This window comes from Bos indicus x Bos taurus, chromosome 10 (genome assembly GCF_003369695.1).
Source record: "Bos indicus x Bos taurus breed Angus x Brahman F1 hybrid chromosome 10, Bos_hybrid_MaternalHap_v2.0, whole genome shotgun sequence".
Lineage (NCBI taxonomy): Eukaryota > Metazoa > Chordata > Mammalia > Artiodactyla > Bovidae > Bos > Bos indicus x Bos taurus.
Window position 1 is genome coordinate 97,827,328 of NC_040085.1, and position 121,896 is coordinate 97,949,223.

Sequence of the window (121,896 nt, forward strand, 5' to 3'; positions counted from 1 at the left end):
GAGTTCACCCAGACTCATGTCCATTCAGTCAGTGATGCCATCCAGCCATCTCATCCTCTGTCGTCCCCTTCTCCTTCTGCCGCCAATCCCTCCCAGCATCAGAGTCTTTTCCAATGAGTCAACTCTTCGCATGAGGTGGCCAAAGTACTGGAGTTTCAGCTTTAGCATCACTCCTTCCAAAGAAATCCCAGGGCTGATCTCCTTCAGAATGGACTGGTTGGATCTCCTTGCAGTCCAAGGGACTCTCAAGAGTCTTCTCCAACACCACAGTTCAAAAGCATCAATTCTTCGATGTTCAGCCTTCTTCACAGTCCAACTCTCACATCCATACATGACCACAGGAAAAACCATAGCCTTGACTAGACGGACCTTTGTTGGCAAAGGAATGTCTCTGCTTTTGAATATGCTATCTAGGTTGGTCATAACTTTCCTTCCAAGGAGTAAGCGTCTTTTAATTTCAGGGCTGCAGTCACCATCTGCAGTGATTTTGGAGCCCCAAAAAATAAAGTCTGATACTGTTTCCACTGTCTCCCCATCTATTTCCCATGAAGTGATGGGACCAGATGCCATGATCTTTGTTTTCTGAATGTTGGGCTTTAAGCCAACATTTTCACTCTCCTCTTTCACTTTCATCAAGAGGCTTTTGAGTTCCTCTTCACTTTCTGCCATAAGGGTGGTGTCATCTGCATATCTGAGGTGATTGATATTTCTCCCGGCAATCTTGATTCCAGCTTGTGCTTCTTCCAGTCCAGCGTTTCTCATGATATACTCTGCATATAAGTTAAACAAGCAGGGTAATATACAGCCTTGACATACTCCTTTTCCTATTTGGAACCAGTCTGTTGTTCCATGTCCAGTTCTAACAGTTGCTTCCTGACCTGCATACAGGTTTCTCAAGAGGCAGGTCAGGTGGTCTGGTATTCCCATTTCTTTCAGAATTGTCCACAGTTTATTGTGATCCACACAGTCAAAGGCTTTGGCATAGTCAATAAAGCAGAAATAGATGTTTTTCTGGAACTCTTGCTTTTTCGATGATCCAGCAGATGTTGGCAATTTGATCTCTGGTTCCTCTGCCTTTTCTAAAACCAGCTTGAACATCGGTACCTAATTCCTGAATTTTTCTTTTAGGCTTTCTATTGAGCTTAATGTTTGCCTCAATTGTTTGCCCACCCAGGCAGTTGCAATGTTAAACAATTGCCTACTTTTATTGTCAACCACTGCCCCTGGGGAATGGCTGTTTGCACTGAATCAGCCCCGAGTCAGGTCAATACAGACAGCCAGAACAGTAGTCTTCCAGGGAATCACCAGATAATTCAAATAAATGACAGTTCTCTCAGAATGAGGCTTTAAAGGAATTTAACACTTTTATGCTTCACTGATGGCTGCCAGACTGCTGGTTTTCACCATGATACCAAGTTGTTGATTTTTAAGTCTACTGCAGAACTGAGGAGAGGAAAATGAGAATAACGCAAGTTAAAATGCCACAAAGCTCACTGATTTTTTTTTTTTTTTTAACTGAAATTCGGCCTTTTTTCTTGAACAAACCCTCCCTTAATGGCTGCAAGCTTCTGGCTACGTTCTTGAGTTCTGAAATAGTTACTTCTGACCATGTTTCCAGTGTTCACATTGGTTTCATGGAGGAGACTTTCAGTGATCCTGGCCCTGCCTTCTTTCTGGATATCTGATTTTTGACTCTTGATCAATTTATGATGTGTTGATTAAGGTCTAAAATTTTCCCAGGAGACCCTTAGGGTCAGTTTCTTTACTGATAGTTTACAACTGGATTTATGGTCTGACTAACCTAGCTTGATTATTTCAAGAGCCTCCCTAAGAGTTTCTCCTTTGAACCCTCTGTAAACAAGATTCCTTTCACAGACCTTAGTGGTTCTAGTTGGTGACATGGCATGGACCACTTAGGAAAGTAAGGGCCCTTGAAGAGCTTGCATATGGGAGATCTATCAGACTTCCAATGCTTGCCTGCTTTCTCTTTCTCTTCCCGCACTATATTATTTTTCCTTTAAATAACAGCTTAAATGAAAGGACTCTGTGAAAGCTGGTGAATCCTTTCAAATAACCAAACTGGGGGATATTGGCAATGGTATGTACATACAGTATAATAGCATGCAGCTATAGAAAGGAACATGAAAGATATCTGTGAACTGATATGAAAAGACATCCAGGATATATTGTTAAATGAAAATGCAAGATGCAGAACTGCATATTTGGTATACTATCTTTGTTATGTAGTAAAGAGGAGAAATACAAGGGTATAGAATTGTATTTGCTTGATTTGCATAAGGAAATAATACAAAAAACCTATTTAAATGATTAACTATGGAAGTAATGGAAGAAAGACACAAATTTTCATATTGTTTTGATTTTGAAACTTACGAATTTTCCCATTCAAAAAATTAAAATTTCAAAGTAAATGAAGAAAAAAGGAAAATGAAAACTAGGTCATGTGACCCAAGGGGGATAATAAAGTATGACGGAGGCCTATAATAAATACCAAGGAAAAAAAGATGGAAAAATAATTGACATGCCAAACAATAAACATAAATAGTAAAAGTAAACAGAGACACAGATACAAGGAAGAAGTTTCACTTGGGTGGCATTGAAAAGGCTTGGATTCTTGTTTAGCTTAGGATTTCTGAAGGGCAGCACTGACGATATTGTGGGTGGAGTATTTCTTCACTGGAGGAGACTGTCCTGGGCCTTGTAGGAAATTTAGCAGAATCGTGGGCCTCTCCCCACTAGTTACCAGTAGCAGCACCCCCGAAACATTGTGACAACCAAATATGTCTCTAAACATTGCCAAACCTCCAGGGAAGGGGGACACCAGCAGCACCCCCAGTTGTCAATGACTCCTTTAGCTGATCTGATTTAGCTGATTTTCTGAGCAACTCATTAAAACTTTTTAAAAAATTTTCTAGTAACTGTTTTCTCGGCAGTTGATCTGTGTCCCAAAACTGCTCTTTCATGGAAATGTCAACTATTGCATATGATAGTATTTTCCAGTCCTTTAAAAATTAACATAAGCATGACTCAATCAGTATGTTATTTTGCAACTTCTTTTTAGTGACATTAATGGTTTATCAGAACTGTTTTCCCTTTAATAAGATATTTAAATTGCTCAACCACCTGACATGATTTTATCACTTTTAAGCTTTTTGTGTGGCAGCCAATCTCTGTTTCTTCAATGATATTAGAGAAGTGGAATTAAATAATTAGATCCAGGTAGACACTTTTCAGTAGAGTTTTTAATTTAAAAATGAGGGGAGGGACAGCTCTAATGTGAAGTAGTTCTGTTACTGACCCTTTTTCTTTTTCTTTCTACTCTTTCCATTTCCTTTCTTCTCTTTTCTTTTCTATCCTTTGTTTCTTAACCTTTCCTTGCAAGTCTGGAATCCATCAAAATGCTTCAAGAAATTGTCCAGGGAATGGTAAGGCCAGTAATTAATCAGCTCCATATCTGTGCGCGATCCCCATCTGGCCATGACCTACACCCAGAGGGCCTTCCTGGCTCAGTAGCTCGCAATTCTGACAGCCTGATAGCGGCAGGTCCTGCCCAGGGTAAGGAACGGAGCTTCTCCTCCCTCTCCGCATCCCAGAATCTTCTGAGAGTGGTGTGTGTGATCCTAATTATTTTTTAAATATGATTATTCCGTCTCTGAAGAAAGCAAACCCCACCTGTAATCACAGCACAACCATTGCACAAGCTTGGTGTTAAGTCCCCCGTCTTGTTCCAGAGGTCTTTTTGTTAATGTGATTAATTTCAGTTCGAGGAACTGTGAAGATCACACGGCCCAGGAGAATCACTTCGGGTTACCCCATCTCTGACCTCTGGTGAAAGGGCTTCCTCATTGGAATGGAGATACGGTTCCAAGCAGAAAAGCGAAGACTTTTTTATGGCTGCGAAGAAAAAAAATTCTCTTCATTCTGAAAACACAAAAACACTGAAGGAGTCTAAAGATGGGGTATGTCCGGAGCAGAATCTTCACCCACCTCTCCCCCCTCTTCCCCAGCGCCTCCTGGGTCTTCCCAGTTCACTCGAGTGCGGCACGTAGGTGGGAACCAGGCCCACAGCACGCGGAACTCCCCCGGAAGCATCCGGTAAATAGCAAACAGATGCCCAGGACGCCGAAGACCTCACCGACCAGGGCACCGCCTGGAAACGAGTTCCAGCCGGCTGTTTTCAAGTGGAAAGGCTAACCGCCGGACGGTGCCGTTCCCTGTACTTGAAACCAGTGGGTTTCGAAAGCAGGGCGTCCTCTTGCCCCAGGCAGGGTGTGGGGAGCCAGTCCGAGCTCCAGTACTGAAAGCCCATCCCTGGCAGTTGCAGAGCCAAGACACAGCTTTCTGCCTGGTCTCTTCCCGAAGTAAAGCAGCCTTCACCTGGAGACGCAGACGCCACGCTCGTTTGTCTGTTTGTTGTCTCCTCTTCCAGCCCCACTTCCCAAGCTGGGAAGAGGCTCCGGGACACCCTGGACTTTGTTTCCAACCTCGCACTTGTTGCCTGGACCGCGTGAGTCCCGAACTTATCTAGAAAGCTAATTTAGGGCCAAAAATTTGGTTCCGGAAGTTAGTTCAGACAGAGGGACTGTCTCTTGGAGGATCATCTCAGAGCGTATCCTCTAAAGTCCCGGTCCTTAAGTCGCCACCTCGGCTCCTAGCCCTAGAATCCCCAGGTTGGGGGCGGCAGGTGTGCAGCCCGAAGCATCACTACTGTCAGGGAACTGAGGGTCCTCTGTAACTCTCTCTTTTGCGACAGCGCTCGGTACCACACCGGGGCACCCTCAACAAACCCCATGAATCCAGATACCCCCGTCAGAGATGCCCCCTTTCCAGTCTGGTCCGACCGCGCCGATTCTAAAAGCCTCTTCTGCGGTGTCCTTCGCTGCGGACTCCAAGAGGCGCGCGCGCTTGTTTGCGCGCGTCCGCCTCCTCCCCCGGCCCTAGCAGGGGGCGGAGGGTGGGTGGGCAGAGGACCTGGATCCGATTAGCTGGGAGGGGAAGCTGTGGTCCCAACCACTCTCTCGTGTGTCCTCGAGGAGGAGGGAGGGACGGTGCTCGAGAGGAGGGGCAGGGGTCCGATCACCGAGCGCTCAGGCCCGGGGGTCTGAACGCTCACGTCTCCCCCACCCTGGGCCGCGGCCATGGGACCCCCTTCCAGCTCCGGCTTCTACGTGAGCCGCGCCGTAGCCCTGCTGCTGGCGGGGTTGGCCGCCGCGCTCCTGCTGGCGCTGGCCGTGCTCGCCTCGCTGTACGGCCACTGCGCGCGCGTCCCGCCGTCGGAGCTTCGGGACGGCGGGGCTCCGGCTGCCGCGCCCTCCCTCCCCGGCAAGCAGGAGCCGACCTCGCAGCCCGGCCCCACTCCGGAGCCCGACGTGGCGGCCACCCGGAGCAGCTGGCGACCTCCAGGGCCCTGGGACCAGCTGCGCCTGCCGCCCTGGCTCGTGCCGCTGCACTACGAGCTGGAGCTGTGGCCCCGGCTGCGGCCGGACGACCTCTCGGCGTCGGCGTTGCGCTTCACTGGCCGCGTGAACATCACAGTGCGCTGCACCACGGCCACCGCGCGGCTGCTGCTACACAGCCTCTTCCTGGACTGTGAGAGCGCGGAGGTGCGCGGACCCCTGTCCCCGGACGCTGGAGACGCCACCGCGGGCCGGGTATCTGTAGTGGAGATGTGGTTCGCGGTGGACATGCAGTACCTGGTGCTGGAGCTCGGAGAAGCCTTGCAGCCCGGGAGCCTCTATGAGCTGCAGCTCAGCTTCTCCGGCCCAGTGAGCCAGGACACCAGGGAGGGCCTCTTCCTCAACCTCTACACGGACCAGGGTGAGCGCAGGTAAGGGCAGACCGGCCTGGGCCTCGTCGACCCCCGGCTCTAGGGCCCCCGCGCAGGCTGCGGGTCTAGCTGCCTCGGGGTGCATCTCTTGGCCCTTCGCAAAGATCGCCAGCCCAGCCCTCACGACGTTTTCTTCTAGAGTCAGAGGGTGAGCGCCTCCTTCCTCCCATCCCTCCAGAAACTGCTCGGAATAAAAGGCTTTGGAGACTGTGGTGCTTCTTCCGGCCAGGTTTCAGCCCCCATCCTTGCCCATCCAGATTGTTCCTATCGTTGACCCTTTTAATTTTCTTGTTCTCTTCAGAGAATCCCTTTACCTGTAATTCAGGACGTTCTCTAACCCAGATTATCCTCAGGGCAATGAGTAAACCCTTTGCTACTCAAAGTTTGGTCCGCGGACCAGCGATAGGTGTACCGTCTGGGAGCTTGTTAGAAACGCAGACCCGTGGGCACAATCTCACCCAAGGGGATATGCATTTTAACGCTGGTCCTCGGATGATTCGCCCGCGTTAGAGTTGAAGCTAGGCGCTGGAGCACCCCTGAGGCTCTTCCTCCTTAGCGTCCTTCTACGCTTTTTGTGCTCTGCCTCTGTTAACTGGAGGCGCCCTAACTGCTGCTCTTGCAACAGAGAGACACGTCCGGGCTGTTTGTGCATCGCTTTTTCTTTTTTTGCCAAGGTTCTCCCAAAACTTCAGAATCACCTTTCATTACTGCCCTCCCACCCCTGCCCGGCCCCGCGTGTCGTTTTGCTGGTGAGCAGCGGGCATCCCCTGCTCTTTCACCGCCTCTGTGTCGGCGTTCAAGTAAAAACAATGACAGGGATTGCTTTTCAAATAAAAGCTCCCCTCTGAGCCTGCAAGCCCACAAAGTGTGCATGTGTGTTCTCTTTACACTCTTCTGCGATAGTGTCTCCCGCACGGAATGTTTCCAGCTTAAGAATTGCCTCTTGCCACGCTCTGGGACCCCATCACTGACCTCAAACAAGCACCAGAAACTGATTTTTTCCAAACTCGTGAGCTCCTGCTTAACTCACGTACTTGGGGAACATTTGCGGTTTACACAACTGCATGTACTTTTCCCTTTATTATTAGAGAAAATGTTCTCAGATGTTCTCTGAGGGAAAGAAACCCACTAAATTACCCCCTAAATCTTCTGAACTATTTTCCAAACTTCAGGGGTTTAAAATAAATTTAACAAGCTGGCCTAGGTGGGTGTGTAATCTCTAAGTTTTGTTTTTAAGGACAGCATGCTTGATTTTTCTCTTAAAAATGCATCAGTGCTTGAGGAAAAGTTCTGAAAAGTTTCTCCTGAGGATGCGTTCCTGCACTTACAGGGCTCTGGAAACCTTTTGAAATAACTGAAAAGGGGTGCTTTTTAAGCACACCTGTCTGCCAGTGTTTTGTGCTTCAGTAAATTTTCATCTGTTCACTCCTCCCTTCCTCCTGTCTTAATGAGGCTATGGCCAGGACAAACGACCCTAGCAGACACAGGAAAGGAAAGTCCCTTTTCATTTTTCTGTGGTGCTGGCAACTCTAGCGGTAACTAGAAACCATATTTTGAGAGCATTCAAATTCAAATAAGCAGAAAATTAATGAAGTCCTACAGATGTTCATAGACCTATAGGTGGGGTTCTGGAACTGTGGCATCTGAGAGGAGCAGTTGCCTGGAAGTTGTTCTCGAGTCTCTGCCTCTGAAACCAGGAAGAAGAGAATCCTGCAGTTGCACTTGAAACCAAGGTCACAAAGAACCTGAACAAAACGATGACTTGTGAGGGGGCACAGTTGGAAGCCCAATAGGCTTCAGTCTTAACTATGTGACTTGAGCTAGTCTCTTCACCTCTCTCAGTTGCCTCATTCATGTAATAGACATAATACATGTCAATCTTTAGAATGTTGTGAGAGTTGAATGGGAAAAGGGGGATCCTGACTGGTATATTACTAGTGTGTGAGATGAGTGCAATTGTGTGGTAGTTTGAGCATAGAACTGGACATGGAACAACAGACTGGTTCCAAATAGGAAAAGGAGTACATCAAGGCTGTATATTGTCACCCTGCTTATTTAACTTATATGCAGAGTACATCATGAGAAACGCTGGACTGGAAGAAGCACAAGCTGGAATCAAGATTGCTGGCAGAAATATCAATCACCTCAGATATGCAGATGACACCACCCTTTTATGGCAGAAAGTGAAGAGGAACTAAAGAGCCTCTTGACGAAAGTGAAAGAGGAGAATGAAAAAGTTGGCTTAAAGCTCAACATTCAGAAAACTAAGATCATGGCATCTGGTCCCATCACTTCATGGCAAATAGATGGGGAAACATTGGAAACAGTGTCAGACTTTATTTTGGGGGGCTCCAAAATCACTGCAGATGGTGACTGCAGCCATGAAATTAAAAGACGCTTACTCCTTGGAAGGAAAGTTATGACCAACCTAGATAGCATATTGAAAAGCAGAGATATTACTTTGCCAACAAAGGTCCATCTAGTCAAGGCTATGGTTTTTCCAGTGGTCATGTATGGATGTGAGAGTTGGACTGTGAAGAAGGCTGAGCGCCAAAGAATTGATGCTTTTGAACTGTGATGTTGGAGAAGACTCTTGAGAGTACCTTGGACTGCAAGGAGATCCAACCAGTCCATTCTGAAGGAGATTAGTCCTGGGATTTCTTTGGAAGGAGTGATGCTAAAGCTGAAACTCCAGTACTTTGGCCACCTCATGCGAAGAGTTGACTCATTGGAAAAGACTCTGATGCTGGGAGGGATTGAGGGCAGGAGGAAAAGGGGACGACAGAGGATGAGATGGCTGGATGGCATCACCGACTCGATGGACGTGAGTCTGAGTGAACTCTGGGAGTTGGTGATAGACTGAGAGGCCTGGAGTGCTGCGATTCATGGGGTTGCAAAGAGTCGGACACGACTGAGCGACTGAACTGAACTGAACTGAACTGACCGGTATATAAGCTATGTAGTGGTGGCCACTATCATTAGCTCGGGTATTATTATTAGGCACAATCTCCTGTTATCTAAGCATGAAACCTGCCACATTACTGATAGATAAAATTCTAAGACTATTTCTACATGTGAAAATGTTGCCTACTGTCTTCACATTTTTCTTGGGTGTCTCTAATTCCAGCCTCAGTGATTGGGACATGTTTACTTCTGTTCCTAGATGGTCTCTTATCACAGTCCAGACAGGCTAATGTTTTTAAATAATTTTACTCAACTCTAAGGGAAGAGAGATGCGGCTTGGATCCCTAGGTCAAGAAAATCCCCTGGAGGAGGGCATGGCAACCCACTTCAGTATTCTTGCTTGGAGAATCCCATGGACAGAGGAACTTGGTGGGCTACAGTCCATGGGGTCACAAAGAGTCTGACACAACTGAAGCAGCTTAGTGAACACACACACACAAGGAAAGAGAGAAAGTCAATCCAGGAAGTACAAAGAGCATCACTATTTGTAAAGTTTAGGGAACGATTTTCTAGCTTCAGAAGTTGCTGGGGATGTCTTCTACTCATTCTCAGCCTTTTTCTACTTGACAGGTGACTTTACATCTCTGCCATAGGATCCATCTACTGCATGCCTTGGACATGTGCATCTTCCATGTGTGGAAGGTTGAGAGCAAGATCCAAACATTAATGTCCCTCTAAACAGGATTTCCCAAGCTTCATTTGCTGGCATCTGACTGTGTTCAGATTTTGCTGTATTCACAAAACTCTGGCGGTGTGTGCTCAGTCACTTCAGTCATATCTGACTCTTTGTGACTCCATGGATGGTAGCCCTCCAGGCTCCTCAGTCTATGAGATACTGAGGCAAGAATACTGGAGTGGGTTTGCCATGCCTTCCTCCTCCAGGCGATCTTTCCCACCCAGGGATCCAATCTGTATCTTCTGCTGCATTGCAGGCAGATTCTTTACTGCTGAGCCACCAGGGAAGCCCATCTATGCCCATATTATTTGCTTAAAAAGTTTCTTGATTTAAGCATAAATGTTAACTAGATTTATTGAAGCCACTCTGTATCATTATTATAGATGAAAAACCACTTGAAATTTATAGAAAGGAATGGCACAAACACAACCAAACAGAACATTGTTAATATGTTCCACCTATTATTATTGCCTGCTGAAGGATCTGAAGGCTTTGAATAGGAAGACTGTTGTCTCTTGGTTAAAAAGGGAAACTAGAATTAGTTGTTCAAGACAAATAACACCAAGCCAATGCTTTCTCTTGACCAAATCAGAATGATTCGTAAAACTGAAAAAGGACTGACTTTATCATGTGTGAGCCTGATCTATGGAATAGTGTGTCTGAGGGTTACCAAAAATCTTTCTCCATCTATGCTTTGGGAAATCTTGCTTTGCAGTGTGGTTCACAATTCAAGGTGTATCAGAAGCCCTAGAGGAGCTTGTTAAACATGCAGAATCCAGAGATACACCCTCAAAAATGCCAGACCAGTATGATGATGTTCATAGCAACTGTTTTCACAGGAGCTATAAGGTAGAAGGAACCCAAGTATCAATTTATGGATGAAGGGAAGAAACAAAATGTGGTATATACTCACAATGAAATATTTTTCAGCCTTAAAAAGGAAGGAAATTCTGACCCATGCTACTACATAGATCAGTCCTGAGGACATTATATAAGGACCTAGAACAGTCAGATTTATAGAATCATAAAGTAGAATGGTAGTTGCTAGGGGCTGGTGTCATGGAGAGTTTTTGTTTGATGAGTATAGAATTTTAGTTTTGCAAGATGAGAATTCTGGAGACTGGTTGTACAACAATGTGAATGTACTTAACACCACTCAATGTTATACTTTAAAATGGTTAAGATGGTGAATTTTATGTGTATTTTTGACCATTTAAAAATTTCAAAAGCAAAAAATTTCTAGAGCAGTGAGTTTTGAGTGAGGGTTTGGAAATTTGTATTTTTTAGCAATTGCTGCAGATAATCATCTTTTCATGCTTATTTGCCATCTTTATATCATTTCAGTGAAATGGCTCTTCGTGTCTTTTGTCCATTTTCTAATTGAATTGTTTTGTTTCTTTACTGTTGAGTTCTGTTATTTCTTTATATATTCTACATCTGAGTCCAATGTGAGATATATGGCTTACAAATATCATTCTCCTAGTCTGTAGCTTGTCTCTTAATCTTCTTAGCAAGGTCTTTCAGAAAGCAAAAAGTTTTAATTTTAAAGAAGTCCAGTTTATCAAAAATGTTTAATAGAACATGCTTTTGGTGTCATGTCTAAGAATTCTTTTTTTTTAAGAGAGAGACTATTTTTTTTAAGAGAAGTTTTAGGTTTAGAATAAAATTTAGAGGGAAGTATAGAGATTCTTCATCTATCCCCTGCCCCAACACATGCATAGCCTCCCCCCGTGATCTGCTGCTGCTGCTAAGTCGCTTCAGTGGTGGCTGACTCTGTGCGACCCCATAGACGGCAGCCCACCAGGCTCCCCCGTCCCTGGGATTCTCCAGGCAAGAACACTGAAGTGGGTTGCCATTGCCTTCTCTGTCCCCCATGATCAGGCAATCATTAAAATGACCCTTTTTTTAAAAAAACTAAGGTTGCATCTATAGAAATACATAGTTTACCCTAGGGTTCACTTTTGGTGGTGTGCATTCTGTATGTTTGATCCAATGTATGACATATCCATCTTTATGTTATCACACAGAGTATTTTCACTGCTCTGAAAATCCTGTTCTCTGCCTGTTCATCTTCCCACCATCCACTCTGCCCAGCAACCACAGATCTTTTCGTTGCCTTCATAGTCTTGCCTTTTCCGTATGTCACATAGTTGGAATCATACAGAATATCGGCTTTTCAGCATGGCTTCTTTCACTTAGCAATATGCATTTAAGGTTCCTCCAAGTCTTTTTATGCCGCAGCAGCTCGTTTCTTTTTAGTGCTGAATAATATTCTGTTGTCTGGATGTACCATAGTTTATTTATCCATTGACTTACAGAAGGACATCTTGTCTGCTTCCAAGTTTGGCAATCACGAAAAAAACAAAACTCTATGGCCAGGTTTTTGTGTAGACATACATTTTCAACTCCTTTAAGTAAATACCAAGGTGCATAATTGTTGGGTCACATGGTAAGCATGTGTTTAATTTTGTAAGACACTACCAAACTGTCTTCCAGAGTGGAGGTGCCATTCTGTAATCCCAACAGCAGTGAGTGAGAGTTGCTTTTGCCCCATATTCTTGTCAGCATTGGATGTGCCAGTGTTCTGGATTTTGGCCTATATTCTAATAAGTATTTCGTTTTCATTTACATTTCCCTGATGACATATGAGGTAAAGCATCCGTTCATATGCTTCTCTGTATAGTTTCTTTGGTGAGTTATCTGTTGAAGTCTTTGGCTCATTTTTTAATTGAGTTATTTGTTTCCTTTCTAAAATTTATTTTATTCAAGTATAGTTTATTTACAATGGTGTGTTAATTTCCGCAGTACAGCAAAGTGATTCAGTTACACATACATAGAATGGAGTTGTCTTCTTTTTCTTCCTTGGGTGTGGGAGGGACTGCGCTGAGAAGCTTGCAGGATCTTAGTTCCCCAACCAGGAATTGAAACGAGGCCAAGTCAGTGCAAGTGAGTCCTAACCATTTGGACCACCAGGGACTTCCCCCTTGTTTTATTATTGTTGAATTTTCAGGAGTTCTTTGTATATTGTAGATAACAGTCCTTTATCAGATGTGTCTTTTGCAAATATTTTCTGCCAGTCTGTCGCTTGTCCTCTTTTTCTCTTTATATTGCCTTTCACAGAACAGAAGTTTTTTACTTTCAGTGAAGTCCAGCTGATCAATTATTTCTTTTATGGATCTTGTACTTGGTGTAGTATCTTAAAAGTCATCACCATACCAGGGGCATTTAGACTTTCTTCTGTGTTACCTTCTAGGAGTTTTATAATTTTACATTTTACATCTAGCCCTATGAACACTGTGAGTCAGTTTTTACGAAGGGTGTAAGGCCTGAGTGTGGTTGTCTAGTAAGAGGTTTCCTTTGCTCCGTGGTTTTGTCTTTGCCTCTTTGCCAGAGATTAGTTGACTCTATTTATGTGGGTCTATTTCTGGGCTCTCTATTTTAGAAAGCCCAGAAATATTTAGAAGTATTTCTGTTGCTACTTCTGGGCTATTTTATGCCCTTGACCTACTTGTCTGTTCTTTTGTCAGTACCACACTGTCTTGATTATTGTAGCTTTAAAGTTAGTCCTAATATCAGGTAGTGTAAATTTTACAACTTTGTTATTTTCCTTCAGCGTTGTGTTGGGTATTCTGAGGTTTTGTTTGTTTGTTTTTGCATGTCACTGTAAACCTTAGAATCAGTTTGTCCTTAACTTGCTAGGATTTGAATTGGGATTGCATTGAATCTGTAGATCAAGTTGGGAAGAAATGATATGCTGATAATATTGTCTTCAAATCCGTGAATATGAATTTGTTTCATTTGTTTAGTTCTTTTTAAAATTTCACACATCAGAGTTTTCCATTTTTTCTCTACCTAGATCTTATACGTATTTTGTTAGATTTATACCTAAGTGTTTCATTTTTAGGGGCACTAATGTAAATAGCTGGGCTTCCCTGGTGACTCTCACACAGTAGGGAATCTGCCTGGAATGCTGGAGACCCAGGTTCAGTCCCGGGGTCAGAAAGGTCCCTTGGAGAAGGGAATGGCTACTCACTCCAGTATTCTTGCTTGGAAAATTCCATGGATAGAGGAGCCTGGCAGGCTACAGTTCAGTATTCTTGCCTGGAGAATTTCATGGACAGAGGAGCCTGGTGGACTACAGTCCACAGAGACTGAATGACTTAACACTTTTACTTTTTCAGTGTAAGTGGTATTGTGTTTTTAATTTCACATTCCATTTTTTCATTGTTGGTATATAGGAAACAAATTGACTTTTGTGTATTAACCTTGCATCCTGCAAATTTTCCATAATTGCTTATTAGTTACAGGAAGTTTTTGTCAATTCTTTTGGATTTGTAGAAAACCCAGATTATGATGTAATCTGCAAATAAGAGTGTTTTATTTCTTCCTTCCCAATGAATACACCTTTTATGTCCTTTCCTTGACTCATTGCATTTGTAATGACCTCCTGTACAGTATTGAAAAGTGGCAAGAGGAGACATCCTTGTCTTGTTCCTGATCTTAGTGGAAAGCTTCAAATTCTCACCATTAATTGTACTGTTAGCTGTAGATTTTTAGGACTGAGTAACACTTTCACTTTATCAAGATTAGGCAGTCCCCCTCTATTCCTACTTTACTGAAAAATTTAGTCATAAATGGGTGTTGGAGTTCAGCAAATGCTTTCTTTGCATCTATAAAGTGGTGATCACATGATTTTTCTGTCTGTTGATGTGCTGAATTATACCAATAGATTTTTTTAATGTTGAAAGCAGTCTTGCATACCTGGGATAAATCTCACTTGATTGTGGAGCATAATTCTTTTTATGTTTTGTTGATCTGGTTTGCTAATATTTTGTTGAGGAGTTTTGCATCTGTGTTCAGGAGGGCGGTTGGCCTGTAGTTTTCTTTTCTTATAATGTTTTGTTCTAATTTTGGTGTTAGGGAAATGCTGGCCTCATAGAATGAGCTAAGAAGTATTCCTTCTGTTTCTTTCCTCTGAAAATGATTGTAAAAGAATTGATATTCCTTAGATGTTGGTAGAATTCACCAGTGAATCCATCTGGGCCTGATGATTTCTGTTTTGAAAGGTTATTAATTATTGATTCGATTTCTTTAATAGATATAGGCTTTCTCAGATTGTTTCTTTTTGTATGAGTTTTGGTAGATTGGTTCTTTCTAGGAATTGGTCCATTTCATCTAGATTATCAAATTTATGGGGATAAATTAGTTCATTCCTTATTATCCATTTAACGTCCATAGGATCTGCAGTGATGTCTCCTCTTTAATTTCTGATATTGGTATCAATATAATGGGATAAATATATACCATAATTATTACTTTTTTCTATTTTTTGCCCTTGTTCTTTATACTTATTTTTCTCTTCCACTGTTTTTCTGCTTTTCTTTACTATGTTGGATTTTCCAATCTATGAACATGAAATAACAGTTCATTTATTTAAATCTTTAATTTATTTCATCAGCATTTTATCATTTTCAGCATATAAATCTTATACCTGTTTTGTTAGAGTTTTGCCTAAGTATTTATTTTTACTTGAACAATTATAAACCGTATTGTACATTTAATTTTAGTTTTCATGTATCTGTTTCTCCAACATAGAAGTGCTGAGTTTTGTGTACTTATCTTATATCGGAGGACTTGGTAATCTCACTTGAAATATCTAGGAAGTTTGTTTTTTTTTATAGATTTCTTAGGATTTTCTGTGTAGATCATCATGTCATCTGCATATAGAGGCAGTTTTATTTCTACCATTCCAATGCATATGCCATTTCTTTTCCATTCTTATCTTACTTTGCTGGCTGAAATTTCTAGCACTATGTTGAATAAAAGTGGAAAGAGTGGAGATTCTTTTCCCTAATGTTAGGGAGAAAGTTTTTAGCCTTTTACCATTAAGTATGATTTTAGGTGGAACTTTTTGTATGTGCTCTTTATTAAGATGAAAAAGTTCCTGTTGAGTCATAGTATTTCTGGCTTGCTTTTTTTTTTTAATCGTGAATAGGTGTTGGATTTTGTCACACATTATCATTAGCTGTCACAGGATAGAACGTAATGGATAATGGAGCACACAGCAAAATTAGCAAAAGGGCACCTGAGGATCTCAGAGCAAGACCCTTCTTCCCTTTATGGTGAGCATGGTTGGCAGTCAATGTGGCATCTAATTTATATACTAGAAATGGCTTAGGCCAATGGGCCCTGATTGTGCAAGTTATCTTTGTGATTGATTTGAGACCTGAGGAGATGTAGAATTGTTTACATGGGATAAGGATATTGACTAGGAAACTGAAGAGGAGCCACTATGCCAGGGATCAAAGTAACTGTGTTGCAGTGAATGCTGTGGAGTGGTTGTGCAAGGCATGGTTCCAGAGGGAGCTGCAGCCAGGCTCAGAGGACTGGCCTTGCGAGCAAGAGCCCAGATGAGCACCATGCTATCAGTGAGAACTACTGGACCTTGACTGTCATGAAGGAATCGTTTACAAGTCATACCAGTCAAGAGAATGCAGTTAAACCAGTATGGTAAATCCAAGAAGTCCTCTCCTTTCAAGAGATCTCCTCTTTCTCTGCTGACATTCGGGTGTGGGAGAAAGCATCTTAGTTCTCCTGGACTTAGGAAATAAAAGATCTCTGGAAGGTAATTTGGATTTTGAATGACTATCCCTGCAAACAAGACTGTTTTGAAATCAGTAACAATGAGTAACCTATAATTGGCAAACTTGCATTTTTTTCCTCTACCAACTTTTAGTACAGGGGTTCCAGAGTATGAAGTCATAGGACGAGATTGCTTTACATGTCTGAGTTTTGGTAAGTAAATTTCGACAGTTAGTTCCCTTCATGTAAAATAAAGGTTTCCTCCAACATGAATGAGTAGAGCTTATAACATTTGGATTCATCCAAGCTTTCTAAACCGTTCTTCTCCATAAAACAATATTTCATAACAGTTTCTTCTGACCTTTGGAAACTATTGCAGAGAATACTTATGCTAAATGCCAGTTTCTCAGCTCATGAAGCTTTACTTAGCCATCTGATAACAGGGATATTATGAAAATTGAAGTAAAAAACATATTCTTTTCTTTCCCGGTAAGTATGAGTCACTCAAATGGCCTTGGACTACAGAATGGCTAACAGGTTGTGTTTGGCTGTTTTAAAGATGTAAATTGGTCTTTTCTAAAATGTCTTTCTGAGGGCAAAATTGGCTACAGCAGTATTGAGAATATTAGGGGACCATGTTCCACTTATACCTCTTGAAGATGAACTTGGCCTTCCCTGAGACGCTTGCCCATAATCACTAATCCCAATTAATAAATATACACCTTTGGGGTCAATTTCATGGGAGTGATATTTTGCCACTACTAGTTATGAGAATTTTTAAATATGCATCTCTTCATTTACTGTGTGCAAGATTTATGTTAGGATAGGGTGGACATGAGAAGCATGGAATCTAACTCCATGAAAAGCAGTTTAAAACCATGACAGTACAAGAGCCACCTCCTTATTCGCATAAGTAGATTGAGAGGGCTTGCTGCTGCTAAGTCACTTCAGTTGTGTCCGACTCTGTGCAACCCCAGAGACGGCAGCCCACCAGGCTCCCCCGTCCCTGGGATTCTCCAGGCAAGAACACTGGAGTGAGTTGCCATTTCCTTCTCCAATGCATGAAAGTGAAAAGTGAAAGTGAAGTCACTCAGCCGTGTCCGACCCTCAGCGACCCCAAGGACTGCAGCCCACCAGGCTCCTCCATCCATGGGATTTTCCAGGCAAGAGTACTGGAGTGGGGTGCCATTGCCTTCTCCGATTCAACTGCATAAATGTAAAGATGTTAGTGGCTTTATTCAGTGATGCATAAATCAGGCAGTATCCCATCTGGCAAATAGAGAAGTGCCCACAGGAGCGCTTAAGAATGAAAGGTGTACTGGCAGAAGTGGGCAGAACAAAGTTATCCTGGCAAAGAGCTGACTGTTTACGGCAAGGTCATCTTTCTTCGGGGAACAGCTAGGGTCTATCAGACACATAACCTCACTAGAGATAACTAGGGTAATTCCAGGTTGAATGGTTTAAAATTCCATTCCTGGGAGAGGCTGAGACTGTAATTATTCAAGTCTTGGTTTGGTAATGTGGGCATAGGACAATGACTCCATTTTGGGCCTGTTATCTTGTTTTCAACAAATAAAATCTTTTAAGTTTACTGTGAAGAAAATGGCCCCCTTTTGTTTGAAAAAATCTGAAGGTCAAATCTACATTAGAAATGACAACCCTTGCATAACCTGCTCATGGCACTTTTGAGAGAATGTACCCTACATGGGCCATATACCAGTGATCTTCTCCCTGTATTCCCGTTCCAGCTTTCTTTACTATTTACATGATACATCTTTTTCTAAAGTTTTACTTTTAACCCATATGTGTCTTAATAATAAAAATGAATTTATTATCAAAACATAGTATTAGGTCCTTTTTTTTTTTAGTTCTACCAGTTTGTTGTTACCAAGCCATCTTCCTCCACCCTCTGCACGCATGCTCAGTCATGTAACCCCATGGACTGCAGCCCGCCAGGCTCCTCTGTCCATGGACTTTTCCAGGCAAGAATACTGGAGTAGATTGCCATTTCCTTCTCTTGGGTCTTAAAGTCTGACAATCTCTGCCCTATAATTGGGGTGTTTAGACTATTTGCATTTGATGTAGTTACTGAGTTGATTGGACTTAAATCAACTATCTTTCTATTTGCTCTTTATTGTCTAAACTGTTTTTTAATTCTGTTTTTCTCTTTTTTTTGCATTAAGTAGGTTTTAGTATTCCACTTAATATTAACTCAGCTAATTAGTTATGTCCTTTTGTATGTGGTTGAGGTGGGAAGTAGGGAAAGAGGATAGCTCTAAGGTTTATAATATGTGTCCCAAACTTACCACAGGCTAAAGTCAAATGAAATTACTTCTCATATTATGTATCAATTTTAGAAGCATATCCTTTCATTTTACCCACCCTCTACTTTGGGCTACAGCTGCTACACATTTTACTTTTACATAGGTTATAAACCCCGCCATATACTGTTACTGCTTTTCCTTTAAACAATTAATTGCTTTAAGATAAATTTTTACAAAAGAAAAAAATTCTTTTTATTTACTTACATATATACCATCTGCAGGGCTCTTCATTCCTTTGTACGTTTCAGTTTCCATGCTGTATTATTTTGCTTCCATCCAGAAGACTTTAATATTTCTTCAAGTTTAGGTGTACTGGTGATACATTCTCTTGGTTTGTGTCTGTCTGAAAATGTCTTATTTTTCCTTCATTTTTGAAAGATATTTTTGCTCAGTATAGAATTCTAAATTGGCAGGTTTTTGTTTTTAATTTCTGCACTTTAAGGATGTTACTTCATTGACTTATGAATTAAATAGTTTCTGAAGAGAAGTCTAGAAACTTTAATTTTTATTCCTCTGTATAAGATTTGCTCACTGAGATAATCATATGATTTTTCTTTTTAAATTTGTTAATATGGTAAATTACACTGACTGATTGACTTTCTAATATTAAACTAACATTCTACTGCTGTGGTAAATCCCACTTGGTCTTGATGTATTATCCTTTTTATGTTTTGTTGCAGTTTACTAAAATTCTGCTTATAATTTTTTATCTTTGCTCATGAGACATGTAGACTTGTGGTTTTTTATGTTGTCTTACTTTTTTCCTTGCAATGTCTTTGTCTGGTTTTGGCGTCAGAGTAACACTGGCTTCAAATAATAAATTTGGAGGTATTCCTTCTTTAATTTTCTGAAAAAATTTATGTAGGATTGGTATTATTTCTTTGTTAAATGTTTGGTTGCTTTCCACCAATGAAGCCACCTGGGCCTGGAGCTGCTTTGTGGGATGGTTTTTAACTACAAATTTGTTGTTGTTCAATGCTTAGTCATGTCCAGCTCTTCCTGACCCCACGGACTGCAGCATGCCAGGCTTCCCTGTCCTTCACCATCTCCCGGAGTTTGCTCAAACTCATGTCCATTGAGTCGGTGATGCCGTCCAACCATCTCATCCTCTGTCATCCCCTTCTCCTCCTGCCTTCAATCTTTCCCAGCATCAGGGGCTTTTCAAATGAGTCAGCTCTTCACATCAGGTGGCCAAAGTATTGGGGTTTCAGCTTCAGCATCAGTCCTTCCAATGAATATTCAGGACTGTTTTCCTTTAGAATTAACTGATTTGATCTCCTTGCTGTCCAAAGGACTCTCAAGAGTCTTCTCCAGCACCACAGTTAGAAGGCATGAATTCTTCGGTGCTCAGTCTTTTTTATTGTCTATCTCTCACATCCATACAACTGAAAAAAACCATAGCTTTGACTATACAGACCTTTGTAGGCAAAGTAATGTCTCTACTTTTTAATATGCTGTCTAGTTTTGTCATTAATTTTCTTCCAAGGAGCAAGCGTCTTTTAATTTCATGGCTGCATTCACAATTGAAAATTAAGATCTTTATTTGGACAAATTAAGATGAGGATAGCATGATCAAAATCAATCATTTTGTGCAGGTGTCTTATTAAAGAGTGAACTGTGAATTGAAAAAGACTCCAGTTATTTTTTATGCTAAGAAATCTGGCACAGTCCTCAGGGTATGACACACAAGAGAGAAATTGAGTAATATTAGGGAAGAATTTAAAAGTCTCAAGACAAGTGCCAGGCATATGATATGGTTGGTGTCACAGAGACAAGAGGTCACAGTTCATTATCCTATAGAGGTGTTGAACCCATGTATTTTCTGTGGCTGAGTTGTTTTCTCTGGGAGATGGTTTACTCTGCAGGGTTTTAGAGCTTGTATCTTTGAAAACAAGTGTAACTAGCATATTGAAAAAGCATACCTCATATTTCAGCAAAAATGCAGTTGTTTTTCTCTCACTCTCTCTTTACAGTTTTGTCTCTGGAGTATTATCTCCTGCCTGAATCCTCTAATATTATATATATATGAAAATGCAGGTATCCTCAGTCATGTCTGACTTGTTGTGACCCCATGAACTGTAGCCCTGCCAGGCTCCTCTGTCCATGGAATTTTCCTGGCGAGAATACTTGAGTGGATTGCCATTTCCTTCTCCAGGGGATCTTCCTGACCCAGGGATCAAACCCACATCTTTTGTGCCTTCTGTATTGCAGGTGGATTCTTTCTCACTGAGCCATTGGGGAAGCCCCACATGAATACTCTAGCAACCCATAATTGTTTACTAATTCTTAAGTAACAGAAGATCTATGCTCACTAAGTTACAAACATTATCCAGATGCAAAAAAATTTAGAAAATCCAGTCTTGGATGATACTCAAAACTCTGAACTTCAGTTACTATTAAATCTCCCTTTTTCTCTCTCCAACCTTACTTCTCGGAGCTTGGGCTAACTTCAGGATGGAAGCCTGCAGTGAGATAGAGGGCGGTGGTCCTTCCTTCCCTCCACCTCCTATTTTGAGACCCCCACTCCGACCTGAGAGCTGTTGTTTCAACCCCACCAGGTCCTGGGAGGAAGACAGGGAGAGGCAACACATGGGGCAGCTCTGACTCAAACCGGTACTCTCATTGTTTGGTCTCACTCTGGTCTAGCACAGGCCTTTTTCCCTGGAGATGTCATGTTCCCAGACTCTTCAGAGCTTTCTCACTGTTTCTTTTTCTCCTACAATTCTCTTGTCCTTGCAGGATGCTTCTTGTATTTCTCTGTTCTGATGGTCACTTGGGACTCCTTCCTCAGGCCCTAGATACACAGTACTGCATCTCCAAACTCCTCCAAGTGGCTCTATTGGACAGAACCCAGGCAGTCTTCATACTGGCTCACTGTGTGCGTCAGGAACCACAGCTCTTCCAAGGAACACTCATACATCCCTTGCCCGAGCCTGATGTGGGTGGCAAGACAACTCTCTCCTAGTTTTGCCTCCAAAACAGTCGGTATAGGTTCCTACCTGATAGGAGTTCGACTCCAGCCAGTGTCAATTTCAGCTTTCTCAAGAGTGAATTAGTCTCCCTCTCAGGGCTTTCCTGGTGAGCAAAGAATCCGCCTGCGATGCAGGAGACCTGGGTTCAATCCCTGGGTTGGGAACATCCCCTGGAAAAGGGAATAGCAACTCACTCCAGTATTCTTGCTTGGAGAATTCCATGGACAGAGGGGCCTGGTGAGCCGCAGTTCATGGGGTTCCAAAGAGTTGGACGTGACTGAGAAACTAACACACACACACACACACACACACACGAAGTCTCTCAGCCTTGGGAAGCACTTTCTCTGCTCTCTGAGGGATTTTTTTCTGCCTAGCTCAGGCTTAGAGAGTCGCTGCCTGAATGCAGGACGACTTGGCGGCACAATGTCCCTCCCCATCAAGGAATCTTTTCTCTGATCACTCTTGTCTGTGTTCCCTGACCCTTCTTCTGTGTCCTCAGTGGAGCTGAGAATCCCGAGATTGGCTCGGAGGCTCTTGAGGCCATTTACTTTCAAAATCTCCATAACACGGTTTGGCGCCTTGCTTTGAAATTTTACATCTATTATGTTCTGTCGTCTGGTGGAACCTTCAGTTTTAAGATCGTATTACATAAGTAATAAACAAACATGATTCATGGGCCGATCCTTGAACCACAGTCCAGTGGTGTACCATCTGTCTTTACTAAACATTCTGGTTTCTGAGTTGTTACTGTGTTTAAAAAAAAAAAAAAAAAATCAGGGCTGGGGAAAATGCTCCAGAGCATCTTATTTTATCTTTAACCAGCCATGCTATTTAGCACTTCTTAACTAGAGCTGTAGGCAGACAGCGTTCATGAAATAATTTGGAGTGAAATATTGTACTGAATGGGTGTGTTTTCTGTGAGAGTAGATGGATCCCCAAGGGCATTGCGTATCTTGCCTGCTAAGACTTTTTCCAGCACAAGAACGTGGTGAGTCCACAAATCTCTGGCTGTACAAGAGGGCAGGAGAGTGGCTTTGCAATACTGAGCCACTGGGAGACAAATCCTCCAAAATTAACTCTCTCCCCAGCTGACCACTGTAAACCCAGACTTCATAGGCACCATAATAGCATGGTTCAGTGAGGTTTGCAGGGAGGAGAGGGTGGTGGAGGTTCTGTTTTCTGAGACCAGGATATCCTCACAGGGTTGCTTGAATCCAAAGCAGAGAGAGAAGGGAAATAAATATCAACCTTGGGTCCTGATGTGGCATAACCAGGTTGTGTGTGATGCTGGCTGGCACTGACCTTTGCGTTTAAGAATTAGCCAGAATGGCTCTACGTTGTAAGGCTTTCCCCCTTTTTGTTTGTTTGTATGAAACCAGGGAGGGAAATAATTGAGTAAAACCCAAGTGTTTTTCATTTCACTTCTCTGGAGACCTTAATCACGGAATTGGAAGGACTCCCTTGATGCTTGATTTGTTAACGCAGTGACTCCCTAAGCTTGTGTCTCCTAGTCTTTTTGAACCTGCAGCTCCTTCTGGTGAGCATGAAAGTTCCCCACCTCCTTGAAGAGTCTGATTTTCTCCCTCCTCCCCACCTTGCCACCTCCTTGAGATTTGCATGTTTTGGGAAATCATGGCAGCAGAAGAGACGTTACCAAGCTGTATTTTCTATAGTTTCCATTACAAAAACAACAGGCATGTGTTGGCTTTCCAAATATATAAGCGTGTATTACATAACTGAATGTGCTTTTTCACCTTACGTTGCACTTTTCATGCTGACAGATCACCATTTGTACAAAGTATCCTGCTATTTCAGAAGGCTCATAGACCTTCTGAATGAAGGTCATGTGTGAAAGCTCCTGAGGGGGCTGTTTGTCACCGTCCCGATGGCTCAGTCATGGCCACCTCTTGGGCTCTTTTTTCTCTCCCGTTGGAGTCTTTATCTCTGTTGGAATCAGTTTTAGAGCTGTAAGTGGACTTACGGACTCATCTAGTCCCATCTCTGCATTTTATAGAACTGGATGTTCAGAGCGTTTAAGCAGCTTTTCCAACATTACAGCACTACGTTTACACTGCAGGTCCTGAGCCATGACTCAGGTTGCTGAATCCCCTGCTCCATTTTTCTTTTTACTGTGTTGTTCGGTACTTGAATCTTTCCCATCCTCTTTAAAGTTTATCCCATCCCCTTTAAAGATACCAACCAATACTACAAAGCAAATAAATGCCAATCTGGCATGTGGCAAACTCTACAAAAATATTTCATATTATTCTGTATATATTAATATCAAGCTTCCTTTACTTTGTAGTAACTCCAAGGCTGAGAAAATAGTTGCTGTGAACCCATATTTTTGCCAAGTTTTAAAAAATCGTACAAAGGAAAAATATATAATCCCTAATTTCTGGTAGTTTAAAATTAACTGGGGAGACAAACATGGTTTATATTAAGCTTATGGCCACCTATGATCTCTGGAACCCCCTTTTTTTTTTTTAATTTACAATGTTGTGTTTAATTTCTGCTGTATGGGAAAATGATGGAACCTTTTTAGATACATTTGTAATTAGTGATTTCCAACTCTCCACCCCAATCTGTAATTTATCCCTCCTTGAATTTTTCTGTAGTTCATCTATATCAAGAACAGTTTGTGAGAGTAGAAGGAATAGAGGAGAATTCACAGATCATTTATTGCTAAATTCAGTTACTAATAATATAAAGCCTCAATTAATAATGAAACAGAGATAGTGGAATTATTTTCTAGAAGGGGAAACTGAGGTTCGGCAAGGGTAAGTAACTAGTTTAGGGTTATCATTACGTAGAGCAGAGTCTTGGAACCGAAGTGGCTGCTGTCAGAGCCTCAAATCCTTTCAGCCCGTGAAAGTAAGAGTGTAATAAAGTTGGAAAAAGCAAATAAAGCCAAATAGGCTTGTTGAAAATTACAGTTTTGTCACTGTGACGCTGGGAGCCCATCAAACTAGCTGATGTGAATGAAACGTTTGAACGTGCCCCTGTTCTGTGCGCTCTTCCGAAAACTGTGTAAAGTTTCATGTGAACAGGGCCCTTTTCATGGTGGAGGAGGCATTTACAGAGGCGGATGATGGGTGGGCTGTGCTTTCAAGGTATCTGTGTTGAATTCACCCTTTTATTTATCTAAAAACTGGGCTGGAACTTCCCCAGTGGGTCCATTGGTTGAAACTTTGCCCTCCAAGGCAGGGAGTGTGGGTTCCATATCTGGTTGGGGAACTAAGATCCCCCATGCCTAATGCTCTAAAAACCAAAACACAAAAACCGTTATCATAATGTCGACTACAAAATGCACAACTGGAGAGTTGCAAGTTAAGTTTTATTGGGGGCAAAATGAGGACTGCCGCTCGGGAGACAGCACATCAGAGAGCTCTGAGAGACTGCTCCAAAGAGGCAATGGTGGAAGGTCAATATATAAGATTTTGGTGAAGGCAAAGTTCAATACAATCAAGCGCTTACTTTACAAAAGGCTTTCTGCTAGTCATGAGGAGCTGATGTCACCATGAAGGGATTTAGTGATTTTCTAGATACGAAGAGATGCAAGGATTGGGATCATGAAATCAGTTCCTGAAAATATCTAACTAAAGATCTAAACTATCATAACTAAAGCTTTGACCAAGTTAGCATACTAAAAACAGAGACATTACTTTACCAACAAAGGTCTGTCTAGTCAAAGCTATGGTTTTTCCAGTAGTCATGTATAGATGTGAGAGTTGGACTATCAAGGAAGCTGAGGGCTGAAAAATTGATGCTTTTAAACTGTGGTGTTGGAGAAGACTCTTGACAGTCCCTTGGACTGCAAGGAGATCCAACCAGTCCATCCTAAAGGAAATCAGTCCTGAATATTCATTGGAAGGACTGATGCTGAAGCTGAAACACCAATACTTTGGCCACCTGATATGAAGAACTGACTCATTGGAAAAGATCCTGATGCTGGGAGAGATTGAAGGTGTAAAGAGAAGGGGACAACAGAGGATGAGATGGTTGAATGGCATCACCATTTTGATGGACATGAGTTTGAGCAAGCTCTGGGAGTTGATGATGGACAGGGAGGCCTGGCATGCTGCAGCCCACAGGGTTGCGAAGAGTTGGACATGACTGAGTGACTGAACTGAACTGAACTGAAAGATCTGTTCCACCAGATTCCCTGGAGCACAGAGCGCCTCACTCCACCCTGAACTCCCCCCGCAGTTGCTGAAGGTCAACAGCTGCAGCTGCACAGGGTTCAGTCTCCACATAGGCATTTGGCAAATGCTCTTGTTGTTCAGTCGCTAGGAGGTGCTCTTGGGAAGTGCCAATTTGTAGTTGACAGTAACAAATTCCTTAAAGACTTTAAAAATGGTCCACATTTAAAAAAAAAAAAAAGAAGAAGAACTGGATCTGAAGCTGGAGTGACATTAGCATGAGAGACATTAAGTCTCAGCACCTTAGGAGAGAAAAAGGAATTTAGCATCCGTAATTGTCACCTGAAAGCAATTCCCAGGTCACAGAGTCTTGGAAAATGGGCTGATGAGACTTCAGATTTCTTTGGAGGAGAAAGCACCCATGGTCTTGTCAGCCTCCAGCAGTGTTTACAGAGGGTGAAACTGGCAACCTCCATATTTCCTCAGGGTACTCTTGTTCCTAAGCTTTTCCCCGTAAATCACCAGTCCACTGTGGGATAATGTCACTTTGGAATTTTTCCATGAAGATGCAGGAAGGAGCGGTAAGGATCCGATTGTTGTTCTTGTTGTTTAGTCTCTGGGTCGTGTCTGACTCTTTGTGACCCCATGGACTGCAGCACACCAGGTTTCCCTTCCTTCACCACCTCCCGGAGTTTGCTCAGATTCATGTCCACTGAGTCGGTGATACTATCTAACCATGGCATCCTCTGACTGATGGAGACTGATGCTGAAGCTGAAACTCCAGTAGTTTTGCCACCTGATGCAAAGAGCCAACTGATTGGAAAAAGCCCTAATGCTGGGAAAGATTGAAGGCAGAAGAAGAGGGCAGCAGAGGATGAGGGATTCGATAAATCCACCCATATGCAAATGAAAGTTGTTTTGTTCAGTTGGGATATGTCTATATTGTTTAGCACCAAGGGTATGCAAAATAAAACCTTTTAAAATTTCCAACCAGGAAAAAGAAGGAACATGTGAGAAAAAGATAAAAATATAGACATTCTTCTTCTGACTTGCACTTTGGTGGGGAATGAAAGCTAGACCATCCCCAAAGAATTAATCCTAGTTTAAAAAAATCCTTGGTTCTCAAAAGCCTGGCATTGCATATTTGTTCCTATTTTGTTTGTAAAAGGTTTTAAAGGCATATGATGTAATGAAGTAAATGTTATTTTGTGGTTGAAAATTAAAGAGTTCTTTTGTATTTTAGGTCTTACAGGAAATCTCAGGGGTAGTGAGAACTGGAATTTGTGTATATTATGGGAAGGGGAATAAGGAAGATGAGGGGAAAACATTCCAGCTCCTTTCTTCAGATAATTTTAAGCCATAATCCATCTCTCTCTCTCTGTGTGTATATATATAAGTATATATACACATTTGCTTCCATTGGTTTAAGATAAAAATAAGTAGATTTGTCCCCCAAATATATTTCAGGGCCCTGTTAGCATCTCACATGGAACCAACATTTGCCAGGAATGTTTTTCCTTGTTTTGATGAGCCAGCTCTGAAGGCAACTTTTAATATTACAGTCATTCATCATCCACGTTATGTGGCCCTTTCTAACATGCCAAAGCTAAGTAAGTAATGTTTTCTATCATCTTGTATCTATATGTAATTATATGTTTATATAAATATATACTTATATATTTTTATATGTGCACGTATATTTGTGTATTACATGTTTTATATATATGTGTGTGTGTGTGTATTTAACTCTGTAATAGATTTTACAACAGTAGATTTTCTTGGCAGTGTATTGAGAACGTATTTTAATTATGGTATATTATAACCAGAGAGGGCGGCCACCCGGGATACGTGTCAGCACCCACATCTTGGCGATGGTAAATCCTGATCCTTTTTGTATTAGGAGCTGGGAACATTGTACTGTTTTCATACATTGGTATCCTGTCTGCCCATTAATTTGGGTTTCAGTCTTGTAATCATTCATGATAGCAGCTTAGTCTAAATAGGGCTTAGTCTAAATCTGGTACATAGATGTGGGTTTTTTGTTAGTTTCAGGTTTTTTTTTTTTTGCTGTTAGCTCACAGCACTTTTTTTTTTTTTCTTTTGGTTGAATTAGTATGCAACTTTTAAAAATTCTGATATTTCTCATAAAAGTTAAAATTCTTAGTTTTTTGGGGAAGCTCAGACCACCTAACAGCACTGGCCCTGCACTTCCTACATGCCAGTCTGGTTGCAGGTGAGAAAAGGCTGCCCCTGTGGTCCCCACCCCGCCCTGTTCTGCACATCAGCCTGTTCACACTGAGCACCCGGCCTGCTCAGGCCTTCCAGTTTGTGATTTCAGGTTCAGAGACCCCAGTGGGACTCCACTGAGGACCTGCCCCAAACCTGAGAATGGCAGAATTATACCTTGCTGACCTGCCATGGAGAGGCCGGCTGGAGTAGCAAACAGCAGTGGATGGAAAGAGAAAGCAGCTCACGGGCCTGACTGACAGCTGCTCACGGATTTGCCCTCCACCCAGACCACATTATTCATGGTGCTAATTCAGAACCAAGAATCGAGTCCTTGGTGGTGATGGTTTAGTCACTAAGTTGTATGCGACTCTTGCGACCCCATGAACAGTAGTCTACCAGGCTCCTCTGTCCATGGGATTCTCCAAGCAAGAATACTGGAATGGATTGCCATTTCCTTCTCCAGGGGATCTTCCTGATCTAGGAATTGAACCCTGGTCTCCTGCATTGCAGGCAGATTCTCTACTGTCGGAGCTAGGAGCAAAGCCCGACACTGTCCTTAGGCCTTCCTAATAGATAGCTCGAAGGTAGAGAAATCCGAGCCACTGAACCGTGGGGAGAGGTTGGGAAGACGGTAGTTGAGTGGTCGTCGAACTTGGCCAATTGTTTCAAACTGTGTTCCTTATTGCTCATTTACAGTGATTTGGACTAAAATCAATTTCTTTAGGTCAGTCTGAGAAAGAAGATGTGAACGGAAGCAAGTGGACTGTTACCACCTTTCACACCACGCCCCACATGCCCACTTACTTAGCTGCCTTTGTCATTTGTGACTATGAGCACATCGGCAGGATCGAGAGGGGCAAGGAGGTGAGTGAGGGAGACCCTCCAGGTGCGGGACGTTTGTGCTGGCTGCGGACTGTTCGCGCACTCCTTCGCCTCGGGGGCTGGGCCTGCACCCCCCGCGGACCTCTCCTAGTTCTTCCCCCAAGCCCTGTCACTGCTCTGAGCAAAACACTGCGGAGCGGAGCGCAGCCCTTCCCTCTGGGGCGGAGGGATTTCTATGGAAGGTTGCGCCTCACGTCCTCTAGACGCAGGTTCTGAGCCCCCTCTTCCCAGGCCCTCGCTGCCTTTCAGAGCACAGAGAGAAGAGGGCAAGGGGCCACACCAGCATCTTGAAACTCAGGTTATGTGTTGTATACCTTGCCTACTTGCTCCTGATGCCAGCTGAGGCAGCTGCTCTGGCTGAAATGCTGCAGGCAGGTTAATCACCGTCCCTATGAAGGACCAGGCCTACTGGGTATGAACACTAACCCAGAGTTGAGGAAGTCGGTGCTCTGTCCTGGAACACCTAGTTTTCACCCAGTTGTACCCTTGTTACATAATAATCCTTTGGGAAAATATCAACGTGATTGTAACAGTACTTTATGGACTGGAGAAGGCAATGGCACCCACTCCAGTACTCTTGCCTGGAAAATCCCATGGATGGAGGATCCCTGGTAGGCTACAGTGCATGGGGTCGCTAAGAGTCGGACACGACTGAGCGACTTCACTTTCACTTTTCATTTTCATGCATTGGAGAAGGAAATGGCAACCCACTCCAGTGTTCTTGCCTGGAGAATTCCAGGGACGGGGGAGCCTGGTGGGCTGCCGTCTATGGGGTCACACACACAGTCGGACACGACTGAAGTGACTTAACGTAACTTAACGTCACTCCCTATGCTAGAGTGTGGAGGTAGGTAGGGCCAGTGCCTTAGGCCCAGTTCTTTCTAAGCAAATGGACCTCATCAGGCTAAGGCTGTCTCCTGGGCTGGTGAACTTCCCGGCTTGTGCCTTTGGCTTGTGCAGATAAGGAAGCTGTGGATGAACCAACTCTTATCACCAGGGGAGAATTGCTCAAAATTCCTTGTCCGAAGGATGAATGAATAATCTTGCATTAGATGCAAAGGACAGCTCATTATCACCCTCAGCTGTTGGCTCCAGCCTGATTTCCCTTATTGAGTAATCACTGGTAGATCCTTGATATTTACAGATAGAACTTGGGCCAAGTCAAACATTCATGACGTGTATTGATAAATGCACTCAGACACGGTGTGGAAGCCTATGCTTTGTACCTGGCATGAAGGAGTGACTGGGGCTCGCAAGCGATGGAGATGGCTGTAAGCATCCGCATCTCCGTTGGCTTGTTGCTCTCAATGCTGCTGCACAGCATGAATAATTCTTACAAACGGATCGTATCTGTTTCTTCATGAAAGGTCACCGTGAAAAGAAAGCTGCCATGGAAGCAAAGAGAAAATGGAACATGCCTAAGAAAGTAATGGTCTTAGCCAGAAAATTGAAATTTGGGATGAGTTTATCAGTGGAATGTTGTGTTTGGCTATGACTCAGTTCTGGAAAGCTAAGGAATTCACCATATACTCTACAAGAACCAGACTGTACTCTTGGAATAGCATCCAGACTCTACAAAAAGGACTCCCTAAATAAGAGAAAAAATTTAGCAAAGTTGAAAATGTGGTTCATGCGTGGCATGAGGATAAATATAAGACACGCATAACTAAGGTTGGAAATGAGAAATGGAATATTTTCTGCTCTATCAGTAGAGAGGGATGTCATAGTCGTCAGCAATTGCAGCCTTCCAGTGTGAGCTGGTGAGCCCTGAGGGAACTCAGGAAGGAAAAGAATAGCTGTCATCTAGCAGCCATTAGATGACAGCCATTCCCTAGAGTGAGCCCCAAGGAAGCTCAGGATGTGAAATACACAGGATGTCTGCCACAGATAGCTGAGGTACATATCAAAGGAATGATTCCAGTGAGCCCAGACTCTTGCATCTTCCCATACATAGAAAGTGCTAAATTCCTTAACTTGGGATGTCTGGGGCTTTTTTCTCTAATTAACAGTAATCTTTTGATGTTCAGACTACCTGCCCTTTGTTGCAGAACTTCTATATAATCTGACTCCTCCCCTCGTCTCCTCAGAGCAGTTCTCTCTGGTTGCTTGAGATGCTGTCTCCCGGGCTTGAAGCCCTAAAAATTTCTGCCATAACTCTCAACTTTTAGGTTGCTATATTTTTTCACTCGACAGTTACGGCAGCCGTGAAGGGACGTGAACCGTCAGCTACCTGGGACCGGTACCCTGTGGTTTTCACACCTTGAGCTTCCTGGGGGCTGCTCACCATGGGGAGTGGCTACAGTCTGATGGCTGCTAGCGGCCAGGTGCCCTTTACCTTCCTGTGTTCTCTCGGGGCTCCTCGGCTCGTTCGGGAGGGCTGCAATCATTGACGACTGTAACATCTTCGTTTCCTGATACAGCAGGAAATATTCTGTTTCTCAGAAATAACATTTTGAATTTATCACACATGTGCACGTGTAAAGAGATTTTTCCTTTAGAGGTTGAGGTCTGCTGGGTCTAATCAGGACCACAAGGACACACTGGTGGGCTAGGTGTGATTTTGAAGGAACTTTTTCTTCAAAATGTTCCGCACGTATTTGTGATCCTCACTGCCCTGCCCCTCCCCAACAGCTTGAAATCATCATTTGCCTCCATTGTGGCTTAGAGTGGTCATTTGTGGGAGGAGCCTTGTAAACTGGAAATTTATATACACACTTTATGACAGCCTTCCCTCCCAAAAGGCTACAGTTAATATGTGTGTATTATCCTGAATGTGGTGACTGTTGCCTTCACTCAGCAGTGTGGGCTCTGGTCTAGATGTCCTCCTGGCTTTGCCTTGGAGGTGAGAGCTTGAGACAGGGCAGGTGCCGGTAGTGGAGGGGCAGGACTGAGGCCTTGGGGTGGGAGGAGGCTGGAAGAAAGGAGAGGATCCAGGCGGGAGGCTTCTAAAACACGTACCGAAGACCTCATGTCATTCAAAAGTCACAAAACGCAAGACAAACTTTCCAGCAGAAATAAAAGCAAAGACAAGTGAATGTCTGGTTGGGGGACAGCGATCTGCAGATATCGTTGTGCTGCTTTTCGTTTTCTTCACATTGTCTCTTGTGTTTTGTAGACAGCTCTTTCTCAAATTAACTGCATTCACAATCGGGACGAGTATCTTAATTCCCTCCTCGCTAACTTTCAGTCTAGAGTTAGGTGTTTCAGATGTGTTTTTAAGCACTGACACCAGCAATTCCATTTAAAAGTGCTCAGATGGTATTGTTGAAGGAGTACCATGATTTCAAAATAAAATGACAATGGATGGTAAAACAACATCAAATTAGTCACCGAAATAACACAAACAAGTTCAAGCACCCAAATAACAATACAGTCACGCTAAACTAACAAAACATGGCAGAGATTTCTTTCCATCTACTGCTAACACGGAAGTGTCATATACAGAGGATATAATTTGCTTGCTTCAGTAACTGTAGAAGTCATGAGACTTTTGATGAACTTTTTAAAATTGAGGAAATTAACCTTATTTCAAATTTTGAAAATAAGATGGGACTATTCATGTTTTGGGAGCTTCCCGTGTGGCACAGTGGTAAAGGATCCACCTGCAAGTTCAGGAGATGCTGGTTCAGTCCCTGGGTCTGGAAGATCCCCTGGAGTGGGAAATGGCAACCCACTCCAGTACTCTTGCCTGGGAAATCCCATGGACAGAGGAGCCTGGTGGGCTATAGCTCATGAGGTTGCAGAGAGTTGGACATGACTGAGCACACTTGCACTCATGTTTTTTATTAACAAATCATTTTAAATTTGCATGATTCACATTTGTTTCATATTTTTATACTGTGTAACCCCTGCTAACTGCCCAACTCTGTTTTGAATCACTGGAAATATGTCCTGAAAAAGGAAGCTAGGATCCAAAGGGCCCTTTTGCTCTAATATAGAATCCATGTTTTCTGTGGGGGTAGATACCACTCCGCAGGATTTTTTTTTAAATTTATTTTTTATGTATTTTTGGCCATGCTGGGTCTCCGTTGCTATGCAGGCTTTTCTCTAGCTGCTGCTAGCGGGGCTGCTCTCTCGCTGTGGTGTGCGGGCTTCTCATCGCAGTGGCTTCTCTCGTTACGGAGCTCGGCCTCCAGCGCGGCTCCCAGGCACCAGAGCACAGGCTCGGTAGTTGTGGCACACGGGCTTAGTTGCTCAACAGCCTGTGGGATCTGCCTGAATCAGGGATCAAACCTGCATTGGCAGGCTGACCCTTTACCATTGAGCCACCAGGGAAGACCCCCACCCCCACCCCCTGCAACCAGGATTATTTTTGAATTATAAAAGTTTTACACATTATTGCAAAAGATTGAAATAACACACTTTCTGGAGAATCTCTGTTCCCAACTTAATGAATAGCCTCCAGGGCTTTTCTCATTGCATGGACACATGTAAACATTTTATCATGCAACTTCTTCTGAAAAGATAACCTTTGGCTCCAGAGCATCAGGAAATCCGAGCAAGCAGGCTGCCACTTTCCAAAATCACTGTACATATTGCTTTTCCTAATCACTGCTTAATTGTTTCTGTCTAGATACGCATCTGGGCCCGGAAAGATGCCATCGCAGATGGAAATGCAGATTTTGCTTTGAACATCACAGGTCCCATCTTCTCTTTTCTGGAGGATTTATTTAATATCAGTTACCCTCTTCCAAAAACAGGTGAGGTATCTTCCCTTACAATGTGTTTGATTTCCTATTATGGGTGCTCTAGGTTGAGATCAAAAGATACCTAGATGGGCCTCCAAGGACCGGTTGGCATTTTGTTGTTTTTGCTGTTTTGGAGTCAGCCCTGCTGGCTTCCCATCATTGTGTCCTACACGTTCCTAAACACGCAGAGGCCTGTCTGCTCCTTCTCTGCATGGTGCCGTGTGACTAGCTGGTGCTCAGAGGGCTCCCGGCTTCAGATCCCTCCTGGGTGCTCACTGGTGGCTTACCTCCTCCAGACCTTGCCTTCTCCCTGGCTTTCTGCCCTTTCATCTCACACCAAGAGCATGCAGTGCAATGTTCTGGATCCTTTTAACCGCTTGCGTGAATTACTCCAGTTCCCTTTAGGAAGGTTTTGTTGTTTTTTTCAAAATATGTTCTTTAGCTGTGAGTCATTGGATTAGGACTTGGGGGTCCCATCAGTGAATTTTTATTGTATAAAATTGGAATCATGTGTGAACAGAATATGATCCTCAAAGGAATATGTGAACATTTTGTTTCTCGTAGATCGGTATGGAATGTCCTTAAAATTATGTGAGCTGCTCAGCTCAGAAAGTTGTTCCATGTTTTGTCTCTCTCGCTTGAGGGTATCATGTCAGTGTGTTTTGTTCCTCTGAAAGGCTATTTAGTTGAAGTCTTGAGGGAAAGTATGCTTGGCCTTTACTGGCAGACAGTGGAAGAAGGTGGGGAGTAAAAATTAGGGCGCTCCAGGCTCCCGAATGCTGCATAGACAGGGCCTCTGCCGCTTAAGTCTTCTGGCTGAGGAGGGACGGGGAGTGAAGGAATAGGGGCCAGCCATGGCCTGCTCGTGGATCCCAGAGGTTATACCCGTCATTTAGAGAGTTGGAGGCAGGGACTTCCCTGGCAGGCCAGTGGTTAAGGCTCTGAGTTTCTACTGCAGGGGGCACAGGTTCGATCCCTGGCCAGGGAACTAAGATCCTCGATTCCCACATGCCACGCAGCACAGCCAAAAAAAAAACTAGAAAAAGAAGGAAAGAAACAAAGACAGTTTGCAGCAACAGGAATCTGAGCATGGAGACCAAGTTTCTGGCACTTCTGTGGCCAGAAGATCTCAAGATGACCCTTGTCTAGGCAAGAAAATTTCTCTTTATCTTTATTTAGATAAGGAGAAGTCCAGAGTTATTCTTGATATCCTCGTCGGTCAAAACATCTCCTCCATCCAGTTAAGTCACCTCCTTATTATCTCCACCTCCACCCACTTCTTCCCCATCCCCCTCATCCTCCCTAGTTCACATCACCAAAGTCTCTACCACAACTGACCTTGCTTTGACCACCGTCCCTCCTGTCTCCTCCAGTTCATCTTCCACACTGAGGCCTGAGGGATCTTTCCAAAGCAAAATCTGATCATGTTATTTCCCTGTTTAAAACTCTTCTGTGGCTTCCCAATGCCCTGGGGATAAAGTCCAAAGTTCACACCCTATCTTAACAGTGCGTCTCTCGCCAGCCTCTCGGGGCTTTTGACAGTTTCTCAGAGAAGAAGGGCTGCTCTAGCAGCATCTCTGTCCTCTTCTACACTTTCATTTTCTCCTCCTCTCGGTCAGGCTCTTGCACATTCAGTTTGCACATCCTGCCTTTCCTTTTACCCAACTTGTTGATTCTTATATTTCTCAACACAGTGCCTCCTCCTCCAGGAAGTCTTCCCTGACTCTTTCTCTCCCAAGCTTCCACAGCATCCTGTGCATCCCTGCATTCAAGTTCTTGAGCTGCTAGATCCTAATCATCTCTGCATTAGGTCAAGGGCAAGTTGAGGGTCAGGGTCTGGACTGTCCTTTTTTAAGTACCTTCTGAGCCTGTGACTCTGCTTCTCTCAGAATTGTTGTTTAGTTGCTAAGTCATGCCTGCCTCTTTTGCAACGCCATGGACTGTAGCCCGCCAGGCTCCTCTGTCCATGGGATTCTCCAGGCAAGAATGCTGGAGTGGGTTGCCATTTCTTTCTCCAACGGATCTTTCCAACCCAGGGATCAAACCCACGTTTCCTGCATTGGCAGATAGATTCTTTACCACTGAGCCACAAGGGAAGGCCCTGTCTCAAACTAGTAAAGAGTAAGCTTTTTTTTTTTTTGGTGGGGGGAAAAATATGTTCAATGAGTTCCATAATTCCATGTAAATTCTGGCTAGATTACCAGCTCCTGGAAGTCAAGGTTATGTTGGCACTTTTTTTTTCTGTATCTTTCATAGCATCCGATCCAGTGTTGCTCTATGAGCACGCGTAGGTGGTGCTTAGTCAAAACTGCCTTTTGATGGATAGCTGATTACAATAGAGTTTCTCTATTACTGGATCTTTAAGAGAAAGATGAACTAATGTCTCCTAATTACTTTGACTTTTGGTTGAGTCATTTAAAAACAAAACAAAAAAACTGTTACAGCTGCTGGTGGAGTTGGCTGTTTAGGTTGTTATAAGCTTTAAAAGAAAAAGTGACATCATGATGCTTTTAGGAGTAAGTATAGGTGTTTAAGATTTGCAAACTTATAAAATAGCAACTTCCCTTTTAAGTTTTTATTTTTTCTTAACTTGTAACCATCTGCTAAAGCTGAAACTCTAGTACTTTGGCCACCTCATGCGAAGAGTTGACTCACTGGAAAAGACTCTGATGCTGGGAGAGATTGGGGGCAGGAGGAGAAGGGGACGACAGAGGATGAGATGGCTGGATGGCACCACTGACTCAATGGATGTGAGTCTGAGTGAACTCCGGGAGTTGGTGATAGACAGGGAGGCCTGGCGTGCTGCGATTCATGGGGTCGCAAAGTCGGACACGACTGAGCAACTGATCTGATCTGATCTGAACCATAGCAGGCTAATGATATATATTGTACATCTCAGCAAAGTTTGTATTTTTGAAGCAATAAAACTCAGTTCAGTTCAGTTCAGTTGCTCAGTCCTGTCCAACTCTTTGCGACCCCATAATTGCAGCACTCCAGGCCTCCCTGTCCATCACCAACTCCCGGAGTTCACTCAGACTCACGCTCATTTAGTCAGTGATGCCATCCAGCCATCTCATCCTCTGTCGTCCCCTTCTCCTCCTGCCCCCAATCCCTCCCAGCATCAGAGTCTTTTCCAATGAGTCAACTCTTCGCATGAGGTGGCCAAAGTACTGGAGTTTCAGCTTTAGCATGATTCCTTCCAAAGAAATCCCAGGGCTGATCTCCTTCAGAATGGACTGGTTGGATCTCCTTGCAGTCCAAGGGACTCTCAAGAGTCTTCTCCAACACCACAGTTCAAAAGCATCAATTCTTTGGCGTTCAGCCTTCTTCACACTTCAACTCTTACATCCATACATGACCACAGGAAAAACCATAGCCTTGACTAGACGGACCTTTGTTGGCAAAGTAATGTCTCTGCTTTTGAATATGCTATCTAGGTCGGTCATAACTTTCCTTCCAAGGAGTAAGCGTCTTTTAATATCATGGCTGCAGTCACCATCTGCAGTGATTTTGGAGGCCAAAAATATAAAGTCTGACACTGTTCCCACTGTTTCCCCATCTATTTCCCATGAAGTGATGGGACCGGATGCCATGATCTTCGTTTTCTGAATGTTGAGCTTTAAGCCAACTTTTTCACTCTCCACTTTCACTTTCATCAAGAGGCTTTTGAGTTCCTCTTCACTTTCTGCCATAAGGGTGGTGTCATCTGCCTATCTGAGGTTATTGATATTTCTCCCGGCAATCTTGATTCCAGTTTGTGTTTCTTCCAGTCCAGCGTTCCTCATGATGTACTCTGCATATAAGTTAAATAAGCAGGGTGACAATACATAGCCTTGACGTACTCCTTTTCCTATTTGGAACCAGTCTGTTGTTCCATGTCCAGTTGGAACTGTTGCTTCCTGACCTGAATACAGGTTTCTCAAGAGGCAGGTCAGGTGATCTGGTATTCCCATCTCTTTCAGAATTTTCCACAGTTTATTGTGATCCATGCAGTCAAAGGCTTTGGCATAGTCAATAAAGCAGAAATAGATGTTTTTCTGGAACTCTCTTGCTTTTTCGATGATCCAGCAGATGTTGGCAATTTGATCTCTGGTTTCTCTGCCTTTTCTAAAACCAGCTTGAACATTAGGAAGTTCACGGTTCATGTATTGCTGAAGCCTGGCTTGGAGAATTTTGAGCATTACTTTACTAGCGTGTGAGATGAGTGCAATTGTGCAGTAGTTGAGCATTCTTTGGCATTGCCTTTCTTTGGGATTGGAATGAAAATTGACCTTTTCCAGTCCTGTGGCCACTGCTGAGTTTTCCAAATTTGCTGGCATATTGAGTGCAGAACTTTCACAACATCATCTTTCAGGATTTGAAATAGCTCAACTGGAATTCCATCACCTCCACTAGCTTTGTTCGTAGTGATGCTTTCTAAGGCCCACTTGACTTCACATTCCAGGATGTCTGGCTCTAGGTCAGTGATCACACCATCATGATTATCTGGGTCGTGAAGATCTTTTTTGTACAGTTCTTCTGTGTATTCTTGCCACCTCTTCTTAATATCTTCTGCTTCTGTTAGGTCCATACCATTTCTGTCCTTTATCGAGCCGATCTTTGCATGAAATGTTCCTTTGATATCTCTAATTTTCTTGAAGAGATCTCTAGTCTTTCCCATTCTGTTGTTTTCCTCTATTTCTTTGCATTGATCGCTGAGGAAGGCTTTCTTATCTCTTCTTGCTATTCTTTGGAACTCTGCATTCAGATGCTTATATCTTTCCTTTTCTCCTTTGCTTTTCACTTCTCTTCTTTTCACAGCTATTTGTAAGGCCTCCCCAGACAGCCATTTTGCGTTTTTGCATTTCTTTTCCATGGAGATGGTCTTGATCCCTGTCTCCTGTACAGTGTCACGAACCTCATTCCATAGTTCATCAGGCACTCTATCTATCAGATCTAGGCCCTTAAATCTATTTCTCACTTCCACTGTATAATCATCAGGGATTTGATTTAGGTCATACCTGAATGGTCTAGTGGTTTTCCCTACTTTCTTCAATTTAAGTCTGAATTTGGTAATAAGGAGTTCATGATTTGAACCACAGTCAGCTCCTGGTCTTATTTTTGTTGACTGTATAGAGCTTCTCCATCTTTGGCTGCCAAGAATATAATCAATCTGATTTCGGTGTTGACCATCTTGTGATGTCCATGTGTAGAGTCTTCTCTTATAAAACTCAAGTTGTCTATAAATCATAAAGTGGTGACATAATTACCATAATTAATGAGACTCTACTGAGTAAATGAAAATCACCTACTACTTTTCTAGGTGCTCTCTGAATGCAGAAGCAGTAGATGGTAGAGGCTCTGTTCAGGTAGCTGAGTTCGGCAGATAGCATCTACATGTTAAAGACAGAAGCAAACAAATTGCGAAGGAGGAGACAGCACTGACTCATAAAGTCAGCATGAAGTCTCAGCAGAAAGAGGACTGTGTGGCAGAAACCAACATAGTATTGTAAAGCAATTGTCCTTCAATTACAAATACGTAAATTTTAAAGAAACAGTTAAACAAAAAAGAAAGGACAGTAAGTGGTAATGGGAGTAGCCCAAATATATAAAGAACACCTACAGATAAATAAGAAAAATACAATAGGAAAAAAACAAGTAAAAGATATATGAATAGATGTTATACAGAAAAGGAAACACATGTGGCTAACAAACTTTTGAAGAAATATTTAACCTCATTAAGCAGTCTGAGAAATGAGTACCCAAGATCACAGTGACAACCTATTCAGTTGTCAAAGAGTAGACATTCTCACAAATACAAGTGTTAGAAAGTGACACTGTTGAAAGGAGTATCAGTTGTTACAACTTAAAAACCTGTTTGTTGTCTTACAATGTTCATCATCAGAATACCTTAAAACCCAGAAATTCCATTCCTAGATATATCTTCAAGAGGAATTTGAGCACATACATGCCAGAAGACATGTGCAAGAATGTTTGAAGCTACACTTTTCATACTAGTGTCAAACCCAAAGCAGCCAAAGTGGTCACTGATAGAATGGATATGGGTCATTCACACGATGGAAAACTATCCAGTAGAATGGGAAACCCAGGCTGAGGCAACTAAGTATGTCGAAAGATAATGGAGCATTACCTGTTGAGGCTATATAATGACCTGAATGTTTCTTACTATACACTGTCAGCTTCAACCACGTGTAAACTCAACTAAATTACTGAGCGTAGCATAGCGAAAGCATTCATGAGGCAAATGTAGCATGGACTATAGCGATGATATTTCTTTCACTAGCAAAGGAAAATTTCAAAACTTGTATCATTCTAGTGTTAGAAGTAACAAATGATCACACTGTAAAAAATTTGGAAAGATAGGGAAAGCACAAAAAAGAGAAGCAAAATCGCTTGGAATGCTGCCATGCAGAGATGACCATGGGTAACATTTTGATGTCTAGTTCTTTGTCTCAATTTCCATCTTTCTCTGTATTTGCTTCTTTGTTTTTAACAAAAATGACACCATGGAATTGATATTGTTCTTTGATTAAAAAAAAATTAACAATATAAAGCAATATGATCCAGGTAACCGTTCTTTTTTATTGTCATTTTAACTCATAGGCTGCCTACATATCAATTTGACAAAATAATTTATTTAATCTTCAGTGGTTGAAAATTTGGACTGATTTTTCCTTTCCTGAGGGGGAGGGGGCTGCTTTTAAAACATGAAAGAAAACATAAGGATGTGTTTACAAATATCCATGCTATTTGGCTTAGTAGAAATTGCAAAATTTGAAAGGTTAGGAACATTTTTAAAAGTTACGAAGCATTTTGCTGGACTGCTCCAGAAAAATTACCAGTTCACACCCTCATCAATAGGCTATGTGTCAGTTTTCCTATACCTAATTGTAAATTCTAGCCAATACTAATTATTACATTTGAAAATGTATTTCATACATTTGAAAGCTTGTTATATCATTGTTTTAATTGTTGCTTTTGATACTAATGAAGCTGAAAATTTTAAATAAGATTTTTGGGTGTTTGAATTATTTCTTTATTGAATTGTTCACGTTTTTCCTTTTTGATTCATCAAAGTTCTTTAAGTATTGAAAAAATATTTTCTAGTTGTGATATAGGCTGCAAATATTTACCCCAGTCTGTGTTTTGCCTTTCAAATTTGTTTGTGGTGTTTTTTTGGTGCACTAAAATATTTAATTTTAAATAGACTTAATTTTTTAGAACAGTTTATGAAAAAAGTGTGCCCAGAGTGTGAAGAGTCCTCATGTATCTCCTCTCCCTCCCCTTCCCCCCACCCCTAGTTTCTCCTCTTGTTAACATCGTACATTGGTGTGGATTTTTAAAAATTACAATTGATGAATCAGTACTGATACATTTTTATAACTAAAGTCCATAGCTTACATTAGGGTTCACTCTTTGTGGTGTTGTACAGTTCTGTGAATTTCAAAATGTATACAGTAACGAGGGCTTCCCCAATGACTCAGCAGTAAAGAATCCTCTTGCAGTGCAGGAGACACAGGGGACATGGGTTTGTTTGATCCCTGGGTCGGGAAGATCCTCTGGAGGAGGGCGGCAACCCACTCCAGTGTTCTTACCTGAAGACTCCGTGGACAGAGGAGCCTGGTGGGCTACAGTCCAGTGGGTCACAAAGAGTCAGACCTGATTGAAGTGACTGAGCGCATAATAATGACATATGTCTACCGTCACAGTATCAGACGATAGTTTCACTGTCTTAAAAATCCCCTGTGCTCTACCTGCTCATCCCCTCTTTTCCCCCAATCCCTGACAGCCACTGATCTTTGTACTGTCTATATAATTTTGCCTTTTCCATAATGTTATGTACTAACTGGAATCATACCATGTGTAACTTTTTCTTTTTGGCTTCTTTCACTTAGTGGGCTTCCCCGGTGGCTCAGCTGGTAAAGAATCTGTCTGCAATGCAGGAGACCTGAATTTGACCCCTGGGTTGAGAAGATCACCTGAAAGAGGGCATGACAACTCACTCCAGTGTTCTTGCCTGGAGAACCCCCATGGACTATGAGGTTGCAAAGAGTCTGAGACGACTGAGTGACTTTCACTTTTCTTTCACTTAGTAACATTAAGTTTTATCCATGTCCTTTCATAACTTAATAGCTCATTTCTTTTTATCACTAAATAGTACTCTGTTGTATGGCTGTACTGAACTGAACTGAACTGAAGTCGCTCAGTCGTGTCCGACTCTTTGCAACCCCTATGGACTGTAGCCTACCAGGCTCCTCTGTCCATGGGATTTTCCAGCCAAGAGTACTGGAGTGGGTTGCCATTTCCAGTTTATTTATCCATTCACCTATTAAAAGACATCTTGATTATGTCCAAGTTTTGGCAGTTATGATTGAAGCTGCTATAAACATTCACGTGCATGTTGCTGACTTCAGTTGTGAACTCATTTGGGTAAATCCTTAGGAGCTCAATTGCTAGACTGTATAGCCAACCTATGTTCAGCTTTATAAGAAACTGCCGAATTGTCTTCTGAAGTGGCTGTACCATTTTGCATTCTCACCAGCAACGGATGAGTGTTTTTATTGTTCCACATCTTCTCCAACATCGATGTTTTGTTTTGAACTGGTGTGTCATGGTATCTCGTTGTTTTAATTTGCAATTTCCTAATGACATGGAGAAGGCAATGGCACCCCACTCCAGTACTCTTGCCTGGAAAATCCCATGGACGGAGGAGCCTGGTGGGCTGCAGTCCATGGGGTCGCTGGGAGTTGGACACGACTGAGCAACTTCACTTTCACTTTTCACTTTCATGCATTGGAGAAGGAAATGGCAACCCACTCCAGTGTTCTTGCCCGGAGAATCCCAGGGACCGTGGAGCCTGGTGGGCTGCCGTCTCTGGGGTCGCACAGAGTCGGACACGACTGAAGCGACTTAGCAGCAGCAGTGACATATGGTGTTGAGCATATCTTCATCTGTTCATTTGCCATTTGTGTGTCTCTTTAGTGAAGTGTCTCTTTAGTGAACTATCTCTTTAGATCTTTTGCTAATTCTGTAAAGTTTTTCTCTTATTTTTGAGTTTCAAGTGTTCTTTGTATATTTTGGATATAGGTCCTTAATCAAAACTATTTAATTTTCATACAAAGCAATTTGTTTTCTGACTCTGTCTTCTCTGTGTCTTTAATGCCTTTCTCCTGCCCCTTAAGTTATAGATATTCACTTGCATTTTATTTCAGTAATTTTATGATTTCATTTTGAGATGTTGTATCTGGAACTCTCAAATCTTTAGAAAGAGATGATTCATTTTCCCTCCATTTAAATCCACTTAGATATAATTGCTTTGCCTACTTTTGACAACCGTGCAATGGAAAACTGGGGACTCTTGATATTTGACGAGTCATTATTGTTGCTGCAACCAAATGATAAACTAACAGAAAAAAAGATCATGATCTCCTATATTGTCTCCCACGAAATCGGACATCAGGCATGTGGTAAAATGTTCTTTCTTATTTCACACAAGAATATTCTCCAGCTTCTGTACCAAAAGCAGCAAAAACTCCTCAAACTATACCATACACCAAATTTTAAAAAATAACTTGAAAAGTGGTCCAGTGAGTGAAAACAAGGAAGGATCTATGTAATCAGATCCTGGGTGGATTTGAACTTTTGGTGATAGATCATGGTGATAAGAAATCTCAGAACAGTAGCAGGTCGTATATTCAAAGAGTAATTGTGTGCCACAAAGTTCTCTTCAGGAAAAGTAAACCAAGCAGACCTGTGGTCATCTGCTTTTCATTCCATCTTAAAATAGAGACATTCAAAGGAGTCACTAGAAGATATCCCATTTCATCAGTAGATTGTCACAAACTTTTTTTTTTTTTTGCAAGAAGTTACAAGTTAAAGGGTTATAGTCAATATACTAGTATCACTGAGGTGACAGTCACCTAAACTGTGAAATTATCTTCTTGTTATATGGACCCCTAAGAAGTTTTGGAGAGGAGTGATTTCCTGTGATTAAATTATACCCTGTTACACAGTCAACACATATTTTCACAAGTCTTGATCATCACTCACAGTGTCATTTTTTATTATAGCCTAAGTGACACATTGTTTTGGAAAATAGGGTGCTAACTATTAGTACATCACAGCTATTATAAGAATTTGGTTAAAAACCAGGGTGTGGATTTGTTGGTTTTGGAAATTATTGTGTTTATCTTTCCTGATTCTATTCATCATCATTTGACACTTTCCTTCTGTTAAGCTCAAACAGAAAATAATTATAACTGGACCACTTTGCAGAAACGAATACTTGAGTGATTCTTGCATGGTGCAGATCAAATCATGTCCTTAAAACATAATCAACTGCTTACAGCAAAATTCTGATGTAGTCTGTTTAGAGTATGAGATGCTGTCATTCAGTAGGTGTTAAGTGAACATTCAGGCCTTCTACTTTGACTTAACTTTGGAGTAAAGTGGACAATTTAAGAAATGCTATTCTAGCTTACTTTATTTCTCAGCATCACAGTTTTAAAGCAAAAATTGCTTCCAGTCATTGGATGTGAAATTTTACAGAAAAAAATGAATGACTTCATGTTATTAATAAAACAACAACATGATTTTGGAGTCCTGTTTTCAAGTTTTATCACTGATAGCAAATTACATTTAATTTTGTCTTTGACCTTACATTTATTTAACATGTAATTACAATAAATATTACTTAAATTGAAGTTAAGATTGTTCTTTTTATCCCCAACTCCAAAAGTGGTTTGGAAACTTGGTTACCATGAATTGGTGGAATAATATCTGGCTCAATGAAGGTTTTGCATCTTATTTTGAATTTGGGATAATTAACCACTTCAATCCTAAACTCCCAATGGTAAGTATGTCTGTTAATTTATAATTTTTCTTCTAATTATAATAGTAGTTAATTTTCATTGTTGAAAGTGTGTAAAATACAGAAAAATATAGAGATAATAAATTATCTGTAATATCAGAGATGCTCAATGTTGTCTTTTTGATTTGTTTTCTTTTGTCAGGCTTTTATTATTGTAAATATTCCTAGAAGAGAAAATTACACAGAAATGTGTAATGCCCTTTCTGCTTTATACTATATCAAGAGCTTTTCCACAGGTCATTAGATCATCCTTGAAAATAAGATTTTTAACGGTTTCCTAGTATTTTATCATATAACTTTATAAGATGTGTCTATATGAATGTGTGTGTGTGTATATATATATATATAAAATATTTTCCCTACTGTTAGATTTTAGGTTATTTTCATTAATTTCTACCTAGACTGAATTTTAAAGCACTTGCAATCAGTAATCTACAACTTTAATAATAAGTAATATGCTATGTTATATTACCCATAATGTAGCTGATATTGCATATGATACTCATAGCTGACATTGTATCTGTTATAGCTGATAATCTTTTGCTATGTTGAGTAAATAGTAACATGGAAAATTAATTTATGTGTATGCAAATCTGAATTGAAAGTTATATTCCAATATTTTATTTAGAGTAGTTAGGTAATGCTTTCAGAATGGCATGATAAAGCTAAATTGATTTAAGTGTTTAAATGTTTAGATTTAATATGATCTTTTGACACAGACCTCATTTCTTCACACCAAGTAAGGGTTTCTTTCTTCCTCTCTGTTCCTGCCTCCTGCCATCTCTCTGATGCTCAGAGCTGCTCTTTCTGCTGCTTTTTGCAGGTCTTTTTTTCCTCTCCCCTCCCAAGTGTTTCCAAGGCTCTACTTCTAGCCTCTTTTCTCCTCTCCATACCCTTGCTCATTAGAGTGTATTGACGTTTGACATGCTGATTTCCACTGGTCAGATCCTTACAAGCTAAATTTATTCACTTTGAAGGAGAATCTAAGATTGTTCTTTCTATTATTATGAAAGTGAAAGTCACTCATTCGTGTCCAACTCTTTGTGACCCCATAGACTATATAGCCTGCCAGGCTCCTCTGTCCATGGAATTCCCCACTCAAGAATACTGGAGTGGATTGCCATTTCCTTCTCCAGGGGATCTTCCCAAACCAGGGATCAAACCTGGGTCTCCCTCGTTGCAGGCAGATTCTTTACTGTCTGAGCCATCAGGGAAGCCCATTAATATATTGGTTGTAAATTTTTCCCTCTTTTATGAAAGGAAGAAGATAGTAAGTAGATGATATTTATCTTTTGTTTATTAAAAAGTTGGCAGAATAAAAAATTGACAGACCTCTGTTCACCACACAGAAACTTTAAAAAAAAACTTTTTTTACCTATTTGTGAAATTGTAGCTTCTGAGGAGCACTGATGTAGCAGTCTTTTACTGCCCCAGTTCCATGCCACTTTGCAAGTTCAGTTCAGTCGCTCAGTCCCGTCCAACTCTTTGCGACCCCATGAACCACAGCACGCCAGGCCTCCCTGTCCACCAACAACTCCCAGAGTCCACTAAAACCCATGTCCATCGAGTCAGTGATTGCCATCCAACCATCTCATCTTCTGTCATCCCTTTCTCCTCCTGCCCTCAATCTTTCCCAGCATTAGGGTCTTTCCAAATGAGTCAGTTCTTTGCATCAGGTGGCTAAAGTATTGGAGTTTCAGCCTCAACATCAGTCCTTCCAATGAACACCCAGGACTGATCTGCTTTAGGATGGACTGGTTGGATCTCCTTGCAGTCCAAGGGACTCTCAAGAGTCTTCTCCAACACCACAGTTCAAAAGCATCAATTCTTCAGCACTCAGACTTCTTTATAGTCCAATTCTCACATTCATACATGACCACTGGAAAAACCATAGCCTTGACTAGACAAACCTTTGTTGACGAAGTGATGTCTCTGCTTTTTTTTTTTTTTAATTTTATTTTTAAACTTTACATAATTGTATTAGTTTTGCCAAATATCAAAATGAATCTGCCACAGGTATACATGTGTTCCCCATCCTGAACCCCCCCTCCCTCCTCCCTCCCCATACCATCCCTCTGGGTCGTCCCAGTGCACTAGCCCCAAGCATCCAGTATGGTGCATCGAACCTGGACTGGCATCTCGTTTCATACATGATATTTTACATGTTTCAATGCCATTCTCCCAAATCTTCCCACCCTCTCCCTCTCCCATAGAGTCCATAAGACTGTTCTATACATCAGTGTCTCTTTTGCTGTCTCGTACACAGTCTGCTTTTTAATATGCTATCTAGGTTGGTCATAACTTTCCTTCCAAGGAGTAAGTGTCTTTTAATTTCATGGCTGCAATCACCATCTGCAGTGATTTTGGAGCCCCCAAAAATAAAGTCTGCCACTGTTTCCACTGTTTCCCCATCTATTTGCCATGAAGTGATGGGACCAGATGCCATGATCTTTGTTTTCTGAATGTTGAGCTTTAAGCCAACTTTTTCACTCTCCTCTTTCACTTTCATCAAGAGGCCCTTTAGTTTTTCTTCACTTTCTACCATAAGGGTGATGTCATCTGCATATCTGAGGTTATTGATATTTCTCCTAGCAATCTTGATTCCAGCTTGTGCTTCCTCCAGCCCAGAGTTTCTCATGATGTACCCTGCATATAAGTTAAATAAGCAGGGTGACAATATACAGCCTTGACGTACTCCTTTTCCTATTTGGACCCAGTCTGTTGTTCCATGTCCAGTTCTAACTGTTGCTTCCTGACCTGCATATAGGTTTCTCAAGAGGCAGGTCAGGTGGTCTGGTATTCCGTCTCTTTAAGAATTTTCCTCCTGCCCTTTGTGGACATCCTATAAAATGCCCACCATCACATAGTCCAGCCACTCTACAGTACCTCTGCTCTTCCTCCCCTGGGCTAGACATCATTATATAGATCTGCAGAATGAAGTACTGAAAGGTTAATTGACTTGGCCAAGGTCTTTTGCCTGGTTGAGGTGAAACTGTGATTACATTCCAGTGATCTGGGTCTAGGCTGAAGATGAGGATAATGATGATAATAAATATTAATAAATAACCAAAAATATTATTTAATGCCATTCACTGAGCACTTGGGACTCAACTGCCTGGTGGAGTGAGTCTTATACATATATCATCTTAATCCATCTTCAAAATAATCCTATGAGTATAGTTATTTTCTATCTTCTATTGAGGAAACTGAGGGTATAAGTATTAGGTAAGTCATTCAAGATCTCACAGTTGTTAAAGGTCAGAGATGAGATTCAATCCGAGGTTTCTTTAGCTGCAAAGCCCGTGTCTTTAACCCTAGGGAGAAAACTCCTGGTCGTGTCCTCATTCTCAAGGGGCTTATAGTGTGTGTGAGCGTGTTCATTATGACTCTTTTCATATATGTAAACTATATATATATATATATAGTAAGTCTTAGTCCTTCCATATATGCTACACCTACAAAATTGTTTATATCTCTTTTATAAAGTAGCATCTACACGTGGTTAGTGTTGTCTGTAACTATTTTGAAAGCATTTGGTTATACCCCAAATTACCTCTGTGCTGAGAGTCAATATGGAAAGACATTCCAGTCCTTAAAACAATTAGATTCAACTGTATGTCCTTTATAGACTATACTATAAATATCAATCAGTTACCTTTTAATGCAACAAAAATGGCTAAGATATTATCATTTCTGGGAAACATTGATGAAAACATGTTACCAATGTTTTTGAAGCTAAGATGGTAAGATTATCCTCTCATACCATTTAGTTTTATTTCTTTTTATCATTGGTTCTTAATCACTGTTTTCTGAGTGTACATTTCTCAATCACTTGTAGAGCTGAGTGAACCATAACCCTTGCCAGAAGGGTATCGGATCTTGGAGCTTGAAAAAATTGCCATGAGCTTTGTTTTTGAAAAGCTTAAGGCTTTGTTTCAATGGTCTTTAAGAAGTCAGAACTTTAGCTTCCTTTGAATCAGTTGTTAGATTGAAATTGAGTAAAGAGCATCACAGAAACATGCAGAAACAGATTTCCATTTTTTCTAATTCTGGTCTAAGTTCAGCTGAAAGTTATTAACATACAGGATGAATGGGTCATGATCAAGCATTCAGAACATTCCAATTGGTTTCTTGACCCGTGAAGCTCCAGCTCTAACATTGCTCAATTCAGTTCAGTCGCTCAGTCATGTCCGACTCTTTGCGACCCCATGAATCGCAGCACACCAGGCCTCCCTGTCCATCACCAACTCCCAGAGTTCACCCAGACCCACGTCCATCGAGTCAGTGATGCCATCTAGCCATCTCATCCTCTGTCGTCCCCTTCTCCTCCTGCCCCCAATCCCTCCCAGCATCAGAGTCTTTTCCAATGAGTCAACTCGTCACATGAGGTGGCCAAAGTACTAGAGTTTCAGCTTTAGCATCATTCACTCCAAAGAAATCCCAGGGCTGATCTCCTTCAGAATGGACTGCTTGGATCTCCTTGCAGTCCAAGTGACTCTCAAGAGTCTTCTCCAACACCCCAGTTCAAAAGCATCAATTCTTCAGCGTTCAGCCTTCTTCACAGTCCAACTCTCACATCCATACATGACCACAGGAAAAACCATAGCCTTGACTAGACGAACCTTTGTTGGCAAAGTAATGTCTCTGCTTTTGAATATGCTATCTAGGTTGGTCATAACTTTCCTTCCAAGGAGTAAGCGTCTTTTACTTTCAGGGCTGCAGTCACCATCTGCAGTAATTTTGGAACCCAAAAAAATAAAGTCTGACACTGTTTCTCCATCTATTTCCCATGAAGTGATGAGACCAGATGCCATCATCTTCTTTTTCTGAATGTTGAGCTTTAAGCCAACTTTTTCACTCTCCTCTTTCACTTTCATCAAGAGGCTTTTTAGTTCCTCTTCACTTTCTGCCATAAGGGTGGTGTCATCTGCATATCTGAGGTTAATTGATATTTCTCCTGGCAATCTTGATTCCAGCTTGTGCTTCTTCCAGTCCAGCGTTTCTCATAATGTACTCTGCATATAAGTTAAATAAGCAGGGTGACAATATACAGCCTTGACGTACTCCTTTTCCTATTTGGAACCAGTCTGTTGTTCCATGTCCACATTGCTACTCGCTGGCTTTTCTGCATCCCTCTTCTGACTGGTCTAAGGGAGCAGCAGATCTCTTGGAGGGAAAGGGCACGTAGGGGCCTTGCAACCAGTCAGGTCTCGCTGTGTTTTTATGATCACTGTCAGCTGAGGCAAGTAGTTGAACACTTCTGAGCTTTCATTCCTCATCTGTAAGAAAAAGTTTCACGCAGTCATTCAATAGATTGAGTATTTAGTGGGTACTGTTGTGACAGCCATCATTTACTAAGCATTCGTTATGTGCTTAGAGTGTATTATGTACAATATCTGATTCACTCTTTTGAAGAACTAATGATGATGATGATGATATAATTACAGTAGTGGTTAACCCTTATTGAGCATATTCTATTTGCCAGTCTCAGTGCTAAAAATTCTATATAAATTAATTTAGACCTGATAATAATCCAGTGAGGACAGTGTTCACCCCATTTTTAGAGGTGAAACTGAATTTCCAGAGTGATGAAGTTAGTTGCCTTTTATGAGTCACACAATCCCTAGGAGGCTGCAGTGGGATTCAGACCCAAGTAGGTCAACTCCAGACCCTATGCTTTCAACTTCAGTGATGTTCCATACAAATTTCATAATAAATACTGTTACATTTCTTAGGATAATCATAGATGTGATAGAAATAGGTTTGTCCTCTGGGATCTCACAGTTTGCATGAAGAAAGAAATGGAGAGTGTACAGACTCACTTTATCCAATCATTATCTGCAGTAGCTAGATAATGTTTTTTAAAAAGCTGATATTGCTTTTTACATAGAGTTTCCCTTCCACAAGACCAGAACAGACTGGGACGAGCATCACCTTGTGGAAGGCCCAGAGTAGAAAAACCCGAGGAATGTTGAGTAAGAGATGTTCGCCTCACTTATCACAGTTATCTTGTGTGATTGGGAAGAAACGAAGAAGATTATGTAAACCTTATGCCAGGCAGGCGCAAGAGAGAAAGACAATCCATTCTGAAAGAAAAATATGGAAAAGGTTATGTGTACGAAAGTATTCGTTAATACATTGTCTATAACAGGAAAAAAAAAAAAAAAAACTGGAAACAACTTAAATGCCTACCCAGTAGGCAAATGATTAAGTCAGTTATAGTCCATCAACCTGAAGGGGTATTATGCAGCTGTGCATTTGTTTATTTTAGTGTTTTGCTTTTGCAAAAGTTGTATCTTCCCTGTGAGAATCATGATTAAGTTTGGGGTTATTTCTTTCCAATTTATATTTGTTTCATTTATAATACAGCAGCCATTATTAGGAATAGTTATGAAGATAAGATAGCAAAATTTCTAAATGAATGTGATAATAAGTAAATGAACAAGACAAAAAGTTTTTACAACTGTAAGAATGAATAAATAGGGGGAAAGATTAGAAAGAGCTGGATTAACAGCATTCTAATGGGAGTTATTGCAGGGTGTGTACTTACGGGTGTTTTTTATTTTTATTATTTTCTTCATTCTGTTTATATGAACACAGGGATCGACAGTGCACACTCTCAAGAACTCTTAGGTGTTAAAATAATAAAACCTATACTTAACGAGTAAGGTGGGACTTTATGCAGGTGTCTCCTCTAAATCTTTGCTACTCAAAGTGTGGTTCTTGAGCTATATACCAACATCAGCATCACCTGGTCATTTAGTACAGACCCCAGACTTCCCTGGTGGTCCAGTGGTTAAGTCTCCACGCTTCCACTGGATGGGGCATGAGTCTCCATCCCTAGTCGGGGGAACTTAAGATCCTGCATGTCTCAAGGTGTTGCCAAAAAAAAAAAAAGCCCAACCCCAGCACGGACCAACTGAATTAGAATACAATTTGACAAGATCCCCAGGGGATCCTTATGGACAGTAAAGTTTGACATGCGTTTCTCTAAATGACAGGCTTTCTTCTTTTGAGAAAAGCTCAGTTTGATGATAACGTAACCAAAGTATTCATAAATCTAAACATAATATGCTAACTAAAGAGGGTTGGTTGAAACATTGGCAGATAGCAGTGGAGCAGAGTTTGAAAGCTCATCTGACACTGTTGAGGGGTGAGGGAGTCAACTTGGGACCACAGAGAGAGTGCCCTGGGAGCTGGGACTCCCGTGGTTTTCAGGTGCTCGCCAGGATATGCCTCGGCTTCCCCTGCAACGTCTCCATGGCCCTTTCTTTGGCTCTGTCTTTGCATGCACCTCTTAACTCTTCTTTGGTTTTCCTTCAGAAAGAAATGGCCCTGGTCATGTGTCTAAGAGAGATCCAATCTTTTGGAGAGTTCTACACCTTATTAAAATATAAATAACTGCCAGTTTCTCTGGTGGCTCAGAAGGTAAACAATCTGCCTACAGTGCAGGAAACTGGGGTTTGATCCCTGGATAGCAAAGATCCCCTGGGGAAGGGAATGGCTACTCATTCCAGTGTCCTTGCCTGGAGAATTCCATGGACAGAGGAACCTAGTGGGCTGAAGTTCCATGGGGTTGCAAAGAGTCAGACATGACAGAGCGACTAACACTTTTACAGTAAAAAAAATTCCTAATGCATGAGCTATAAATTACTGTATCCAGTTTATAGATTTATTTTGATTTATTTTTAATAACTAATATTACTACATCATCATCACTGTGAATTTGTAAATTTGGCATTGCTTTTGGTTTACAAATGTCCATGTAAGAGACCGATACATTTTAAGGGATTACTAAAGAATGCTCAAACTACCGCACAATTGCACTCGTCTCACATGCTAGTAAAGTAATGCTCAAAATTCTCCAAGCCAGGCTTCAGCAATACGTGAACCGTGAACTTCCTAATGTTCAAGCTGGTTTTAGAAAAGGCAGAGGAACCAAAGATCAAATTGCCAACATCTGCTGGATCATAGAAAAAGCAAGAGAATTCCAGAAAAACATCTATTTCTGCTTTATTGACTATGCCAAAGCCTTTGATTGTGTGGATCATAATAAACTGTGGAAAATTCTGAAAGAGATGGGAATACCAGACCACCTGACCTGCCTCTTGAGAAATCTGTATGCAGGTCAGGAAGCAACAGTTCGAACTGGACATGGAACAACAGAGTGGTTCCAAATAGGTAAAGGAGTACGTCAAGGCTATGTATTGTCACCCTGCTTATTTAACTTATATGCAGAGTACATCATGAGAAACGCTGGACTGGAAGAAACACAAGCTGGAATCAAGATTACTGGGAGAAATATCAATCACCTCAGATATGCAGATGACACCACCCTTATGGCAGAAAGTGAAGAGGAACTCAAAAGCCTCTTGATGAAAGTGAAAGAGGAGAGTGAAAAAGTTGGCTTAAAGCTCAACATTCAGAAAATGAAGATCATGGCATCCGGTCCCATCACTTTATGGGAAATAGATGGGGAAACAGTGTCAGACTTTATTTTTTGGGCTCCACAATCACTGCAGATGGTGACTGCAGCCATGAAATTAAAAGATGCTTACTCCTTGGAAGGAAAATTTTCACCAACCTAGATAGCATATTCAAAAGCAGAGATATGACTTTGCCAACAAAGGTCCGTCTAGTCAAGGCTATGGTTTTTCCTGTGGTCATGTATGGATGTGAGAGTTGGACTGTGAAGAAGGCTGAACGCCGAAGAATTGATGCTTTTGAACTGTGGTGTTTGAGAAGACTCTTGAGAGTCCCTTGGACTGCAAGGAGATCCAACCAGTCCATTCTGAAGGAGATCAGCCCTGGGATTTCTTTGGAAGGAATGATGCTAAAGCTGAAAGTCCAGTACTTTGGCCACCTCATGCGAAGAGTTGACTCATTGGAAAAGACTCTGATGCTGGGAGGGATTTGGGGGCAGGAGGAGAAGGGAACAACAGAGGATGAGATGGCTAGATGGCATCACTGACTCAATGGATGTGAGTCTGAGTGAACTCCGGGAGTTGGTGATGGACAGGCAGGTCTGGCGTGCTGCGATTCATGGGGTCGAGAAGAGTCGGACACGACTGAGCGACTGAACTGAACTGAATAAAGTTACCAATAAAACTGTAGAGGATTAGAACCACCTAGAGATGCTGTTCCCTGGAGGACCTGTCTGGGTGGTCAGGGACCTCCTTACGTAAGGAATGTGTTGGGTTGGCTAAGAAGTTTGTTCCATCTTATGGAAAAATCAAACTTCTTGGCCAACCCAGTAGATGGCTGTCTTGGAAACCACATTAACTTTTTTAATTGATTTTTTAAATTGAAATAAAAAAGGAAACCAAGTGGGAAGGAAAGTTTCACAAGAGTTTAGTTATTCAAGGACTCCTGACTTATTTGGCACATTGTAGCCCAAAGAGCACTTCTCAATTATTGATTTCTTCCGCTCTTCAATGATAGTTTTTCTGAAAATATTTTAGGAACATTGAACTTCCTGTTTCTGTGATGTCTCAGAAGTTAGTGTGTCTCAATGTTTTCCTTTTAGAATGAGATCTTCTTTTCTAACATTTTACATGGTGTGCTCAGAGAAGATCACGCCCTAGTGTCTAGAGCCGTCTCCATGAAGGTGGAAAGTTTCACAGAAACCAATGAAATAGATGAGCTCTTTGACTTAATTACTTACAACAAGGTAAAACAGTTTCACGTTTATATTTGTGCTGCACTCTTGCAGAAAGCTACATAAAATGGATTCTTTGGGTTCTAGACTAATGTGCTACTACACAATTTTGGTACAAAGACCTTAATATTATTCAGTAGATGGATTTCAGAAAACGTGGTTAAATCAGTTCTTATCTAGTAAATGTTAATCTGTAATAGGTGGTCAATGCCATCTACCTTTTTTAATATAGACAGACAGCTGGATACTTTTAAGGTGAACTCTTCTGCCTGGTGGAAATTTGTTCTTGTGTTACTGAAAGAAAAGTACACACCATAAAAGCTGTGAGTTAAGTTTTATTCAGGAACCTCACAGAGGACTATAGCCCAGGAGACAGCCTCTCAGAGTATTCTGAGAAACTGTTCCAAAGAGATAAGGGAGGAGCCAGAATATAGCTGAAGGCTTGGTTTTGTTTTGTTCCTGGGAAAAACACCCAGTCAGGTATAAAAAGACTACTGCTAGTCACAAGGAACAGACATCTCAAATGAATACTTTTCCTGCTTTTCTGTGTATGGAAGGATGCAAGAATCTGAGGCCATTGAAAATTTTCTTTAGATATGTATCTGAACTATCTTTGGATTAGCATATTCAAAACAAAGAATGCTTCCTAGTTTTCTCCATCCTGAATCCCCCCTGCCTGCCCCCTACACCCACCGTGGGACATTGTCAGTAGGCAACCACAGGGGCTAATTGCTGATCCTTGTGGAACTGGAATGACAGGCAACATTTATTTATTTATACTTGTTGTGTGAGTATCTCAATTTAAAAAGTTTTCTGTACCCTGAATTCTTATACGTAGGGCATTTTCTCATCTTTTATCTATTAATTAGTGACAGTTTATTTTATTAGCACATTTTGGGTTAACCCAGACATTCAACTGAGGTATACAATGCAATGAGGAGCACAGCCCAAAATCTTGCGTACCAAAATGGAATGTGTCAGTATTTAGATACTGAATTCTGTTCAAATGATGGACAACTTCTTATGTCTTAGGGAGCGTCTCTGGCCCGGATGCTTTCTAGTTTCTTGAATGAGAAAATATTTATCAGCGCACTTAAGGTGAGTTTACAAAATTGTTGTTACCTAAAGACGGTAAACATGAATTGCTTTGGCAGGTTATTCATCTTAACCTTACCTTTTCTATTTTAACAGTCATATTTGGAGACGTTTTCTTACTCAAATGCTGAGCAAGATGATCTATGGAGACATTTCCAAATGGTAATTCTCTCACTCTCTGCGATGTGCTTGCTGTGTTGTGCTGTAAGATCGTGAGGCCATGTGTGTGTGCTGATGCCACAGGAAAACCCCCTTCCCTTGTCTGCGACACTCCTTTAAGTCAGAGGTTACTTCTGTAGTCTTCACCACTGTATTCCCAGGCTTCCCTGGTGGCTCAGATGGCAAAGAATCTGCTTGCAGTGCAGGAGACCTGGGTTCAATTTCTGGGTTGGGAAGGTCCTAGGGAAGGTCCCCTGGAGAAGGGAATGGCAATCCACTCTAGTATTCTTACCTGGAAGATCCCATGGGTGGAGGAGCCTGGTGGGCTATAGTCCACAGCATTTTGAACACAACTGAGCGACTGCTCACACACACACCATGTTTCCAGTGCCCAGAATAGAGCCTGCATATATTAGATCCATAAAAATTGTGTTCAGTGATTGAATGAATGAGTGAAAGGATGAACTAAGGAACCACTCATATATACAGAGATGAACAGAATTAAATTTGGTGCAGAAATTCCCCACTGGGTTTTACTATATAAATGAGAAATACAATCACTACGTATTGATAGTTTCTTTTAGGAGTTGGCTACCTCAAAAGATTTGGATGGTAAATAACCGCTTTTGTGATGTTTTTTTTAAAACAGGCCATAGATGACCAGAGTAAAATTCTTTTGCCAGCAACAGTAAAAAGCATCATGGACAGTTGGACACACCAGAGTGGTTTTCCAGTTATCACCTTAAATGTATCCACGGGTGTCATGAAACAGGAGCCATTTTATCTTGGAAAGGTTAAAAATCAGACTCTTCTAACCCACAAGTAGGTAGATTTGCTCCTGTCTTCACCTTCCTTGGGGTTGAGCTCTGATCAAAAGGAAACCAGCCTATGGATGAGGAAGCATTACTCCCACTGGGTGCACACCCTTCCATGAGATGACCTGGGGATGGTGATGCAGTGCTCCATGCCGGATGCTACTGTGGGCTAGGACGGGGCAGAGCCCCTGAGGCCCTGAGCAAGGCCAGAGGCCTGCCTTAGGCATTCTTGCAATGTTCCTCCCCTGGGACTTAGGGCCACACCCACAACCAAAGCTTTGAGGGCTAGGCATTCTTTTTTGTCCTTTAGACAGAGGTAATGAATTACTCAGAATTCTGTGTGAAAGCCAGTAAAATAGAATCTGAATGACCTTATGTTAATTAAGAAAAAAGGGGATCTGGTTGCCAGGTCATCTTCCCTTCTCTAGAAATGGAACTGAATGGTAACCACATCCTTGAGGAATAATTCTGTGCATGTATGCCCACACGTGTGTGTGTGTGCTTTTGTAACCATACATAAAATATTAGAGTTATAGATCCCAAATTCAAACCTTAATCTTATTTAAAATCTCTGAGTTTCAGTTTCCTTATCTATAAAGCAAATGTAATAATACAAACCCAAGGGGATTGTTGTAGAAGTGAAATGAGATAGTAAGTATACCGTGGCTTAGCATTACCACTTTCTTCTTCCGTTTCCTTTTCTTCCTTAACTTCTTAGATAGTTTTCAACTGTTTTTGATAAAGGGTTTGATTCTCAGATCACATTGTATTAAGTATAAGCACAAATGAGTAATTTATTTTCATGTACCATCACCAAAAGTTTCAGGTTGTCCCACTCTTTCTTTAAAACTCCAGGGGAGGACATAGATCTGCAGGTCCCTTCTCCCTGTGATATTTCATGACTTTTGAGAAGAGGTGGCTTTAGCTATCATATGAACAAAGACTCTCAGTTCAAAGTCTGAGAAGCCAGACGTGCGAGCATTTGAGCAAGATTGGAAATATTGCCTAAATTCCAAGTGTGCCTTCAGATGACTAATGTCCTCCTCGTGGTCAGTGACTTCATCCAGGTCACATCCACCAACACGGGGAGAGTGCCAGCATTCAGTGAATATGAATAATCTGGCTGATTGCTGTTGAACACTTTTCAAACTGGGAGAAGACTTGAGGTGGAAAAGCATTTTGAAATGTTTGTCATGCTTTTTCTTCTTAAATGATTATTCAGTTTTCTTGGCACAGATAGCTTTGGGTATGTCTGCAGCATTTGAATGACCCCTGAGTAAGGCCAGATGGCTGTAATTGAATATAAACAGGCTTTGAAAGTTTCAGATACAGGTGAACCTTAGAAGCTACCCTGAGTTGCAAGAAGAAGCAAATCTGTGAGGCACAAGAGAATAAATAAATAGCCAAAGCTGGCTTGTGAAACAACAGTGAACAATTCTGAGGTCATATCCACAAGGAATGACTGAAGAATTTGAGTTCTTTTATTTTATCATCTTATTTAATATTGGCTCAAAGCTTTTATTCTTATGTGTGAACAATAACTGAAGTTTTCACTTTTTTTCCAAAAAGTGACACATGGATTATACCTATTCTTTGGATGAAAAATGGAACTACACAGTCTTTAGTCTGGCTAGATAAAAGCAGCAGTAAGTAACAAATGTTTAAAAATACCTTCACATATATATGCAAATATATGTGTGTGTATACACACACACACACACACACACACACACACATAAAAGCAGAGAATAAAATATTAAAATGTCTAGCTTTTGAATAGCTTATTTAAAACTAAAATATTATATCATTCTTGTTGAACATAGTGCTTTAAAGAAACATTTCTAATCAAAAGTCATTGTATGTGAAAAAAATATATGGTAAGATCAATACATATTTTGGAATATCTTTACTTTTTGTTTTACTGGATTGTTGTTTAGAATTAAGAGGGCATAGTAAAACATGTAGTGAAATATTTTTTAAATGTACCAGTTCAAACTGTTCACGTATTTCTTTGTAGAAGTATTTCCTGAAATGCAAATTTCAGATTCTGATCATGACTGGGTGATATTAAATTTGAATATGACTGGATACTATAGAGTTAACTATGATAAATTAGGTTGGAAGAAATTAAATCAACAGCTTGAAAAAGATCATAAGGTAAGTTTTATTTTTATACCTTTTATTGAATATCATTAATACTGTACTCTCTAGACTTTATAGGCTGAGCTTTTATTAACCTGACTGGTGGGAACCTGACCTCTTTGCCACCCCTCATACCAAGGCATGCTGGATTTTTTTTTCTTAGAAAAGAGAGGTTTTGGTTGAATGTATTGTGTTTTTGAACATTTCTCTCACTTTTCCACAATAATTTTGCCTTTCTAAGTGAAAATCAAAATAATTTCCGATTAACTGTTAATTTTGTGATCTTAGGCAAGTTACTTAAATGTTCTGCTTCAATTTCTTCACTTTAAAATGGGAATAATATATCTTTCTTATTCCTTATGAGAATTAGAGATAATGTAAGTAAACAAATTGTCTAGGGACTTCCCTAGTAGTCCAGCGGTTAAGACACTCTACTCCCAATGCAGGGGACACAGGTTCAAACCCTGAACAGGGACTAAGAGTCCCCCATGCCGCCTGGTGTGGCCAAAACAAAAAACTTTCTAAGCCCATAATAGGTGCCAGTACATAAATGCTAGAAAATGTGAATTTTCTAAAAATTGTATTTTCATCTTCTGGCCAAGGAGATAATTTAATTCACAAGATATCAATAATAATCCAATATCACTTTAAAGTATCAAATAGCTAAATTATTATACAATATATAAAAATTAAAATATTGGCTAGCTCTTATCAGTCAGACTTGACTTGGTTGAATTAAACCAAATCTCCGAGGCGCCATTGTGGCGTCTCATGCAAGCAGGTCATGGTTGGCCCGGTGCGGGGCGCAGCAGGGCCTTGGGCCCTGGACCTGCTTTGGGCCCTGCCTCGTGTGAGCCTGGCTAACCTGAGGCCGAACCCGGGCTCCAGGAAACCGCAAAGACGACGAAGAGGTCAGAGAAGAGGTAAGAAGTGTGGCAGGGGCCACAAAAGAGAATGGCAGAGAGGAACCCGGCCCCGGCTGGGCTTTGAAGGAGGCCAGACTCCATTTTACCTTCAAATCCCAAAATACGGCTTTAATGAAGGACACAGCTTCAGACGCCAGTATCAGCCTTTGAGTCTCAACAGGCTGCAGTACCTGATTGACCTGGGCCGTGTCGATCCCACACAACCTATTGACTTAACCCAGCTGGTCAACGGGCGAGGTGTTACCATCCAGCCATCTAAAAGGGACTATGGAGTGCAGTTGGTAGAGGAGGGCGCTGACACCTTTAAGGCAAAAGTTAACATCGAAGTTCAGCTGGCTTCTGAGCTGGCCATCGCCGCCATCGAGAAGAACGGGGGTGTCGTCACGACCGCCTTCTATGACCCGCGAAGCCTGGAAATTCTGTGCAAACCCATCCCATTCTTTCTCCGTGGACAACCCATTCCCAAGCGGATGCTCCCCCCCGAGGCCTAGTCCCCTACTACACTGACGCGAGAAATCGAGGCTATCTGGCGAATCCTGCCAGATTTCCCGAAACGAGACTGGAGCTCGCCAAGAAGTATGGCTATATTTTACCCGACATCACTAAAGACGAACTCTTCAAAATGCTCAGTTCTCGGAAGGATCCACGGCAGATTTTCTTTGGTCTGGCTCCCGGATGGGTGGTGAACATGGCAGACAAGAAGATTCTGAAACCTACGGATGAGAAGCTGCTTGAGTACTACAGCTCCTGAGCTCCTTCCAGGGGAGCCAGTGGTAGGGCACTGGAAGGGGTGCTGACACATGTTTCCCACTGCGTCGGCTCAGTTTGTGTTTGTGCAGAGGAGGATGTTTTCTGTGTAATCACACCTTTTTTTTTTTTTTAATCAAAATTAAAAATACAGTAAGCAATGACTGCGTGGAAGATGTGGATCTGTGTGTGTCTCAGCAACATGAGCTCGCTGGCACGCTGCCCGAGGGAGTAGGCAGCTCTTAGACCATTTCCCCTTGAGTTTTCCATCATCTTCCCATTCAGGTCTTGTCTTATTGTTGCAAATCAGAATGAATGCAGATGGGCTGGGCTTGCTTTGTTGTCCTCTCGGTGGGGGTCCGAGGGCTGCTGATGAGCTGGTGTGCCTCTTGGTTAGCCCTGAGGATCCTCTTACCCAGAGTCGAGACAGCAAGCCTTCAACCCAGACTGATGAAGATGTTGGATGGGAGTGTAAGGCTGGTGAATAGTTTCTAAGTATTGCAGTGTTTGCTGGCAAGATTGAAATGAAAATTCCAAGTGAATTCATTTTTCTCAACTCTGGCAAAGATGTCGAAAATGATCAAACCATTAACATTTTTTTTCTTTGAAGAAGGTAAATATTCCAATTGATATAATTTTACTTATTTCCTAGACTTTGGAAATCTTTGTTTTGCAGTCGTTTTAAATGATTTTGAAGAAAATGGTCAGTGGTTATATAAGCTATAAGAACAGTTGGTAACGTGAAAATTAAACTGTTAATGTAAAAGGTTTAGCAGTCAGTAAGCTTTTTTAGCTTTGCAAAGATCTGTTGTATCTAAACCACATGGAAGCTTAATTTATCCTGATGCAATTAAATCTTGAATAATTCTTGGTAATTCTTCTACAGTAGAATTAAAATGATTGCTGTTTATTTTATTAAAAATTTTTTTTAAAACCTAAAAAAAAATAAAAATAAAAAAATAAACCAAATCTCCATTAGTGGAGATGGATACTGGCTTAGAAGTCTGTAGAGTTGGCTCTGCTATGAAATCTGGGGCAGTTCATTTAGACTCCATTTGTAAAACTCATGTGTTGAACTAAAAGATATCTTAGGTGTCTCTGACGTCAGAATTTCTGTGAATCGCCCAGTGAGTCTGGCAAAAGAGGCAGTGCACAGAGTTGGCAGAGCTTGGCTTCTGGGTCAGATCAACTTGTGTTTGTATTTTTGATCATCATTTACCAGATGTGTGACCTTGGGCCTCTTATTTAGCCAGTCATGCCTTGGATTCCTTGTCTGTATAATACTGGGTATAATGGACCAATGTTAAAAACTTGTGAAGATTAAATAAGATGATGTATGTATGATGTTTAACAGAAGCCTAATCTAATTCAGGCATTCAGAACATGATCAGTAATTTTAAAAGAGCTAACATTGGGCTTTTGAATAAAGGTACAAAAACCAGCTGTAGTAATACTTTATTTAAAAATCTTTTTCAGAGTAGCTAAATTTTTTTAAATTTCTAAGGGCAGTCTTAGCTGTGGGAACACTAGGTCATGCCATTATAGCAATGATTTCTTGAAGCCCTTGTGCTGCTGCTGCTGCTAAGTCGCTTCCGTCGTGTCCGACTCTGTGCGACCCCACAGATGGCAGCCCACCAGGCTCCCCCGTCCCTGGGATTCTCCAGGCAAGAACACTGGAGTGGGTTGCCATTTCCTTCTCCAATGCATGAAAGTTAAAAGTGAAAGTGAAGTCTCCCAGTCGTGTCCGACTCTTCGTGACCCCATGGACTGCAGCCCATCAGGCTCCTCTGTCCATGGGATTTTCCAGGCAAGAAAGGAGTGGGGTGCCATCGCCTTCTCCAAAGCCCTTGTAGATTTTACTTATTGAAAAACTGAAGTCAGTTGTTCCTACAACATAATTGCTGAGCAAACAAAACATTTCTACTATTAATATTAATCTAGAAAATGTAAGTATTATTATTACTTCCAGGAAAGATACGTGACTACTGCCAAGGAAAGAATTAAGCTTTGCTTGTTCAGATGCTCAAAGGGACGTTGTGAAGATGAATCTTCTGGGACCACATATATGAATATGCTTGGCGGGGGTCGGGGGTGGGGTGTTGCTGTTGAAGGAATGCTGTAGGAAGCTTTGGGACCCTTGGAACACAAGCTGAGACAGTCCTGTGGCCTGGCAGTGCCTGGCAGCTCAAAGAGAAGCCTGAGAAGCTAGGTTGGCAGTTGACTCCTTTTCATGATTCAAAGGGCTCTGTTGGTGGTAGTGTGTTGAATTACTAAACTCTTGAGAAGAGAGATACCACTGAAAAGAGTACCTCAGCATTGCCAAAATAGTGCTAAGTAATATTTATTTAAGGCTTTCTATGCCAAAAAGTCCCCTGATTTCCCTGACAACAATTTGGACATTGTGATACAATTAATGTATACTTTTTGTTTTGGAGAGGCCCTTTAAACTTGGCTTCCTGTTTTATTTTTTAACACGCTGTTTTTCACAGAGTATTTTGGCAGAACTCTCAGCCATACTGAAGCCATATGATTGATGTCCAAAGGGATCGCTTATCAAAAACAGATGTATAATAAATAAATTATGGAAATTATCCTTAGAAATGATCATTTCTCTGAACATGAGATAATGCACATGGAAGTGCTTTGTAAGCAGCAATGATCTTGAAATGTTGTTATTATTTTGAAAGTTATTCTACTAAAAATGTTCTCATCTTTTCCTGAGCGTTTTTGGATCTCATCTGCAGGCTATTCCTGTTATTCATAGACTTCAGCTGGTTGATGATGCCTTTTCCTTGTCTAAGTGAGTATATTTTCTTCTCTCATCATTTAACAGTGTAGCTTAAGAAATTTACAAAAACAATAACCTCATCCTTATGAAGCTGGCTCCTTAGTTTATAAAAGCCCTAACTTATTAAGATTAGGGTCAAATTCTGTGGTTATTGTGAAATTTTATGATATAAAAGTTGCTGGACAACATGAATGGACCTAGAGAGTGTAATATTGAGTGAAGTAAGTCAGACTGAGAAGAAATATCATATTACATCCCTTACATGTGGACTCTAAAAAGAAATGATACAAATGAAGTTACTTACAAAACAGAAAGGGACTCATCGACCTAGAGAAGGAACTTAATGGTTGCCAAGGGGAAGGATGAGGGGAAGAGATATGGTTTGTTTGGGATGAACACGTACACATTGCTATATTTAAAATAGGTAACCAACAAGGTCCTACTGCATAGCACACGGAACTCTGATCAATGTAATGTGGCAGCCTGGATGGGATGGAGTTTGGAGGACAAAGGATGCATGTCTATGTATGGCTGCGTCCCTTTGCTGTCCACCTGGAACTCACAATGTTGTTAACTGGCTATACCCCAATACAAAATAAAAGGTTTAAAATTTTTTTAAAAAGTTGATGGAATATGCAACAACATGGATGAACCTTGAGGACATTGCTGCTGCTGCTGCTGTTGTTGCTAAGTCGCTTCAGTCGTGTCCAACTCTGTGCGACCCCATAGACGGCAGCCCACCAGGCTCCCTCGCCCCTGGGATACTCCAGGCAAGAGTACTGGAGTGGGTTGCCATTTCCTTCTCCAATGCATGAAAATGAAAAGTGAAAGTGAAGTCGCTCATGGGGTCGCTAGTCCAACTCCTAGCGACCCCATGGACTGCAGCCTACCAGGCTCCTCTGTCCTTGGGATTTTCCAGGCAAAAGTACTGGAGTTGAGGACATTATGTTATGTGAAATAAACCAGTCACAGAAAGACAAACACTGTATGTTTCCATTTATATGAGCTACTTAGAGTAGTGAGACCCACAGACAGAAAGATTGGTGATTGCCGAGGACTGGGGTGGGAGGGGGCAGGCATGGGGAGACACTGTTTAATGGGTGCAGAGTCTCAGTTTCACAAGATGAGAAGAGTTCTCTAGATGGCTAGTGATGATAGCTGTACATTATGAATGTACTTAAAAAAATTTTTACTGGAGAACAGTTGATTTACAGTGTTAGTTTCTGCTGTGCAGCAAAGTAAATCAGTTATACATATGAATGTATTTAATACCAGGGGACTGTACACTTTAAAATGGTTAGGAAGACAAACTTTATGTTATGCGTATTTTGCAACAATAAAAAATTAGAAAAAAAGACAATTCAAAAAAGGTCATCATTGGGAAAGAGCAATAACATCTCCTACTAATAAAAATGAAAGCCACAGGACACAGTATTTTTTATAACAATTTGACAAGAAGGAATATATGTTCTTTGTCAAGTCAAAATTTGGTGGTTAATTATATGAAAGTCCCGGGTATTTTTGATTAAATTAACTTTGGTAAAATAAGATTTAAACTGATCGTGGAGAAATTTTGAAAGGCTCTTAAAGGAGCAGCAAAGAAAATTTAATGTTTTAAAGGGAAGTCCTGAGGGGAAGGGAGGGATAGACTGGAGTTTGAGATTGACATGTACACACTGCTATATTTAAAATAAAATAAAATGCCTTTCCATGATAAAAAAAAAGGGGGGGGGGAGCCCTTAAAGGAAAACCTTTAGAAGGATGCAGTAGAGACGATGTAAATAGGAAAAAGTAATAGTGTTTAAATATTTATAGGATTATTACAAAATGTATAAGAATCATTATTTTAAAATCTAGATCAAGAGTGAAAACTTAGGTAACATACACTTAGTTCAGACTTGCATTCGTAAAGACTGTTAATGTTCAAATGGATAAATTTAGGAAGATTATGAAAGATATTTTCATATTATTCCAAGATATTGGAAGTTAAGGAAATAAAGTAACTGATATATCCAAAATAAAGAGTTTCTGGAAATGAATAGACTACCAATTAGGACTTTGAAATGATTTTTGTTACCCAAAGGTAATAACCTGTATGTATAATTTTAATGAGCCTAAATTCTAATGTATTACAGAATTATTGATTTCATTGATAGTGGATTTACTCTACTGCTAAGTTTCTAACCAGGGAAATGAATGTATGATCAGAATTTAAATTTTTAGACAATAAAGTTAAGGAGCACACATAATAAATTATCCAGTGCATTTTCTCTTTCCTTCACCTGTTGTATTTCTTGGATGAATGTCTGCATATTTTTCCCTCCTTTTTTTCCGACTTTTCCCCTCTTGACGTAGAGCACATTTCCCCACCCACTACTTCACTGAAACATTTCTCTGAGATGACCATGAATTTGGTATTGTTAACCACATCCTCCTGCAAACTTCTCTTTTGACTTCCTGAGACTTCAGTGTGCAAATGTGGTTCTCCTCCAGTATCTGACTTCTTTTTCCAGCTGCCCTGAGCATCTTTAAGACCAGTCATGGTTGTGTTATTTTCTTCTATCTTTCCTCTGAGTAATTCTTGCCTTCTTGTGCTTTCAGTGGTCATTTTATTATGTATATAATAATATAAGTGCCCACCAGATATAAGGTATTCAGTAAACGTTTGTAAAGGATATGTCGATGACTTTTAAATCTATGTATTTACTTGTCTCCTCCTGTCTTCTGTTCATCCTGAGGTTATTTAAATTCAGTACCAAAAGCACTGAACTTTATTTCTGCCTCTAAATTGCTACTATCAATCTCTCTTTGTCAAAGGTACTACTGTTCTTCCCCCCACTTGAAACATTAGAGATATCCTTGACCCTCCTGTCTCTCTCCATCTCTCATCAAGTCACTGTGTCTTATCTATTCATTGTGGGGATCTGGGGAATGTCTTTTGGATTCTCACGTCACTTACCACCTTCATTGCTTCCTCGCTAAGTCAAATTTGCATCACCCTTTGCCTGGCCTGTCACATTAGCTTCTAGCTGTTAGTTCTTTAGAATTCTATTCTGTCTTCTGCAGCACAAATTGAAACAAAATTTTAAGGCATCAATTTCATGATGTTACCCTGATTGTTTAAATACCTTCCCACCAAATGTAAATTCTTTATCCTCATAGTCAAGCCTCTCCACACTTTTGATTACCTATTAGCCCCCATCTCTCAGTACATACAAAAGAAATTCCTTGCCTTGGTTAAGTTGGTCTGCTGTGAACCCCCTCTTTGTCCTAACTGCCTTCCTCTATCTTTCTACTTATTCCAATCCTGTCCTTCCTTCATTCTTTTTTCAAGTTCCTCCTCCAGAAAGCCTCCCCTGTCCCTCCCATCACATACCTATATTTTTCTTCTTTGCTACTTTATTGTATTCATTGACCTTGAATCTATCAAATTGAAATGGAGAGCCTGTCAACATTGCTTGGGTTCCACCTTATCAACGAGATGGGACCTTTGCCCTATAGCTTCTCAATTTCATATACCTTCTTGAAATCAGGCACTGAATCATGTAACAAACATGGAAAGTGTGCAGATCATTTAGCAAGGAAAGGCTTTTTTGAATCTTTGTTGTTTTTTTAAAAACCAAACAGAAACGATTATATCGAAATTGAAACAGCACTTGATTTAACCAAGTACCTTGCTGAAGAAGATGAAATCATAGTGTGGCATGCAGTTTTGATGAACCTAGTAACCAGGGATCTTGTTTCTGATGGGAACAACCATGACATATATCCATTGTTAAAGGTAAGTTCATTCTTTGTGAGATGGTTTTTAAAAATAATTCTTTTGTTTCATCTTCCTTCCATATTTTAGGTAGCATCTGTGAAACTAGTCTTTCCCAAAATAAGAGCCTGTTAGTTCTGTATATATTCATTTTCTTAGGAACAGTTGCTTATTCTTAAAAGAAAATACCTTGGTCGTAGATCTGCCCTGGGAGTTGTGTATGAGAGAAGGTATTGAGTTCTTGCTGAGGTGTCAGTGTGTCTTAAGAAACCAGAAGTGGCTGGAAACGATATACTTTTCTTTTTTATATAAAGAAAGGATAGTGTCAATTAACAACTGTTTTCCTAAAAGATTGTTGGTAAACAGAATGACCTTTCATGGTTCTATATCCATAATTTATATACTCTGATTTATAGGACCAGCACTTGAAACCAGAGAGCAATGTTCTAGAAAAGTAAATATTTTGAAGCTGCTTTTGATATTGTGAAGAGAGATGTGGAAATTAGAGTTAATGAATGAAGAAATGACTGTGCCATCTTGTCCTTATAAAAGGGGAAAATAGCATCAGTAAAAGGGGAAATTTCCATTATTAGGTCTTTAACAGTGATCCAGTGATCATAGGATAGATGGCATAGGAAAAGCCTAAGTTTGGGTGCAGCCCCTCGGACATTTGGGGACCACAAACAAAGCAGCAGATGTGTTAGGTGATGATTTCAGGTGAGTTTCCAGGGCCCTCTGAGAGCAAAATCACAAGCACCTCGGAGTTCCAGACTTTCTTTCATCTAGTGTCTAAAGTGCTGATGTGAACATACTTGAATGTGGGCATAGTGACCAACAGAAGGCGCTTGGATGTCTGTGGGGTTGAGGTGGCTCATTGATGACATCTGATCCTTGGCCTGTGAGTAAAGAAGTAAAAGCTCACACTTGTATTTTTAAAGAATTTCAATGAATGATACTATTCTGAGGGATGTATTGGTAAATATATGACTGTAAAAAGGCTGTTATTTACCAGCCAATAGCTCAGTTGAAGAAATCTTATTTTGGATCCAGGGTTTACATTTGTCCAAGGCATAAATCAGTGTTCCTTGTTTTCATATATATATATATATATATATACACACACATATATATGTGTGTGTGTGTGTATGTGTGTATATATATACACACACACACTAAGCATGAAAGTTTGAGAGTTTCAAGGTAGAAAGTTTGTCTTATATTTTCCCCCTTTTTTCCCTCTATTTTAAAGACAACTAGAAATTCTGGGGTGATAGTAAGTAATAAGAGTGGGTGATACTGATTAAGCTCCTACTATGTGCCAGGCACTGTGCTTACACACATTGTGTTGTTTACATATCGCTTTCTTATGAAGAAAGTGAACCTAAAATGTTAAAAAAAATCATCAAATATTTAGTAACAAATGAAGTTTATTTCTGAAGAAATACCTGTCACCTCTCTGTTAATGTCTTTTCAGACAAGGGAAAGGCAGTGCAAATTGAGTGTTGTGAACAGAACTAACTACTATTCTCTTTATTGTTTATAGAAGTATCTGTTAAAGAGACTTATCTCAATATGGAATACTTACTCAACTATGATCCGTGAAAATGTGACAGCCTTGCAGGAGGACTATTTAGCTCTGTAAGTACTTTCTGAACAGTGACAATTGAATTAAATGATTCATATTAATGGATAGGTTTCCAGATTCATAAAATAAGATCCTAATAGTTAACGATTCACTGAGAGATCTGTGTGCAATTTGAGAATAGTAGCTTTGAGATTGGTGAGCTACATATATCTTAATGGGAAATAGTAGTTAGGGATCTTAATTTACTTGCAAAGCACATACGTGTATACACACAGGAGTGTATAGCTTTATATTCTCAACTATTATGCTACTGGTTGAAATCCTAAGTAAGTTGTACTATTGGTGAAAAGTTGTGCTAAGCAAAACCAGCTAATGCAAATGAAGGGTATCGGAAGGCCACAGAAGAAAACTTTCCGCTCGGTGTGTTATTGATGAAACAGGGAAAAGTTTCATTACGTATGTCAAATAAAAATTCTAACATTAGCAAATATGATGAGGGAGGTTGATGACTAATGACCCAGTCATCAAACATCATACGGTGACCTGTATCAGTCACCGGTGTGTGAGCATGAGCAAGTATTGTGAATGACATTGGTTTGGTGGGGGAGTAAGCCGTAATGCTAGTCTGGGAAGTGGGTGAAGGGCAAGACAGGGCCGCAGGACCCTGTGACAGAAGGTAGGCGGGGCTTCCAGATTTAGAGAGGGGATTTGTGACCAACGATGAGCGGTGCAGGAATTCCATCTCCAGCTCTAGTCAACATCAAGCTGAAGTCAATTAAACCAAGCAAAAAATACAAACTATACAAAAGGTGATTATTCTCTCTCATGGGTTTCCTTCTAAAAGGGGAGAGATTTTAGCCTAGAGAGTGTGACTAGAAGGACAGGGCATTGGATTTACAGATGGATGGAAGACAGGGGGAGGAGCTGGAATGGAGAGTGGATAGGCAAGTTGTCTGAGCGAGCAGAAGGGCCCAACCAGGCGGCACCTTTGTTAACCAGCTGTGGCCTTGGCTCTCCTACACTGGCCTGAAGCGACCTGTTTTTTGTAGCATCCTGGGGCCAACCTCGGGAGTTAGATTGTGCTTCCAGAGAATTCCTTCTTGCTGCTGCCAGCTTGGGAAGGGTAGGGAGAGGAGTGAATGTGTAGTGAGTGGTCAGAGCTGTCTCTCAGAAGGCTTCCACCCCTGGTCTTACTACTACTGCTTATCAGAAGGTCAGGCCAGGCAGAGAGCAAACCAGAGGGAGGGTGGAACAAAGGAGATTTGGCTCTTGTATTTTCTGAAAAACTTCTGACCTTCTGAGTTCCTTTACCTCTGACTCCAAACTGCAGAGTGTGAGGAGTCACATGTCACACTTATCTGGATTTATCATTGTTCCTCTCCATGTTCTTTTGAACCTACTTCCTTTGCAATCATAACATGTACCTCTGCTCAACTATAAAACAAAACAGAAACCTCCATTCCTTTTCTGGGGATGACATTAATAGCCAGGAGGAACAGAAGGAAAAATGGAAGCTGAAGCGAGGGAAGGCATAGCGTCAGAGGAGAGAAATAAACCATTCCCTCTGTTTTCCAGTGTAGAGAAAGAACTTTATTTTTAAGTGTATTATATCAGATACTCTAAAGTCATTTTTTAAAAATCTGTAAGCCAATTGTTGTATGAGAGAGAAAAAATAAATTGATAACAGATGTGGTGTATGTGTATACCCGTGTTTGAGGGAGATGAAGGATGGCAGTAATTTATTTCTTACCTTCAAAAAAATATCCGTCTGAGAGCTTATTTGGTGCCTGAGAGCATCTCAGCAAATATTTCCCTGAACCTTAAATATAGTTGCCATCCACAGAGGCTATTTTTTAACAAACCTGATATTATTGGAAGGATGTTTTTAAAATACCCATCTTTTTATGAAACACATATTCTTGGAAGCAGAAAAAAAATAAATGTAGTAATGAAAAATAAATGTTCTTTGACTTTTCCTTCAAGAATATCACTGGACAAAGTTTTTGGAACTGCATGTTTGTTGGGTCTTGAGGACTGTCTTCAGCTGTCCAGAGAACTCTTCAGAAACTGGATGAACCATCCAGAGAATGAGTAAGAGTCATATTGTAATTGCCTTTCTTTTTACCCTGTTTCAGCACCAGCAATGTCTCTCAATGTTTCATGCTTTTACTCTGGGAAGGAACATTTTGTTTTTACTTACATAATCTCTTTCTCTTTTTATTTTTTTTCAAATATCCTTTAAAAACAGATACACGCACACAGAGAATTGTCTCATGTAGGTCTGTGCATAACAATCAGTTCAGTCACTCAGTCGTGTCTGACTCTGCAACCCTGTGGACTGTAGCATGCCAGGCCTCCCTGTTCTTCACCAACTCCCAGAGCTTGCTCAAACTCATGTCCATTGAGTCGGTGATGCCATCCAACCATCTCATCCTCTATCGTCCCCTTCTCCTCCCGCCTTCAATCTTTCCCAGCATCAGGGTCTTTTCAAATGAGTCCGTTCTTCGCGTCAGGTGGCCAAAGTATTGGAGTTTCAGCTTCAGCATCAGTCCTTCCAATGACTATTCAGGACTGATTTCCTTTAGGATGGACTGGTTGGATCTCCTTGCAGTCCAAGGGACTCTCAAGAGTCTTCTCTAACACCGCAGTTCAAGGATGATCAGAATTTATACACTGGATTCTCACCCAGGACCTCTCATTACCAGGGCATTCCCTAATAAGCACCTGTGCTTATTTAGGTTGGTCTTTATGGTTATTTATTCATACATATAAAAGTGCATCAGCACATCTCTAAGTTTTCAGCCTCATTGACAGCTGAGACCAATACTTTGTCATTTTGGTGTTATTATATTACCTTGAATATATGCCCTCAGATGGACTCTTAGAAAATGTGATAATAATATACGAAATCAAACAAAATTATCAGCATACACTCTTTGTACTATTCTAATTTCTTTCTCCCTCAAATCTCCTTAGTTTCTAAACTAATTTGATGACTTCAAGATATTAGTGTGAATGACAGTTTTCACGGTTGCTTTTCTAGATTCCAGCTTTTGATATTCATATCTGAGATCGCAGACATTTTTTCTAGATTTATACTTGAGTGTTCTTGCCTGGAGAATCCCAGGGACGGGGGAGCCTGGTGGGCTGCCGTCTAAGGGGTCGCACAGAGTCGGACACGACGGAAGCGACTTAGCAGCAGCAGCAGACTTCTAAATATGTGACAACCTAGATAACTTCATTGTATGTTGTATCTTACAGAATACCTAATCCAATTAAAAATGTTATTTTATGTTATGGCATTGCCTTGGGAAATGATAAAGAATGGGATTTTTTGTTAAAAATCTACAATAATAACACAGAGGAAGAAGAAAGGATTCAACTTGCTTATGCAATGAGCTGCAGTAAAGATCCACGGATACTGAACAGGTGATTATTGTAACTTAACTTGAAAAGGTTCTTGGTGGAGGAATGCAATTAATAAACTAAAGGGAGAAAAACAGACATGAGCTAATGTAAGAATTAATATGAAACATATTTATGCACCACTAACTTAGAACCATATGGGATTTTTAACTCCACTTATATTCTTTCTATTGAATAATTTTTACATATTTATTTTCTGCCAAATGTGCTTTTGCAGATACATGGATTATGCCATCACTGTGTCTCCTTTCACTTTTAATGAAACAAATGTCATCGAAGCTGTTGCAGCATCTGAAGTTGGCCGATATGTTGCAAAGGACTTTTTAATCAACAATTGGCAAGCTGTGAGCGAAAGGTGAGGAGGAGATGTGAAACCACCCTTTTCTTTAGGTCATCGATCTGGTGAATGGCTCAGGTTTAGTCTGGCTAGGTCCCTAAAGGCCTTCACATTGCCTAGAAAAGTGGTTATTTTTCCTGCATTTAGTCTTACCACACACCAGCTTCGTGGAAGATAAGGTCACTTATCCTTGGTTTTGGTTTTCTCTGTGAATGTAGTTTTGCATGAGATACTTATCTACCTCAGTTTCCCCATTTTGCCCACCAAGAATCTTGTCTTCAGAGACACAGATTAGAGTAAGTCATGTTTTTCGGTATGAGTGTACATTTTCCATTTTGTTTTGTGAAATACATCGCCGTATCTTTAAGAAACAACATATGTAACATATTACTACATATGCTTGGATGCTGAGCTTGTGTCTTTTGTCAGATTCCCTTTATGTATTTGGGTTCCATATTATTGAACATTTTATGTTTTTCACCTTTTAAGATTAAATATGCTTGCTTCACAGCCTGTCAGGTAGAATAGACATTGAAATGCACAGATCAAATAGCTTACTTTTAATAATTGCTCTTTCTAGAACATGACTTAACCATACATTCTTTTTTTGGAGGGGGAGGGAATCAAGCTATTTTACTAATGGTCTTCCGCAGATGGTCAAAGGGCAGGAAGACGGTGAGATTCAATATCCTCCTGGCTGGGATCTCCCCAGCTTCACAGTCATTGAAAGCCTTAATTAACCATGCCTTCTTAAAAGCCCAGAATTAAGACACAGCTTCACGTTACTTCCCAGGCTCAGTGCTTCCTAGTTCCTGGCACTTGTGTGTATTTGTAAGTGTATTCCAATCCCAAAGAAAGGCAATGCCAGAGAATGCTCAAACTACCGCACAATTGCACTCATCTCACATGCTAGTAAAGTAATGCTCAAAATTCTCCAAGCCAGGCTTCAGCAATATGTGAACCATGAACTTCCAGTTGTTCAAGCTGGTTTTAGAAAAGGCAGAGGAACCAGAGATCAAATTGCCAACATCTGCTGGATCATGGAAAAAGCAAGAGAGTTCCAGAAAAACATCTATTTCTGCTTTATTGACTATGCCAAAGCCTTTGATTGTGTGGATCACAATAAACTGTGGAAAATTCTGAAAGAGATGGGAATACCAGACCACCTGACCTGCCTCTTGAGAAATCTGTATGCAGGTCAGGAAGCAACAGTTCGAACTGGACATGGAACAACAGACTGGTTCCAAATAGGAAAAGGAGTACGTCAAGGCTGTATATTGTCACCCTGCTTATTTAATTTCTATGCAGAGCACATCATGAGAAACACTGGGTTGGAAGAAGCACAAGCTGGAATCAAGATTGCTGGGAGAAATATCAATCACCTCAGATATGCAGATGACACCACCCTTATGGCAGAAAGTGAAGAGGAACTCAAAAGCCTCTTGATGAAAGTGAAAGTGGAGAGTGACAAAGTTGGCTTAAAGCTCAACATTCAGAAAAGAAGATCATGGCATCCAGTCCCATCACTTCATGGCAAATACATGGGGAAACAGTGGAAAAAGTCAGTGGCTGACTTTATTTTTCTGGGCTCCAAAATCACTGCAGATGGTGACTGCAGCCATGAAAGTAAAAGACTCTTCCTCCTTGGAAGGAAAGTTATGACCAACCTAGATAGCATATTCAAAAGCAGAGACATTACTTTGCCAACAAAGGTCCATCTAGTCAAGGCTACGGTTTTTCCTGTGGTCATGTATGGATGTGAGAGTTGGACTGTGAAGAAAGCTGATCACCGAAGAATTGATGCTTTTGAACTGTGGTGTTGGAGAAGACTCTTGAGAGTCCTTTGGACTGCAAGGAGATCCAACCAGTCCATTCTGAAGATCAGCCCTGGGATTTCTTTGGAAGGAATGATGCTAAAGCTGAAAGTCTAGTACTTTGGCCACCTCATGAGAAGAGTTGACTCATTGGAAAAGACTCTGATGCTGGGAGGGATTGGGGGCAAGAGAAGAAGGGGACGACAGAGGATGAGATGGCTGGATGGCATCGCTGACTCAATGGACGTGAGTCTGGTGAACTCCGGGAGTTGGTGATGGACAGGGAGGCCTGGAGTGCTGCGATTCATGGGGTCACGAAGAGTCGGACACGACTGAGTGACTGAACTGAATTGAAGGGTCTTTCATATTGTGTCTGAAGGTAACATGGTGCCTGTCAGTCCTGGGTCATATCCACACTCAGACAGGTGAGCCTAAGCACAAATCTGACACTTTCTAATGTTGCGTGCTTAGTCTGGTCTGAGTCTTTGCAACCGCAGGGACGGTAGCCCACCAGGATCCTCTGTCCATGGAATTTTCCAGGCAAGAATACTAGAGTGGATTGCCATTTCCTCGTCCAGGGGATCTTCCCAACCTAGAGATCAAACTCAGGTCTCTTGTATCTCCTGCCTCCCCCGCTCCGCCTCCGCCGTCCCCCAATCCCCGCAGCCCCAGGAGGCAGAGCTTTGTAATTAGCTGGAGTGTCTGAAACATCTAAAGGCTTCCAAGCCCACCTACTCCTTAAAAATCAGAATCTGTCAGAATAGGGTGCAAAATCTATACCTTTCGACAGTCCCCTGAGTGACCCAGGTGTAGTTTAACAAGGAACCAATTGGCACCAGATTAAAAAATTAATTAGGACACGACTGAAGCGACTTAGCAGCAGCAGCAGCAGCAGCATTGCTCAATACGCTGGCTTCTAGCTAACATATGGCTATTTAAATTTAAATTAACTGCAATTAAATAAATTTAAAATTCAGTTCCCCAGTTGTACTAGCCTTGTTTTAAGTGCTCAGTGTGGCCAGTAGCTACCGTAATAGACCAGAGAGCATTTCCATCCTGGAGAGAATTCGACTGCACAGCACTGCTCTATGGGGCAAAACAGCCCCCCGGTTCATTTCCCCTCTCTTTCTATACCATACAAAGCACATCTAACTGGTGAAGCTCTTGCAAATGGCTTGAGCAACCTATGGGAAAGATTGCTCTTAATTTAAATGTGTTTTAATTTTTATCCCTCAGAAGAATTTTTTCTGCATTTGGAGAACAGAAGCGTGTTTGCATTACTCTAAAAAGTCCATTGTCTAGTAATTTATTTAAATGATCTAACTGTATTAGACATGAGTATAGAAGGACTTCCTTTGTTTAAAAAAAGAACAACTCTAAATGGATATTTCATCATCCCTGAGAAGTTCTTAGAATTATAAATGCATTCACTTTTAACCATGGCTTAAATTTTTTTATCTTTTTAACAAAATGCTATGCTCATAAAATAGATGCTTTTCTTTTCTATTTATGATAAATTAATCTCAGTTCACTCCTCTTGCCCATTCTGCTACAAAACATCTTTGAGACTCAAGTAAATTTGCCTTCTACATCTAAAAGATTTATTTTTTAGGATTCAATTTATAGTCACCAGTCTTGCTGAATTTTGAAAATGATTTTGAATAGTAATAATGTATATGGATTATAAGAGGACATAAAAGTTCAAATTAATAATTCAAATGTTTTCTACATTAAAATGGCACCAGGATGCTTACCTTATTCATTGTATAGTAGAATATTTGCTTATCACTTATTAAAGTTATATTTGACACAAATAGTTGTATGTCACCAGTCCTCATAAAATGATATGAGACGAGTAAACAAATGCTATCACAAATGTAACATTTATCATATTTAAGTGAAAAGGATTTATTCTGAATTTACTAAAATGTGACTGATCACTTGTGAGTTAGCTTTGAAACTCATGTTTCTCCAGAATGTTTCAGTTCAGTTCACTTCAGTTGCTCAGTCATGTCTGACTCTTTGCAACCCCATGAATCACAGCACGCCAGGCCTCCCTGTCCATCACCAACTCCTGGAGTCCACCCAAAACCATGTCCATCGAGTCGGTGATGCCATCTCATCCTCTGTTGTCCCCTTCTCCTCCTGCCCCCAATCCATCCCAGCATCAGAGTCTTTTCCAATGAGTCAGCTCTTCGCATGAGGTGGCCAAAGTATTGGAGCTTCAGCTTTAGCATCATTCCTTCCAATGAACACCCAGGACTGATCTCCTTTAGAATGGACTGGTTGGATCTCCTTGCAGTCCAAGGGACTCTCAAGAGTCTTCTCCAACACCCCAGTTCAAAAGCATCAATTCTTCGGCGCTCAGCCTTCTTCACAGTCCAACTCTCACATCCATACATGACCACTGGAAAACCATAGCCTTGACTAGATGGACCTTTGTTGGCAAAGTAATGTCTCTGCTTTTCAATATGCTATCTAGGTTGGTCATAACTTTTCTTCCAAGGAGTAAGCGTCTTTTAATTTCATGGCTGCAGTCACCATCTGCAGTGATTTTGGAGCCCCAAAAAATAAAATCTGACACTGTTTCCACTGTTTCCCCATCTATTTCCCATGAAGTGATGGGACCAGATGCCATGATCTTAGTTTTCTGAAAGTCACTGAGCGTTATTCATGGAAGATACTGACAAGCCTTCTGTAAACAAGGGAGGCAGTAGCCCAATCAGTTTGGAAACTATTTTAACTCCCTCAAATTCACAGTATATGTTAGCATCACAAAGCTCCGAGAAGCCCGTCAGAAGGAAATCTAGCATCTAGCCCAGTGTCTTGTCACTTTGATCCTGCTTTGTACTGTCTGTGCTAACATAAACTGTCATTCTGCCAGTAGGTCAGTTGTTCCAAAACAAAGACAGATGAGAAACTAAATTCTCTCACCCTCTCATCTGGAACTGAAACTAGACCAACATTTATTTATTGATGACCCACTAGTTAACTTTTAGGCCTCGGTTAAAAAGTTGTATAAAATGGAAGATGTTGTATGTGATCAACTGTAAGGTTCTTTCTGGTAATAAATGTTCTAGTTTTTCTATGCTGAGGCAGTTAGCTCAAGCTGTTGTAGGGGCTGTAAAGTGATGAAGACATGGTGTCTGATAAATGTTACAGAGGACAGATGGAAAGGGCTCTGGGGACTAAGAGAAGAAGGGGGCTTGAGTTGGAAGAAATCCCCTTCTGTGTGGAGGGGAGGACACCAGTAAATGCTGGGAGGGCAGGGCTGAGAGTCTGACTGGGGATGGGCCTTCATAACTGGCTGCAGCGTAAGGCCCTGGAAAGGAGCAGGTAGGGCTGGCCAAGCGAAACAGTTGAGACCCTGCCATTAGCGGTCCCAACTGAGCCCAAAATTCTTCCCAGGGAGCCTGATCTGAACGTGTATGTAGGACCATTTGCTTGAGCAAAATGGTTTGCTCTTGCTTCTCTCACTCCCCTGTTCAGGGCTCTGCATTGTTAGATGAGAGATCTTTTGGATCCGGATCCCAGTGAAGGAGCATCCATTAACCATAAAGACATCTTTCAGGTTACAGAGAAGTCACTATATATACCTGCAGCTGTGGACAGACCCTATGAAAGAGCATGTAAATAGACGTAAGGCAGCACGATTTTTTGGTGATGTTTTATTGGATGCGGTAGAAATGTTATTTGTATTATCCTTGTTACCTTGCTTTCGGCTTTTATAAAACACTGTAGACTTTGTGGCCTATAGGAAAACCCTAGTTTTACTTGAATATAGAATACAAAGTATCAGCTGTTTCAAACTGAATAAATCTTACCCTCACCAAATGCTTAATTTCTTCTCCAGATAAGTTTTTTAACTTCCCAAAACTTTGTGCTATTTTATTTACTTATTTAATTTTTTTGTGCCATTTTAATTGGCAAGACTTTTCTCTTTCTTTTTTTGATTGCTCCAGTTTATTATATATAACAAATATGTCTAATAATAATATATGAATTATAATAATGTAAATTATATATATGGTGGCTGAGCTACACAGCATGCAGGGTCTTTGTTCCCCCACCAGAGATCGAACCTGTATCCCTTGAAGTGGGAGCATGGAGACCTAACCACCAGACCACCAGGGAATTCTCTCCAAATGTGTTATACTGGCTGAAGTCTTAAGCTTAAAAACTTACACTCATTTTTACTTTACTCTGTCCTATTTCATGATGGGGAACATGGAGCTGAAAGGGTTAGATTGGAACAACCGAGAGAATTAAGATGTTATCAGAGTGGTGTGCTGAGGCACTGGAGGGCCCATTCCCATCACCTGTCACCGGGTCAGGCTAGATGCCTGGGTGCCTCTATGCTTGTTGCAGGAAGCCAGATGTGGCAGAAGGGATGGGAGGGGAGGATGGATGCAAGAGAGGAGGGAAGAGGAAGGTGTGGAAGGTGAGACGGACTAACGTTCCAAATCACCCTGGCTAGCACTGAATATTATCAGTTTCTTGAAGGGGCAGCTGTACTGACAGACACTGGCTCCTGCCTCCACCTTAATACACTTGACTACTGGCAGGATAAACTATTTGTAACATATATTTTTTTTGTTGAGTACGAATGCTAGAAAGGAGGGAACTGGAAGGTGTGGAAGGCGAGATGGACTAATGTTCCAAATCACTGTGGCTAGCCTGGAGAATCCCAGGGACGGGGGAGCCTGGTGGGCTGCCGTCTATGGGGTTGCACAGAGTCCGACATGACTGAAGCGACTTAGCAGCAGCAGCACTGAATGTTATCAGTTTCTTGAAGGGGCAACTGTACTGACAAACACTGGCTCCTGCCTTCACATTAATACACTACTGGCAGGATAGACTATTTGTAACATATTTTTTTGTTGTTGTTGAGTACTATTTCAGAGAGACTACTCTTTCAACAGGAGTGAGAAACCATCTGTCTCAAAAATATCTCCTCTTCAAACCTTCAAGAATAGGAAGGAATGAAGAGTGCCATGTACCCTGATAGGTGCTTCAACACAAGTCATCACATTTAATCTCCACACCAATGCTTTGAACTATATGTGATTCCCCATTTTGACAATTTATAAGTTGTCCCAAGGTGTCTTCAAACCCAACTCAGCTTTTAGCATAGCTTTTCTCTTTATTTGGTAGAAAAATCATACATTTAGCAACGTAAGTAGTTTTCTTCTATTTCCTACCTTTTTTTTTTTTTTTTTTTTTGGAGCTCAGTTTCTTTGCAGATTTTGTCGAATTTCTTGAGTCATTTCACAGGCTTTTTATACCTGGCCAGGAAAAATGAAGAGCTAGGAAACATTTCTTCTTTCCCCATAGAAACAGGTTTGCTTGCCTGAATTATATGTAGCTGTCTCCTGTTCTCCACTGTGCTGAAGTAGATTCAGTTGACCTTACAGCTGGGAACTTAAAAAAGGACGAAAGCACTGTTCTCTTCCACCTTTGTCACAGATGCCAATGTTAAGTCTCACAAATTTTAGTTTCAAGTATACATTTTGGGAGTAAGTCAGTTGTGTGAATCAACTATGAATAAGACAATGGTAGTTCAATCCTTTCTTGTCCATTCCATTATATTAACCTATTTTAATTTTCTTTCTCTTTTAATGCATCCAAAAGTCTTTCTTTACTTTCTTAACCCCAGCAGCACTCTGAGAAGGTATGTGTCTGCCGTCTTTCTACAGCAATGCTTCGTGGTTGTGTGTCAGGCATCTTGTCAGGCTGTCAGGGTCACTAAACTAAAAGGGGAGTTTCAGCGGCCAGGCCTCTTCAGGGAGCTCAAGGAAACCCAGAGTCCTTAGCCATCAGGGAGCACCAGCATTTTGAGAATCCCTGAAGATATGGATCCTCTTTCGAAAAAGCACAAATACGAAAGTTTCAGTAAGCTTTCAGGGTATTTAAGTCAGAGCTTCTGAAACTGATTCTATATTAACTACATTTTTAAGGAATGTACTTTGAATATTTCCTTGTTCTCTTTTAAATTTTCTTAATTTTGGGTGTGTGACACCTATTGTAACCACTTCATTTTAAAAGATAAAAGCAGTTGCTGTTACTGTTTTTAAGAAGAGCTTTTTACATTTATATGAAACTTTTAAAACCATGTGTTACACAAATCAGTATTTAACTGTAATTACTTCTTTGTGCGAATAGACTTTTCTAGAGCATGAATTTTCTATTAAAAGATGAAGCTAAACTACTTTATATATGCTTTTGCTTAGATTTGGGAGATAGGGATTAATAGGGACTGTATACTTAGCATTCACCTGCTGTATAGCTTTGTCTTACAAAACATTTTCCACTCCTGATTAGCGGTTTGTTGCTTTGTAGGTATGGAACACAATCATTGGTTACCCTACTATATGTGATCGGGAGAACCATAAGTACAGATTTACAGATCTCAGAGGTAAGTAGTATAGACAGTGTGAATTATGATAATGTAGAAGCCATTTTTATGTAATCTGGAGTTGCTAAAATTAAAAATAATAAGCTTATCTGAACTGTTACCTTCTGTGCTCTATTGGTGCTATTCTTGCTGTGCAGGAAATGTCTTTAATTCTGCCTTGTTCCTGAAATAGAGACCATTCTTATTCTTGGAGGGTTGGATTTCACCATTTCCCATCTGAGTCATTGCAGCAGACTGCGGCCTCCACACCCTGGTCCTGTCTTCCCTCCGTCCCACCCATCACAGTGCTGCCGCTCATTGCCCTGCTCATCATAGTTCTCACAAAAAATGTAGAAGTTTTTTCATTAGTGCACAAGACCCTTCATAATCTGGCTGCCTTACTCTCCGTCTTAATTTTTGCCCTCTTCACGAACCGTTTCAGAGAATAAGAGACATAGGCACCTCTGCACACATTTCCTTTAGTTACACTGTTCCACTTAGAAAATGTCTTAAATTATCATGTCCTTGCACATTTCCTAGATTTCAGAAACACTTACCTTCTGTCTCACGGCCTCCTCATGCCTGTCTTTGGCTGGAAAATTCCTAATCATCCTTTTAGACCCTCTTTCAAACACATCCTCTAGGACACTTTTAATTAACTCATTGACACCCTCTCCTCCACGCACCCAAATCATCCTATGTAGCTGTTACTGTGAAAGAGAAGAACTGATAATTCCTGGAGGAATGATCTCTGCTTGAGTTTTGGCCTGCCTGAGACTGAGCTGTCAGGACCTAACTTATCAGGGATTCCCCAGACAAGAGAGTGAGAGGCACCCCCAAAAATGCTGAAATGGCAGCTCCTAGAAGCAACACTGAGTTTGTGTGTTGATCTCTTCAAAAGTGCCTCCGTTCAGCTTTCTCTCTACAGAACCCAGAAAAGTGTTGCTGTTGTTATTGAATGAGTGAGTGAAGTTTGTGTAACTTTAGCTCTCTCCAAAGTTCCAAAAGTCTACAATCACTGATGGTTCATTTTTTTTAAAAACGCAGAAATGGATTTAGTAGTGGTTCAATTATTGCAATTTTGAAAACAAGTAAGTTAGCTCCCATGAATATCCTTATCAAAAAGCTGTTAATGCCCAACAGTCCTATTTGTATCAGTTCACATGGTAATATCGAAAATAATTACTAAAAAAGGAAAATGAAAGTCACATGAATCCCTTTTCCCTCCATACCGGCAGTTTTTATCCACTCTCACATCTCTTGATCTGGTCTTTCTTCTCTACCCTGCTGGAGCCTGGCCTCTCTCATGCTCTCAAGCACCTATGAAGCCCCCCACAGTCCCCAGACCCACACTCCCCTCCCGCCCGCTGCAGACTCCCAGTCTTGGGCAACGCTGTTGGCATGTGGCTCCTAATGCCTGGCAGGAATGCCCAGGTGTGGCGGGGAGAGAGAGAGGTTTGCTCTTGTTCCCTTAATCTACTTTTTCCTAGAACCTTACTTATCTTCTGCATTGTAGTTAGGCATGACAACCCTATTGGTACTTAATTTCAAATATATTAAGTTTAAGTGACCTTTTGTGAAGTTTGTTGGCTCAGTGGTAAAGAATCTGTCTGCCGATGCAGGAGATTGGGGTTTGATTCCTGGGTCAGGAAGATCCCCTGAAGAAGGAAATGGAAACCCACTCCAGTATTCTTGCCTGGAGAATCCCATGGACAGAGGAGCCTGATGGACTTTAGTCTATGGGGTCACAAAAGAGTCAGATAGGACTTAGCGACTAAAAAACAGGATCAGTTCAGTTCAGTCGCTCAGTCCTGTCCTACTCTTTGCGACCCCATGGACTGCAGCACGCCAGGCTTCCGTGTCTACCATCAACTCCCAGAACTTGCTCAAACTCATGTCCATTGAGTCAGCGATGCCATCCAATCCTCTCATTCTCTGTTGTCCCCTCCCCTCCTGCCAGGAGGAGAAACAACAGGGTACACTATCATTTTATGGTAGCCCGTGTTCTGAGTTCTTATCCAGTGACACAGAAACAGACTTTTGACATGTATATTATCCATCACTTGGCATCCGGCTTGTATGTAATATTGGAACAAATGTTCTTATAACTGAATGCTTGACCTGATTCAGTGAAGGAGTTGGATGATCCACTATAAATACTCTTAAGGATAACATTTGTAAAGAAACATGCTGTGTACTGGGTTTGAGCTTTGGAAATTACGTTATTTTTGAGAAGAGGGAAGGTCTCTCTGTCCACAAATCTGGTCTAATATCCAACATGAATCAGGAAATCTTTGTTGAACACCTACTGTGTGCTGCTGGGGGAATAGAGCAGCAAATAAAGTAGACAAATTTTCTACTTCCTGGAACTTCCTCTCTGCATCGGCTTCTTCAGGACAGGTGTATTCTTCGTCATATTTTCTCAGTCGCATTTCTCAGGGACACACATTTCTACTCATTCCAACTGCCATTCATCCGTTTGCAAGATCCCGATACTACCTAACATGAACTGTGTCTGACTGTGTCTAAGTGAGAAGTTCACTTACACCAATGGACTGACCATCTATTTGTTCTTTCAGCTGCAGCAGTTTTGCAGTAACATGTTGGAGGAGCACCAGAGACTCACAGTTCAGGCCAAATTACAGACAATAAAGAACGAGAATCTGAAAAATAAAGAGCGAAGTGCCAGGATAGCGGCGTGGCTGCGGAAGAACACATAATTTACTGGTGACTTTCAGCCTTTCGCTTGCGTATTATAATGTGCTCACAGTTTTGTCCTCCAATGTTCTCTGAGTCTGGAAAACCACACGTTTTGTTTGCATTTCAGTCACCTTTGCTGCTCAGAGTCCTGTCCCTCCCATGTTGTCACATTTGGCTCAGCGACTGTTGGGGATTTGGCCAACCATGCTGTATTTCTGGGGAAGATTTTGCTTCATGTCAGGCTACGAACCACATAATTTACTTTAAATGCCTTGGAAAAACAAATTTACCTTGCAGAATTTCGCTCATTCTGTTGTGAAGGCCAGTGGAATATTACATCATTAGCTAAATGAGAGCATTCTTTTCTGAGGGAAACACAAATTTGCAATGCTCTAGGGTTTATTTAGTTCAATACCGAAAAGAGTTATAAGCAAATGACACAACAGTATAATGAAATAGAAACCAGAAAAATAATATTCACTGGCAGACAGAAAAGCCAAAGAAATGCAAATTTTAAAAAGAACAATTTTATGAGCCATTGTAAGTGCCCCAGAGGCAAGAAACGAGTCTCCTCCTGCCCCTGTCTCTCTCCCCAGTGTCTGCTGCATCGTCCCACACTTTACTGGCTACTGAACCTCCTGGTGTCACAAAGAGACCAGGGTCATAGCACCCACGAAGTCCCTGTAGGATCGCTGTTGTGGAGACCAGATGGAGACCAAGGCTCTGCTGAAGCTCTGGACTGTATACTTCACCTGTGGGATGGACTGTCTTTCAGCCAAAGTATAGCCGCAAAAATAGTGATGTCAACAGACAAATAGCAATTATGGGCTCATTTCTAGTGCCAAGGAAAATGGTCAAATAAAGAGAAATAGAACTAACGGATTAACCAGAGCATCATCTTTACAACTTTGCACTCAGGGGGATTACGTTCGAAATGGGGTTTCAATTGGCCAAATTGAACCTGTTTGTAGTCTGGACAACTTTAAACGTTGTCATCAGTCCCCATGTACAGAATTAGCTCAGTTTTGTTACCTCTGATTTAATCAGGACCGCTAAGGCAAATCACCCTACTCTAGACTTTGTGTGTCTACTGTTTAAATTCTTAATTTTGATTTTGTTTTTACAGAATGGGGGTAAAACTACAGATCTCCTATCTACCTCAGAGTGATGCTGTAAAGACTAAGGATTATGTCAATGAAAAGCCTCTATTTTTTTAAATTTAAAAGAAATTGGAATATAATTGCTTTACAATGTTGTGTTAGTTTCTGCTGTGTCACAATGTGAATCCGCTGTATGTATACATATGTCTCATCTCTCTTGAGCCGCCCTCCCGCCCCTCTAGGTCATCAGAGCTCCGAGCTGAGCTCCCTGTGTTATATAGCAGCTGCCCTTTAGAAAAAGCCTTTAAATATGTTGTATAAGCTCAAGGTAATGTGATCTAAGGGTTTTTTTAAGCTCACTTTCATATTCACCTTGCAGGAAGATTCTCCCTGTGAGGGAGTGGGAAACTATGGGGCGTGAGAATAAACCAAAGCCATCTGCACAGACTTGATGATGGATTGTGGGTCCAGGAGACTGTTCTTTAAGTTCAGCCATTTAAAATGTAAGCAATAAACCACCTCCATGGCTTCGAATTATCGCTGTGCACTATCTCCGTGTGTGGTTTTTAACGTGCATTCTCTATTTCCTGTGTCTCTTCCAGTCGTCCGGCGCATCTCCCCATCACCGCGTCACGTATCTCCCCACTGCTCTCTCCTCCTCTCCTCCTCTTCCACCCGCTCTCTCCCCTTGGGTTCCCCTGTCCTTCTCCCTTTCCAGTCACCTCGGCGTCCTTCCACCTGCTTATCCATGTCCCCTCTCCTTGGTCTTCCTCCCCTCCTGTGCTTACTCCACCAAGTGTACTTGGATGCTGGTGCCCGGGGTCCGAGCAGGCCCTGACGCTTGTTAGTAGGTGATGCCAAGCCCTGATCCTACCAGAGGAGCACACGGGGTTCTTCAGACCATTCGTTGACCAAGTCCTATTACAGTATAGCTTCTGTAGTCATTACACAGCACTGAAAGCGTTTATTCAAACCAAATGCCCAAATATTTTGCTGATAGTCCTTCCTCTAAATATGAACAAGAGTTCTGAACAATATACACTTTCTTGTACTTGGATGAAGCCAGTCACTCCAGATAAGCATTTTATTACATTTTATTAAATCGTACCTTATATTTAGTATAAAAAGAAGTAATTATTGGTTACTGTGATAGCAGTAAGTCAGACACTATGGCAGATTTGTGTAAATGATAGAAATACTTTAATGACCAATGAGCCAGCTTATCTACTAGCACCACAGCTATAACACAATTTTTTGATCAGTTTGCTTTGTACTGTTCATCCTAAAACAGGTTCATAAGATATACAATGTATTCATGATTTTTTTTCAATTTGACAATCAGAAATTAAAGTTTTCCTTACAGTCTTATCCTTTTTTGCTCCTCAGACCCATTTGGTGACTTTCCATTGTTGACCTTAAGTGAAAGAACAAATGCCTTAGTCTTGAGGACTCTGGATGCTCTGTAACTTAGAGCTCTGGGGCCAGTTTGTACAGCAATTTATTTTGAAGAAGGAAGAAGCAAAACGAGCTTTTAAAAGCTCTGCTTGATTACTTTTCCTGTTTACTCCAGTAAATGCTATCTTTTTTTCCATCTAGACTCTAGCAGGATTATCCCAAGCTTTAAGAGAGACTTAAAAATAAATATAACTGCTCCTTTGTATAAATGAATTATGTAGTGTAGTCAGCAGCATTAGAAACTACACATATATTGCCTCCAGCTCGATCTTCTGTCCAATTACACAACATTCAGCAAAGACGTTCTTCACTGCACATGTGTTGAAGAGTTATTAGGACTCTTCCTTTCCCCTTCCTTTCATAAACAGGTCAGTCCTAAGAGTGAGGCATCAACACCAGTGGGAGCTGAGGGGCAGCTGGAACAGGGTATAAGAGCTTGAGTAGGTGAAGATGGAGTCCAGCCAGCAGGGAGCAGCTTGAAGGGTGAGTAGAGTGGTCACAGGGTGCAAGGAGCTAGCTTATGACACAGACCGTCAGAGCCCAAACAGGGTGAGAGTGGGGGAGTCCCATAGTGGAGTGGAGAGGACGTTCAGGTTGGAGGGGGGGTCAGCATAAGGTATCAGTGCCTGAGGAGAAAGAGGAAGGCATTCTGTGGGATGGGGGCAGGCAGAGATGGAAGCGTGTGGGTGGATCAAATGAGACAGTTTACAGATGACAGTAGGGTACAGATTTCTCACTGCTGGAGAAGGGAGTTGCAGATACTCAAAAGGAAAAACCAGAATGAACCCTTTGTTGTTGGATTGAAATGGAAGGTATTGATGTTAGCAGTTCTCAGTAAACAGATTTACACATATGGCTTTCCAGGTGGCGCTAGTGGTAAAGCGCCCACCTGCCAATGCAGGAGATATAAGAGATGCGGGTTTGATCCCTGGGTCGGGAAGATCCCCTGGAGGGGGGCCTGGCAACCTACTCCAGTATTCTTGCCTGGAGAATCCCATGGACAGAGGAACCTGGCAGGCTACAGTCCATGGGGTTGTAAACATCCATGGTCTCACATAGACATAGAATTAAAGAAGTAGAAAAAAATTTGTTTCTTGTGATGAGAATTCTCCATTTACTCTCTTAACTTTCATATGATACATATAAAACAGTGTTAATTATATTTATCGTATTATATATTATAGCCCTAGTATTTATCATCTCTGAAAGTTGAGATAATTTGTCTTTTAATCATATCTTTTGAATACCTTCAAGTAACCCCTCCGTCCATGCCACTCTCCCCCATCCCCTGCCTTTGGTAATCATAAAAATCTGATCTCTTTTCCAGGAGTTGGTTAGTTTGTTTTTGAAGTGTATGCTTAGTCCCTCAGTCGAGTCGGACACTTTTCCACCCCATGACTATAGCCTGCCAGGCTCCTTTGTCCATGGGGATTCTCCAAGCAAGAATACTGGAGTGGGTTGCCCTGCCCTCCTCCAGGGCATCTTCCCAACCCAGGGATAGAATCCAGGTCTCCCGCATTGTGGGCAGATTCTTTACTGTCTGAGCTACCAGGGAGGCCCATGAATACTGGAGTGGGTAGCCTATCCCTGCTCTAGTGGATCTTCCTGACTAAGATATCGAACCAGAGTCTCCTGCATTGCAGGCAGATTCTTTACCAGCTGAACTACTGGGGGGAGCTCATGTTTTTAAAGTATAATTGACTTATAACACTATGAGAGTTCCTGGTTCACAACGTAGTGATTTTATATGTCTGTACATTACAAAATGGCCACTACAATACGCCCAGTTATGATGTCACCATATGAAGATATTATGGAATTATTGACCATATTCCCCACACTGTGCACTTCCTACCTGTGACATTTATTTACTAGCTGGTAACTTGTACTTCTTCATCACCTTTACCTATTATTCTCCCCTCCAGTATTTCCTTCCCTCTGGCAATGACGACCTGTTTGCTGTCTTTATCAGTGACCTTGTTTCTGTTTCTTTATGTGGGTTCATTTGTCTTGATTTTTAGATTCTCGATCTAAACTAAATCATACATTATTTGTTTTTCTCTGGCTTACTTGTCTTAGCATAATACCCTCGGTACACCCATGTTGTTGCAAAATGCAAGATTTAATTTTTTTGTAGCTGAGTAATATTCCATTATATGTATATACACCACATATTCTTTATCCATTCATTCAATAATGGGCACTTGGGTGTGTGCGCGCTCAGTCGTGCCCCACTCTTTGTGACCCCATAGACTGTAGCCGGCCAGGATCCTCCATGGGATTTTCCAGGCAGGAATACAAGAGTGGGTTGCCATTTTCTACTCCAGGGGTTCTTCCCTACCCAGCGACTGAACCTGTCTCTTGAATCTCCTGCATTGGCGGGCAGATTCTTTACCACTGCGCAGTTGCTTCCGTATTTTAGCTATTGTAAAAAAATGGGGCTCTAAAGGTAGCTCAGCTGGTAAAGAATCCGCCTGCAATTCAGGATACCCCCGGTTTTATCCCTGGGTCGGGAAGATCCCCTGGAGGAAGGCATGGTAACCCACTCCTGAATTCTTGCCTGGAGAATCCCCATGGACAGAGGAGCCTGGCGGGCAAAAGTTCATGGGGTCACAAAGAATCGGACATGAGTGAGCCAGTAAGCACAGCGCACAAACATAGGGAGCATGTATGTTTTCTAATTAGCGTTTTTACTAATTAGAAAAGGGAGGAGCCAGGGGTAGTGCCTGTCCACCGATGGACACATTTGGGGGGTGGGGGTCGCTGGCTGTGGTGCCCTGGGGTACTGGGGGCTAGTGCCAGCTCTCAGGTGGGCGGGGCTGTGTCCTGACCTTGCTGTGACCCCCCGGGAGTTCTAGGGTCCTTCAGCAGCCAGCCTGCTAATGGGTGGGGCTGTGTCCCTTCCCAGCTGGCTGCTCCACCCCAGGCCATCAGATCCAGTGCAAACTGGCTGATGGGTGGGGCCTGGACCGGCACTAGTAAGCTGGAGGCAGGATTCTGAAACGGTGTTTACCACCTCCAGCGTCCTCGGGGTGGGACGAGCTCCCACAAGTGGCTGCTGACAGTGCTTGTGTCCCCGGGGTGAGTCCCAGCTGCCTCCTGCCTGTCCAGGAGGCTCTCCCGAGATCAGCAAGTGGGTCTGGCCCAGGCTGCTTTCCCATTACCGTCTCTGCACTGGGTCCCCGGGAGTGCGAGATTCTGTTTGCGCCCTTTGAGTGGAGTCTGTGACCCATGGCCTTCCGGCCCTCCTGAAAGTAAGCCCCGCTCGCCTTCAAGACACGCTTCCCGGGGGCTCCTCTTCCCGTGGCGTGGCCCCTGGCTGACGAGCCTAGTGTGGGGCTTGGCTCCTCAGCCTTGGGGAGAACCCCTGCAGTGGTGACTGCCTTCTCATGGGTCAGTTGCTGGGGCGGGGCCCGGGACAGCTAGTGCTGGTAGTTCTACGGGGACACGTTAGGCTGGGCCTTGGGACACGTTAGGCTGGGCCTCGGGACGGATCGTGGGGTGGGGGGAGGTCCTGAGAACTGGAACCCAACCGCCCCTGCCGCGAGAACGCGTTGCTGTAGAAACAGGAAAGAGCCAGAAGCGCACGCGCGCTCGCCCGCGCCAGCCTCCTGTCGCCCGCCGGCACCCCCTGTCGGCAGAGTCAAACTGTGGTCTGCAGAACCCGGGTCCTAACGTCTCACCGCGGGGGGAAGAAGGTGGATTTGGAGCTGGGCGACAACCGCTTAGTCACCCACTCAGGTCAGTCTAACTGTTCTGATGTTACCACCTGGGGAAACAGAGGCTGAAGGCCCCAGTGCTAGGAGAGGCGGGCGTGTATGCTCAGTCGCTTCAGCCGTGTCTTAGACTCTTTAGTCTAAACTCTGAGACTAAACTCTTTAGTCCCGTCTTCAGACTCTCTGTGACTCTATGGACTGGCGGCCGCCAGGCTCCCTCTGTTCATGGGACTCTCCAGGCAAGAAGCCTGGGGTGGGTAGTCATCCCCTTCCCGACCCAGGGATCCAACTCGCGGCTCTTCTGTCTCCTGCATTGGGACCGCGGGTTCTTTACCACCTGTGCCACCGAGAGCAGAAGTCAGTGGGTGGAGGGGGGTGGCGGGGGGATGTTTTTTTAAGGCCCTACCAGCGTCCCGGGCCGCACCCGAACTGGACCTAACATCTACCGGTTTTGAGGGGAAGCCTTGGCCTTGCTTGCCTAAGTATTCCAGACGCGGCCGACGCTGTGGCTGCCCTGTCTGTCAGGGAAGCACCCTTCCCCAGAAGTCAGAATTTAGGACCAGCTCATTTACTGCCAAACCCTGTTTACTTCGGTATTTTTGTTTTGACTGTCCGCTTGAAAGTGAAAGCGTGGGTAGCCTTTCCTTTCTCCAGGGCATCTTCCCAACCCAGGGATTGAACCCATGTCTCGTGCATTGCAGGCGGATTCTTTACCAGCTGAGGTATCAGGGAAGTCCCCGACTATCAGCTTGGAACATGGTTAATATGCTGAGAAGCCACAGGTGGAACGTTTTAATCCATGCTGTCCTCCAAGGGGTCTTCCCTAACCAGGTATCAAACCTGTGCTTTTATGTCTCCTGCATTGGCATGGGAGTTCTTGACCACTAGTGTAACCTGGGCAGCCCTAATCCACAACCTTACTATAAACCAGACAGCGTGGCTCAGACAGTCAAGAATCCACCTGCAATGCAGGAGACCTGGGTTGGGAAGATCCCTTGGAGGAGGGCATGGCAACCCACTCCAGTATTCTTGCCTGGAGAACCCCTTGGACAGAATCCCCACGCAAAAGTTCATGGGGTCACAAAGAATCGGACATGACTGAGCCAGTAAGCACAGCACACAATAATAGGGAGCATGTTCAGTTCAGTCGCTTAGTTGTGTCCGACTCTTTGCGACCCCATGAATCGCAGCACGCCTGGCCTCCCTGTCCATCACCAACTCCTGGAGTTCACTCAAACTCACGTGCATCGAGTCGGTGATGCCATCCAGCCATCTCATCCTCTGTCATCCCCTTCTCCTCCTGCCCCAAATCCCTCCCAGCATCAGAGTCTTTTCCAATGACTCAACTCTTCGCATTAGGTGGCCAAAGTATTGGAGTTTCAGCTTTAGCATCAGTCCTTCCAGTGAACACCTAGGACTGACCTCCTTCAGAATGGACTGGTTGGATCTCCTTGCAGTCCAAGGGACTCTCAAGAGTCTTCAACACCACAGTTCAAAAGCGTCAATTCTTCAGCGCTCAGCTTTCTTCACAGTCCAACTCTCACATCCATACATGCATGTATGTTTTCTAATTAGCGTTTTTACTAATTAGAAAAGGGGCCAGGGGTAGTGCCAGTCCACCGATGGACACATTTGGGGGGTGGGGGTCGCCGACTGTGGTGCCTTGGGGTAGTGGGCTACTGCCAGCCCTCTAGTGAGCGGGGCTGTGTCCTGACCTTGCTGTGACCCCCCGGGAGTTCTAGGGTCCTTCAGCAGCCTGCCTGCTAATGGGTGGGGCTGTGTCCCTTCCCAGCTGGCTGCTCCACCCCAGGCCATCAGATCCAGTGCAAACTGGCTGATGGGTGGGGCCTGGACCGGCACTAGTAAGCTGGAGGCAGGATTCTGAAACGGTGTTTACCACCTCCAGCGTCCTCGGGGTGGGACGAGCTCCCACAAGTGGCTGCTGACAGTGCTTGTGTCCCCGGGGTGAGTCCCAGCTGCCTCCTGCCTGTCCAGGAGGCTCTCCCGAGATCAGCAAGTGGGTCTGGCCCAGGCTGCTTTCCCATTACCGTCTCTGCACTGGGTCCCCGGGAGTGCGAGATTCTGTTTGCGCCCTTTGAGTGGAGTCTGTGACCCATGGCCTTCCGGCCCTCCTGAAAGTAAGCCCCGCTCGCCTTCAAGACACGCTTCCCGGGGGCTCCTCTTCCCGTGGCGTGGCCCCTGGCTGACGAGCCTAGTGTGGGGCTTGGCTCCTCAGCCTTGGGGAGAACCCCTGCAGTGGTGACTGCCTTCTCATGGGTCAGTTGCTGGGGCGGGGCCCGGGACAGCTGGTGCTGGTAGTTCTACGGGGACACGTTAGGCTGGGCCTTGGGACACGTTAGGCTGGGCCTCGGGGACGGATCGTGGGGTGGGGGGAGGTCCTGAGAACTGGAACCCAACCGCCCCTGCCGCGAGAACGCGTTGCTGTAGAAACAGGAAAGAGCCAGAAGCGCACGCGCGCTCGCCCGCGCCAGCCTCCTGTCGCCCGCCGGCACCCCCTGTCGGCAGAGTCAAACTGTGGTCTGCAGAACCCGGGTCCTAACGTCTCACCGCGGGGGAAGAAGGTGGATTTGGAGCTGGGCGACAACCGCTTAGTCACCCACTCAGGTCAGTCTAACTGTTCTGATGTTACCACCTGGGGAAACAGAGGCTGAAGGCCCCAGTGCTAGGAGAGGCGGGCGTGTGTGCTCAGTCGCTTCAGCCGTGTCTTAGACTCTTTAGTCTAAACTCTGAGACTAAACTCTTTAGTCCCGTCTTTAGACTCTTTGTGGCCTTATGGACTGGCGGCCGCCAGGCTCCCTCTGTTCATGGGACTCTCCAGGCAAGAAGCCTGGGGTGGGTAGTCATCCCCTTCCCGACCCAGGGATCCAACTCGCGGCTCTTCTGTCTCCTGCATTGGGACCGCGGGTTCTTTACCACCTGTGCCACCGAGAGCAGAAGTCAGTGGGTGGAGGGGGTGGGGGAGATGTTTTTTTAAGGCCCTACCAGCGTCCCGGGCCGCACCCGAACTGGCAATAACATCTACCGGTTTTGAAGGGAAGCCTTGGCCTTGCTTGCCTAAGTATTCCAGACGCGGCCGACGCTGTGGCTGCCCTGTCTGTCAGGGAAGCACCCTTCCCCAGAAGTCAGAATTTAGGACCAGCTCATTTACTGCCAAACCCTGTTTACTTCGGTATTTTTGTTTTGTTTTGACTGTCCGCTTGATGCCCTTTCTCCAGGGCATCTTCCCAACCCAGGGATTGAACCCATGTCTCGTGCATTGCAGGCGGATTCTTTACCAGCTGAGGTATCAGGGAAGTCCCCGACTATCAGCTTGGAACATGGTTAATATGCTGAGAAGCCACAGGTGGAACGTTTTAATCCATGCTGTCCTCCAAGGGGTCTTCCCTAACCAGGTATCAAACCTGTGCTTTTATGTCTCCTGCATTGGCATGGGAGTTCTTGACCACTAGTGCAACCTGGGCAGCCCTAATCCACAACCTTACTATAAACCAGACAGCGTGGCTCAGACAGTCAAGAATCCACCTGCAATGCGGGAGACCTGGGTTGGGAAGATCCCTTGGAGGAGGGCATGGCAACCCACTCCAGTGTTCTTGCCTGGAGAATCCCCATGGACAGAGGAGCCTGGCGGGCTGCAGTCATGGGGTCACAGAGAGGACAAGGTTGAACTACTAAGCCAGCTAACCAGCCAGGCAACTCTTAGGAATAACAAGCAGTGCTTCAGGTAGATATGTTGTTCAAAACAAAGGGAAACTTTCTAAAAATAATTTCTTAAAGCTAAATTTAGACTTGTATTGAAAAGAACTTTAGGCGAATGCATTTAAATAGGTTTTACTTCTACTTTGTAAACATTAGTCAGATTTTCATGGAATCCAAAATTTCTAAAAACTAGTTTCTTGCTGTCAAATCACTATTTGTTATGGTTTATAATTGCATTTTGCAATATAGATGGTACAGAGAGTACAGCTTAAGAATATTTTATTGATACAAGTAAACTTTATTGATACAAATGAATGTGCTTATCCAAGAATATGGTTATATTTCTCAGGAAAACTTGCTCTAGCTGAAATATTGACTTCCTGTAGTTTGCATAAACCTAGGAAAGGATTGAAAAGGATTTTAAATCATAAAAAGGATTTAAGTGAATCCAAAGTTAATTTGGATTTGCAGAAAAGCAAAATGGCTGTCTGGGGAGGCCTTACAAATAGCTGTGAAAAGAAGAGAAGCGAAAAGCAAAGGAGAAAAGGAAAGATATAAGCATCTGAATGCAGAGTTCCAAAGAATAGCAAGAAGAGATAAGAAAGCCTTCCTCAGGGGTCAGTGCAAAGAAATAGAGGAAAACAACAGAATGGGAAAGACTAGAGATCTCTGCAAGAAAATTAGAGATAGCAAGGGAAGATTTCATGCAAAGATCGGCTTGATAAAGGACAGAAATGGTATGGACCAAACAGAAGCAGAAGATATTAAGAAGAGGTGGCAAGAATACACAGAAGAACTGTACAAAAAAGATCTTAACAACCCAGATAATCACGGTGGTGTGATCACTGACCTAGAGCCAGACATCCTGGAATGTGAAGTCAAGTGGGCCTTAGAAAGCATCCCTATGAACAAAGCTAGTGGAGGTGATGGAATTCCAGTTGACCTATTTCAAATCCTAAAAGATGCTGTGAAAGTGCTGCACTCAATATGCCAGCAAATTTGGAAAACTCAGCAGTGGCCACAGGACTGGAAAAGGTCAGTTTTCATTCCAATCCCAAAGAAAGGCAATGCCAAAGAATGCTCAACTACTGCACAATTGCACTCATATCACACGCTAGTAAAGTAATGCTCAAAATTCTCCCAGCCAGGCTTCAGCAATATGTGAACTGTGAACTTCCTAATGTTCAAGCTGGTTTTAGAAAAGGCAGAGGAACCAGAGATCAAATTGCCAACATCTGCTGGATCATGGAAAAAGCAAGAGAGTTCCAGAAAAACATCTATTTCTGCTTTATTGACTATGCCAAAGCCTTTGACTGTGTGGATCACAATAAACTGTGGACAATTCTGGAAGAGATGGGAATACCAGACCACCTGACCTGCCTCTTGAGAAATCTGTATTCAGGTCAGGAAGCAACAGTTAGAACTGGACATGGAACAACAGACTGGTTCCAAATAGGAAAAGGAGTACTTCAAGGCTGTATATTGTCACCCTGCTTATTTAACTTATATGCAGAGTACATCATGAGAAACGCTGGACTGGAAGAAACACAAGCTGGAATCGAAATTGCCAGGAGAAATATCAATAACCTCAGATACGCAGATGACACCACCCTTATGGCAGAAAGTGAAGAGGAACTCAAAAGCCTCTTGATGAAAGTGAAAGTGGAGAGTGAAAAAGTTGGCTTAAAGCTCAACATTCAGAAAGCGAAGATCATGGCATCCGGTCCCATCACTTCATGGGAAATCGATGGGGAAACAGTGTCAGACTTTATTTTTTTGGGCTTCAAAATCACTGCAGATGGTGACTGCAGCCATGAAATTAAAAGACGCTTACTTCTTGGAAGGAAAGTTATGACCAACCTAAACAGCATATTCAAAAGCAGAGACATTACTTTGCCAACAAAGGTCCATCTAGTCAAGGCTACGGTTTTTCCTGTGGTCATGTATGGACATGAGAGTTGGAGTGTGAAGAAGGCTGAGCGCCGAAGAATTGATGCTTTTGAACTGTGGTGTTGGAGAAGACTCTTGAGAGTCCCTTGGACTGCAAGGAGATCCAACCAGTCCATTCTGAAGGAGATCAGCCCTGGGATTTCTTTGGAAGGAATGATGCTAAAGCTGAAACTGCAGTACTTTGGCCATCTCATGCGAAGAGTTGACTCATTGGAAAAGACTCTGATGCTGGGAGGGATTGGGGGCAGGAGGAGAAGGGGACGACAGAGGATGAGATGGCTAGATGGCATCACTGACTCGATGGACGTGAGTCTGAGTGAACTCCGGGAGTTGGTGATGGGCAGAGAGGCCTGGCATGCTGCGATTCCTCGGGTCGCAAAGAGTCCGACACGACTGAGCGACTGAACTGAACTGAAAGTTAATTTAATTCAACATAAATTTTAATTGCGGATGTCAAATGTGTGGAATGTATGAGTATTGAATTTATTGATGCATTTTGAATGTCCTTATTGATTTTTCTTTTAAAATCAATTAGTGACTTTTGGGTTTGTTTTTATGCATGTTTCCATTTCAAATTGGAAACTCTACTCCTCTGAGGAGGAGAGTAGTAAAGTAAAAGTATTGCACTGCCCTTAGGGGTTTCCTCTAGGGCTTCTTAGAAGTATTTTATGGATTGCATAGCTGTCGATTAAGTATAGCCAGTGCTTGATTATGCCAGCTCCGGGTACGGGGGTGAGGAAACTTGGACAAAAAGAGTAGGCTCAGAATGACTCTTGTCCCTAACCCCCACTCCAATTAGAATAGCTAGAGTGTTATTGGCTCAATATATTGGGGTTTACTCTGAGAAAAATCTAAAAAACAATGTTTGAAAACTGATGGACTCTACAACCTGCAAAACCCTTTGCAGGTGTGACATCATGTTGACACTCTATAAATCATCTTGTGTTGCAGCTTCTGGAAGTTCCATATGCCCCCTCTTTATAGTCTTCTTCCTTTTCTTTGCAATGACTCGCCTTTGGCTGTAGAAGAGGTCAAACAGATTACCTTCGAGGAACACAAATTCTAGAGCCAGCGTGCACGTTGACTGATCCGTGGCCACCAGGAAACGTCCCCTCCACATGCACTTTCTTGGAGCAGTAGGGTTATCATTTTCTACGAGTCTGTTTTAATTCTGGATTGAGATTGTGCGCCATCTGCTGGACATATGTTGCTACACTACAAGAGAACATTTATTCTCAGAAGTGTTTTTTGAAATATTTATTAATACTTAAAAAAATTGTAAAAGTCATGTTTATTATAGGAAATGGATAAGTGTAGGAAATAATATAGCATAAGACAAAGATCTAGAGATAACTACTACTAATATCTAGCAGTTTTTGTTTTTTGTTTTTAAATACACGCAAGTATAAGTCCCTGGAGTAGGAAATGGCAACCCACTCCAGCTCTAGTATTCTTACTGGGAAAATTCCACGGACAGAGGAGCTTAGATGGGCTACAGTCCATGGGGTTGCAAAGAGTCGGACACGACTAAGCACACAAAACGCACGAATATGTCATCATTAGGTTTGATTTGTGTTTTCAGGGGTTTTGTTTTGTTTTTATTGAAGTATAGTTGGTTTACAGTGCTGTGTTAGTTCCAGGTGTACAGGTGTGTATACATATACACACATATATATTGTTTTTCAGATTCCTTTCCATTATAGGTTATCACAAGCTTTGGAAATAGTTCTCTGTGTTATACAGTAGGTGGTACTTGTTTATCTATTTTCTGTACAATAATATATATCTGTTAATCCTAAAGTCCCAATTATCCCTCCCACTTCCCCTTTGGTAACCGTAAGTTGTTTTTCCATGTCTGTGTGTCTGTTTCTGTTTTAAATAAGAAAACATTTAAGTTTGAGGTCCACACTCTGCTCATTTGGGTTGCAGCTGTAGTAAAAGGAGAGGGCACTTTGCAGATATGAGGTTCATGGGGTGGGAGTGCACTTGGGTTCTATTGTGTGTGAACCTTAAGGTTTGCTTTGCGAGTTATGCAAGACAGGGATCTTACTACCTTCGAACTTACCTGGGCAGCGTGGGAGGAGGTACGGGTGGGGGTGTGGGTTAGACCCTGGGGAAAGGGTCTTTTATTGCTTGGATTCCCAGGAAACAGCTCCCTGAGTACTAGTCCAGAGTCGCACTGCTCCTTTATGTCAGTGATCATGTACTGAGCCCCAGTGTGCTCATGGCTATGACATATGCTACAGAACTGAAGAAGTCTTACTCTCTCCTTGCTTCCAACTGTTCTTGTATTATGTCAATATTATGTTATTTATTTACATAGAGCTCCGTTATCATCATAGCTATATTGGGACTATATATCTTTTATAAATATAAAAAATGATGCTCTCTTGTCGTTCCTAATTCTTTTCATCTTAAAGTTTGAAATTAAGATTGCCAACTCTACGTTTTTTGTTTGAATGTTTCCATATATTTTTATTCATTCTTTTGTTTTTAGCCTTTTTGATATATAATTTAGAATATTATGCTAGCAGATACAATAGAGTTTGTTTTTTTAATTAAATTTGTCAGTGTGTTAAAAAGAAAAATAAATGAAGAAATCTGTTGCTTTGAAATGAGGTAAGTCCAGTACCAGAGAACAGTATATAGACAACGAACTATAACACAGGGCTTTCTTGGTAGCTCAGTGATAGAGAATCTGCCTGCCAATGTAGAAGACCCAGGTTTGATCCCTGGATCTGAAAGATCCCCTAAGGAAATGGCAACCTACTCCAGTATTCTTGCCTGGAGAATCCCATGGACAGAGAAACCTGGCAAGTTATAGTCCATGGGGTCACAAAGAGTCAAACTCACCTTTGTTTAGCAACTAAACAACAACTGTTACAACACAAGCTTGGAAACATAGAAGCAGGGTGCTGACTCTAATTGCGCAACAGGACTGAGGAAAGGACAGTGACATTCAGTGGCAGGCTCATGGAAGGATGCAGTGACCGTGAGGCTGGGAAAGCAGACTCAGGTCATGTATCAAGGCTGCGGATCACAAAACTCCACCGCCGTGTTGGAGAAGGAAGGTGACACAGTGTAAGGCGATTTTAGGAGGATGACCATGGTAGTCATGTGTGGAGATATCAGGATTAAAGGCACATAAACCAGGCTAGGGCCCCAAGCTGTCCTGTTAACTGTGTGGAGTATGAAATAGAGATGAAAATGCCTTATTCAGTGAACTTAGGAATCAGAGTAAAGTAGAAAATCACATCCCATGACTAATTACTGCTAAATAAAGTAAAATTTGGACCCAATTGTAAAAGAAATCTGAGAGCAGATATATGTTCTGTGGATCTGGCCTCCCCAGTGGCTCAGGGGTAAAGAATCTGCCTGCAATGCAGGAGACCTGGGTTCAATCCCTGGGTCAGCAAGATACCCTGGAGAAGGAAATGGCAACCCACTCCAGTATTCTTGCCTGGAGAACTCCATGGACAGAGGAGCCTGGCGGGCTACAGTCCATGGGGTCACAAAGAGTCAGACACGACTGAAGCGACCGAGCACACAGCGCTGATGGATCCTTAACAATATGCAGAGCCTTCCAATACAAAGTAGCAGACCCTAGGGGGAAACTGGAAACCCTTCCCTTAGAATTGAAAGCCTTCAATAGACTTCCAGTACATCCTTGGCACCTGAGCGACCAGGAAAATGGGGCAGAGTGTGGAGACGCACAGAAGCGATGCTTGCTGTTGCAGTGGTAGGACTGGGGAGACAGGGTGGCCGTCAGCCGTGCAGCTCCTTGTCTTGATCAGTAAAAGGACCAGGGACATTCCAAGTCAGAGGAGCTGCAAGCCAGGAGCACACGTGAAGCCGGAAAGAATGGCCTCCATGCTATGACCAGAGATAATCAGAAATTATTAGAATGGGACCTCTGCAAAGGCACTGGGGAAAAAACCCAAATAACTGGTGAAGAATACACAGCAGAACAAATACACCATAAAGAAGAAGAAAATATGAACAAATTTCTCCATGGAATAAAAAAAAATTGGGGAGCATTCCTCTTTGAAATGAGAGGTCAAATCAGAGATAGGACTCTTTTAAAGAGATGAATCATGTCTTATTTGTCTTTTTATCTTTCACAGGGTGCCTCGCCAGTAAGGTATTTAATCAGTGCTTGCTATGTGAATGATTCGAAGAGCAGTCATAATAGATCCCAGTGAGCACCTCCAGTGATCAAGCCACTGGTCCTAGTTCAGGTTATCAGCTTCATTCACTTCTAAACCTTTATGTTGATTCCCACTAGGAAGTCTGTCCTTTCAAAAGTACGACTCATAAGAGTTTCACAACAGAACAGTACCTTAATCAAACGATAACCTGCGGTAATGGTACCCGACAGTAAGGATTCATCTCATTGGGATCCTTCCAGTAGAGGCTTAGATAAACCCACTGAAATCCTGTTCAGTAGCTGCTGAGAAGGATGCTAATGCAGTTAGGAAGTTAAACTAGAGAGTTTCCTACTGCAGCCCCTTCCTCGATGCTCCTGACTCTCAAAATCAGTGACTTTAATTACTTTATAAGCCACATCCTATATCACATTGGGTTTATTAAAATTATTTGGCTTCAAGTAACAAATTTTCTTATATACCCTTCTTTCTCACAGGAAGGGTGAATACTCATTTGTGCTATTTTCAGTTAATAGAATATTCTGGAAATTGTGTCATAAAGATCTTCCTCATTCTTTTTCACATTTGCATAGTAGTCTATGTTTACAGTACATGTGGCTACATCATACTTTGTTCAACCACTCTTGTATGTATGGGCATTCCAATATTTCCCAGTTTAAGAAATACTACAATACATAAGTTTATGAGTGGTGTTATTTTTAAAGTAACAGTTGAACTCTTGAACAGTGTGGGGGTTGAAGTGCTGACCTTCTACAATGGCAAAATTCTGATCATAACTTGTAGCCAGACTTGCATATCCAGAATTCCTCTGTGTCCAAGGTTTCTCAGAATCCATGGATTCAATCTCCAGCAGGTTTAGCTATCTGTGAATCATGTGTGTGCCTGTGTTCTAAGTTGCTTCAGTTGTGTCTGACTCTCCGTGACCCTATGAGCTGAAGACCAGCAGACTCCTTTGTCCATGGGATTCTCCAGGCAAGAATACTTGAGTGGGTTGCCGTGCCCTCCTCTAGGGGATCTTTCCAACCTAGGGATCGAACCCTCATTTCTTACATCTGCTGCATTGGCAGGTAGGTTCTTTACCACTAGCATCACTTGGGAAGTCCGTGGATCATGTAGTATTATGGTATTGAAAAAAAACAGCTGTATAAGTGGACCTGTACAGTTCAAACCCATGTTGCTCAAGGGTTAACTATGAGATGGCTGAATGGCATCACTGACTCGATACACATGAGTTTGGGTGAACTCTGGGAGCTGGTGATGGACAGGGAGGCCTGACATGCTGCGATTCATGGGGTCACAAAGAGACACGACTGAGCGACTGAACTGAACTGATATAGTTTGTTACAAATTCGTATACAGATAGCTGCTGCTGCTGCTAAGTCGCTTCAGTTGTGTCCGACTCTGCGACCCCAGAGACGGCAGCCCACCAGGCTCCCCCGTCCCTGGGATGCTCCAGGCAAGAACACTGGAGTGGGTTGCCATTTCCTTCTCCAGTGCATTACAGTAAAGAGTGAAAGTGAAGTCGCTCAGTTGTGTCCAACTCTTAGCAACCCCATGGACTGCAGCCTACCAGGCTCCTCCATCCATGGGATTTTCCAGGCAAGAGTACTGGAGTGGGGTGCCATTGCCTTCTCCGATTCAGGTAGCTACAAACTGACAAATGAATATAACTTACAAATATAAAGGATTTTAAACTCCAAGAATTAACAGGTAACTGAGGAATGTTTTTCTGTGTGAATTCTTAATTTTAAAAAAGCAGCCAATTTTGAATTACCTCCACTTAAGCTCTAAAAAACCTGAGAACATCTGAAGAGAGAAAATTATTTTCTTAGTCAAAGTCATGTCAAAGTGCAATATATTCAGGACTAGGAACTTTAGCAAAGTATAATTAACTTTACAAAATACTATCTTCCATCTTTTAAAGTCATATTGTTATCTTTTTAAAAAATGATGTGAAATTCCTCTGAAACTTTGCTAGCTACATGATTAGTTTGCAATGCTTTAGATTTTTTTAAGCAGGTCCCCCCCCCCCCTTTTCTTTTTTTTATTGAGGTGTGGTTAATTTACAATGTTGTGTTAATTCAAGTGCACAGTGATTCAGTTATGCACATATATATTCTTTTTCAGATATTTTTCATTATAAGCTATTGTAAGATATATAGTTCCCTCCGCTATTAAAAATATCATTAGAATTTGCTTGAGAAACTTGAAAATAATACAGGAAAATTATTTTGTGTAATTTATGTCTTTTTAAAATTGAAGAAATAAGAGGAAGCAATAACTTTGGAACTTGTGGCACACATTTCTTAGCACTTTTAAAAAAGATTTTCAGTTGGGACTTTTCTTGGTTGACCATAATCCATATCCTTTAGAGGATTTTCCTTCAGTTTTACAGGATAATCCCTCGTATTTGGACCTTGATGTATGTTCTTTCTGTAGCATCTTGTGTGGTCAGATCAGTGAAGAGTGCATTCTCCTGTTATGCATGTAAGAACAAAGCCAAACATTGGCCAAAGATGTGTTTTTGTAAGGTGTGATTGCCTGTGAAAAAATCTGGCAGGATTTTTACCTGATTTGAGGATTGTTAATCCTTAACTGGCAAGATGGAATTGGCAGTTCTTACATGACAAGATGATGTATTTTTGATGGGCAGAATTTACTATGTAATCTTAAAAATACAGCTTTTGCCTTATGGTTATAAAATTCAGGTCAAACATACTTAATTCTGGTACCACCTTAAGGTTTTACATCACTGCCGAAGGAATTACAAGCTCTTATGACTAAGATTTTGTTTCCTTTTTCCTTGTTTTTGTGGCAAAAGTTATTAGGAGTGAAATGGTTTTTACCATATAATTCAGAAATGAATGAGGCAGGTGTTAATCTCTCTGAAAAGTGGTTTTAATGACCCACATCACAACATCTGAGTCCTGGTGACGGAGGAGAATGATTAGAGGACTGTAATTTAGAGATTAATGTATGTCTTAGGCACAGCTTATAAACATGGTTTAGTTTCTCATTGAGAAGTAGGCACTCACATCAGTTTTTTTCTAAATGGTTTTTAGCTTAAATGTGTATGTATACATCTTTATATTTATATGCAATACTTACTGTGTAATCTCAAGAATACAGCAGTTACTTAATGGGTATAAAATTCAGGTCAAATATACTTAATTCTGGCACCACCTTCAGGTCTTGTATCCCTGTAAGATACAAGATACAAGATGGGTTGGAAGCTCCTGTAACTTGACAGTTTTGTTTCCCTTCTTTGTTCTTTGCAAGATTTCTGTGTGTGTGTGTGTGTGTGTGTGTGTGTTGTGTGTTAGTCACTCGGTCACAGTCCGACTCCACAATCCCATGGACTGTAGCCCACCAGGCTCCTCTGTCCATGGAGTTCTCCAGGCAAGAATATTGGTGTGGGTAGCCATTTCCTTCTCCAGGGGATTTTTCCCACCCAGGAATGGAACCTGGGTTTCCTGCATTGCAGGCAGATTCTTTGACCATCTGAGCCATCAGGGAAGCCTTTACTACATATATGTATCTATAATATATATATTGGGCTGTTTACACTGAAGTGTAAAAATAGCTAGCAAACAATTTGCTGTTAACATTAGTTGAATATCTGAAGTTGAGATATAACATTGAGCAGTGGAGTTAAATTGTGGATTCTAGATTCGTTGCTTATTGCAGATTGAAGATGGGTGAGCAAATGAAATGATCATTGCCTGATTTTACATGATTTTAGATAGACACATGGTGGAAGAGATAGGTAACAATTACACCCACTCTCCAGCCCCTCTGTTTTTCCACCTCTCCTCCTCTCAGCCACTCAGACAAAGCGTTAAATTGTAGGAACACCTTAGGGGCCTTCTGACTTTTCCCCCCAGAGGGTTCTGCGGTTTCTCAGCAAAACAAAGGAAACCAGGCAGTACAGTTTCTCTTTGTCCGGATTCTTCTCCTCTTTATCATCCAAACGTAAAGGTATGTGTGCTTTCTCTTTCCCACTGCTTCGGCTTGGCAAGGCAACTTTCTTTGCAAAGTAGGCCCTCACAACATTGTGAAAATCATCACTGGAAAGACCCTCCTTTTCAAATGATGCTCTTGAGTCCCTCTGAGGCTGGCAGAGAGAGGATAGGTAAAAGAAGCAAGCCACAGGATGTCGATTCTGAATAGATACCATCACAGTCAATGTGGTGCAGGTAAGAGCAGAAGAAAATTGGGGTGCTTTTGTTGCAGAGCATCGTAAAACAAAAACAAAAACTAAGAAATGAGCGTACAAGGGCCTTTGGAAAAAGGACCTCCACGCTTGAAATTTGGGATGAGTGGTTCTGAAGTATGTTTACCAGGACACATTTGAATGTATACTTAGCAGCATCAGGCTGAAGTGGCCCAGGCTGTTGGTCTCATAAACCAGTTTTCTTCTTTCTTCGCTTTGCATTGATGGGGCAGACTCATCAGGCAGACATTTTTTTTTTTTTTAAATAATCCTTAAAATTGCAAGGAGGAATATAAATGTATAATTGAAGAGATCCAGATAATGAGTGAGGTGTGAACTCGTTAGGGGCTTTGGTTTCATTCAGAATGACCACAGAATGCAGCCTTCCTGGCACTAACAAAAAATAGAACAAAAGCAGCAGTATGGTTGCACAGCTTATCATATTCTCTTCTGAATGCATTTCAAATTACTTTATGATAGCTGTTTTCACATTATTTTATACTGGGCCATTTTTCATGTGTATGTGTGGTAAATCCAGCAATAAAAATGTTCCTAGGAATCATTATACATTGCAAATAAAGGTGTTTCTAAAGCATTAACGTTGCTTTAAAAACAGGCTCAAAGACTTGGATCAAGATAACTTTTAATTCTTATGGAAGAATGGAGATTTCGTTGGAGATATCCAGCGATTTTGTGGCTTTGAATACAACTGAGTCAGCCAGGAGGGAGCAGCAAGGGAATGGCCTAAATCGATCGCCAGCACCAAAGTTGTTTCTCTTCCCAAATGGGTCCCTGGTGGGGTTTGGCTCACCTGTTATCTGAGTGATCTGTCATTTCCACCAAGAATGGGAATTGAAGCTAGAGACAGAATGAGATTAAGATAACTTGACTCTCTTCTTCAAGGGCATTGAATGAAAACGTGTGTGTGTTTTACTTCTAAATGTTTCCTGAGGAGTGTCTGACTGAGAGCGTCTCTGAATAAACCCCTTTATCTGCTACTGAGTAAAAGTGGAGACCAACTTTTGAGCTAGAGCTTAAACTGAAGACGTTTCCTCCCTTGAAAATGTGAAAATATCCTTAGGGATAAAAGTAGAAAAAGGACTTGACCTTGTGCAAGATACCATCAGCTGACTTTAACTGTACCGTGCTGGAGGCAACCTGAAGAGAGAGTTAAGTGCTTATGGTTGTGAGTCATTTCACTGCATTTCCCTCGATGACGGGTACCTGAGAGTGAGCAGAAATGCGGGGTTCAGGGCCCAGTGCTGTTTCTGGGGTGACCTAGTTCTGGAGGCCTCCACAGGGTGAGAAACTTACCCGGGTGTATGGATCTGGAGTTTAAAGGTAAACACAATTCCGTCATGCTGGCTCTTATGTACGCACAGTAGTAGTGTGTGTGCGCTCAGTCGTGGCCCACTCTTGCAACCCCACGGTCTGCAGCCTGCCAGGCTCCTCTGTCCATGGGATTCTCTAGGCAAGAACACTGGAGGGGGTTGCCATTTCCTCCTTCAGGGATCTTCCCAACCCAGGGATCAAACCCCTCTTGTTCCTGCATTGGCAGGCAGAGTCTTTACCACTGGTGCCACCTGTACATATAAGTCAACTTTAATACTTCATCTGATTCCTAACCTGAGAAACTTGGAGAAAAGCCTGTCTGTCCAGGGCTCTTCCCAGTCAGCATTTTCTGAAAGGATTTTTAAGAGTAATCTTATCTGTATGTAAGAACTATACAAAAAAGATCTTCACAACCCAGATAATCACGATGGTGTGATCACTGACCTAGAGCCAGACATCCTGGAATGTGAAGTCAAATGGGCCTTAGAAAGCATCCCTATGAACAAAGCTAGTGGAGGTGATGGAATTCCAGTTGACCTATTTCAAATCCTGGAAGATGATGCTGTGAAAGTGCTGCACTCAATATGCCAGCAAATGTGGAAAACTCAGCAGTGGCCACAGGACTGGAAGGGGTGTTTTCATTCCAATCCCAAAGAAAGGCAATGCCAAAGAATGCTCAAACTACTGCACAATTGCACTCATCTCACACGCTAGTAAAGTAATGCTCAAAATTCTCCAAGCCAGGCTTCAGCAATACATGAACCGTGAACTTCCAGATGTTCAAGCTGGTTTTAGAAAAGGCATGGGAACAAGAGATCAAATTGCCAACATCTGCTGGATTGTAGAAAAAGCAAAAGAGTTCCAGAAAAACATCTATTTCTGCTTTATTGACTATGCCAAAGCCTTTGACTGTGTGGATCACAAAAAACTGTGGAAAATTCTGAAAGAGATGGGAAGACCAGACCACCTGCCTCTTGAGAAACCTACATGCAGGTCAGGAAGCAACAGTTAGAACTGGACATGGAACAACAGACTGGTTCCAAATAGGAAAAGGAGTACTTCAAGGCTGTATATTGTCACCCTGCTTATTTAACTTATATGCAGAGTACATCATGAGAAACGCTGGACTGGAAGAAGCACAAGCTGGAATCAAGATTGCCGGGAGAAATATCAATAACCTCAGATATGCAGATGACACCACCCTTATGGCAGAAAGTGGAGAGGAACTAAAAAGCCTCTTGATGGAAGTGAAAGAGGAGAGTGAAAAAGTTGGTTTAAACCTCAACATTCAGAAAACGAAGATCATGGCATCTGGTCCCATCACTTCATGGGAAATCGATGGGGAAACAGTGGAAACAGTGTCAGACTTTATTTTTCTGGGCTCCAAAATCACTGCAGATGGTGACTGCAGCCATGAAATTAAAAGACGCTTACTCCTTGGAAGAAAAGTTATGACCAACCTAGACAGCATATTGAAAAGCAGAGACATTACTTTGACAACAAAGGTCCATCTAGTCAAGGCTATGGTTCTTCCAGTGGTCGTGTATGGATGTGAGAGTTGGAGTGTGAAGAAGGCTGAGCGCCGAAGAATTGATGCTTTTGAACTGTGGTGTTGGAGAAGACTCTTGAGAGTCCCTTGGACTGCAAGGAGATCCAACCAGTCCATTCTAAAGGAGATCAGCCCTGGGATTTCTTTGGAAGGAATGATGCTAAAGCTGAAACTGCAGTACTTTGGCCAGCTCATGAGAAGAGTTGACTCATTGGAAAAGACTCTGATGCTGGGAGGGATTGGGGGCAGGAGGAGAAGGGGACGACAGAGGATGAGATGGCTGGATGGCATCACTGACTCAATGGACGTGAGTCTCAGTGAACTCCGGGAGTTGGTGATGGACAGGGAGGCCTGGCGTGCTGCGATTCATGGGGTCGCAAAGAGTCGGACATGACTGAGGGACTGGACTGAGCTGAACTGATCTGTATGTAACTTTCTTCTTTTCAGCTGACTTCTGAATCCAATCCTGAGGTCAGTTATGGCTCATGTGTCTGAGATGGGACCCCTTTCCCAGCACATCTTGGAGGTGTGTGCTGGGACAGAGAGGTGGGAGGAGGCGGACTTGAGTTGATCTAAATGCATCTTCCCCTGTTCCTAGTCCAGCTTCGATTGAAAAGGCTCCGTGTGGCTCAGGTTGATTATATCCGATCCCTAAATGATACCCTGTGGTCATCATAAAAACAAAGCTTGAAGCAGTGTAACTTTCTGAGAAGGGCTTAGTTTAGGGAGTCAGACAAATCTGGATTTTAAATCCATATGGCCTACACGATCTTTCTGGGCCTTAGTTTCCTCATATGTAAAACAGGGATAGCAGTATCTAGTTCAGAGTGCAGTAGTGGAATTAAATAATATATGTAGAGTGGTGGTTAACAAAGTGCTTGACACATAGTAGGAGCCTAATAATTAGCATTATTAGCATGATATTTATGAAATATTTATTGAGTACTAGCTATGTACTGGAAAATGCAATGGCACCCCACTCCAGTACTCTTGCCTGGAAAAAATCCCATGGACGGAGGAGCCTGGTGGGCTGCAGTCCATGGGGTCGCTAAGAGTTGGACATGACTGAGCGACTTCACTTTCACTTTTCACTTTCATGCGTTGGAGAAGGCAATGGCAACCCACTCCAGTGTTCTTGCCTGGAGAACCCCAGGGACGGGGGAGCCTGGTGGGCTGCCGTCTGTGGGGTTGCACAGAGTTGGACATGACTGAAGCGACTTAGCAGCAGCAGCAGCAGCAGCTATGTACTGGGCTTACCAGGTGGCTAAGTGGTAAAGAATCTGCCTTTCATTAAAGATTCAGAAGATGCAGGTTCAATCCCTGAGTCGGGAAGATACCTTGAAAAAGAAAATAGCAACCCTCTCCAGTATTCTTAATCTTATTTGTGTCATGGATGCCTATAGGCCATTTCTCAGAATGTTTTTTTTTTTTTTTTTCCCCAGAATGATGTTTTTAATCATACAGAAAAAAATTTATAAGGTTACAAAGAAAACCAATCATATTGAAATACACTTAGCAAAATGTTAAAAAAACAATGTATGTTGGTGATATATGTTTTATTGGGGCTTCCCAGGTGGTGCTAGTAGTAAAGAACCCTCCTGGCAATGCAGGAGACATAGGAGACATGGGTTCGATCTCTGGTTTGGGAAGATCCCCGGGAGGAGGGCATGGCAACCCACTCCAGTATTCTTGCCTGGAGAATCCTATGGACAGAGGAACCTGGTGGGCTACAGTCCATAAGATTGCAAAGAACTGGACAAGACTCAGGTGACTTATCATGCATATTTTTTATTATTAATGTGTCAAATGAGATCTACCATCATTTTGAAGAGATGGTGAGTCTCAATGACATTTTGACATATCCCCAACTATAATGAGTTATAAAAAACTTGTGTGAAAAGTGTGACTAACACTATTGTGGTTTGTTGGTTTCTTTGTAATAAAAGGAAATATCAGAATTTCAGTTAAAGGTGAGTAAAAATAAATAGATATTCTTTATTCACCCCAAGTTCAAGGGTCCCCTGCTTTCCTTCTCTGGTTAGGAACCCCTGCATGGGAAATGCCAAGCAGGGGAATAAATGGAGTTCTGAACCATTTTATTACTTTTCCTGGGACAGGTATTTTGGACTCCTACTAAAATCCAATTACAGTTTTAGGACCTGGTGGAATTCTACTAAAAATTCCTTTTGCTTTATTCAGAATAAGAAGGAGTAAGTTTTACCCCTAATCTAATCTATTTGTGGAGACCTACATTTCTGTTGGCGAAGACTCTTGAGAGTCCCTTGGACTTCAAGGAGATCCAACCAGTCCATCCTAAAGGAGATCAGTCCTGGGTGTTCATTGGAAGGACTGATGCTGAAGCTGAAACTCCAATACTTTGGCCACCTCATGCGACGAGTTGACTCACTGGAAAAGACCCTGATGCTGGGAGGGATTGGGGGCAGGAGAAGGGGACGACAGAGGATGAGATGGCTGGATGGCATCACCAACTCGATGAACATGAGTTTGAGTAAGCTCTGGGAGTTGGTGACGGACAGGGAGCCGGGCATGCTGTGATTCATGGGGTCGCAGAGTCGGACACGACTGAGCGACTGAACGGAACATTTATTTCATGAAGGACTTAAAGACATGTTGGATCGAGGATTTGCATAAAATATTCATTTTTCCCAATGCAGTTAAGTGGATGCTCTTTCAGAAGATGTTCTTGCTTGCAAAGATGATCATAAAGTCATGACTATTCCCATATGGAAGAAAATTTGTTACATGAAGAAGCTAGAAGGTTTAGGACCCCTCTGGGGGCAATTTTCTTGAGGAAGCTTCTAACTGAGCCCAAGAAAGGAAGGACTCTTTGAGGATGAGAGTGATGGGGAGGCTTCTTGGAATAAAGAGATAAACCAGGGTTCAAAGGGGAAGGCTGGAATTAGGTAAGCGATGGGAGGGATGTTAACAGGAGTGGGTAGCTCAGTAGCTTTGGGCCAAGGGAAGGAATGTGGGGAGGTGAGCCTAGATAGGTCACCAGAGTCCATTTCGATGAACCTTCACTGATATGCCAGGGATGTGGGATGTAATTGGCAGAGAGGAGTCACTGAAGTCTTCACAGGAATCAGATAAAGACGTTTCTGATTTAAGAATATCAACATGACCACAATGTTCTGGGTAAATTTAGGGTAGGAAGAAATTGTGGGCAGTCGTTATAGGGTGAGATGGCAAAACTGAGTGAAGAAAATTATACCTATCCTAACCGCCTGTAATTTCCTAAGGATGATTCATCTGGAGAACTTATTAATTATTGCCGATCATCACGATTTTCCTCCACAAGTGGTCACCCCAATAGGGTTGGCATCTGACAAGGAATTGATCATTTTAAAATAGCTCCGTATGGTTTTATCTCCAGATAGCTTGAGAAATGCTCCCTGGGAATGTCTGGCTGATGAGATGTGAAATTGCATGGGATAGTGTCAAAGCAAAAACTGCACCTGACCAAGTGAAACAGGCAAAGTAGATTTTATACCATGCTATCATAGAGAAGGAAAGCCAGAACTCAGTCTGAACTCAACTCCACTGAAATAAATGTGGGAGTGAAATATTAGAAGATTTTAGGGGCGAGATCCATGGGATGTGTTGAGCACATTGAGTAATTCCAAAGCTTGCAAATGTTCTCTGTGATTAGGCCACCTGTGTTTACTAACTGGTGCTCACTACTCCACCATTGAGTGAGTTAGGCTTCTCTACCTTCTCTCAGAGACTGGCAAATGGGTGCCTGGTCTTTCTGGCTGATAACATTTCAAAGGGATAGTTCATAGTCCTTGAGAAAGACCTTCTGGGCTTGTAAAACTGGCCTTAGGAGGCTGGGAAAAGATTTACATCTCAATGGAGTAGAGAAAGAATTCACAATGACACATTTTCTGAAGAAAGGATGTAAGAAAAGGGAGATCAAGGCATAGAGTCAGAAAAAGGTGGAAGTTTAGTCAGACTGAGGTGAACATTATGCTCATCTTGGTCATTATTGCTATTACTGTTATTGCTGTCTTTTGGGTAGCTTCTACCTGACTCATTGGAAAAAGCCCTGATGCTGGGAAAAAATTGAAGGCAGAAGAAGAGGGCTCAGAGGATGAGATGGTTGGATGGCATCACTGATTCAATGGGCCTGAACTTGGGCAAACTCCAGGAGATGGCAAGGGACAGAGAAACCTGGCTGCTGCAGTCCATGGGGTCATAGAATTGGACACGACCTGGTGACTAAACAACCACCACGTGATACAGAGTGGAAAGGAAGAGTCAGTGTTAGGAGAGAAAAGTCAACATGACCTCTAACCTACCTTGGGACCTGGAGAGGGGATACAAAAGAGTGGGCAGTCCACGTCTAGTGGCCCCGGACATGGGAGAATGCAGAGGTATTGGTGGGATTGGAGTTTCTGGTTGGCAGGCAGAGTGGTGGTGAGGATGGACTGGTCATAACTGAGCATAACGCTCAGGTCCTTTGTTAGAAACAGCGCCCTGCTCCAGCATGGGAGGTTGATAAGAGAGGCGGGAGCCCGCAGGGCGGCAGTACCATTTCTGGAGCATGGTCCTTTCTGGCAGAACACTGCAGAGAAGCTCAGAGTGGGCATTTGTCATTGACACTGTGTGTGAGCTTCACCTAAGATGCGCGCGTGCACACATACACACACAGGTGTGCCTGCAGAGACATCTTGTACATATATTGAAGTATTTCAAAGTAAGTTTCAGGCATGTAAACAGCTGAGTTGTATGGAAAACTGATTGCTTCCATTTACCACAAGTTGTGTTAGAAATTTGTCAGAAAACTTGAGTGAGAAAGTTAGGGCTTTTGGAGGCAACCCGGGTAATGATTTCGGAAGATGTAATAATGAAACCATCAGAGCAGAGATGTTCGCAGAGTTACTGAGGATGTGTGCATGATAACACATCTTACTGTTTTTCAAGGAAGTAAGCGTAAGTGGGGGAAGAACCCAGGTCTAAGAATTTCTAGTCCTCTTGAGCAGGAGTAGATGGCCCTAGGGTTGCCTGCTACTGCTAGGTCTGCGATGCTAAGAACTGTCAAAGGTACTTTGCTCATTGAACACCCGGCCAAGAAGACGTCAGTAAAGCATTCTGGAGAAGTCAGATGCAGGATTTAAGAGTGAGTGGTAAAGAAAAATTAAGAGCCAGGAAAGCAATGGTTTTTCCAGTAAGTCTGGCTTTGAGAAGAGAGTAAGATGTAGGGAGAGAGCAGGAAAGTCACAGGGTTAAGTTACTTGGAATATATGATGTTAATGTGTTTTTATTTTTTTGAATTATTTCTCTTTAGTGATCAGAAATGACTGAACAATCAGGAAAAACCAATTCCACGCAAGAGAGACCTGCAGGTCAAACTTCTGAGAAAAACTGTCAGATCGGACAGAAGCAACTGGTATGGCACATGGATACTATGATTCCGTGGTATTTGGGGAATTCTGGACGTGTGGAGTCTCTGAGTTGCCTTGGATTTGGGTGGGAAGGTGGCCCCATCAGGATTCCATGGGAAGGATCTCTGCTCCCTCATCCACCTCCTGCTCACTGCCAGGCTGCTCTCATCTCACCTGTCCCCTCTGTGCCTCTCAGTTCCCAGTGTCCTATGCGATAAAGTCCTACCCTTGGAGTAGAATAATTGCAGAGAATATGGTCAAGTATTTTCATTTAACAAATCCTTGTGTTTTTTTCCCCCAGGATAATATGCTATCCTGGCTCGAGAACTTGGCCCATGTTAACACACCTAACCCTTAACACAAGATACTATTGTTAATCCATTCTGCAAAAGGAGAAACTGAGTCTTAGAAGAAGTAGGAATGTTCTTAAAGCACCCCAGTAAGAGTGGCAGAGCCAGGGTTTGAGCAGAAACATCTAATTCCTTGTTGTGCTTCAGAGAATAGTAGATCATGCTAAGCTGTGTTTATTACACACCTATACCTAAATATCGGAGAAGGCAATGGCACCCCACTCCAGTACTCTTGCCTGGAAAATCCCATGGACAGAGGAGCCTGATAGGCTAGAGTCCATGGGGTCGCTAAGAGTCGGACACGACTGAGTGACTTCCCTTTCACTTTTCACTTTCATGCATTGGAGAAGGCAATGGCACCCCACTCCAGTACTCTTGCCTGGAAAATCCCATGGATTCAGGAGCCTGGAAGGCTGCAGTCCATGGGGTTGCTAAGAGTTGGACATGACTGAGCGATTTCACTTTCACTTTTCACTTTCATGCATTGGAGAAGGAAATGGCACCTCACTCCAGTGTTCTTGCCTGGAGAATCTCAGGGATGGGGGAGCCTGGTGGGCTGCCATCTGTGGGGTCGCACAGAGTCAGACATGACTGAAGCTACTTAGCAACAGCAGCATACCTAAATAGAGAATTGTTTCCTAAGGTTGTTTGTAAGAGAAAGCCATACACACCAACCAAAATGAAATTTAAAGAAACATACCCATGTTATTTTAGAATGACTAGACTTATTTCTAAAAAAAGCCTGAAGTTCTGTTACTAATTTGTTACATTGAAAGTTTCCCCTTGGTTTAGAAATGTCCTATTTCATATATGTGTTAGCCTGAGTGTTTTGGGGCAACTCAGATTACTTTCTTCTAACAACTTTTGAAAGAGCATTGCCTTCCCTCCTGATATGTGTGCTGCATGATCAGAACTAGTTCTCAGGATTGATTGAAGCATGTTTATTACTTGCCTTTCCAGTTTGTTGTTGTTTAGTCGGTAAGTTGTTTCTGACTTTGATCCATGGACTGTAGCCCACCAGGCTCCTCTGTCCATGGGATTCTGCAGGCAAGAATACTGGAATAGGTATCTGTCCCCTTCTCCGGGGGATCTTCCCAACCCAAGGATCGAACCCATGTTTCTTCATTGCAGGCAGATTCTGTTCCTGCTGAGCCACCAGGGAAGCCTCAGTTTCAAATTATGTGTTTGTGTTAGTCACTCAGTCATGTCTGACTCTTTGTGACTCCATGAACTGTAGCCTCCCAGGCTTCTCTGTCCATGAGATTTCCCAGGCAAGAATACTAGAGTGGGTTCCCATTTCCCTTCTCCAATTCAAGTTATGCTGCTGCTGCTGCTGCTGCTGCTGCTAAGTCGCTTCAGTCGTGTCCGACTCTGTGCGACCCCATAGACGGCAGCCCACCAGGCTCCCCCATCCCTGGGATTCTCCAGGCAAGAATACTGGAGTGGGTTGCCATTTCCTTCTCCAATGCATGAAAGGGAAAAGTGAAACGAAAGTTTCTCAGTCGTGTCTGACTCATAGCGACCCCATGGACTGCAGCCTACCAGGCTCCTCCATCCATGGGATTTTCCAGGCAAGAGTACTGGAGTGGCAATTCAAATTATAAATATCCCCAAACAGGTATTTTGAAAATTTCTACTAACATGCTAGAAAGTCATTCAAGCCAGAGTCGTCGTCTTGCAACCTGGCTTTGACTGAGAGAGGATCCCTCAGGTGGCTGTATTCTGCATCGGCACCCTGGTGGGGTCCACACCCCCAGGGCAGTGAGTTTGGAGACATCCCTAGAGCAGCAGTCCCCAACCCTTTTGGGACTCGGGACTGATTTCATGAAGACAGTTTGTCCATGGACTGAGGTGGGGGAGGGACTGGGTACAGGATGAGTCGAGTGCATTGTATTTCTTGTGCACTTTATTTCTGTTATTAATGACATCAGCTTCACTTCAGATCGTCGGTTATTAGACCCCAGAGGCTGGGTGCCCGTCTGCTGAGCTTGGGGATGGAGGGCTCTGGTGCTGTGCTCTCACTATGTTCTGGACACTTTGCCTGGGGGAAGGGCTTTTACTTCATCCCCACCAGTTTTTGAAGCCAAGGGTTGTTTTCCAGGTTTAAAGGAAATTCTTCTGTTCCCCCTTGTTTTTTATTTTTCAATTATATGTAGTTTTACACTATGTATTTGTTTATTCAGAAAGAATGACCTAATATGAAAAATTCTACATCATCTTTTGAAACTAATCAGATTAAACTGTTTATTTCTCTAGGTAAAAGAGCTGAACTGTCATGCTATTATGGTAAAAGTTACAGAAACTTCATCTTGATGCAATGTAAAACAGATAAAACTATAAGATTCTTACTACTAATACATTTTATTTGTTTCATAGCAACAGATAGAGCGGCAGTTAAAATGCTTGGCATTTCAAAATCCTGGACCACAGGTAGCTGACTTTAATCCTGAAACAAGGCAGCAAAAAAAGAAAGCACGAATGTCAAAGATGAATGAGTATTTTTCTGTAACCTCCAAGTAAGATCAAGATTTATTATATTTGATCTGTGGGATTATAAAATGCATGCGTTCTCCTTGACAAAGTAATTACAGGTTGCCTCTTTCTTATGATTGAAAAATGTATTTTCTGTGTTCGCTTCAGTAGCATGTATACTAAAAATGTATTTCTAAAGTACAGTATCACCCCATATGTCTGGAAGTTAGCAATTTCAAGAAATAGCCTGTGATCCCCAATGAGGCATCAATTTTTTAAAAACATGCTTCAGAATTCCTTGCACTGGAGTAGTAGATGTAGTATGAAAGATGATTAAAATTAAGAAAGTTATATAATTATGAAGGGCTTCCCAGATAGCACTATCGGTAGAGAACCTGCCTGCCAGTGCAGGAGTCATGAGAGACATGGGTTCAACCCCTGAGTCAGGAAGATCCCCTGGAGGAGGGCATGGCAACACCCTCCAGTATTCTCGCCTGGAGAATCCCATGGACAGAGGAGCCTGGTGGGCTACAGTCTGCAGGGTTGCAGAGAGCTGGACATGACTGAGGTGACTAAGCACACGCGTATCATGCAACCTCGAGGTGGTGTTTCAGGGGCTCCATGGAGCTCTGGTCCTTTGTGTCTCAGTGCAGGAAGAAGTCAGTGAGAGGCAAAGAGATAGGTAAGAGGTGATTCATTAGAATAGGATGCTTGGAAGGGTTACGGGCAGGCGAGAGGGTGCCAGGCCCCGAGAACTTAGTGGGCTACCGTTTTATAATCAAAGGAAAAGTGAGGAGGAGGGAGAGACCACCTTCTTCTTCTTCCTCAGCTGTCTCATCAGCTCCTCCTCCAGGCTGGGCAGGGGAGTGTTCTTGTCCCTACAGGGTCAAGCCAGGACTGTCATGGCACTGTGGAAAAATTATGTCAGGTCTCAGTGCAGTGAGGGCCTTTCATTTGGAAATGTCATCTTTCCATAAGTCATTGCTTTTTATGTATCCAGAGAGCACGTGCTAGGGATCATCAGCTTCCTGCACTCCCTGGGCAGGATGCGGGTCTCGGGCCACCACTGTTTTATTGTTTGGGGGCGTGTCTCATGCTGTTGTTACATGGTGGTGGTCTAAGCAAGCCTGCTTGGTTTTGTGGGTAAGCCAACCTGCTTCCTCTTCAGTGATCATTAACTTACAGGGGTCTTCCATACTTCTTTCTTCATTACAGTCCTCTAGTGAGGTTAACAGTTTAATCACCTACTTTGTCCCTTTACTCCATCCCTTTCAATTAGGAGAAATAATATACCCATAGGAATGAATTCAAGTATCAGAAGGGCACAGAAGTATCATAAATTCAATTATTGCTAGCACATCAGAGGCATAAATTAAGAAGACCATAAAGAAAAAGGTTGATATATTTGACTACATTAAAATTAACAGTTAATGCCCTTTGCAAGATACCCTAAAAATAACAAGAGAGATATCACACCGTAGGAGAAGTTATTTCTGAAGGAAAAGATAACCATCCTAAGAGAAAAATGAACCAAACAGTGAATAGAAGAAAAGGCTTTCTCAGCCAGTAAAGGATCTGTCTGCAATGCAGGAGACCCCAGTTCAATTCCTGGGTCAGGAAGATCCCCTGGAGAAGGGATAGGCTACCTACTCCTGTATTCTTGGGCTTCCCTGGTGGCTCAGTTGATAAAGAATCGGCCTGTGATGCGGGAGACCTGGGTTTGATCCCTGGGTTGGGAAGATCCCCTGGAGGAGGGCATGGCAACCTATTCCAATATTCTTGCCTGGAGAATTCCCATGGCACAGGAGACTGGTGGGCTACAGCCCATAGGGTCACAAAGAGTCGGACACGACTGAGCGACTAGACACACACACACACGCACACGCGAAAAGGCTAGTGAACACTCGGGATGCTGAAGCCTCTTTCTTGGTACTGTGTGGGCAGTGCTGCACTGCCCAGGTGGGTAAAGAGTTTAGTCTTCTGAGATCACTGTTGATGAAGCCATGGGACATGAAACAGTGTGAAATAGGACAACCACTATTTTAAAACAGCTTGCATTGCTGCCTACGTACCTTATGACCTAACACCTTCACTCCTGGGTGTATATCCTGGAAAAACCCATACACGTACAACAGGATACATGTTCAACAAACTCATTTCTGCAATAGCAAAGAGAATAAAGCAGTAATAATCCAAATGCCTATCCATTATGGAAAAGATGAGTAGCTGGTATAGTTGTACAGTGGAATACATATAGACGTAGAAATATTTGAATATGGCTACATGCACTACCATGAATCTCAAATTATGATATAGAATTCAAAAAGAAAATTACAGAAGGGAAAACGCAGAGTGCTTGGAGATACATACACATATGGCATCAGTCAGTCAGTCAGTTCAGTCACTCAGTTGGGTCCAACTCTTTGCACCCCCATGGACTGCAGCACGCCAGGCCTCCCTGTCCATCACCAACTTCCGGACCTTGCTCAAACTCATGTCCATTCAGTCAGTGATGCCATCCGACCATCACATCACCCTCTGTCGTCACCACCTTCTCCTGCCTTCAACCTTTCCCAGCATCAGGGTCTTTTCCAATGAGTCAGTTCTTCACATGGCCAAAGTATTGGAGTTTCAGACTGGTTGGATCTCCTTGCAGTCCAAGGAACCCTCAAAAGTCTTCTCCTACACCATAGTTCAAAAGCATCAATTCTTCGGCACTCAGCTTTCTTTATAGTCCAACTCTCACATCCATACATGACTACTGGAAAAACCATAGGTTTGACTGGATGGACCTTTGTGGGCAAAGTAATGTCTCTGCTATTTAATATGCTGTCTAGGTTGGTCATAACTTTTCTTCCAAGGAGCAAGCGTCTTTTAATTTCATGGCTGCAGTCACCATCAGCAGTGATTTTGGAGCCCAGAAAAATAAAGTCAGCCACTGTTTCCACTGTTGCCCCATCTATTTGCCATGAAGTGATGGGACCTGATGGCATGATCTTAGTTTTCTGAATGTTGCATCTGAATGATGCATATGGCATCAGAAAAAGTAATATAAGGAGATGAGATTCCTTTTGGCCAAGTGGAGGGATGCAGCCGGTGGGGCATGAAGAAGACGTCAAAGACGCAGCACCCCTTCATTAAGCTGGGCAGTGGGCACGTGTGTTTTATTGATCTGTGCATGTGTGTCTTGTACAGTTTGTACATAGGCTAGCTTAGACTCTTAGAGCGGATAGATAGCATTGGTGGGCAGGCAACTAGGATCCGTCTTGACGTCTGAGTCGTGGTGGGGAGTGTTTGGGTGAAGGCACAGGGAGGACAGAGGCTGAGCTGGGCTTTCTGCCGGCTGCGTGACTCCCCATCCCTGTCGTTCCCATAATAGATTCTCCATCTTCTTGGCTGCTGACACCTGAGTTTCCTGTTGGGGGTAGGCGCTCTGATTCCTCAGATGAAATGCTTCCAGTGTAAGTCCTCATTGGAAGGCTGTCCTGCTAAATTGAGATGATCAGGCAAATCTGTGTAGTAACCCTTAACCTTCTCCGCTAACAGGAAGCAGAGGTAATGCTTGGGGACCATGGGTGCAGAAGGTCAGAGTTTCATAGCCTTGTCCGACTTCAGCTGGGAATAATGGATACAGGCCCTACATAGGTACTTTTGTCATTCTCAGGGTTTCAAGCAGCTCCATATTGCAGGATTTATTTCAGAATGGTTTGGTTTTGAGAGGGTGGCAGAGTCCTGGTGGAAGATCTTTGCTTCCTGGACTTGTAGAGGCTGAAGGCATCAAGCGGATGCAAATCACGAGGTAGCTCTCTAGTGTTCTCCACTCATATAGAATGTCCTGCCTCCACACTGGGTGGAAAACGGAATGAGACAGGGACCGAAGCCATGGCCTCAGGAGACGGTTAGCAGAGGAGTCTTCAGTTTGCCTGTTTTTTTTTTTTTTTTTTAACTTTATAATATTGTATTGGTTTTGCCATATGTCAACATGAATCTGCCACAGGTATACAAGTGTTCCCCGTCTTGAGCCCTCCTCCCTCCTCCCTCCCCATACCATCCCTCTGGGTTGTCCCAGTGCACCAGCCCCAAGCATCCAGTATCGTGCATCGAACCTGGACTGGCAACTCGTTTCATATATGATATTATACATATTTCAATGCTATTCTCCCAAATCATCCCACCCTCGCCCTCTCCCACAGAGTCCAAAAGACTGTTCTATACATCAGTGTCTCTTTTGTTGTCTTATATACAGGGTTATTGTTACCATCTTTCTAAATTCCATATATATGCGTTAGTATACTGTATTGGTGTTTTTCTTTCTGGCTTACTTCACTCTGTATAATAGGCTCCAGTTTCATCCACCTCATTAGAACTGATTCACATGTATTCTTTTTAATGGCCGAGTAATACTCCATTGTGTATATGTACCACAGCTTTCTTATCCATTCATCTGCTGATGGACATCTCGGTTGTTTCCATGTCCTGGCTATTATAAACAGTGCTGCGATGAACATTGGGGTACATGTGTCTCTTTCAATTCTGGTTTCCTTGGTGTGTATGCCCAGCAGTGGGATTGCTGGATCATAAGGCAGTTCTATTTCCAGTTTTTTAAGGAATTTCCACACTGTTCTCCATAGTGGCTGTACTAGTTTGCATTACCACCAACAGTGTAAGAGGGTTCCCTTTTCTCCACACCCTCTCCAGCATTTATTGCTTGTAGACTTTTGGATCGAAGCCATTCTGACTGGCTTGAAATGGTACCTCATAGTGGTTTTGATTTGCATTTCTCTGATAATGAGTGATGTTAAGCATCTTTTCATGGATAACTGCCTGTTTTTGTTCTTAGTGATGTCAGAATAGTAACTAACAGTTCTGATGCTTATCTTGAGTCATTCGAAATGTGATTGTGTTCACTACAGTGCTTTTTTTTTCTTTCTAAAACCTATTTATTTCTGGCTGCACTGCGCCTTTGCCGTGACACACGGGCTTTCTCTGGCTGCAGCAAGTGGGGCTGCTCTGCAGCTGCAGTGCCTCTCCGGCAGTGCCTTCTCTCGTTGCGGAGCGCAGTGCTGCAGTGCTCAGGCCCCGGTAGCTGTGACTGGCAGGTTTAGTCGCCCCACAGTGTGTAGGGTCTTAGTTCCTGGAACAGGGATCAAACCTGTGCCCTCTGCACCGGCAGGCAGATTCTTAACTACTGGACCGGTCACCAGGGAAGTCCTTTCCTCCTTTTTTGTAAAAGTTGACCACTATTTGAAAAAAAAAATTTTTATTTGATGTATTTATTTGGGGCTATTTTGGGTCTTGGTTGCTGTGTGGGCTTTTCTCCAGTTGTGGCGCTCGGACTCCGCAGCTGCGGCTCGCAGGCTCCAGAGCACAGGCTCAATGACTGGCGCACCATCTTAGTTCCATGACGGGGAGTCTTCCCTCATCAGGGAAGGAACCGTGTCTCCTGCGTTGGCAGGCAGATTCTTTACCACTGAGCCGCCAGGTGAAGCCCATTTAGGTGTATGGAGTGCTTCTTGTTAAGAAAGAAAAAAAAAGAATATAATGTAGTAGGAAAAAATCCCATTAAGAATGGTTATATTTCTAAGTGAAATTTTGTAGAAGAAAGCTTTCAGTCAGTTCTTCCTCACAATTGGCTTCAGTTGGCTATCACGCCCCCCAGCATGCTGGAAGGATGGAGCATCACTCTCAGTGATAGCCTGACTGCGTTGGTCAGGCAATGTATGGACTGAATTTCCCAGGACATTCTGCCTTCTAAAGTTCTGAAGTGTGGCTGGGTCATCTTTAGGGTTCTGCTTCTTCAGAACAAAGGGAGCCTGTTTCGGCAGGTTGCTAGCGCCATTCTTTTCCTCTGCAGAGTCATGAAGAAGTACGACAAAAGCGGCAGGCTCATCTGCAATGATGTGGACCTGTGCGACTGCCTGGAGAAGAACTGCCTGGGCTGTTTCTACCCCTGCCCCAAGTGCAACTCCAACAAGTGCGGGCCCGAGTGCCGCTGCAACCGCCGCTGGGTCTACGAAGCCATCGTCACCGAGACCGGGGAGATCATCAGCGCGCAGCCGTTTGACATCCCCGACTAGGACGCAGCCCTGCAGGCGGATCGGTTTTCTCTTCTTTGCATTTAAGCCAGCTTCTGTCTCCTGGATGAATTTTAGGGCTGGGGGAAACAGTGTTTAAAAACGTAACTTAAGACTCATGTTCTCTGAAGCCACAGAGCCATGTGGAACGGGCCCCTCTTCTCCAACCTTCCTGCTCTGATGTCTCAGATTCCTCCCCTGGTAACCCAGGAGCGAGGCCTGGGGTAGTTATCAGTACCAGCACCTCCATCACTACTCCTGCTTTCAGATTAAAAGTCCCTTTCCCCTTTGCTGGGACCTTGGAAGATGGAGTGTGAGGATTTTCAGAATTCTGTAGCTGAGAGCTTGTCTTGACATAGAACGTAGAGTCATACATTTATAATAGTTACGCTTAGTTAGTTACACATCGCCAGTTCTAGATCAGAACTGCTCTTTGGATTGACATGGCACTGCATACCTGTAGTCTCATTTTTTGTTGTTACTGTTTTAATAATAACATCTGTTACTACTTGGCAGTATTTGTATTAAAAATGTGTATTTTACTTGTAACGTGGAAACAGGGCTTGAATATCCTAAAGGTCAGTAGTTTACACTGTTTTTTCATTTCAGGATCAGTATTTCAGAATATTTTTTTCAAAAGGAGACTAAAGTAACAAAAATCCTGCAAGTCAGGCTGTGACGCCAATATTCCTGTATATGTAGCCAGAAAACTGACTCTTTTTCACAGAATTTACTGGGTTTTCCAGACTCAACTTTGTGCTCTATGCTTCCAATTCACTGCCTTTAACCATCACAGCCCTGGGAGGAAGAAATCAAATCACTCAAGTCAGATCCTTTGAAATGCCCATCAGGAGCACATGGCCCTGAGACCAGTCAAAAGAAATGGGGTCCTTTTTTTTTTTTGGCTTAGATTATGTTTTTCTTTAAGAATAATCGTTATTTTGTAAATGACTGACCAAGTGAATTGTTTCATTACTTATTTTAGGATAATATAATTTTAAAGTCTAAAAGGAATCTTCCAGGTTGTCTAACTAGGGGTTTGTCAGCAGATTATAACCAAGAGGCTGTTCTGTGCGAGGCACGGAGATGGAGCCATGCGTAGAACTCAGCTGGTCCTGTCTTCAGAGTCTAGAGACTAAAAACAGTATTTTTTTTTTTTTTTAATACAATTGAGGAAACTTAGACCCAGTGAGATTAAAATGACTCGGTTAAGGACAAACAGAAGCCCTGGCAACCTTGGTGTTTTGCACCTTAAGACTAGTGAAGTGAAGTCGCTTAGTCGTGTCTGAATCTTTGCGACCCCATGGACACCAGGCTCTTCCGTCCATGGGATTTTCTAGGCAAGAGTACTGAAGTGGGTTGCCATTTCCTTCCCCAGGGAATCTTCCCGATCCCTTCCAGGGATTGAACCCAGGTTTCCTGCATTGTAGACAGACGCTTTACTGTCTGAGCTGCCAGGGAAGTCCATAACATGATACCAGGACCCCCTAGATTCCACCACCCTCCACTCCACTCAGCCATCCAGGCATGTAGCCAGAGGAATTCCTTTTTTGTTCCTTTTAGGGTGCCTCCCTAACATGCCCACACCTCCCAGATAACAGGTGATCAAATTTCCCTTTCAGTTCTTCAGTTTGGACCCAGCCATTCTAGGGGCTCGCCTAGGGACTGTTCCTGGAACAAGTGTAAGGAAGGGGAGTGGGAGACGTGCAGAGCTCTCACTACCCTGCACACCCCCAGTTTCCCATTTCCAGGGGGTGGGGGCTCCAGGCCACATCCTGGAGTGATCTCCCTCCCCCTGTAGCTCTTCTCTCTGAGTATGCCACCAGGGCTGGAGGAGTCTTGGGTGTGAGGAACACTACTAGTCTGCTAAGTCGCTT

At 42.4% G+C, this 121,896-nt stretch overlaps 2 protein-coding genes and 1 pseudogene across 5 annotated transcripts; all 3 read left to right on the forward strand.

Annotated features, from left to right (window-relative positions):
* Positions 1–5,002: 5,002 nt before the first annotated feature.
* Positions 5,003–84,157, forward strand: LVRN (laeverin). 4 transcript variants are annotated; one of them, XM_027552642.1, is made up of 21 exons: positions 5,010–5,845; positions 26,973–27,115; positions 28,459–28,598; positions 33,190–33,316; positions 42,610–42,764; positions 44,043–44,156; positions 53,701–53,844; positions 54,865–54,930; positions 55,024–55,089; positions 55,736–55,908; positions 57,471–57,547; positions 57,919–58,058; positions 62,461–62,516; positions 66,132–66,285; positions 67,808–67,902; positions 69,833–69,940; positions 71,111–71,278; positions 71,493–71,630; positions 79,766–79,841; positions 82,400–82,547; positions 83,117–84,157. In XM_027552642.1, exons 1-20 carry the CDS (start codon positions 5,157–5,159, stop codon positions 82,538–82,540), a joined length of 2,970 nt encoding a protein of 989 aa, XP_027408443.1. In that variant the 5' UTR covers positions 5,010–5,156; the 3' UTR covers positions 82,541–82,547; positions 83,117–84,157. The 4 variants fall into 4 exon arrangements, with proteins under 4 accessions (XP_027408445.1, XP_027408443.1, XP_027408442.1 ...); XM_027552644.1 differs by lacking the exons at positions 82,400–82,547; positions 83,117–84,157 and adding an exon at positions 79,058–79,097 and having other exon boundaries at positions 5,003–5,845; XM_027552641.1 differs by having other exon boundaries at positions 82,400–84,157.
* On the forward strand, positions 58,112–60,662 carry LOC113899231 (annotated as a pseudogene).
* Positions 84,158–91,173: 7,016 nt separating the features above from the next.
* ARL14EPL (ADP ribosylation factor like GTPase 14 effector protein like) lies at positions 91,174–120,534 on the forward strand. The gene is made up of 4 exons (XM_027552645.1): positions 91,174–91,416; positions 111,027–111,128; positions 113,850–113,989; positions 119,800–120,534. The coding sequence occupies exons 2-4, from the start codon at positions 111,036–111,038 to the stop codon at positions 120,020–120,022; spliced, it is 456 nt and encodes a 151-aa protein (XP_027408446.1). The 5' UTR covers positions 91,174–91,416; positions 111,027–111,035; the 3' UTR covers positions 120,023–120,534.
* Positions 120,535–121,896: the final 1,362 nt, after the last annotated feature.

Bases quoted from the DNA above. Each gene is read 5' to 3' on its own strand.
- ARL14EPL (XM_027552645.1), top strand. From the start codon at position 111,036: ATGACTGAACAATCAGGAAAAACCAATTCCACGCAAGAGAGACCTGCA. The intron at 111,129-113,849 runs GTATGGCACATG...TTTGTTTCATAG, and splicing joins AGATCGGACAGAAGCAACTG to CAACAGATAGAGCGGCAGTT. The intron at 113,990-119,799 runs GTAAGATCAAGA...TTTCCTCTGCAG, and splicing joins TATTTTTCTGTAACCTCCAA to AGTCATGAAGAAGTACGACA.
- LVRN (XM_027552641.1), top strand. From the start codon at position 5,157: ATGGGACCCCCTTCCAGCTCCGGCTTCTACGTGAGCCGCGCCGTAGCC. The intron at 67,903-69,832 runs GTAAGTACTTTC...TTTTCCTTCAAG, and splicing joins CAGGAGGACTATTTAGCTCT to AATATCACTGGACAAAGTTT. The intron at 69,941-71,110 runs GTAAGAGTCATA...TGTATCTTACAG, and splicing joins ATGAACCATCCAGAGAATGA to AATACCTAATCCAATTAAAA.